This window comes from Ranitomeya imitator, chromosome 2 (assembly GCF_032444005.1).
Source record: "Ranitomeya imitator isolate aRanImi1 chromosome 2, aRanImi1.pri, whole genome shotgun sequence".
Taxonomy (NCBI): Eukaryota; Metazoa; Chordata; class Amphibia; order Anura; family Dendrobatidae; genus Ranitomeya; species Ranitomeya imitator.
In genome coordinates this window covers 216,427,026-216,571,204 of record NC_091283.1, presented here as the reverse complement: position 1 = coordinate 216,571,204, position 144,179 = coordinate 216,427,026, and the positions used below count along the sequence as shown (strand labels likewise).

At 45.2% G+C, this 144,179-nt stretch overlaps 3 protein-coding genes across 4 annotated transcripts; all 3 read left to right on the top strand.

Annotated features, from left to right (window-relative positions):
* The first annotated feature begins 1,769 nt into the window (after positions 1 to 1,769).
* LOC138667313 (uncharacterized) lies at positions 1,770 to 4,624 on the top strand. Of its 2 annotated transcripts, XR_011318704.1 has the most exons (3): positions 1,770 to 3,256; positions 3,447 to 3,512; positions 4,487 to 4,624. XR_011318704.1 is itself a non-coding variant. In XM_069755552.1 (2 exons), the coding sequence occupies exons 1-2, from the start codon at positions 2,546 to 2,548 to the stop codon at positions 4,489 to 4,491; spliced, it is 972 nt and encodes a 323-aa protein (XP_069611653.1). In that variant the 5' UTR covers positions 1,770 to 2,545; the 3' UTR covers positions 4,492 to 4,624. The 2 variants fall into 2 exon arrangements, 1 of the variants encoding a protein (XP_069611653.1); XM_069755552.1 differs by having other exon boundaries at positions 1,770 to 3,512.
* Positions 4,625 to 58,758: 54,134 nt separating this feature from the next.
* On the top strand, positions 58,759 to 128,966 carry ARL13A (ARF like GTPase 13A). The gene is made up of 10 exons (XM_069755551.1): positions 58,759 to 58,800; positions 69,468 to 69,536; positions 76,829 to 76,899; positions 84,083 to 84,332; positions 90,621 to 90,726; positions 93,323 to 93,507; positions 97,945 to 98,062; positions 124,262 to 124,484; positions 125,199 to 125,297; positions 128,726 to 128,966. Exons 1-10 carry the CDS (start codon positions 58,763 to 58,765, stop codon positions 128,821 to 128,823), a joined length of 1,257 nt encoding a protein of 418 aa, XP_069611652.1. The 5' UTR covers positions 58,759 to 58,762; the 3' UTR covers positions 128,824 to 128,966.
* Positions 128,967 to 140,091: 11,125 nt separating this feature from the next.
* LOC138667310 (uncharacterized) lies at positions 140,092 to 143,439 on the top strand. The gene is made up of 3 exons (XM_069755550.1): positions 140,092 to 140,536; positions 141,860 to 142,279; positions 142,752 to 143,439. The coding sequence occupies exons 2-3, from the start codon at positions 141,860 to 141,862 to the stop codon at positions 143,277 to 143,279; spliced, it is 948 nt and encodes a 315-aa protein (XP_069611651.1). The 5' UTR covers positions 140,092 to 140,536; the 3' UTR covers positions 143,280 to 143,439.
* Positions 143,440 to 144,179: the final 740 nt, after the last annotated feature.

Genomic DNA, 144,179 nt, shown 5'->3' with positions numbered 1-144,179 from the left:
GAGTCGGATTTTCTCCGGGGTCTCGGCTGCCGGGGGTAGCAGAGACCCCAGAGAACATGATTCGGGGTTTTCTTTACCGACCCCGCATTTGCGAGCGCCGGTAATTAACCGTTTACCGGCGATCGCAAAAAAGAAACAAAAAATAATGCGATCTCTTTTTAATTTCTCTGTCCTCCGATGTGATCGCACATCAGAGGACAGAGAAAGGGGGTCCCAGATAGTCCCCCGATACTCTTTAATCCGACAAGGAAAGAATCCCCAAATAGAAACAATTATGCTTCAAGCAGATGCACAAATCTATAAACCAATCAAAAAACTACTTGAATATAAATAATCAAAAAAAATATATAAAAGTTCAAAAATATTTTATTGACACCAATAGAACAATACACAAATAATAATTAAAAACAAGAGGAGTAGCTTTGGACATCCAGAATAATAATATATATCTACTGTTTTATTGATGGATATATCCTATTCTAATAATAAAGTACTGTTAGTAGCAAGACAATAATAACTGCTTCTCAGAACTGCTATACAAGTATATATCTTAGGGCTGCTGTATTAGTATATTTCCACCATGGGACATAAGTGTAGGAGAAGGTACAACAGTATCAATATCCAAGTGGAGATCCTAAAGATGACCTTTCATATCCCACACCTACCCTTTACATAAAGCAGTTTTGAAGCCAAAAAAAGTGCATAGTGCATAGTGCAAAAGGTATACATACTAACCAGTAGTCATGATAGATGGACCGAAGCTACCTCCTCACACTCCAACGCGCGTTTCACACGTCTTGCTTCTTCAGGGAGTGATGTGAGGGAGGTCGAGCTGCCGCTTTATATATGATCAAAATTGAGCCCCTATCCAATCCTATTACCGGCGCCTTATTACGTGCCTCACATGCTACTCCGGCGCCCACACGCCGCCCCACGCCCAACAGCGACATCACAAGGAGGCGCGGCGCGCTGCTCGAGACGTCACAAGCCAGGCCGGAGACGGAGCATGCGCATACCAGAGAAGCCGGTGACGCACACTATACCATAGAGGCCATAGTGGATATGGTGCATAGGTAACGGCGCGTCGCCCGCTGCCACGGCGACAAAACCTCCACCCCGCATCCCGCGGCAGCTCCGCAGAGACGCGCTATTGCGCGATCCGCGGCGCTACAGGCGAGGCACGGGACGGAAGGTGCGCCCACCACGGAAGCAAGAGACGCGCTCAGCACCATTTGAATCGCATAGGGATATTAAAAAATCATGCACTTGTAGTGGCGCGTCTCCCGTCGCCACGGCGACAGCACCCCCACCCCGCATCCCGCGGCAGCGCCACAGAATCGCGCTCTTGCGCGATCCATGACACCACAAGCAGGACGCGGGATGGCAGGCGTGCACACCACGGGAACAGGAGACGCGCACAGCACAATAAAGATAATATCCTATAAAGGCAACAAGCCTATTCCAAAGGGCAGATTAAATTTATGTCTTACAATAAACACGTGGGGGCCAGTATACTGCCATAAAAAATATATATAAAAAAAAGAGAACACAAACTGAACCTATACTAATCTATGACTAAAAAAAGTGAAACATATATGGAAAATATATATATATATATAAATGTGCTACTCATTAAAGTGCATCTATATCATCAAAACATGAAAATATAGCAAAATGCATAATACACTAATATAGATTAAATATAAAAAGTGCTGATATAGAAAATGTGCAAAGGGAATATAGAAATATATATGGCTTGTGATGTCTCGAGCAGCGCGCCGCGCCTCCTTGTGATGTCGCTGTTGGGCGTGGGGCGGCGTGTGGGCGCCGGAGTAGCATGTGAGGCACGTAATAAGGCGCCGGTAATAGGATTGGATAGGGGCTCAATTTTGATCATATATAAAGCGGCAGCTCGACCTCCCTCACATCACTCCCTGAAGAAGCAAGACGTGTGAAACGCGCGTTGGAGTGTGAGGAGGTAGCTTCGGTCCATCTATCATGACTACTGGTTAGTATGTATACCTTTTGCACTATGCACTATGCACTTTTTTTGGCTTCAAAACTGCTTTATGTAAAGGGTAGGTGTGGGATATGAAAGGTCATCTTTAGGATCTCCACTTGGATATTGATACTGTTGTACCTTCTCCTACACTTATGTCCCATGGTGGAAATATACTAATACAGCAGCCCTAAGATATATACTTGTATAGCAGTTCTGAGAAGCAGTTATTATTGTCTTGCTACTAACAGTACTTTATTATTAGAATAGGATATATCCATCAATAAAACAGTAGATATATATTATTATTCTGGATGTCCAAAGCTACTCCTCTTGTTTTTAATTATTATTTGTGTATTGTTCTATTGGTGTCAATAAAATATTTTTGAACTTTTATATATATTTTTTTGATTATTTATATTCAAGTAGTTTTTTGATTGGTTTATAGATTTGTGCATCTGCTTGAAGCATAATTGTTTCTATTTGGGGATTCTTTCCTTGTCGGATTAAAGTGTATTCTATTTTTTAGGAATTTCCCTGCCTACTATGGATTATAAAAGCCGGGACACCAGCTGGCTTTCACAAATTTCTACTATTTTTGGGGACAACTCAGATAAGACTAATGATATTGTAAATAGTCCTGATAATTGTGAGGCAGACAGGCAACAGTTGAAGGATCTCTTATTTAAACGTATGAAAACATGGTGGAATAGCAAAACCCTTGAACAATACTTGCAACGCAGATTTATACCAAGAGGTTTGCGTGTGCAAGTCTTTCCCTCCTTTGTGGTGGAAGATTTGACTATTGTAAAAAAATGGGAAGAAGCCTGTCAAAGTTGCTCTAAAACTTTTTTAGAGCTACTGATCTCCCTTGATCAGAAAAAGTTAGAGGTAATAGAGAGTCAGATACGTATTATACAGGATAAACTAAAAGAAAAGATGTCCATTGTGGAATTGACGGCATTTGAAGTAGACCTAGATAAGAGCCATGCTAAATGGGAACAGGATCTTAAAAAAATGAAGGCTCAAAAATTTCAAAGAGATCAGGCTGATTATCAGCAGAATAAGGTTTATAGGTGGAGGAGGAGCCAGAATCAGTCTCGAACCAACTCTATAGCTTCAATTTCGAGTACTTCCTCGCACATCTCAACGGAGACGGATACCTCAATGGATTTAAGACGTTACAACACTCGTCAAGCAACTGGAGGACGTGATTATAATAAATATCAAGAGTCCAAACAAAATAGCAATTTTAAGGTAATAAACCTATCTGATATTGACCTCTCAGCTGACCAATTGTCAGTCTTATCTTTGGGTCTAACTTTTTGCCCCACATCTAATTTCGATACATTTGTGGCCATAAAGGATGTATTTTTGTTTGCTCGCAAACTTCTCCTGAAGAAATTTCATGAAAATAAAAATCCTGCCAATTCATTTTTTTCAACAGAGGCGGAATTGGAAACGCTCCGGATATTAGAGGAATTACTTCTGGAGCAGCAGGAATCTGTGCAGAGTAAGTTCCCGGAATTTATTAGAAAGAAATCTAAAACTTTTCCGCCAATTACGTTGAATTCTTCGATAGAAGTCTTTGTGAAAATGGTGTGTGATGAATTATACCAACTTCAAACCCGCAGACCAAGCGATAATTTGACATTTACACAACGAAAGGCATTGAAGGAATTGAAAAATATGAAGCAGGTGGTGTTCAAACCTGCCGATAAAGGCGGTAATGTGGTGGTCTGGCCGGTACAATTATACGAAAAAGAGGCTTTCAAGCAATTGAACAATACAAATTGTTATCAGAAATTAAGCTCAGACCCCACTGCCGCCTTTCAAAGGCAATTACTTGCTATCTTGAATGAGGCTTTGGATAAAGGCCTCATAACCAAATCAATATGGGAAGGTTTATGTGTCAACCACCCTGTGACGCCAACAATATATTTTTTGCCGAAAATACATAAAGACTTGGTCAGCCCACCCGGAAGACCAATTGTCTCCGGATGTGGCGGATTAAATGAACCCACCTGCAGATTTCTTGATTTTTATTTAAAACCCTGTGTGGAGGAATTACCTTCTTATGTGAAGGATTCGGGGGAAGTTTTGCAAAGATTACAGGGAGTGAATTTTGAGTCTGATATGATCCTCATCACTGGAGACGTAGAGACCTTATATACCTGTATTAGTCATGAACGAGGTATATCGGCAGCAGAATTCTTTCTTTCAAATAAAGGCATGGATAGGGATTTGTTACAACTGCTTTTGGAATTATTGGAGTATGCACTGACCCATAATTATTTTACCTTTAAGGATAGATTTTATAAACAACAGCGTGGAGTGGCAATGGGGGCGTCTTTTGCGCCCTCATATGCCAATCTTTTTATGGGTCATTGGGAACGTGAACATATGCTGCCATACTTACATGATAGCCAAGGTCCTTCTGTGGTGAGTTGGATGCGTTTCATTGATGATCTTCTTTTCATCTGGCAGGGTGATGGATTGGAGCTGGACAGATTCCTCCGACATCTGAACAATAATGACTGGAATGTAAAACTTACCTTCAAAACCACCAAAGAAGAGATTGACTTTTTAGATCTAAAATTGAGAGTAGATGTCTCGGGGACCATCCACAGTACCATTTTTCGTAAGGAGACCAGTACGAACTCGGTTTTGCATGCTAAATCGGCACACCCAAGACATACTGTTAAGGCAATTCCCAAAGGACAATTTATTAGAGCAAGAAGAATTTGCGACACAAATGAAGAATTTGAAGTCCAGGCACGTGACATTACCACGAGATTTTTATGTCGTGGGTATAATCCCATGGATATTAGTCAAGGTTATCAACAAGCAAAGGCTATGGACCGTAATACACTTCTCCAAAATAGGATCACTACCAAAGATGATTCACGCTTACGGATTATTACAAACTACCATGGGAGATGGAGAGATATGAATAACATCTTTAACAAGTTTTGGCCAATATTGAAACGAGATCCGGGATTAACCAAGTTTATTGAGGATAGAGCACAGGTTGTGGCAAGAAGAAGTAAGACCATTGGGGACACCATTATACACAGCCATTATGTTGCGCCAAAATCTAGTTTCATCTTTAACTCAAAAGGCCCCAAATGGGGCTCACGCTCGTGTGGAGACTGTAGTGCGTGCAAGTATATGATTAAGACAGAGACTTTTTGTAACTCTTCAAAAACACGCGACTTCAAGATCGTTCATTCGATCAATTGTAAAACAACATCAGTGATATACTACCTGACATGTCCATGTGGACTTATATATATTGGCTTAACGTCAAGACAATTGCGGGTACGTGTATTGGAACACGTGAAGGATATTCGAGCAGCGAGACTACTTAGGTTGGAAAACTCTCAACAAGAAGAGATCGCAAAATTGAAGACAATTCCGGCTCACTACAGAGAATTCCATCCATCAGGAGCAATAGATCTTCAGATAAGAGGTATTGATGTGGTACATCTTGGCATTCGGGGGGGTAATATTATGACAAAACTAGCCCAGAGAGAATGCCGATGGATAACGAGTCTGAGAACAATGAAACCATATGGCCTTAATGACCAATGGGGCTTTGCTAGTTTCTTATAGTGGAGTCCTTTAACTGTTGCCTGTGCTGTTACTACTAGTGTTGTTATTATGTTTTTATTTTTATTTTTATTTCATTATTCTTTTGTTTTTTGTCTTTTTATTTTTATTTTTATATGATGGTTTTAATCTTGTTTAATTTGTCCCTTTAATGAGGAGGTCCATTTAACATGTGGGGTCAAATCTGCTACCTGATACTTACGTTTTTCTTTTTTGTGTATATTCATTCATTTAGGGCTTATACTCACATACAATTGTTTTGGAGATGCGGCATTGAAGCAGGAAAGCTATGGCTGTGAACTTCAATCAGCAACAAATCACTTTATTGTTGTTATTATTCTTCATGTAACTGCACTTTAACCATGAATATATTTCTATATTCCCTTTGCACATTTTCTATATCAGCACTTTTTATATTTAATCTATATTAGTGTATTATGCATTTTGCTATATTTTCATGTTTTGATGATATAGATGCACTTTAATGAGTAGCACATTTATATATATATATATTTTCCATATATGTTTCACTTTTTTTAGTCATAGATTAGTATAGGTTCAGTTTGTGTTCTCTTTTTTTTATATATATTTTTTATGGCAGTATACTGGCCCCCACGTGTTTATTGTAAGACATAAATTTAATCTGCCCTTTGGAATAGGCTTGTTGCCTTTATAGGATATTATCTTTATTGTGCTGTGCGCGTCTCCTGTTCCCGTGGTGTGCACGCCTGCCATCCCGCGTCCTGCTTGTGGTGTCATGGATCGCGCAAGAGCGCGATTCTGTGGCGCTGCCGCGGGATGCGGGGTGGGGGTGCTGTCGCCGTGGCGACGGGAGACGCGCCACTACAAGTGCATGATTTTTTAATATCCCTATGCGATTCAAATGGTGCTGAGCGCGTCTCTTGCTTCCGTGGTGGGCGCACCTTCCGTCCCGTGCCTCGCCTGTAGCGCCGCGGATCGCGCAATAGCGCGTCTCTGCGGAGCTGCCGCGGGATGCGGGGTGGAGGTTTTGTCGCCGTGGCAGCGGGCGACGCGCCGTTACCTATGCACCATATCCACTATGGCCTCTATGGTATAGTGTGCGTCACCGGCTTCTCTGGTATGCGCATGCTCCGTCTCCGGCCTGGCTTGTGACGTCTCGAGCAGCGCGCCGCGCCTCCTTGTGATGTCGCTGTTGGGCGTGGGGCGGCGTGTGGGCGCCGGAGTAGCATGTGAGGCACGTAATAAGGCGCCGGTAATAGGATTGGATAGGGGCTCAATTTTGATCATATATAAAGCGGCAGCTCGACCTCCCTCACATCACTCCCTGAAGAAGCAAGACGTGTGAAACGCGCGTTGGAGTGTGAGGAGGTAGCTTCGGTCCATCTATCATGACTACTGGTTAGTATGTATACCTTTTGCACTATGCACTATGCACTTTTTTTGGCTTCAAAACTGCTTTATGTAAAGGGTAGGTGTGGGATATGAAAGGTCATCTTTAGGATCTCCACTTGGATATTGATACTGTTGTACCTTCTCCTACACTTATGTCCCATGGTGGAAATATACTAATACAGCAGCCCTAAGATATATACTTGTATAGCAGTTCTGAGAAGCAGTTATTATTGTCTTGCTACTAACAGTACTTTATTATTAGAATAGGATATATCCATCAATAAAACAGTAGATATATATTATTATTCTGGATGTCCAAAGCTACTCCTCTTGTTTTTAATTATTATTTGTGTATTGTTCTATTGGTGTCAATAAAATATTTTTGAACTTTTATATATATTTTTTTGATTATTTATATTCAAGTAGTTTTTTGATTGGTTTATAGTCCCCCGATACTCGCCTATCTCCCCCCGTGCTCCTCGTGGCTCCCGGTGGGCACCGCCATCTTCAAAATGGCGGGCGCATGCGCAGTGCGCCCGCCGGCCGGCCCCGGAACAATCTTTGGGGTCTCGGCTGCCGGGGGTAGCCGAGACCCCAAAGAGCATGATCGGGGTCAATTTTACCGACCCCTGTTTTGCGATCGCCGGTAATTACCTGTTTACCGGCGACCGCAAAAAAAAAAAAAAGTCAAAGTGTAATTCTCTGTCCTCTGATGTGATCGCACATCAGAGGACAGAGAAATAGGGGGATTCGGGGACCCTGCCATACTCACCTGTGTCCCTGGGTCCTCCTGCTGCTCCTCCTGGCCCCTGGCAAAAGAAAATGGCGGGGGCATGCGCAGTGCGCCCGCCATCTGTCTCCATCTGCCGGCCGGCAGGAGAACAGCAGTTGGGGCTAAAATTAGGGTTAGGGCTAGGGTTAGGGCTAGGGTTAGGGCTAGGATTAGGGTTAGGGCTAGGGCTAGGGTTAGGGCTAGGGTTAGGGTTAGGGCTAGGGTTAAGGCTAGGGTTAGGGCTAAGGCTAGGGTTAGGGTTGGGGCTAAATTCAGGGTTAGGGTTCTTTCACACTTACGTCGGTACGGGGCCGTCGCAATGCGTCGGCCCGACATACCGACGCACGTTGTGAAAATTGTGCACAACGTGGGCAGCAGATGCAGTTTTTCAACGCACCCGCTGCCCAATCTATGTCCTGGGGAGGAGGGGGCGGAGTTACGGCCACGCATGTGCGGTCAGAAATGGCGGACGTGACATACAAAAAAACATTGAACGTTTTTTGTGCCGATGGTCCGCCAAAACACAACTGATCCAGTGCAGGACGGACGCGACGTGTGGCCATCCGTCACGATCCGTCGGCAATACAAGTCTATGGGCAAAAAACGCATCCTGCGGGCACATTTGGAGGATCCGTTTTTTGTCCAAAACGACGGATTGCGACGGATGCCAAGCGACGCAAGTGTGAAAGTAGCTTTAGGGTTAGGGTTGGGGCTAAAGTTAGGGCTAGGGTTGGGGCTAAAGTTAGGGTTAGACTTGGGATTAGGGTTAGGGTTTGGATTAGAGTTGGTATTAGGGTTAGGGTTGGCATTAGGGTTACGCTTGGGATTAGGGTTAGGTTTGGGATTAGGGTTAAGGTTAGGGTTGTGATTAGGGGTGTATTGGGATTAGGGTTAGGTTTGAGGTTAGGGTTGAGATTAGGATTAGGGTTGTGTTGGATTTAGGGTTTTGATTAGGGTTATGGTTAGGGTTGACATTAGGGTTGTTTTGGGGTAAGGGTTGTGATTATCGTTAGGGTTAGTGATTAGGATTATGGATTGGGTTGGGATTAGGGTTAGGGGTGTGTTGGGGTTAGGGTTGGAGCTAAAATTAGGGGTTTTCCACTGTTTAGTTACATCAGGGGTTCTCCAAACACGACAGCCAATTTTGCGCTCAAAAAGTCAAATGTGCTCCCTTCCTTCTGAGCTCTGCCGTGCGCCCAAACAGTGGGTTACCCCCACATATGGGGCATCAGCGTACTCGGGATAAATTGGACAACAACTTTTGGGGTCCAATTTCTCCTGTTACCCTTGTGAAAATAAAAACTTGGGGGCTAAAAAATCTTTTTTGTGGAAAAAAAAATATTTTTTTATTTTCACGACTCTGCATTCTAAACTTCTGTGAAGCACTTGGGCATTCAAAGTTCTCACCACACATCTAGATCAGTTCCTTGGGGGGTCTAGTTTCCAAAATGGGGTCATTTGTGGGGGGTTACTACTGTTTAGGTACATCAGGGGCTCTGCAAACGCAACATAACGCCCACAGACCATTCTATCTAAGTCTGCATTCCAAAACGGCGCTCCTTCCCCTCTGAGCTCTACCGTGCGCCCAAACAGTGGTTTACCCCCACATATGGGGCATCAGCGTACTCGGGATAAATTGGACAACAACTTTTGGGGTCCAATTTCTCCTGTTATCCTTGTGAAAATAAAAACTTGGGGGCTAAAAAATCTTTTTTGTGGAAAAAAAAATATTTTTTTATTTTCACGACTCTGCATTCTAAACTTCTGTGAAGCACTTGGGCATTCAAAGTTCTCACCACACATCTAGATAAGTTCCATGGGGGGTCTAGTTTCCAAAATGCGGTCACTTGTGGAGGGTTTCTACTGTTTAGGTACATCAGGGGCTCTGCAAACGCAACATAACGCCCGCAGACCATTCTATCAAAGTCTGCATTCCAAAACGGCGCTCCTTCCTTCCAAGCTCTGCCGTGCGCCCAAACAGTGGTTTACCCCCACATATGGGGTACCAGCCTACTCAGGACAAATTGGACAACAACTTTTGGGGTCCGATTTCTCTTCTTACCCTTGCGAAAATAAAAACTTGGGGGCTAAAAAATCTTTTTTGTGGAAAAAAAAATATTTTTTATTTTCTCGACTCTGCATTCTAAACTTTTGTGAAGCACTTGGGCATTCAAAGTTCTCACCACACATCTACATAAGTTCCATGGGGGTCTAGTTTCCAAAGTGCAGTCACTTGTGGGGGTTTCCACTGTTTAGGCACATCAGGGGCTCTCCAAACGCGACATGGCGTCCAATCTCAATTCCAGACAATTCTACATTGAAAAAGTAAAACGGCACTCCTTCTCTTCCAAGCTCTGCAGTGCGCCCAAACAGTGGTTTACCCCCACACATTGGGTATCGACGTACTCAGGAGAAATTGCATAACAACTTTTGTGGTCTAATTTCTCCTGTTACCCTTGTGAAAATAAAAATTTGTGGGCAAAAAGATCATTTTTGTAGAAAAAATGCGATTTTTTTATTTTCACAGCTCAACATTATAAACTTCTGTGAAACACATGGGGGTTCAAAGTGCTCACCACACATCTAGATAAGGGGTCTAGTTTCCAAAATGGTGTCACTTGTGGGGGGTTTCCACTGTTTAGGCACATCAGGGGCTCTCCAAACGCGACATGGCGTCCGATCTCCATTCCAGACAATTCTACATTGAAAAAGTAAAACGGCGCTCCTTCACTTCCAAGCTCTGCGGTGCGCCTGAACAGTGGTTTACCCCCACATATGGGGTATCAACGTATTCAGGAGAAATCGCACAACAACTTTTGTGGTCTAATTTCTCCTGTTACCCTTGTGAAAATAAGAATTTGTGGGCGAAAAGATCATTTTTGTGTAAACAAATGCGATTTTTTTATTTTCACGGCTCTACGTTATAAACTTCTGTGAAGCTCTTGGGGGTTCAAAGTGCTCACCACACATCTAGATAAGTTCCTTAAGGGGTCTAGTTTACAAAATGGTGTCGCTTGTGGGGGGTTTCTACTGTTTAGGCACATCAGGGGCTCTCTAAACGTGACATGGCGTCCGATCTCAATTCCAGCCAATTCTGCATTGAAAAAGTCAAACGGCGCTCCTTCACTTCCAAGTTCTGTGGTGCGCCCAAACAGTGGTTTACCCCCACATATGGGGTATTGGCGTATTCAGGAGAAATTGCATAACAAAATTTATGGTTACATTTCTGTTTTTACACTTGTGAAAATAAAAAAAATGGTTCTGAATTAAAATGTTTGCAAAAAAAAGTTAAATGTTCATTTTTTTCCTTCCACATTGTTTCAGTTCCTGTGAAGCACGTAAAGGGTTAATAAACTTCTTGAATGTGCTTTTGAGAACCTTGAGGGGTTTAGTTTTTAGAATGGTGTCACACTTGGTTATTTTCTATCATATAGACCCCTCAAAATGACTTCAAATGTGATGTGGTCCCTAAAAAAAAAAGGTGTTGTAAAAATGAGAAATTGCTGGTCAACTTTTAACCCTTATAACTCCCTAACAAAAAAAAATTTTGTTTCCAAAATTGTGATGATGTAAAGTAGACATGTGGGAAATGTTATTTATTAACTATTTTTCGTGACATATCTCTCTGATTTAAGGGCATAAAAATACAAAGTTTGAAAATTGCAAAATTTTAAAAATTTTCGCCATATTTCGGTTTTTTTCATAAATAATCGCAAGTAATATCGAAGAAATGTTACCACTATCATGAAGTACAATATGTCACGAAAAAACATTCTCAGAATCAGCGGGATCCGTTGAAGCGTTCCAGAGTTATAACCTCATAAAGTGACAGTGGTCAGAATTGCAAAAATTGGCTCGGTCATTAAGTACCAAATTGGCTCTGTCACTAAGGGGTTAAACATATATACACATCTTTTCCAAGCAGACGACCTTTCATAAAACACTGATGATGTTTTTTTCCTGAAGTGTTTTTTTTTTTTACTTGTTTCCGGACACATTTCTGGTGGCTTTACCGCCATGTTTTATTTTTACTCTGCATGTATAAAATAGTGATGCCACTTTGGAAGCCAATTGAACCATTCCTATTTTCCGCGTTCTTTTTTGTTTCCTTTTATGCTTTTGTACTTTATTCCGGCCACCATTGTTGGGTGAGGTCCCTCTTGGCTAGCTCCATTTCATATCTCCTTACCTCTTGTGGCTGACTTATCTGATATCATGTAGTCTGATTTATCTGAGTCCTTCTTTTCAGACCTTTTGAAACTGATTCAAATGCTAAACCGGACGGAGCTGTGGCTAAAATAATGGAATGTTCTGCTGTAATATCTCTCGGGAGAGGACTGTTCTGATCCGTGCCCTGTAATTGTTTTTGGTGACATTCTGGAAGTTTGCAGAGCTTATTGCTGCTTTCAGCTTGGCTTCTTTGTTTCTTCCACCTTGACATACCGTCAGTGCAGCTTCTGGACCCTGCATAGCCGACTGCTTTCTGAATATTCACTGACAAACTCCTGATAGACCTTGAGGTCCGAACCAGCAGCTATGTCTTTTGCTGTCGTTTATTAAAGTACAATGTAAGGTACCAGGATAGGCGATCTAAGTACATGCGCAATTTCTCCAGTTCTTGTTCTCTATTTTGATGTTGCAATGAATTGTAAAGGCATGGGACCTTTTCTTTTTGCAAATTTCTAGTGAGGATTAAACGATGTTGCTAATGGTAGCTGCAGCACTCAGCTATTTCCAGGCTCGGACTGGCCCACTGCGGAACTGGTGAATCCCCCGGTGGACCCCCGTACAGGAGTAAGTAACTTACCCTCAACATCAGCTGGCTCAATACATTTGTTTCACTATGTACAGACAAAATCAGCATCTGATCATTGATTCACTCAATAAATTACTCAGTTTCTTATTATTATATAAAAACATAGATCCATTTTTGACCGAGGATAATGTAATATTTGCATGTAGCTGAACGGTGGGGCCCAGAGTCAATGTTCCCGGTGGGCCCCCATCTGACATTATCTATTCCTACTGCTCTGGCTGTGATATTGTGGCAAATACCCCTAGGGGTGCCACATTCCCCCTTAGTTAAGAACAGTACTCCGGGACTGTGGGACGATAACATTTTGAAATAACAATTAATATGTACAGAGTCTTAAAAATGAAAAGTTACAAAAACCACTCAAGGAAAAAAAAATAGAGTTCTGTAAAAAGTCACTTCAAATAGCGTCCATTAATACAGTTCTATCCTTGAAGGTACTAGGAAAGGCACTGTACTTAGTGTCCAGGAATTTAGTTCCATTTTTCCAACGGAGTTATCAATATAAAGTCTAAAGAAAGTTCAAAAAGAGCAAAAAGCAAAATTCAAAAAGCAGTCTTTCCGGAGCTTTGATTTAGTGCCTCCGGGCTGATAAAAAGTTCAAGAATATGCAAGAAGTTCATACAGACAAGTCTCTGTAGGCACTGGCTTAAACGTTGCAGACTGATAACAATGACTATACTACATTTTCTGTTTAACTATATACGGCATAACATATATACAATTCACATTATGAGCTTTATAGTTGGTAATCTGCATACCTGGCCGGTAATTGACCCTGGGTACTACGCTGTGATCTACGTAATAGCGGTATCTCTTCATGTGGAGTACTACTGTCTACTGCGGATGTAGTATCTGCCCGCTCTGCTAAAGATAATTCCATAACTATGGAGTTGGCAAGTCCACCGTGAATGGGATTACTCTGATCAGGAATCTGTTCTTCCTGGCCTGGAACCTCCTGTAGTACGGGGTCAGCCTCTTCCTGTCTTGGGACTTCTGGTATTGGGTTCGGTGTTGGGTAAAAGGCCACCATGGGAACCACTACTGCACCATGGTATGTTAGTAGGGTTTTGGGAAAGTCTCCTATACAGGTGTGATACATTTCCTCTTCTTTTTCCTTTACTGGTTGAACCTGTATGGGTTGAATAACTTCTGATTCTGGCTGGACAACTTCTGGCTCTTTCAATGCTTCCGGACACAATTTAAGATTGTCTCTTGACACTAATACAGATGTTAAGCCTCCATTTTTGCTAATGAGACACATTTTAGGATTATCCATTCCTGTTGGTAAAACTGTGTAGGGTACGGCTTCCCACTGATTGTCTAGTTTATTGGTTCGACGGTTTCTCTTGAGCACTTGATCACCCGGTCTTAATGGGGTCGCTAGAGCATTCTGGTTGAAAGTTCGCTCTTGTCTTTCTCTAGTTTGCTGAAGGCTTCTTTCCACACTCTCTTGCACTTGGCGATACTGCTTTTGCCGTATGATATCCCAATTGGAGTCTTGAACTTCTGCGTCTGGTTTCAGAATTCCCATTTCTAGATCGATTGGTAATTGGCCGGGTCTTGCACGCATAAGATAAGCTGGGGTGCAGTTGGTGGAGCTCACCGGGACATGATTATACAGATCCACCAAGTCAGGCAATTTCTCTGGCCATTGATTCCTTTCTGTCTCAGGTAAAGTCTTTAGTAGGTCTATTACAATATGGTTCATCTTCTCGCATAAGCCGTTTGTTTGTGGATGATAGGCCGTCGTCCTGATCTTTTTGCAACCATACATATTACAGAATTCTCTGAAGATCTCTGATTCAAAGGCTGTACCTTGGTCGGTGAGAACCTGTTCCGGATATCCATGGGGTCTACAAAAGTACGTTTGGAATGCTTTGGCTGCTGTTTTTGCTGTCAGATCTTTTACGGGTACTACTACCAAGAAGCGTGAATAATGGTCCACGATGGTCAAGGCATAGACATAGCCGGACCGGCTTGGTATTAACTTCACGTGGTCTATGGCTACAAGTTCAAGTGGTTGTTTGGTGATTATGGGCTGCAGTGGTGCTCTTTGGTTCTTTTGATCGTTTCTTCTGAGGTTGCACGGGCCACAATTTCTGCACCACTGTTCGATTGATTTTCTCATCCCGACCCAATAAAATCTTTCTCTTAGAAGTACTTCTAACTTTTTCCAACCGAAGTGACCAGCACCATTATGGTAAGCTTCGAGGACCATCTTCACATCTTGTTTAGGCACGATAATCTGCCAAACCAATTCATGTGTTTTCGGATTGGTGTACCTTCTACAGAGCTTCCCTTGATACAGGAACATTTTGCCTCTCTCTTTCCAGAGTTGATGCGTCTCTTCTGGGACATCCTCATCGGGATATGCACTTTGCTCAGTTAACAGTTCCTTCACCAACTTCACAGCCAGATTGCTGTCTTGGGTGTCAGCCCATCTATGGTGTGCTAACAGATTAAAATTCACCTCTTGTTGTTTCTGATAGGTACTTGACTGATGATGTTTCGCCTTGGGATGATGGAAGGCTGGTAGTTCAATTTCTTCAAGCTCCCCCGTTTCTTCTTCTACATCTCTCAAGTGTGGCATCCGGGATAGGGCATCGGCATTTCCATTCTTGCGACCTGCTCGATACTTGATTATGAAGTTGTAATTAGATAACCGGGCTATCCATCGCTGTTCTAACGCACCTAATTTGGCTGTGTCCAGGTGGGTCAACGGATTGTTGTCAGTATAGACAATAAATTCTGCAGCGGCCAGATAGTGTTTGAAACGTTCAGTCACAGCCCAAACTACTGCCAGTAGTTCCAATTTGAAGGAGCTGTAATTTTCTGAATTTCTTTCAGTAGGCCGGAGCTTTCTACTTGCAAAGGCGATGACTTTCTCCCGACCTTCTTGCTTTTGTGACAGCACCGCTCCTAGTCCCACATTACTGGCATCGGTGTAGAGGATGAAAGGTTGATGGTAATCTGGGTATGCCAGAACCTCTTCTCCGGTTAGTGCCTTCTTTAGTTGTTCAAAGGAGTCTTCCCTTTCATCGTTCCACTGAAAAGGAGGGTTTCGGTTTGAAGGTTTCTTCGTCTGCCCTACCAAGGTGTCTTGCAAGGGTGCTGCCAACTTGGTAAATCCTTTTATAAATCTGCGATAGTAACCCACCAATCCCAGGAATTGTCTCACTTCTTTTGCGCTGGTAGGTCTTGGCCAATCCCTTATGGCGCTTATTTTCTCGGGATCTGGTGCTACTCCCTCCGAACTCACAATGTGTCCCAGGTACTGTACCTTTGGCTTGAGAAGGTGACATTTGGATGGCTTGACTTTCATGCCATACCTGGATAAGGCTTCGAACACTTCTGCCAGGTCTATTAAGTGTTGTTCGTAAGTCTTTGAGTAGACGATCACATCATCTAGGTACAGGAGGACGGTCTCGAAGTTCTTGTGTCCGAGGCAGCATTCCATCAGCCGCTGGAAGGTACCGGATGCGTTGCAGAGTCCGAACGGCATGCGATTATCACAGCCAGAGCAGTAGGAATAGATAATGTCAGATGGGGGCCCACCGGGAACATTGACTCTGGGCCCCACCGTTCAGCTACATGCAAATATTACATTATCCTCGGTCACAAATGGATCTATGTTTTTATATAATAATAAGAAACTGAGTAATTTATTGAGTGAATCAATGATCAGATGCTGATTTTGTCTGTACATAGTGAAACAAATGTATTGAGCCAGCTGATGTTGAGGGTAAGTTACTTACTCCTGTACGGGGGTCCACCGGGGGATTCACCAGTTCCGCAGTGGGCCAGTCCGAGCCTGGAAATAGCTGAGTGCTGCAGCTACCATTAGGGGTATTTGCCACAAAAATAGTTACTGACACTAAATGCGAATACTAAAATAGCAAGACTGCACTACCACCTCCGGCCAGAAGGGGGAGCTCCAGAGACTCCCCTTGATCCATTCTGGTCTGAGAGAAGAAATGGCAGTTGGGCTAAGGAGCTGATAGTGAGAGGTCATACAGCTGAATTTCTAACAGCCCTATGACGGTTTCCAGGCCCAAATCACCGGCCTGAGGAGAAAAGGGACAGAGAAAAAGGACATTGTGAGAACCGGGTAGCATTAATCACTACCCAGAACAGGCGCAAAGACGGATACCGGATCCGTGGCTGTATTCATTATATATAATACAGCAACCGGAAAAACGTGAGGTGATATCAGCTTCACTAGGGCCAGACGCAGCAACAGACACAGAGTTCAGCGGTACTCCTGGAGGGGGTAAGCCGATAAAAGGACTCGGGTTGCCCGTCGAACCAGGGCCCAGAGGGGACAGATTGGGCCGGCAGCCAGTTCACATACAGCAGCAGGGCCACACAGAAATTGCGCACAATAAGAGGCGAAGACCCCGGCAGGGTCAAAGTAACTCAGAGTTCCCATACAGACTCCGGTGACAGGACTGGTTGTAAATCCTTTTATGTTAAAGTAAACTGGTTAAACGTTTCAGTGCCTCAGTCTTTCATTTGGACAATAGCCATCTATCCAGGATCGGGATCGTCACCGCTGGGAGAACCTGCTGCTGATCAAGTAAGTGCCTGTCCCCTCACGATACCCCTTACACTGTGCATTGCCTGAGGCCACAGCACCGGGTCAAGCCACCCGTGACATCCCCCTCAAGAGACAGACCCCATTGGTCCGGTGCTGGGTATCCCGGTCTCTTGGGCGTCACAATATCATCACACAAATGTCTATCCTGCTCACTGTGTCACAAGCATTGACCCGTCCTATACACCATCATCATTATCTTCTAATTTACATCTTGTAGCCATTAGAACAAAGTATTGGGATCAGGGTTGCCAACTTGACTTTTTATTTTTTCTGGACGCCTTATGAAAAAATCACAGACACACAATATGCTTTACTTACACATTGGAAAAACCATAATAAATCATTAAGAATATAATTGATCCATGTCTACATCCCATAATTCTGATATGACGACATCAGCTGCATTCACTGTAAAATAATGACAATTACTGTCAAAATAATCTGTAGAGGTTTCAAAAGCTTAACAAAAATTCACAGATGCCTTGCATATTTTTTTTTATGAACAGGGTTAAAAAGTGCCCTACTTTCATGGACTGTCCTGGAATTTCTGGTTGTTTCTACCCTGGTAGCGGTTTGCACGTATTCATCCATCTACAGCTGCTGATCTTGGTGTTTCCCATTAATACAACAGTATTTTCATATCTGAGAATATATTCTATTTAGGGCTATTATACAGTTAGGGCCAGAAATATTTGGACAGTGACACAATTTTCGCGAGTTGGGCTCTGCATGCCACCACATTGGATTTGAAATGAAACCTCTACAACAGAATTCAAGTGCAGATTGTAACGTTTAATTTGAAGGGTTGAACAAAAATATCTGATAGAAAATGTAGGAATTGTACACATTTCTTTACAAACACTCCACATTTTAGGAGGTCAAAAGTAATTGGACAAATAAACATAACCCAAACAAAATATTTTTATTTTCAATATTTTGTTGCAAATCCTTTGGAGGCAATCACTGCCTTAAGTCTGGAACCCATGGACATCACCAAACGCTGGGTTTCCTCCTTCTTAATGCTTTGCCAGGCCTTTACAGCCGCAGCCTTCAGGTCTTGCTTGTTTGTGGGTCTTTCCGTCTTAAGACTGGATTTGAGCAAGTGAAATGCATGCTCAATTGGGTTTAGATCTGGAGATTGACTTGGCCATTGCAGAATGTTCCACTTTTTGGCACTCATTAACTCCTGGGTAGCTTTGGCTGTATGCTTGGGGTCATTGTCCATCTGTACTATGAAGCGCCATCCAATCAACTTTGCAGCATTTGGCTGAATCTGGGCTGAAAGTATATCCCGGTACACTTCAGAATTCATCCGGCTACTCTTGTCTGCTCTTATGTCATCAATAAACACAAGTGACCCAGTGCCATTGAAAGCCATGCATGCCCATGCCATCACGTTGCCTCCACCATGTTTTACAGAGGATGTGGTGTGCCTTGGATCATGTGCCGTTCCCTTTCTTCTCCAAACTTTTTTCTTCCCATCATTCTGGTACAGGTTGATCTTTGTCTCATCTGTCCATAGAATACTTTTCCAGAACTGAGCTGGCTTCTTGAGGTGTTTTTCTGCAAATTTAACTCTGGCCTGTCTATTTTTGGTATTGATGAATGGTTTGCATCTAGATGTGAACCCTTTGTATTTACTGTCATGGAGTCTTCTCTTTACTGTTGACTTAGAGACAGATACACCTACTTCACTGAGAGTGTTCTGGACTTCAGTTGATGTTGTGAACGGGTTCTTCTTCACCAAATTAAGTATGCGGCGATCATCCACCACTGTTGTCATCCGTGGACGCCCAGGCCTTTTTGAGTTCCCAAGCTCACCAGTCAATTCCTTTTTTCTCAGAATGTACCCAACTCTTGATTTTGCTACTCCAAGCATGTCTGCTATCTCTCTGATGGATTTTTTCTTTTTTTTCAGCCTCAGGATGTTCTGCTTCACCTCAATTGAGAGTTCCTTTGACCGCATGTTGTCTGCTCACAGCAACAGCTTCCAAATGCAAAACCACACACCTGGAATCCACCCCTGACCTTTTAACTACTTCATTGATTACAGGTTAACGAGGGAGACGCCTTCAGAGTTAATTGCAGCCCTTAGAGTCCATTGTCCAATTACTTTTGGTCCCTTGAAAAAGAGGACGCTATGCATTACAGAGCTATGATTCCTAAACCCTTTCTCCGATTTGGATGTGGAAACTATCATATTGCAGCTGGGAGTGTGCACTTTCAGCCCATATTATATATATAATTGTATTTCTGAACATGTTTTTGTAAACAGCTAAAATAACAAAACTTGTGTCACTGTCTAAATATTTCTGGCCTTAACTGTATCTACTCTCATGTTTTATAGTTGTCACGGGGGGGGGGGGGGTACTGAGACAGACAGTGCTCACCTCTAGTTTAGAGGACAGAAGATCCCGGCATCTGGTGCACTGGATGGATCTGCTTTGCCTTTCAGTTATCTGTGGAGATTTCCTTTGCTCTGGTGTTACAATGGTTAAACTGTTGCTTGTCTCCAAGAGCTTTCCATCCTGAGTTGTCTCAGCTGTTTGTAGTTCTCTGCAATCCCCACTGGTATGAACACTCACCTCTTTGCTTTACTATCTGCCAGTGATAGCTTGCTATACCTTGGAGTTGGTTTGGGAGCCGTGAGCTGTGGATTGAGTAGCCGTTTTGCAGTCGTCTCTGGAGATTGCTGTTGGGAAGTTTGCTTGATGTTATCCTCCTCCTTATCTTCCAGTTTGGTTTATCTCACTGTTCCTTTCCCGTTATATACCATTCATTATTCTGGGTGCACTGAGTGATTTCTGTTTTATTCATTGTCTGACTTCCTTTGTGACTTTATTATAGAGCAGGACTAGTGTTCCTGCTGCCCCACCCACTAGCCGGAGCCATGCTTAGGGCAAGACAAGGACTAAGAACGTGATCACCGCACGGGGTGAAAGAACCCGTATAGGGATGTCAGGGACCTCAGTGTTGACCAGAGCAATAATCAGGGGTGCCCCTTTAATCTTTCCCTAGTTGCAGTGCTTCCCTTCCCATCTGTCCCGCCGTGCACCGTCTAGCTCCATAGCGGAGCGTGACAATAGTGTTTTTATTATTTAAAAAAAAGGTTGCAATCTGTTATTAGTAAAGCTCTACATCTGGTGATGTGACGACATACCACTGATGATAATCAGTCAATGTTTTCTCCTTTTGTTGCACAGTCCTTGCTTTATTTTCTAGTCTTCCTTGATGTAAAGCTGAGGATGCCGCTACCATTGCAGTTGAGACCTTGATGAGCGAAGACATGATCACTATATGTTGTTTAGTAAAGTATTTACTATATTTCAGGCAATAGTATGATGAGTTTGTGTTTAATAAAGCAGCCAGAAATCGTGTTTTGAAGTTCTGCCGCAGCATGACTACAAGAAGAGGACGTCATCATAAGAAAATGTGAGGCGCCGGACCGGCCAGTGACGCCCATCGGACCCGGACCGCAGCGGGAACCCCCCCCGGTTAGTATAATCTAACCTCTTTTTCTCATCTTTCAGGATACATTGGGGGCTTATCTACAGCATTCCAGAATGCTGTAGATAAGCCCCTGATGCTGGTGGGCTTAGCTCACCTTCGATTTTGGGGGTGACAGGTTCCATTTAATGAAGTTCAACTGATGGCCTACAAAAAGGTGTCTCATTACCAAGGTGCCACGCAAGAAACACTTCATGATGGGTAAACCAGTGAGCTATCTCAAGACCTTTGCAACCTTATTTGCTGCAAAACATATTGATGGCATTGATTACAGAAGAATTTGTAAACTACTGAAGGATCCAGTGAGCACTGTTGAGGCTGTAGTCGTGAAGTTGAAAGAATTTTCTGAAAAGAGAGTTTTCGTTACTACCATTTTTTTATGTACATGTCTAGCAATGGAGGTATTTCTACAATTCCTAATGTCTTCCACATGTTCATCAATACAAACCTGGTGCTAGAGGCATGATTTAAGGGACATGTAATTACACTACATCCAAGGTTCTACAATTGGCAAATTCTCTGTTGGGGTATCTTGTAATGGTAGAGGTGCTTTAAAAACATTTGTAGGGTTTAGCAAATTTACATATCTTACAGGAAGTTTTGAAAAGTAAATAAAGCCCCCCATTCGCCCCAACCATTTTTCTTGAGCCTAAAATCGTTTTTCTGCCTTTTATGTCTTAAAATACCTTTTTCACTTTCTTTTGGCCAAATGGGACTGGATAAATTTATACATACGGTTACCTTTTAAACTAATGTTAATAAAGGTTTGACATTCTTAGCGGGTTCTTTCTCTTGGTTTGGTTGTGGTTATACTGTGTCCCTCTATATCTATTATTATAAAACTTTCTGAATGTCTGTGCCTAGCCTTATTGATGATGAAGCTGCATTAATAACATATTAATTGTAAACTGCTCATTCATTTGACTAACAGCCTAACAGGTATAATTATTGTTATTTTTATGTTTGGGCAGCTCAGTTTCTTGGATACAGGTTTTGAAAACACTATTTGTTCATTTATTCAGAAGAGATTGTGTCCTGCCCCTTCTGTACAGTTTACGACACATTGTAAAAACCTCGACTTCTGTTTATGGAGGACGTAAATTCACCTATTGTTTAATCAGGCCTTTGAGTACATAAAGTTGTTTGCACTGGGATTTTTTCTCCCACTCCTGAAAAGGGCCATAGGCATAAATTAGTCTGAACTATGATAGGATCGGATCTGCAGCCAGGTTGACGTACTTATTCGCTCTAGCATTTATTTTGTGTATATAGGATATTATTAAAGAATAATAGCCAAGATTCCTCAAAGCGAGTAGGCGTAAATCGCTGTGAAAAATCGCAAAAATTTTGCACAAAGTGAAGTGTGAATTTTCCTATTCTCAAGTCAGATTTGGACATATCCGTCAAAATGGTTGGAGCAAGAATGGCACAGAGGCGCGTCCCCACAGCTTGCCTGATTCGTGATGATCTGTGTTGTGAATTCTGTGGCAGAGCTCCCTCCTGTGGTCACAAGTGGTACTTCGGCTGATTCTCTCTGTGAGCTTCCGTTGGTGGAGGAGAGTGGTACTGTGGCTTCTGAGTTTCCTTCCTCAGGTGATGTGGTTCCAGAGTTCTTGTCTGATTACCGGGATGTATTTGATGAGCCCAAGTCCGATACCCTACCTCCGCATAGGGATTGTGATTGTGCTATCGATTTGATTCCTGGTAGTAAATTCCCAAAAGGTCGACTGTTTAATTTATCTGTGCCTGAGCACGCCGCTATGCGGAGTTATGTGAAGGAGTCCTTGGAGAAGGGGCATATTCGCCCGTCATCGTCGCCATTAGGAGCAGGGTTCTTTTTTGTGGCCAAGAAGGATGGTTCACTGAGACCTTGTATAGATTACTGCCTTCTAAATAAGATCACGGTTAAATTTCAGTACCCCTTGCCGTTGTTATCTGATTTGTTTGCTCGGATTAAGGGGGCTAGTTGGTTCACCAAGATAGATCTTCGTGGTGCGTATAATCTTGTGCGTATTAAGCGAGGCGATGAATGGAAAACTGCATTTAATACGCCCGAGGGCCATTTTGAGTATCTAGTAATGCCATTCGGACTTGCCAATGCTCCATCAGTGTTTCAGTCCTTTATGCATGACATCTTTCGAGAGTACCTGGATAAATTCCTGATTGTGTACTTGGATGACATTTTGATCTTGTCGGATGATTGGGAGTCTCATGTGAAGCAGGTCAGAACGGTGTTTCAGGTCCTGCGTGCTAATTCTTTGTTTGTGAAGGGATCAAAGTGTCTCTTTGGTGTTCAGAAGGTTTCATTTTTGGGGTTCATCTTTTCCCCTTCTACTATCGAGATGGACCCTGTTAAGGTCCAAGCCATCCATGATTGGACTCAGCCGACATCTCTGAAAAGTCTGCAAAAGTTCCTGGGCTTTGCTAATTTTTATCGTTGCTTCATCTGCAATTTTTCTAGTATTGTTAAACCATTGACCGATTTGACCAAGAAGGGTGCTGATGTGGTCAATTGGTCTTCTGCTGCTGTGGAAGCTTTTCAAGAGTTGAAGCGTCGTTTTTCTTCTGCCCCTGTGTTGTGTCAGCCAGATGTTTCGCTTCCATTCCAGAAGTTCTGATTGCTCGGTAATGAAACCATGCGCCTTCTTTTCCAGGAAGTTTTCGCCTGCTGAGCAAAATTATGATGTTGGCAATCGAGAGTTACTGGCCATGAAGTGGGCATTCGAGGAGTGGCATCATTGGCTTGAAGGAGCTAAGCAACGCGTGGTGGTCCTGACTGATCATAAGAACTTGACTTATCTCGAGTCTGCCAAGCGGTTGAATTCGTACCTTCCGGGCTCTAAAAATGTGAAGGCGGATGCTCTGTCTAGGAGTTTTGTGCCCGACTCTCCGGGTTTATCTGAGCTGGCGGGTATTCTCAAAGAGGGAGTAATTGTGTCTGCCATCTCCCCTGATTTGCGGCGGGTGCTGCAAAAAATCAGGCTAATAAACCTGATCGTTGCCCAGCGGAGAGACTGTTTGTCCCTGATAGGTGGACGAATAAAGTTATCTCTGAGGTTCATTGTTCGGTGTTGGCTGGTCATCCTGGAATCTTTGGTACCAGAGAGTTAGTGGCTAGATCCTTTTGGTGGCCATCTCTGTCGCGGGATGTGCGTGTTTTTGTGCAGTCCTGTGGGATTTGTGCTCGGGCTAAGCCCTGCTGTTCTCGTGCCAGTGGGTTGCTTTTGCCCCTGCCGGTCCCGAAGAGGCCTTGGACACATATCTCTATGGATTTTATTTCTGATCTTCCCGTCTCTCAAAAGATGTCAGTCATTTGGGTGGTCTGTGATCGCTTCTCTAAAATGGTCCATTTGGTACCCTTGTCTAAATTGCCTTCCTCCTCTGATTTGGTGCCATTGTTCTTCCAGCATGTGGTTCGTTTACATGGCATTCCAGAGAATATCGTTTCTGACAGAGGTTCCCAGTTTGTTTCGAGGTTTTGGCGAGCCTTTTGTGCTAGGATGGGCATTGACTTGTCTTTTTCCTCGGCTTTCCATCCTCAAACTAATGGCCAGACCGAACGAACCAATCAGACCTTGGAAACATATCTGAGATGCTTTGTTTCTGCTGATCAGGATGACTGGGTGTCCTTTTTGCCTTTGGCTGAGTTCGCCCTTAATAATCGGGCCAGCTCGGCTACCTTGGTTTCGCCGTTTTTCTGCAACTCTGGGTTCCATCCTCGTTTCTCTTCAGGGCAGGTTGAGTCTTCGGACTGTCCTGATGTGGATACTGTGGTGGACAGGTTGCAGCAGATTTGGACTCATGTAGTGGACAATTTGACCTTGTCCCAGGAGAAGGCTCAACGTTTCGCTAATCGCAGACGCTGTGTGGGTCCTCGACTTCGTGTTGGGGATTTGGTTTGGTTATCTTCTCGTCATATTCCTATGAAGGTTTCCTCTCCTAAATTTAAACCTCGTTTCATTGGTCCGTATAGGATTTCTGAGGTTCTTAATCCTGTGTCTTTTCGTCTGACCCTTCCAGATTCTTTTTCCATACATAACGTATTCCATAGGTCATTGTTGCGGAGATACGTGGCACCCATGGTTCCATCTGTTGATCCTCCTGCCCCGGTTTTGGTGGAGGGGGAGTTGGAGTATATTGTGGAGAATATTTTGGATTCTCGTGTTTCAAGACGGAAACTTCAGTATCTGGTTAAGTGGAAGGGTTATGCTCAGGAAGATAATTCCTGGGTCTTTGCCTCTGATGTCCATGCTCCCGATCTTGTTCGTGCCTTTCATATGGCTCATCCTGGTCGTCCTGGGGGCTCTGGTGAGGGTTCGGTAACCCCTCCTCAAGGGGGGGGTACTGTTGTGAATTCTGTGGCAGAGCTCCCTCCTGTGGTCACAAGTGGTACTTCGGCTGATTCTCTCTGTGAGCTTCCGTTGGTGGAGGAGAGTGGTACTGCGGCTTCTGAGTTTCCTTCCTCAGGTGATGTGGTGATGTCGTTAGGTGCTGCTCTATTTAACTCCACCTAGTGCTTTGATCCTGGCCTCCAGTCAATGTTCTAGTATTGGACCTGTTTCCTCCTGGATCGTTCCTGTGGCCTGCTGCTCTGCATAGCTAAGTTCCGCTTTTGCTATTTTGTTTGCTATTTTTTCTGTCCAGCTTGCTTAATATTGTTTTCTTGCTTGCTGGAAGCTCTGGAACGCAGAGGGTGTACCTCCGTGCCGTTAGTTCGGTACGGAGGGTCTTTTTGCCCCCTTTGCGTGGTTTTTGTAGGGTTTTGTGTTGACCGCAAAGTTACCTTTCCTATCCTCGCTCTGTTCAGAAAGTCGGGCCTCACTTTGCTAAATCTATTTCATCTCTACGTTTGTCTTTTCATCTTAACTCACAGTCATTATATGTGGGGGCTGCCTTTTCCTTTGGGGTATTTCTCTGAGGCAAGGTAGGCTTATTTTCTATCTTCAGGCTAGCTAGTTTCTCAGGCTGTGCCGAGTTGCATAGGGAGCGTTAGGCGCTATCCACGGCTGCCTCTAGTGTGGTTGGAGAGGATTAGGGATTGCGGTCAGCAGAGTTCCCATGTCTCAGAGCTCGTTCTATGTTTTTGGGTTATTGTCAGGTCACTGTATGTGCTCTGACTTCTATGTCCATTGTGCTACTGAATTACCTTATCATAACAGATCTGTGGCGTACCTTATTCCAGAAATCTTCCTCCATTCCCTGACAGCAGTAAGATCTGAGGCGAGGTGCATGGAGAACCACAACACTTTTTTGCTTCAAGGAATCAGGTGCCCCTTATTTCATTCCTCCATTGCACCCCCTCATCAAGATCGGTGTGAACAATGCCAGGCTTAATGAATCGGAGCCAATGTATATCTTGTGTACACGTTTTACTTAATGGACCATGTCTGAGTTATCTTCCATGTTGATAACTTCTTGGCCTTTGATATGGTTCCCTTAATGCAGCCTACATTTCCCATGATGCCAGAGCCTCATCATAATGCTCATAATACAGCATGGCCTAAAGGTGCCGTCACATTTAGCGACGCTGCAGCGATCTAGACAACGATGCCGATCGTTGCAGCGTCGCTGTGTGGTCGCTGGAGAGCTGTCACACAGACAGCTCTCCAGCGACCAACGAATCCGGAAGTCCCCGGGTAACCAGGGTAAACATCGGGTTACTAAGCGCAGGGCCACGCTTAGTAACCCGATGTTTACCTTGGTTACCAGTGTAAATGTATAAAAAACCAAACACTACATACTTACATTCCGGTGTCTGTTGCGTCCCCCGGCGTTCTGCTTCCCTGCACTGTAAGCGCCAGCCGTAAAGCAGAGCGGTGACGTCACCGCTGTGCTCTGCTTTATCGCCAGCCGGCGCTGACACAGTGCAGGGAGCCAGAACGCCGAGGGATGCGACAGACACCGGAATGTAAGTATGTAGTGTTTTTTTTTTTTTACATTTAGACTGGTAACCAGGGTAAATATCGGGTTACTAAGCGCGGCCCTGCGCTTAGTAACCAGATGTTTACCCTGGTTACCGGTGAAGACATCGCTGAATCGGCGTCACACACGCCGATTCAGCGATGTCTGCGGGAGATCCAGCGACGAAATAAAGTTCTGGCCTTTCTGCTCCGACCAACGATGTCACAGCAGGATCCAGATCGCTGCTGCGTGTCAAACACAACGATATCGCTATCCAGGATGCTGCAACGTCACGGATCGCTAGCGATATCGTTCAGTGTGAAGGTACCTTAAATGTGCTACCATGGCCGGCAGCATCTCTGGACTTGTCTCCCTTCAAGCACATTTGGAACATCACTGATAGGCAATTGCAAAGGAAGCTGCCAGCAGCGGATCTTGATGATTTGCCCAAGTGCAAAAAAGTAACCAGTCACAACGCAGTGTTCGTTTTACCAGAGCAGAGTGCAAAATGAAAGCCACTTTATGGTTGTCTTTGCAACTCACAGGAACCAATCACAGCGCAGTTATATTTTTTAAGAGCAGAATACAAAATGAAAGTTACTGTATGATTGGTTACTATGGGCAGTAATAACAATTTTTCTCTTAGGTCGTTTCATACAGTTTTTGTCGAAAGTGTTGGCACCCTTGAAATTGTTCCAGAAAATGAAGTATTTCTCCCAGAAAATTATAGCAGGTAGGCTACGTTTACATTAGCGTCGCGTCGCTGTTGCGTCGGCGACGCAGCGGCGACGCACGGAAAAACGCGCGCAAACACGCGCAAAAACGCGCGCGTTTTGCGACACGTGCGTCGTTTTTTGACAAAATCGGACGCAAGAAAAATGCAACTTGTAGCGTTTTCTTGCGTCCGACGCTAGCGTCTAAAACGACGCACGTGTCGGAAAACGCGTGCAAAAAGACGCACGCGTCCCCTATGTTAAACATAGGGGCGCGTCGCCGCTGCGTCGCCGACGCAACAGCGACGCGACGCTAATGTGAACGTAGCCTTACACATGTTTTGTTATACACATGTTTAATTCCTTTTGTGTGTATTAGAACAACACACAAAAAAACAAAAAGAACAAATTGGATATCCTTTCATACAAAAAATGTACCCAGAATTGTTGGCACTTTTCCAAAATTGTGGGTAAATAACTTTGTTTCAAGCATGTGATGCTTGTTCAAACTCACCTGTGGCAAGTAACAGGCGTGGGCAATATGAAAATCACACCTGAAACCAGATCAAAAGTGGAGAAGTTGACTCAATCTCTCCATTGTGTGTATGTGTGTGCCACACGGAGAACGGAAGAGGAGAAGAGAACTGTCTTAGGACTTGAGAACCAAAATTGTTGAAAAATATCAACAATCTCAAGGTTACAAGTTCATTTCCAGAGATGTTGATGTTCCGAAATCCACAGTGCGCAATATAATCAAGAAGTTTACAACCGATGGCACAGTAACTAATCTCCCTGAACATGGAATGCAGAGAATAATTGATGAAAGTTTGCAACGCATGAAAGTTGTAACGCTAAAGAATAGGTTATCCAAGAGTGGACTCTCTGGGTCGTGGTACCGAGCCTCCCCCAGGTGAGCTGGTCCTAGTGGCCCGACCCCAATACAGGGACTGTCAGGGGCAAGCCCAGAGGATTCAAATACCACAACTGCTGATACCGAGAGGGTGACTCGAAGGACTGACACAGAGAGAATGGCAGTACAAGGGGGCAGACCAGCAGGACAAGGAAAGTTAGCACAAGGGAATCCAAAACACAAAGGTAATCACTTGAGGAAAAGGAAACCAGGCAAGCCTGGAGGAGAACCAAGGACAGAGGAAGAAAAGGGCTGGAGAGAGGGAGCGAGGTCCAGGGACCAACAGGAACCGGGAAGGCGGGAGGCACAGTAGGGAAAGAAAGGGAAGGCAGGGTTAAAGGGATCCAGGGACCACCAGGAGTAGGGACGGCAGGAGGCACAATAGGAAAGGCCAGGGCATTCAGGGTTAACAAGATCCATGGACCACCAGGAGCAGGGACGGCAGGAGGCACAATAGGAAAGACCAGGGCAGGCAGGGTTAATGAGATCCAGGGATGGCAGGAGGCACTGTGGGGAAAGCAAGGGACAGCTGGGTAACACACCATATGAGGGAGTACAACAGGGGCCTAAGATAAAGGAACAAGCTTGATAATCAGGCACAGTCCCAGGGAAATGCAAAGAAATACCCTGCACTTACCTGCTATTGGTGGTGAGGCACTTCCGGGTCACACTGGAACTCGGCAGCAGGCAGGACAGCAGGAATGCCGGAGAGGAGTGACCAGCAGTGCGCCGGAGCAGCCGCCGCGTGGTGAGTCATGGCAGACCAGCGGGACCCTGCCACTGTAACAATAGTCCAGATAGTTGATAAGCTGCCCCAATCAAATTCCAAAGAAATTCAAGCTGTGCTGCAGGCTCAGGGTGCATCAGTGTCAGTGCGAACTATCTGTTGACATTTGAATAAAATGGCACCCTATGGCAAGAGACTCAGAAGGACCCAACTGCTCAAACAGAGACCTAAAAAAGCTAGATTGCAGTTTGCCAATATGCACATGATTAAGCTGAAGTACTACTTGGAACAGATGAGACCAAGATAGAGCTTTTTGGTAAAGCACAACATTCTTCTCTTTACCGATAACACAATGAGATCTACAAAGAAAAGAAAACAGTACCTACAGTCAAATATTGGTGGAATTTTGCTGACTCTAGCACTGCGTGTAAGGCATCAAAAAACCTGAACATTACCAATGGTTTTTGGGTGGCACTGTAGTGGCCAGTATCAGAAGCTGGATCACGTGTTTCTGTGTTTCAGGGTACTGCCCCTCATCAGTGCAAAGTGGAAATCTGGCTTGGCTGAGTGAAAGGCGTCTGACCGATATCCAAGAAGTATCGTTTCTCCTTGCAGAGATTGACACAGTGTCTGCAAATTGAGATTCTAGTTTGGCTTTTATCCTAAGTCATGTGACAAGGCTCGTTAAAGGGTTGACAATGACTTTAAGGATTGCTACTTCCAGTAGGTGGCACTAGAGTTCTAGTCCTCTTCCTCACTCAAGAGACAATTTGCATATTTCCCAGAGGAGCATTGCGGCTCTAATTCTTCTCATCTCGGCATGCTTACTATGTCAGTCTCCGCAAGGAGATACGAGTCTTCTTGGATATCGGTCAGACGCCTCTCACTCAGCCAAGCCAGATCTCCACTTTGCACTGACGAGGTGCAGTACCCTGAAACACAGTGTCTGCAAATTGAGATTCTGGTTTGGCTTTTATCCTAAGTCATGTGACAAGGCTCGTTAAAAGGGTCAACATTGACTTTCAGGATTGCTACTTCCAATAGGTGGCATTAGAGTTCTAGTCCTCTTCCTCTCTGAAGAGACAATTTGCATATTTCCCAGAGGAGCATTGCAGCTTTAAGGCTCCTCAACTCGGCATGCTTAGCATGTCAATCTCCGCAAGGAGAAATGATACTTCTGGATATCCTTTGTATGCTGTTGCATGGAGTTGTTTCTAGATTCAATTGGGACATAGTTTTGTCCTTATATGATCCAGTTACTATGCATTTGTTGTACCTTGTGTTTTTTGGCTTAACTATTGAGATTTCTGTGGTGTTCATAGCTTGCCCCTTAGTTGATATGGATTTTAAGGCAAGCTATGAGTCGTGGCTCCCACAGTTGAATAATGCCTTTAAAGATGGTGATGGCATTGATTTGGGGGCGAGGGGTGTGTGTCTACAGGAAAAAATGGTTAGCTATAAGATCTTGTTAAAAAGAGTACCAGTATCTGATGGAACCGTGCATTCCTGGCGAAGTACATACTAAAGGGGTTGATAATTCAAGTTTTCCCATCTTTTATGGTGGAGTATGAGGTGTTTAAAGAAAAATGGGAGGCGCTATCAAACACCTTCTCCAATGGTTTCATCCAATTATTATCTGAACTCAGTTCTGCCTCCCTCACTGAGATGGAAACATAAATGGAGGACCTACAAATTATCATTAAGAACAAACTCTTGACAGATGCCCTTAGGAAATTTAATGAGGGGATAGATCTTGATTACCAGAAATGGGAGAAATAGTTTAGGGAATTCAAACTTAAAATGTTTCAGAGAGACCTTAAAGGGAACCTGTCACCAGGTTTGGCCGATGCGAGGTACGGCCATCGTCTTTCAGGGCTGATATACAGCATTCTATAATGCTGTATATCTGCCCCCAACCCGATCTGCAAGAGAAGAAAAATCACTTTTATTATACTCACCTCCGGTCCGATGGGTGTCGCTCTTTTTAGTCCGGCACCTCCCATTTTCTTATGATGCTATCCTCCTTCTTGGTTCGTGTGGATGACGTGACCCTGCATCATCATACCTGTGAAATAGTCTGGGGGGGGGGCAGGTCTTTCCCCATAATCCAGACGCCTTACATCCGTCAATCATGGTCTCTGCGCGCCACCTCCTCTTCCTTCAGTAGCATCCCCGGCGCCTGCGCTGTTAGTTCGAAGGGCAGCGCAACTGCGCATGCCCGAAAAAAAAAAAATAACAGCGCAGGCGCCGGGGACGCTACTGAAGGAAGAGGAGGCTAGCGCCCGGCGCGCAGAGACCATGATTGATGGATGTGAGGCGTCTGGATTAGGGGGAAAGACCTGACCCCCCGGACTATTTCACAGGTATGAGGGACAAATTTCAAAAGCGATTATCGCAGCAGTGCCAGGGACCCGAACTAAAAGAGCCACCCGGTCAGAATGCAGCATTACTGCTGCACAAGGTGGCTCTTTTAGTTACAAACCCCTGGGGAGGGGGGGTGACAGGTTCACTTTAATAAAAATAGTCTCTAGGTAATCAACCTCTACAAACATGTACTGACTAAGTGACAAATTGAGGTACTCTCGAAAGGCTTGACATTGCCCCCCAACCAATTATTTACATTTTTTTCTATCCCTCAAAGATCTCCATATCTTTTCACGAAAATTAATTTAAAAAAAGCTACATCATAAAAAGACGTGGGTTCATGATTTAGTGACTAAAGTTGAAAATGAGGCCCTTGAAGCTCTTGAAGACCTCCTGAGAGAACAACTACCTGAACAACAAGGTATGTTTCCTCAGTCTGTTATGCCCAGGTCCACCAAGTTTCCCCTTTGTCACTCTGCGCACCTTTGGAGATTTTCACAAAACTAGTCAAAGAGGAATTAAAAACAATATCAACAATGCGGCGATTTGATAACCTCACACAACATCAGTGCATGGCATTAAGCGAATTTCAATCGCTTGATGATGTGATTAAGACAGCGGACGGGGGGGGGGGACATCATGGTCTAGTCAATTAAATTAGATGAAACGGGTTTTTCGTCAGCTTAGGGACAGGAATATGTTTTCCAAATGATTATTTAACCCCCTTTCATCTTTCTCAAGCCAACTCCATGGTGTCTTGTCTAGAGTGTTTGAAGAGGGCATTATTACAAAAGAGTCCTTGAGGGTCTTACTGTCACCTACCCTAGAGTCCCAACCTTTTACCTGCTCTCAAAAGTCTACAAAGATCCCATTACCCACCCGGAATACCCGATTGTGTCTGGTATCAACAATCTCTGTGATCCAATGTGTAAATTTATATATTTTTTACTTGAAACCATTAGTGGAAACTCTACCTTCCTACCTTCAAAACGGATGTCCTGAACCGGGTTGACAGAATCTTTGTGGACCCAGATATGATTTTAGTTACAGCCATTGAGTTTCTGTATACTTGTATTAACCACAATGATTGTCTGGAGGCGGTCCGCTTCTTTCTGAGGAACAGCAACCTGTACAGCTAATTCTGTGAGTTAATTATTGAGCTCTTCCACTTTGTGCTAGTGCACAACTTTTTTTTGTCGTCAAGGACTGTTTTTACTGGCAGCGCTTCAATTGCGGCACTGCACCTTCGTATGACAACCTCTTTCTTAGTCACTGGCACAGGGCTATTTTGGTGGCAGAGGCATGCAGGCCGTGGACCATGTCCAGAGCTGGATAAGGTATATAGACGTTGTTCTAATTTTTTGGCAACATATGGTGGAGTAGCTCTAGACTCATGAATTCTCTGAATGAGAACTCATTGCACATCAAGTTGACTTATTGATGATTTTGTTGATATGAACTTGAAGGTGGATGCACATTCCTTCCTGCAGACCGACATCTACAGGAAGTCAACTTCAGTGAAATCACTCTTACACACTTACCATCAAAGCCGTTCTGGTTGGTCTGTTTCTCAGGATGAGGCGCATCTATTCCATAGAGGAGCGTTTTCGAAAACAAGCTGAGAGAGAGGTTTTTGCAAAGGGGGTATAGTCATAGGAGCATCAAAAAAGGATATAACAGGGCCAAAAACACACCACATGGCCAACTGTTACAAGATAAAATGAAGAAATGTCAGAAATGTTGATCAAAAGATTAGATTCATCACTACCCACAATCAATGGGGAGCTATGAATACTATCATCAAGAGACATTGGTCTATCCTGACTGAATCCTGTTTGGCCAATTGCCTTGGTGATGCCCCAATGATGACCTTGAGACGATCTAGGAACCTCAAGAACCTTTTGACTAACAGTTATTATGCCTCTTGTGTACCTAATCCACTCGGATGTCGATGCCCTAATCAAGGATGTTTTCCCTGCTGCCATTACCTGGCTTGAGCCAACGTCTCCTGCTCTGCCCCATTAAGCTCAGTTGATGGCACACGCCAGTTTCACATTAACCAATATATATATTGTGGAACCAGTCATGTGATTTGACTTCAAAGGAGCTGCGAATGAAAGTCAAGGAGCATGTGTGAGACATTGGCGTAGCCAGGTCATTGGCCAATGCCTCTACTCTAAAGATGCTACCATGACATTTTAGATGGTGGCATCTTACCATACACTTATTGAGTGTATAAGATAAGACTTATCCTCAGACAGCAATAAAGTGCATCTGAACAATTGATTATACTCACCTCCACTTTATGGGGCATCAGCCAAAATAAGATGTGCTCATCATCCAAAGAAAAGAGCCTAAAGCTCTTAGAAAGGACAAAAGGTGTGGCCTGTGATTACTACTCCTTATATAAAAGCTGAAAGGGCATCATCCACTTTGAAGGCCTTAGATCTCAATAAGGTGGAGTCCTGATCATCCCTCTGGTTGGTCTTCAAGTACTCTGATTGCCTTGTCTAAATCCAAGAGATTAACTTTCCAAGGCTTGTCCTTCACTGAAGTGCAGTGTGCATTATTCAATATTGAAATTATGTAAAATTTAACCCAAAAAAGTTTTGCTATCATTCTTTATTTCCTGAATAGAAGCATAGACAAAATTCTTCACCCAGATGATGATATTTCCTGTGGCGTTATGGAGGACCTTTCACCAGTTTGAGCATGTTAAGGGGGATATCCTGGACTTTGTGAAAAACACAAAATGTGCCTAAGCACCAAATGGCAGATAGTTGCTACCTACCTTCCTGTTTTGTACGGTGCCATTCTTTGCTGGCAGAGATGTCACAGACCACTCCTGCCGGCGATTCAGCTGCCTCTGCTAACATCATGTTGACAGAGTGGTGGCTTCTTTTCTGCTCTGCTCTGTCAAGATGGTGGAATTTCCGACATTATTCTGATTGACAGCAAGCTCCGTGCTGCCTAACTGGGGGATCAGGCTGCCAATCTGCACAACATTGGAAATCACGCCCAGTCGACATAGCAGGGCAGAAATTAAGCACTGTTAACATGACATCTGCAGAACCAGTTGAATCGCCAGCAGGAGTAGTCTGTGACCGCTCTCTGCTGGCCCCTGGAATAACAGGCAGGTAAGTAGCAACTACCTGCCTGTCAGTGCTTAGGCACATTTTTTATTTTTCGCAAAGTCCCGGATATCCCCTTTAAAATGGCTACATCATTGAACAGTGGCTGCAGAGCTGAATAAAGCATATTTTTCAATTTCTCACCTATGTTGCAGAGATATTAGCTTGTTAAGTTTATTTGCTAATTTCCCCTTCTCTCGGGGCATTTACTTTTTCTCCTGCAAGACATTGAATAATCATAAGCAGGAAGCATAATGCAGAGAAAAAAAAGAAACACTCTCAGAGCGTGTAGAAAGCTGTGATCGGGAAAGACATAATGACACACAGCTCTGTTCTCCTCACTGATTTTACTGCTCCCACCTATTGTGATTATAAATGTGGAATGGGAATAAAGCAGAGCTGTGTGTCACTTCAAACACCTCTGTATTTGCAGCTCTCATTTTACAGCACTGTCAGCTCTGCTCTACTCCCCTCACATTGAGAGTGTCCTGAGATGAGAGATTGTGGATGCAGAGGTGATTGTAATGATACACAGCTCTGCTCTCCTCTCTGATCTTACTGTTGGCACCTATTGTGAATACAAATGTGGGATGGGAGTAAAGCAGAGCTGTGAGTCTTAACAAAACACCTCTGTATTTGCAGCTCATCTCACAGCACTGTCAGCTCTGCTCTCCTCCCTCTGCACAGTAATCACCAGCAGTTAGAGCTATGTGACCTCCTTAGACATGTGTCTTACCATATCACACAAACAAAAGCTCTAAGCTTCTCTGGAGGAGTTTACTTTGTTCCCTGCATGACTCTGACCAATCATAAGCAGAAGGCGTCATACAAGGAAAAAAGTTCCCATCCCCCAAAGACAAATCTTTGTTAGCATCTCCTTAGTTGAAGGGAAAATTATCATATACACTTTACTAGCTAATGTCTGTGCAATGGAGATAAGTAATGAAAATATAAAAGCTACCTTTTCATCACTTCCGCAGCCACTATTCTATGATGTGGACAGTATAACATGGTGATACTGGTGAAAGTTTGCCTGAAAGGCTAAGCTCACACTGGGCTTTTTTTAATGCATTTTTTTTACTAATTTTCAACAGCGTTTTACAGTACCAGTAAAGCCTATGAGATTTCAGAAATATCATGCACACACATTGTTTTTTTGTTATCAGTATTTTGTGCACTGCATGGTTTTTTGAACATAGAGAATGTCACTTTTTTCAACGGTTTTCATCCTTTCACTTGAATGGGTGGTGAAAAAATGCACTAAAAATGCAGGTATCAGGTTTTGCGTTTTTTGTGTCAAAACCTGATTCTATAGAATAGGATTTTTTTTCAACACTAAACTTTGTCAGCATACACAAGAGACAAATCTAGCATGTCAAAACTGCTGCACACACTGCATCAGAAACGCAGCGAAAAATGCAAGAAAAAACAAGGAAAACCTGCTTTTTTCTGCAGCTTCTTTCCTGCCAAGAGATCAGGTTTTACTGCATAAAAAAGTGTGAACTTACTCTAAGGCTTGCAGGGGAGTATTTTGCAGACAATCTATACATGAAAAAATTAATTTCTGTTCGGTAAAGGCATATCTGATGACTACAAAAGCAAAGAGAGCAGCGGAAAACACCTATACAACTCACAGCAAGAAAACCTAACCTACACACAAACAAATAAGATGACAGAATGAGGCTGAAGTAGTATAGGGAAGATATATATCTTGGTACCGTGAAATAGTATTAATCCTTCCCACACCAGAAAAATGGTATAAAACAAAATAATGCAAGCAGCAGGAGAGATGTGCCACACCAAGGATGGCTGAAAAGAAAGGTACTGGCACGTGCCAAGACCTGCATAAAGAAAATGCACCAAGACTAATTTTTCCATCATACTGTTACAGGGACCATAGAAGGAAGTGCTGATAGGAGTAGTCCACCAATCCCATATTTTCCGCAGACTGAGATTACTACCTCTTTCAGCTATAACTTGTCTGTAAACCCTAAGCAGGTCAGGAGAAGTGCCAGGGTAAGAGACAGCTTTTCAATAAACGAAGGTGGAGGAACTATACTATTAAATAGTAGCCGTGACTTTTATTTTTGGATCAGTTGGGGTCCGGGTCCTGAGATTCCCACAAACACTCAGAAAGCTGCTCTCCAGTCCACTGAAGTGCTGAACTACAGCCCGATCACATGCATGGCGAGGTCTACTCGCTCCTAGGAAGGTTTGTTAGCCAGGACATGGAGGAGTTCCTGCCTGCTGAGTAGCACACTGCAGAGAGGATTTCTGAGTGACCAGTGGGGGTCTCAAGACTCAGATTCCAGAGATCCAACATAGATATTAGGTAGTGCTTATCAGTAATAAGAAAACGATAGGTACTCTTCAATACTGTAGCACCAATCGCCAAGGTTTATTAACAAGACCCTGGACATGTCCTCCTTCCCACTCCGTGTTCTGCGTCCGCACTCCACAAAAAAAAGAAAGGAATGTCCAGCTTCACCGAGTCCGTAAAAAAGAGTTTTCTTTATTCACAAACTTTAAACATGGAGGATACAGACTTCAGCACAACCATATGGGTAAGAATCTCAACGCGTTTCTGGAGACTAAGCTCCCTTAATCATGACAAACATGAAACGCGTTGAGATTCTTACCCATATGGTTGTGCTGAAGTCTGTATCCTCCATGTTTAAAGTTTGTGAATAAAGAAAACTCTTTTTTACGGAGTCGGTGAAGCTGGACATTCCTTTCTTTTTTTTTGGACTTTGTACGCCTGGACACAGCGGGTCCGTGCTCCCGAGGTTTGGTTCTTGCATCGCGGGTGAGCTGGTTTATATTCCTTCTTTCAAAGTTTTTTGTGTTTCCGCACTCCACCCAACATAGACTTTTGCTACTTCGGAAGAGCAGAAAACACCATTGGCTACTGGGCGAGAGGAGCGACACTGGAGCTGACTCTTGAGCTATCACAGGAAGACTCAGGATCTGGACACGTTAAATAGTACTTATCATTTTAAAAATAAATGCAATATTTGGTATTCCGTTTACTAATGCACATTGTGTATAAGTAGTATCACAGCTATATGTAGGACTGGTGCCATTAGTGCGTACAGTGGTGGCCAAAAGTTTTTCGAGACTGACCCACATTTTGGTTTTCACAGAGTTTGCTGCTTCGATGTTTTTAGATTTTTTTTGTCAGATGTTTCCTTTACCAGAATGAGCACTTGATCTGCATCATTTTTGGCCTTGGACGCCTACTGGAGGTGGACACCCAGACGCGGTCTCCTACATCCCGGGTGCAGTAGGCATTCACACCCGAAAATTCTGCATGACAGAGCACATGTTCGCTCTGCCAAGACCATTATAATCTATAGCCCCATCAGCGCATACATCCAAATGCCATTTTGTGGGGTGTCCGGACACAAGACCCAACGGGACCAACGGACAGGTGTCGGAACACAATGTGAATGCACCCTTAGACTGTTGGCCGATCCCGGTGCTGGATGTCTAGTATGTACGGGGGCTATTAAAGATGGAGCCTGCTGAGCGTTTCTTAGAAAAGCAATCAAATAATCTTAAAATGCACAGCATGCACAGCACAGAAACAGCTGATTCTTATATGGACTCAGTACTGCACAGGACGAAAGTGCAATAAAGATAAAAAGCCACCCTACTTCAACCACACACATGCGAATATCTGATAACACAGACTGCAAAGTTCATGTGAGGTTTTATGTAGTCTCATGCCGAGATGTTGTAATCTTTCATACTTCAAAGAAAAAAAAAGAAATGTTTTATTATACAAATGTCTCAACATCATTTAACACAAAATTCCAAGATTTGAGTATGAATTATGTTCCTACCTTTACTATGTGGCAGCTATTCATTTTTTGAGTTCCATGTCCCTCATGTTTCCATTCTTGCATTTTTCATGGAATTTTTAAACTGTGTTTTTTTTTTTCCCTTCATCAATAAAAACTACATTTTTAAAACTATTTTTGTTGTTCTGAGCTCCCCCTTTATTTTCTTGGGCCATACCCATACCTGGGAATTTTGTGTTAAATATTGCTCTAAAATCAGGGAGGTTGCACCTATGTTTATAGGAATAAATTAATGAAATAGGACTTTGAAATTGGTTAAAATAAACGTAGCAACATTACAAGTGATGGACCTGTTTACAGACAGCATTACATTAAAAATATGGATGACGTACAATTGTCTAACAGATTGATATTACGAGAATCACTGCCTTCGCATGAAGGATCCACTTATCATCACTGCAAGATCATTAAGAGAACTTTTCACCAAATTTTTAATGTTTAGCTGCACAAACAATGTAATAGTGGCTGCAGAGCAGAATAAAACAAGTGTGTTTTTTTTTAATTTCGCCTCTCCATTGAGGAGATAATAGCAATCAAAGTAACTTTTTTAAAGTCTATGTGGGTGTCATTAGTGACTTTTCACTGTGGGGGCGTGTTCTTCTTCTCCCTATATGAGCTGACCAATCATAAGCAGACAGCACCATTCTAAAGACAGAACACGCCCCCACAATAGCTTAGGTTTCTCAGTGTGTGATATGTGAGGACAGGGCTCTGGTCTCACCTCCTTCATGATTAGACAGTGCTGGGTATAGAGCACAGGTGACTCACACCTTTCAGATAAGATCCATTTATAGCTGTGTCACATTGCAAACCCTTCTCTCAGCTCTCCTCTCACAGCACTGTCAGCTCTGCTGTACTACCAATATGCCTCACTGCCTGTCCAGAGATGAAAGCTCAACGTGTGAGGTGAACAATGCCACAGATCCCAACCAGAAAAGCTGATGACACACTGCACAATGAAATTCAAGATGGTAACCATAGAAGATAAGAAATATTAATTTACTGTGAAATATAGCCACACTTTATGTCTGGCATTCTGTACATGAACCAGGAAGCTCAGGATGCTTGTTCACAATAAAGACAATGTTAAGCAAAGGTGGAGTTTCATTTTTTATATACAGCAATATACATTTACAACTTCAAGTAAAGCTTTAAACAAATAATTACTATCAGGACTTCCTCGAAGAAATAGAGAAAAGTCCAAACAGTTTATATCTTTATAGAAACATAAATTACGCTGACTTTGAAAACCGTGAAACAAAACTGCACAAGAGTTAACCATTAACTTATCACTGTTATTCGTAGTACACGAAGCCAAACGTTGTCCTATAAAAAGAACATTGCAATGTCATCATAAGGCTATGGACAGTACATAGGTGACGTTTTTCATTTTTTGTTGTATTTTCCTCTGCTGCAAAAATGCTGCATTTTACAATAATAGCAGAGTAAATGAGATTTAAAAAATGTCATTCACACGCTACATTTGTTTTCCTTATGTTGAAATTCTGCAGCCTGTCCATTCTTTTAGCTTCTTTTCAGCATCTTCATGTGTTCAAATTAATGGGAACAAAAGGATGTAAAGACGCAGCAAAAACACACAAATCATGTTTTTCCAGCATTTTTTTCTGCACCAAAAGCCAGTGTTGACAGTGGAAATGCTGCAAAAGCAGAACCAGTGAACATACCCTGAAGAAAAAAAAACATCCTTATAGAATTCTATACAGTAAAATGTAATAAAAGTTATAGCTTCCAAAATATGACGCCTGAATCCAAACTTGTTTTGCAATTTATTTTAGTGGTAACACAAAAGTGGCAACACGCAAAAAACCTATATAAATTTGGTAGCTGTATAACCATACTGTTATTAACCACAGAACAAAGTTACCAGGTCATTTCTGAAGAACTATTCCTCCTGCCCCCTCCTCCTCCTCCTATTCCTCCTTCTCCTCCTCATCCTATCAAAAGTATTATCCTCTTAATATTTTGCAGTCATCATATTATATATCACTCTGTACTTACAATTGCTCATTTTGCCTTTCTTCCCAGATAATTCTTCTCTTTTCCATTAGGTCAAGTGATTATAAACTGACGAGCTGAATCCTTCTAAGCTCCATGTAGAAACAGGAGGTCAATTTTCCCTGTATGAGTCATCACCGCAAATTTCCCTGGCAGGGTGGAGGAGGATCAGCTGGGTAAGGAGGTGTAGAGGTGAATGATTCATGCAGGGAAAATAGACTTAATATTTCTACATGAAGTAGAAAAAAAGAATTAATTGGGTAGAAAGGCAAAATGAGCAATTGTAAGTGCACAGTGCTATATAATATGATGACTACAATATATTAAGAGGATAAAAACTTTAATGGGAGGAAGAGGAGAGAGAGGAGGAGCAGGAGGGAGAGGAGGAAGAGAAGGAGAGCTTCCATAGGGCAGCATGAACTCTAATCATAGCCATGAGCAAAGTTAACAAATTATTTTTACTGTAAAGCAGATGCTAAAAAAATAATGGAAGAACTAATATTTTTTCCAATTCCACCAGACACAGAATGTTTTTAGTACATTATACGGCGAAGTAAATGGTGTAATTCGGAACTACAAATCATCTAGTAAAAATAAAGCTTCTCTTCTGTCTATGTTTGCTCTTGATCTGCGTCTATCCCACTTTAGGACGCAGCCACTCCATGTGCAAGATGTGTAATTATCCACTGTGGTCCCATACTTGTGGATTGTTAATTTGCAGTTGCAGCAAAAAAATAAGATTCTGTGTCACTGAGGAACCGACAAACCGGACAGTTTTCGGAGTAACATAATAATAATAAATTGATTGTTTGCTTTCACAATAGGGAGCCATGCGCAGAGGGAGTGGTTCTTAATGGGATTACCGCACCATCCGTCTTCAGGAGCGCACTGCTCCCCTGCCTCCGGGCTTCCTGCCTGCCACAGCACTGGGCACTCCAGATCATTGACAATTTCAATCTGTGACATGGCTGAAACGCCAGCCCGAACGGTGCGATTTCCAATGCTCCAAGCAAACGCAGGGTTACCTCTGCAGTGATAGAGGAGCGGCAGAGCCCGGGAGCTGGGAACATGCCGCCATCCAGCCAACCTCAGAGCAGCACTTGCAAGTAAAACTGGGGTGACCGATTTGTGGGACTCCACTTCCTGTCAGTAGTCTTTGCCCGTTGTATGGGGGTTCATCAATCTCTTATTTTCTAGGATCCCCTGATTAATTAGTCATCTGTGCGTCACTCCCATCAACAGATCAGATCAGATTGCACCAGCCCAGCTCATCAAAAGCCACATCAGGGATCCCAGAAAGTAAGACATATGCACAGCTCCTGTAAAGTGGCCAGAGATTACTGACATTGATGGATCAAAGCCCTGCGAATCAATGTTGCTTAGAAGCTCTATAAAGGTCTCATTCAGACATCCGAATTGCGAATATGTATCTGTATTTTTAATGGCTACAACACGTACCATTATAATCTATGGGGCTGTTCACATGTCCATGTTTTTTAATGGTTCATGCAAAACTCATGGAGATATGTCCAGTTTTTCTCTGGAATGTCGAATGGAAACGTGAAAACAAGACCAAGAGTTCGTGAAAAAACACCTTCAGCATCCATCCATGTGCGATCCGTGTGCCGTCTGTATCTAAGATTGCAAACAATAGGAGAAGCTTTGTCATTCATTTATCCATCTGGGAAAAATTGATGGCAACTGATGGTAAAAACGGACACCTGGACCATACATCGATGAGAACTGATGGTAAAAATGGACAAGGACCGTATACTGATGACGACTGATGGAAAAAATGGACGCACGGACCAGACACTGATGAGAACTGATGGTAAAAACGGACAAGGACCGTACACTGATGACGACTGATGGAAAAAATGGACACACGGACCAGACACTGATGAGAACTGATGGTAAAAACGGACAAGGACCGTACACTGATGAGAACTGATGGTAAAAATGGACAAGGACCGTATACTGATGACGACTGATGGAAAAAATGGACACACGGACCAGACACTGATGAGAACTGATGGTAAAAACGGACAAGGACCGTACACTGATGACGACTGATGGAAAAAATGGACACACGGACCAGACACTGATGAGAACTGATGGTAAAAACGGACAAGGACCGTACACTGATGAGAACTGATGGTAAAAATGGACAAGGACCGTATACTGATGACGACTGATGGAAAAAATGGACACACGGACCAGACACTGATGAGAACTGATGGTAAAAATGGACAAGGATCATACACTGATGACGACTGATGGAAAAAATGGACACACGGACCAGACACTGATGAGAACTGATGGTAAAAACGGACAAGGACCGTTCACTGATGACGACTGATGGAAAAACGGACACACGGGCTGTACACTGATGAGAACTGATGGTAAAAATGGACAAGGACCATATACTGATGACGACTGATGGAAAAAATGGACACACGGACCAGACACTGATGAGAACTGATGGTAAAAATGGACAAGGACCGTACACTGATGACGACTGATGGAAAAAATGGACACACGGACCAGACACTGATGAGAACTGATGGTAAAAACGGACAAGGACCGTACACTGATGAGAACTGATGGTAAAAATGGACAAGGACCGTATACTGATGACGACTGATGGAAAAAATGGACACACGGACCAGACACTGATGAGAACTGATGGTAAAAATGGACAAGGACCGTACACTGATGACGACTGATGGAATAAATGGACACACGGACCAGACACTGATGAGAACTGATGGTAAAAATGGACAAGGACCGTATACTGATGACGACTGATGGAAAAAATGGACACACGGACCAGACACTGATGAGAACTGATGGTAAAAACGGACAAGGACCTTACACTGATGGCGACTGATGGTAAAAAAATAGGAAATGGGACACAGATGGTATGCAACCCCCTCCTCCTCTCCCCCCAAAAAACAAAAACAATAAATATTTACTTTACCCCTTAACGACCGCCGATACGCCTTTTAACAGCGACAGTTAAGGGTCCTTATTCCTCAGCGCTGCTTTTTGACGGCGCTGAGAAATAAGTGTATAGCGCCCTCAGCGTTGAATAAGTGCAAAAAAAGTCTGATTTCCCATTCATTTCTCCCTCTGATATAATCTAGCATCTCAGACGAGGGAGAAATGGGGTCCCCCGAGCCCTCCCCAATACCTCCACCATCCCCGGATCCTCCTGATCTGTCCCCCGGCCCTCCGCATCATCTTCCTGGAAGAAAATGGCTGGCGCATGTGCAGTGTTCCCACCAAGATGTGCTGGCCGGTATCTGGCAACAATAGGAGATTTTTCCTATTGGTTCATTTTGATCACTGAGATAGACAATATCACAGTGATCAAATAAAAAAAGAAAAAGTAAATCAATCCCCCCTTTATCATCCCCTTAGTTAGGTAAAAATAATAAAATAAAAAAATGTTGGGGTTAAAGTTCTGTTAGGGTTGTGTTGGCGTTACGGTTGTGGTGTTAGGGTTAAGGTGGTGTTGGGCTTAGTGTTGTGTTGGGGTTAGAGTTATGGTCAGGGCCGTATTTAGAGTTTCTGCTGCCCTAGGCACTTTTAGTGCTGCCTCCCCCATTGGTGAGTATGACACTATCGGCATAGACTTTGGCAAGAATCGCTGATGTGAAAGTCGCCTTTTGCAGCAGATCGGGCAGTTTTTCTGCATCTGCTGCGTAACGGATCACTTACGGCAACACTGCATTTGGCCTCATTCATTCTCCATGGGATTTGTGGCACTTGCCGCGATCTGGCAAATGTGGTACCATACCTCCCAACTTATGAAGAAGGGAAAGAGTTCTAAAGTTTGCGGTGCACTATGTGCGCCGCGGTAAATTTTAGGCCATGCCTCTGACCACACCCATTTCACAACTAGTCACATCCTTATCCACGTCCCAACCACACCCATTTAGCACTGCTGATCACACTGTTTCATATACAATAATTATAAACATAAATATGGCCACACAGTGCTCCATACTGTATAATGGCCACACATGATGCTCCATACTGTATAATGGCCACACATGATGCTCCATACTGTATAATGGCCACACATGATGCTCCATACTGTATAATGGCCACACATGATGCTCCATACTGTATAATGGCCACACATGATGCTCCATACTGTATAATGGCCACACATGATGCTTTATACTGTATAATGGCCACACATGATGCTCCATACTGTATAATGGCCCCACATGATGCTCCATACTGTATAATGGCCACACATGATGCTCCATACTGTATAATGGCCACACATGATGCTCCATACTGTATAATGGCCACAAATGATGCTTAATACTGTATAATGGCCACACATGATGCTCCATACTGTATAATGGCCACACATGATGCTCCATACTGTATAATGGCCACAAGTGATGCTTAATACTGTATAATGGCCACACATGATGCTCCATACTGTATAATGGCCACACATGATGCTCAATACTGTATAATGGCCATTGGCCACACATGATGCTCCATACTGTATAATGGCCACACATGATGCTCCATACTGTATAATGGCCACACATGATGCTCTATACTGTATAATGGCCACACATGATGCTCCATACTGTATAATGGCCCCACATGATGCTCCATACTGTATAATGGCCACACATGATGCTCCATACTGTATAATGGCCACACATGATGCTCCATACTGTATAATGGCCACAAATGATGCTTAATACTGTATAATGGCCACACATGATGCTCCATACTGTATAATGGCCACACATGATGCTCCATACTGTATAATGGCCACAAGTGATGCTTAATACTGTATAATGGCCACACATGATGCTCCATACTGTATAATGGCCACACATGATTCTCAATACTGTATAATGGCCATTGGCCACACATGATGCTCCATACTGTATAATGGCCACACATGATGCTCCATACTGTATAATGGCCACACATGATGCTCCATACTGTATAATGGCCACACATGATGCTCCATACTGTATAATGGCCACACATGATGCTCCATACTGTATAATGGCCACAAATGATGCTTAATACTGTATAATGGCCATTGGCCACACATGATGCTCCATACTGTATAATGGCCACACATGATGCTCCATACTGTATAATGGCCACACATGGTGCTCCATACTGTATAATGGCCACAAATGATGCTTAATACTGTATAATGGCCATTGGCCACACATGATGCTCCATACTGTATAATGGCCACACATGATGCTCCATACTGTATAATGGCCACAAACGATGCTTAATACTGTATAATGGCCATTGGCCACACATGATGCTCCATACTGTATAATGGCCACAAATGATGTTCAATACTGTATAATGGCCATTGGCCACACATGATGCTCCATACTGTATAATGGCCACACATGATGCTCTATACTGTATAATGGCCACACATGATGCTCCATACTGTATAATGGCCACACATGATGCTCCATACTGTATAATGGCCATTGGCCACACATGATGCTCCATACTGTATAATGGCCACATATGATGCTCCATACTGTATAATGGCCACACATGATGCTCCATACTGTATAATGACCCCACATGATGCTCCATACTGTATAATGACCCCACATGATGCTCAATACTGTATAATGCTCCCTCCCATCTTGTATGCGTGGCTCATCTCCCTTCCATCCCATATGCATGGTTCATATTCCCCCCCCTCCTCTTGTATGCATGGCTCATATTCCCCCCCACCTGTATGCATGGCTCATATTCCCCCCTCCTGTATGCAAGGGTCATAATTCCCCCCCTCCTGTATGCATGGCTCATAATCCCCCCTCCTGTATGCATGGCTCATAATTCCCCCCCCTTCCTGTATGCATGGCTCATATTCCCCCCCATATGCATGGCTCATATTCCCCCCCTCCTGTATGATGGCTCATATCCCCCCCTCCTGTATGCATGGCTCATAATCCCCTCGCTCCTGTATGCATGGCTCATAATCCCCCCCCTCCTGTATGCATGGCTCATAATTCCCCCCCACCTCCTGTATGCATGGCTCATATTCCCCCCCCCTCGTATGCATGGCTCATATTTCCCCCCCCCGTATGCATGGCTCATATCCCCCCCTCCTGTATGATGGCTCATATCCCCCCTCCTGTATGCATGGCTCATAATTCCCCCCCCCCCTCCTGTATGCATGGCTCATAATTTCCCCCTCCTGTATGCATGGCTCTTAATTCCCCTCCCCACCTCCTGTATGCATGGCTCTAAATTCCCCCCCCCCCCACCTCCTGTATGCATGGCTCATATTCCACCACCACCCCCTCCTGTATGCATGGCTCATATTCCACCACCCCCACCCCTGTATGCATGGCTCATATTTCCCTCCCTGTATGCATGGCTCATATCCCCCCCTCCTGTATGCATGGCTCATAATTCCCTCCCCGTATGCATGGCTCATATCCCCCCTCCTGTATGCATAGCTCATAATTCCCCCCCTGTATGCATGGCTCATATTCCCCCCCTCCTGTATGCATGGCTCATAATCCCCCCGTATGCATGGCTCATCTCTCCACCCCCCCGCTCCTCCCATGGCTCTGCTCCCTGTCCTCTTTCTTCCCCCTGTCAATCGTGCCCATACAATACCACGGCCTTATCCGCCATGGTGCTTGGCTGTATCTGATCGCTCACTATTGCAGCTGCCTCTGTTTCTATTTGCTGGGAAATCCCAGACAGTGTCGTCATGCAGCAGCGAGTGACGGTGACAGTCGGGCGGCCGCTCTGTTACCTGCAATGATGGCAGAAATAGACTGAGGAGCCAGCGGCCGGCCGGGCAGGAGATGCCCCATTACTGTGCCCGCAGCGTGTCCTGCACACATTACTGTACTGCTCATACTCACCTGTCCCACACCATGCGGCCGCGCCAACATCCCTCTAGCTCTGTCCCGACTCCCGACGCAGCACCTTCTTCCTGAGTGAGCGGTCATGTGGTACCTGTTACGTACGCTGCGCACGCTGCGCATACTTACCCGGCTTCTCCCGTCCCTCTGCGCACTCGCGTTCCTGTCCAGTGCCGCTCTGCTTCCTCCTTTGCCGGCTCACGGCGTCCGGTCCCTCTGCGCATGCGCGGTCGCGTCTCCTCCATCGCAGAGCCTTCTGGGAGGTCGCGACCCGGTGGCTCCGCCCCAACATGGCGGCGCCCATCGGGTATTTCTTCCCGGCATCTCCCTAGGTAAGACGCCTTTGCTTTGTAGGTGCACTGTCTGCCGTCAGTGTCCCTATGCCCTAGGCTCCCCTGCACCAGTGTCTTCTCTCAGCCCAGTCTTTACTTTGTCTTAGTGTCCTGCCAGCCCGTGTTCCTGCTGTGTCTTGCCTGTCCGTGTTCCTGCTGTGTCCTGCCTGTCCGTGTTCCTGCTGTATCCTGCCAGTCCGTGTTCCTGCTGTGTCCTGCCTGTCCGTGTTCCTGCTGTATCCTGCCAGTCCGTGTTCCTGCTGTATCCTGCCAGTCCGTGTTCCTGTTGTATACTGCCAGTCCGTGTTCCTGCTGTATCCTGCCAGTCCGTGTTCCTGCTGTATCCTGCCAGTCCGTGTTCCTGCTGTATCCTGCTAGTCCGTGTTCCTGCTGTGTTCTGCCAGCCCGTGTTCCTGCTGAGTCCTTCCGGTCCGTGTTCCTGCTGAGTCCTGCCAGTCCGTGTTCCTGCTGTGTTCTGCCGTTCCGTGTTCCAGTCATTTTCAGTTAAGTCTTGTTTTCCTATTATTCCCTGCCATCCTTTTAGCCTTTGGTTTCCTTCTTTATCTTGGGTCGCCCCTTTGGCTCTAGCTGTTGTGTCTCCATTCCCCCGAGGTCCTGCTCCTAACACTCCCTGTATAGGGGGTGATTCCATCTGGTCCACTCGACCCCGGGGGCTCTAGAGTCACGACCCAGAGGGTCCACTCTCGGATTTCTGCCCGAGTACTTACAGTAAGCAAAGGCCATGGACCCCGCTGGGGCCTCTGCTGCGCAGAAAGAGCTACTCTTTTTGCGAGAGAATCAGTCCCGCATGATGTCTTTTATGAAAGCTATGGATTCTCGTTTGTCCACGCTCCAGTCCTCCGATCCTGGCAACGCCGCTCTACTCGTTGGCTTACAGCAAGAGTTAGCTCAGCAGCGTGACACCCAGGCCCATATACTTAGTTATATGTCTTCTATTGACGATCGGCTGCTTTCCATCCAGACAGCCGCTTCTACGTCTGCTCCTGCGTCCCACCCTCCACCCCGCTTGGCTAAACCGCCTCGGTACAATGGGGATCCTAAGTCCTGCCGAGGATTTCTAAACCAATGCCGTCTTCACTTTGAGCTTCTGCCCCAGCATTACCCGACGGATCGGTCCAAAGTTGCGTTTTTGATTTCCCATCTGGAGGGTGACGCCTTGGCTTGGGTTAATCCACTCTGGGAGCGAGACGATCCTCTAGTCTCCCGGTTGTCTGAATTTTTGGAGACTTTCCGTCTTGTCTTTGACGAACCTGGACGTCTGGCCTCTACAACTGAAGCCCTATTTTCTCTCCATCAGGGGTCGTTATCCGTAGGCCAGTACGCTATTCAGTTCCGCACACTCTCCTCTGACTTGGGCTGGAACAATGAGGCGTTGGTGGGTGCTTTTTGGCGGGGTCTCTCTGGGCGCATAAAAGATGAGTTAGCCGGTCGGGACACCCCTACTGTTTTGGAGGAATTAATTTCCTTAGCTACCCGTATTGACCTTCGGTTCCAAGAACGCGCCCGTGAGCGGAGGTCTCTTCGTCCTTCTTCTGCCACCCGTAAGCCACTCAGTCCTCAGCCTAGAACCTCCTCTCAGGCGTCCGCACCGGAACCTATGCAAGTGGACCGTCTTAAGATGTCCGAACAACGTCGTAAAGAGAGGCGCACTCAGGGGTTATGCTTTTACTGCGGGAGTGCTGCTCATTTATTACGCTCTTGCCCTGAACGTCCGGAAAACTCCTCCGCCTAGGTCAGGTAAGAGAGGCCTCCCTAGGTGTGTGTGATCCCTCTCAACCCCTTACTTTGTCCGTTCTTTTGCATATTGCGGGCAAAGGCATTTCTCTGGATGCGTATGTGGATTCGGGCGCAGCAGGGAATTTTATTAGGTTGGAGGAGGTTTTGAAATTCTCCGTTCCAGTCAAAACCTTAGAGGCTCCTGTGATTCTTGCATCTGTGGATGGTAAACCGTTACAGGAGACCATTACTCAAGTAACACTTGAGGTGGAACTTCAGGTTGGGGCTCTACACAAGGAGAGAATTGCATTTTATGTTTTAGCGGGTCTGTCTCATCCTATGCTCTTAGGTCTCCCTTGGTTACGGAACCACAAGCCCATTTTAGATTGGCGCAATGGTAATATCTTGCGCTGGGGTGAGCTTTGTCGGGAACGTTGTCTGCTGCCGGTGCGTCCTGTGGGATCTTCCTCTAATTCTTCTCCTTCCTCTTCTTTTCCCGCTTTACCCTGTGTCTACAGCGCTTATTCTGATGTCTTCAACAAGAAGGAGGCTGAGGGTCTTCCGCCTCACCGGCTCTATGATTGTCCCATAGATCTCGTGCCTGGAACTAACCCACCCAGGGGCAGGATCTATCCTCTCTCTCCTGCTGAGACTCAAGCTATGTCAGAGTACATGCAAGAAAATCTTGCTAAAGTATTCATTCGCAAGTCTTCCTCTCCGGCCGGAGCAGGGTTTTTTTTCGTGAAGAAGAAAGACGGTTCTCTCCGTCCCTGCATTGATTATCGAGGCCTAAACAACATCACGGTGAAGAACAAATATCCTCTGCCACTCATTCCGGAACTCTTCGACCGTCTTCGGGGTGCGCAAATTTTTACCAAATTAGATCTACGTGGCGCATATAATTTGGTTCATATTCGTGCAGGCGATGAGTGGAAGACTGCCTTCAATACTCGTGATGGTCACTACGAGTAACATAGTAACATAGTAACATAGTAACATAGTTAGTAAGGCCGAAAAAAGACATTTGTCCATCCAGTTCAGCCTATATTCCATCATAATAAATCCCCAGATCTACGTCCTTCTACAGAACCTAATAATTGTATGATACAATATTGTTCTGCTCCAGGAAGACATCCAGGCCTCTCTTGAACCCCTCGACTGAGTTCGCCATCACCACCTCCTCAGGCAAGCAATTCCAGATTCTCACTGCCCTAACAGTAAAGAATCCTCTTCTATGTTGGTGGAAAAACCTTCTCTCCTCCAGACGCAAAGAATGCCCCCTTGTGCCCGTCACCTTCCTTGGTATAAACAGATCCTCAGCGAGATATTTGTATTGTCCCCTTATATACTTATACATGGTTATTAGATCGCCCCTCAGTCGTCTTTTTTCTAGACTAAATAATCCTAATTTCGCTAATCTATCTAGGTATTGTAGTTCTCCCATCCCCTTTATTAATTTTGTTGCCCTCCTTTGTACTCTCTCTAGTTCCATTATATCCTTCCTGAGCACCGGTGCCCAAAACTGGACACAGTACTCCATGTGCGGTCTAACTAGGGATTTGTACAGAGGCAGTATAATGCTCTCATCATGTGTATCCAGACCTCTTTTAATGCACCCCATGATCCTGTTTGCCTTGGCAGCTGCTGCCTGGCACTGGCTGCTCCAGGTAAGTTTATCATTAACTAGGATCCCCAAGTCCTTCTCCCTGTCAGATTTACCCAGTGGTTTCCCATTCAGTGTGTAATGGTGATATTGATTCCTTCTTCCCATGTGTATAACCTTACATTTATCATTGTTAAACCTCATCTGCCACCTTTCAGCCCAAGTTTCCAACTTATCCAGATCCATCTGTAGCAGAATACTATCTTCTCTTGTATTAACTGCTTTACATAGTTTTGTATCATCTGCAAATATCGATATTTTACTGTGTAAACCTTCTACCAGATCATTAATGAATATGTTGAAGAGAACAGGTCCCAATACTGACCCCTGCGGTACCCCACTGGTCACAGCGACCCAGTTAGAGACTATACCATTTATAACCACCCTCTGCTTTCTCTTATCTCTTCTCCTATCACTTAGCCAGTTACTAACCCATTTACACACATTTTCCCCCAGACCAAGCATTCTCATTTTGTGTACCAACCTCTTGTGCGGCACGGTATCAAACGCTTTGGAAAAATCGAGATATACCACGTCCAATGACTCACCGTGGTCCAGCCTATAGCTTACCTCTTCATAAAAACTGATTAGATTGGTTTGACAGGAGCGATTTCTCATAAACCCATGCTGATATGGAGTTAAACAGTTATTCTCATTGAGATAATCCAGAATAACATCCCTCAGAAACCCTTCAAATATTTTACCAACAATAGAGGTTAGACTTACTGGCCTATAATTTCCAGGTTCACTTTTGGAGCCCTTTTTGAATATTGGCACCACATTTGCTATGCGCCAGTCCTGCGGAACAGACCCTGTCGCTATAGAGTCCCTAAAAATAAGAAATAATGGTTTATCTATTACATTACTTAGTTCTCTTTTTACTCGTGGGTGTATGCCATCCGGACCCGGAGATTTATCTATTTTAATCTTATTTAGCCGGTTTCGCACCTCTTCTTGGGTTAGATTGGTGACCCTTAATATAGGGTTTTCATTGTTTCTTGGGATTTCACCTAGCATTTCATTTTCCACCGTGAATACCGTGGAGAAGAAGGTGTTTAATATGTTAGCTTTTTCCTCGTCATCTACAACCATTCTTTCCTCACTATTTTTTAAGGGGCCTACATTTTCAGTTTTTATTCTTTTACTATTGATATAGTTGAAGAACAGTTTGGGATTAGTTTTACTCTCCTTAGCAATGTGCTTCTCTGTTTCCTTTTTGGCAGCTTTAATTAGTTTTTTAGATAAAGTATTTTTCTCCCTATAGTTTTTTAGAGCTTCAGCGGTGCCATCCTGCTTTAGTAGTGCAAATGCTTTCTTTTTACTGTTAATTGCCTGTCTTACTTCTTTGTTTAGCCACATTGGGTTTTTCCTATTTCTAGTCCTTTTATTCCCACAAGGTATAAACCGCTTACACTGCCTATTTAGGATGTTCTTAAACATTTCCCATTTATTATCTGTATTCTTATTTCTGAGGATATTGCCCCAGTCTACCAGATTAAGGGCATCTCTAAGCTGGTCAAACTTTGCCTTCCTAAAGTTCAGTGTTTTTGTGACTCCCTGACAAGTCCCCCTAGTGAAAGACAGGTGAAACTGTACAATATTGTGGTCGCTATTTCCTAGATGCCCAACCACCTGCAGATTTGTTATTCTGTCAGGTCTATTAGATAGTATTAGGTCTAAAAGTGCTCCTCCTCTGGTTGGATTCTGCACCAATTGTGAAAGATAATTTTTCTTGGTTATTAGCAGAAACCTGTTGCCTTTATGGGTTTCACAGGTTTCTGTTTCCCAGTTAATATCCGGGTAGTTAAAGTCCCCCATAACCAGGACCTCATTATGGGTTGCAGCTTCATCTATCTGCTTTAGAAGTAGACTTTCCATGGTTTCTGTTATATTTGGGGGTTTGTAACAGACCCCAATGAGAATTTTGTTACCATTTTTCCCTCCATGAATTTCGACCCATATGGACTCGACATCTTCATTTCCTTCGCTAATATCCTCCCTTAAAGTGGACTTTAGACAAGACTTTACATAGAGACAAACCCCTCCTCCTCTCTGATTTTTACGATCCTTTCTAAACAGACTGTAACCCTGTAACTTAACTGCCCAGTCATAGCTTTCATCTAACCATGTCTCGGTTATTCCCACTATGTCAAAGTTACCTGTAGATATTTCTGCTTCTAGTTCTTCCATCTTGTTTGTCAGGCTTCTGGCGTTTGCGAGCATGCAGTTTAGAGGATTTTGTTTTGTTCCAATCTCCTCGCTGTGGATTGTTTTAGAAATGTTCTTACCTCCCTTCTGAGTATGTTTTCCTGGGTCTGATTTGTTCGAGTCTAATGTTTTTCTTCCCGTCCCCTCTTCTTCTAGTTTAACGCCCTCCTGATGAGTGTAGCGAGTCTTCTGGCGAATGTGTGTTTCCCAGGTTTGTTGAGGTGTAGTCCGTCTCTGGCGAGGAGTCCATCGTACAAGTAATTCACACCGTGGTCCAGGAATCCGAATCCTTGTTGTCTGCACCATCGTCTTAGCCAGTTGTTTGCATCAAGGATCCTGTTCCATCTCCTGGTGCCATGCCCGTCTACTGGAAGGATAGAAGAAAAAACTACCTGTGCATCCAGTTCCTTTACTTTCTTCCCCAACTCTTCAAAGTCCTTGCAGATTGTCGGTAGGTCCTTCCTTGCCGTGTCATTGGTGCCAACATGTATCAGAAGAAATGGGTGGACGTCCTTGGAGCTGAAGAGCTTTGGTATCCTATCGGTCACATCCTTGATCATCGCACCTGGAAGGCAGCATACTTCTCTTGCGGTTATGTCCGGTCTGCAGATGGCTGCTTCTGTGCCTCTCAGTAGTGAGTCTCCCACCACCACCACTCTTCGTTGCTTCTTGGCTGTACTTTTTGCTGTCACTTGTTGCTGTGTGCCCTTTTCTTTTTTGCTTGCTGGTATTGCTTCATCCTTAGGTGTGCCATCTTCATCCTCTACAAAGATTTGATATCGGTTCTTCAGTTGTGTGGTTGGTGATTTCTCCATGGTCTTCTTGCTTCTTTTGGTCACATGCTTCCACTCATCTGCTTTTGGAGGTTCTCTGAAACTTTTTTCACCTTCTGTGACCAGTAGAGATGCTTCTGTTCTGTCTAGAAAGTCTTCATTCTCTTTGATGAGTTTCAAAGTTGCTATTCTTTCTTCCAGACCCCGCACCTTTTCTTCTAAAAGGGCCACTAGTCTACACTTCTGACAGGTGAAATTTGATTCTTCTTCTGGTCGATCTGTGAACATGTAGCACATGCTGCAGCTCACCATGTAGGTTGTCACATCTGCCATGTTGCTCCTAGATCCTGCTGACTTGCTGTGTGTTTTCCTTCTTGTGTAATCTACTCAGCCAAGCTCTCTTGCAATAATGTCCTACAGGCAAAAATTTGCGCGCCGTAAGGCACGCGGTTTGGTGATGCTTTCCAAGCAGCTGGTCCCGGCTGTACCCAACGATCTTCTAGCTTAGGGAGACTCCTAGCTTTTCCCAGAAGGCTCCTGGAATATGTACTTGGTTATGCCGTTTGGTCTCTGCAACGCCCCCGCGGTTTTCCAGGAATTTGTGAACGATGTATTTCGGGATCTTCTCTACTCCTCGGTCGTAGTTTACCTTGACGACATTCTCATCTTTTCTCCGGATCTCTCCACTCACAGGCGAGATGTCCGTCGTGTTCTGCAAAGGCTAAGAGAGAATCATCTGTTCGCTAAGATTGAGAAGTGCGTCTTTGAACAATCTTCTCTTCCCTTCCTGGGATATATTGTCTCAAGATCTGGCTTAGAGATGGATCCAGAGAAGGTTTCTGCTGTCCTGAATTGGCCTCGTCCTCTTGGAACAAAAGCAATCCAACGTTTTCTTGGCTTTGCCAACTACTATAGACAATTTATTCCTCATTTTTCTTCCATGACCAAGCCTATCTCTGCTCTAGTTCGCAAGGGAGTCAACTCCAGTCTTTGGACCCCTGAGGCTGAAGAGTCCTTTCTGTCTCTTAAACAAAGCTTCGCTACGGCCCCTGTGCTTCATCGTCCTGATGCTAATAGACCGTTTGTCCTTGAGGTCGACGCATCCTCTATTGGAGCTGGTGCTGTACTTTTGCAAAGATCCTCGTCCGGACGTTTGGTGACCTGTGTTTTTTTTTCCAAAACCTTTTCCGCTCCTGAGCGTAACTACTCTATTGGAGATAAAGAACTTTTGGCTATCAAGCTAGCCTTGGAGGAATGGCGTTATCTCCTTGAGGGGGCTCTTCATCCATTCACCATTTACACAGACCACAAGAATCTGGCCTATATTCAGTCTGCCCAAAGACTAAATCCACGACAGGCCAGATGGTCTTTATTCTTCGGACGATTCGAATTTGAACTTCATTTCCGACCCGGAAATAAGAATGTCAAAGCAGATGCTCTTTCAAGATCCTTTCAGCCTCTGGACCTAGAGGATTCTCCGGCTCACATCATTGATCCTGCGAAGATCGTCACTCTTGCTCCTCTAAGAGTGATTTCAACTCCTCCTGGCAAGACTCTTGTGGCTAACCAAGACAAGGAGAGAGTTTTACGTTGGGGTCACTCCTCCAAAATTGCAGGTCACGTAGGAGTCAAGAAGACACTTTCTCTTATCTCTCGGCATTACTGGTGGCCATCTCTCCGACAAGACATCACCAAATTCATCGCTTCTTGTCCTTCTTGTGCAAAAAATAAAGTCCCTAGGCAGCTTCCTTCCGGTCTCCTGCATCCTCTGCCTGTGCCTTCCGTTCCTTGGAGTCATATAGCTATGGACTTCATCACTGATCTACCTTGTTCCTCGAATTGCTCTGTCATCTTGGTTCTTGTAGATCGGTTCTCCAAGATGGCTCACTTCATCGCATTACCTGGCCTGCCTTCCGCTCCTGAGTTGGCAGAGATCTGTTTACACCAAGTCTTCCGTCTTCATGGTTTTCCTCATCATATCGTCTCGGACCGTGGAGTACAATTTACCTCACGTTTTTGGAGAGCTCTCTGCAGTCTATTAAAGGTTAACTTGGACTTTTCTTCCGCCTATCACCCTCAGTCCAACGGACAAGTGGAGCGAGTTAATCAAGTCCTGACTACATATCTGCGACATTTCTCTTCATCTTGACTGGGTCTCTCTTCTCTCCTGGGCCGAATTCTCATATAACAATCTTCCCAGCGAGTCTTCCTCCAAAACCCCCTTTTTTGTAGTCTATGGTCAACATCCGAACATTCCTCTTCCTGTTTCTCTTTCCTCGGGGGTACCGGCAGCGGATTTCTTGTCCCGGGAATTCTCTACGATTTGGAGTGAGACCAAAGTGGCTCTTGAGAAAGCTAGCCTTAATATGAAAAAGTTTGCTGACAAAAGGCGTTTGGATGCTCCGCCATATTCTCCGGGTGATAAAGTTTGGCTTTCCTCTCGCTATATCAAGCTTAAAATTCCCTCTTGCAAACTGGGTCCCCGCTATATTGGTCCTTTTCCTATCTTGAGTCGCATTAATGATGTTTCTTATAAGTTGAAGTTGCCTGCCTCTTTACGCATTCCCAATGCCTTCCATGTGTCTCTTCTCAAGCCTGCAGTCTTTAATCGTTTTCACTCCGCTACCTCTTCCTCTCCTCAGCTCTGTACTTCTGATGGAATCTTTAATGTTAAAGACATTCTTGCCAAAAAGGTAGTTAGGGGTAAAACTTATTTTTTGATTGATTGGGAGGGATTTGGCCCTGAGGAGAGGTCCTGGGAGCCCCGAGAGAACATCAATGCTCCTCTTATCATGAAAAGATTCCTTTCTAGCCTTAAAAAGAGGGGGACTAAGGAGGGGGGTACTGTTACGTACGCTGTGCACGCTGCGCATACTTACCCGGCTTCTCCCGTCCCTCTGCGCACTCGCGTTCCTGTCCAGTGCCGCTCTGCTTCCTCCTTTGCCGGCTCACGGCGTCCGGTCCCTCTGCGCATGCGCGGTCGCGTCTCCTCCATCGCAGAGCCTTCTGGGAGGTCGCGACCCGGTGGCTCCGCCCCAACATGGCGGCGCCCATCTGGTATTTCTTCCCGGCGTCTCCCTAGGTAAGACGCCTTTGCTTTGTAGGTGCACTGTCTGCCGTCAGTGTCCCTATGTCCTAGGCTCCCCTGCACCAGTGTCTTCTCTCAGCCCAGTCTTTACTTTGTCTTAGTGTCCTGCCAGCCCGTGTTCCTGCTGTGTCTTGCCTGTCCGTGTTCCTGCTGTGTCCTGCCTGTCCGTGTTCCTGCTGTATCCTGCCAGTCCGTGTTCCTGCTGTGTCCTGCCTGTCCGTGTTCCTGCTGTATCCTGCCAGTCCGTGTTCCTGCTGTATCCTGCCAGTCCGTGTTACTGTTGTATACTGCCAGTCCGTGTTCCTGCTGTATCCTGCCAGTCCGTGTTCCTGCTGCATCCTGCCAGTCCGTGTTCCTGCTGTATCCTGCTAGTCCGTGTTCCTGCTGTGTTCTGCCAGCCCGTGTTCCTGCTGAGTCCTTCCGGTCCGTGTTCCTGCTGAGTCCTGCCAGTCCGTGTTCCTGCTGTGTTCTGCCGTTCCGTGTTCCAGTCATTTTCAGTTAAGTCTTGTTTTCCTATTATTCCCTGCCATCCTTTTAGCCTTTGGTTTCCTTCTTTATCTTGGGTCGCCCCTTTGGCTCTAGCTGTTGTGTCTCCATTTCCCCGAGGTCCTGCTCCTAACACTCCCTGTATAGGGGGTGATTCCATCTGGTCCGCTCGACCCCGGGGGCTCTAGAGTCACGACCCAGAGGGTCCACTCTCGGATTTCTGCCCGAGTACTTACAGTACCGCTCATTAAGGTCATGAATATGTGCATATTCATGACCTTAATGAGCGGTACCACGTGACTGCTCACTCAGGACGTGCTACAGACACTGAGACCAGGCATCGCTGGAGCAGGGTGAGTATTGTCTTCAAGGAGGGTGGGTGGCAGGCGGGGGGCGGGCTGGCAAGGGGGCGAGGGGTGGTCTGTCAGGAAGTGACTCAGGACTTAAAAAAAAAAGTGCTGCCCCCCGCATTGTCCCCGCCCTAGGCACGTGCCCTCAAGTGCCTAGTGGAAAATGCGGCCCTGGTTATGGTTAGTATTGAGTTTAAGGTTAGGGGTATGTTGGGGTTAGGCCTGTGTTAGGGATGAAGTTAGAATTGGGGGTTTCCACTGTTTAGGTACATCAGGAGGTCTCCAAACATGACATGGTGCCTGCCATCGATTCCAGCCAATTTTGAATTAAAAAAAGTCAAACGGTGCGCCCTACCTTCTGAGCTCTGCCATGTGCCCAAACAGCGGCTTTCCCCCACATACAGGTATCGGCGTATTCAGGAGAAATTGCACAACACATTTTGTGGTCCATTTTCTTCTGTTACCCTTGTGAAAATAAAAAATTGGGGGGTCTAAAATAAATTTTTTGTGAAAAAAGTTAAATGTTAAATTTTTTCACTTCCTGAATGTGTTTTTAGAATGGTGTCACTTTTGGGCATTTTCTTTCATATTGACCCCACAAACCCACTTCAAATGTGAGGTGGTCCCTAAAAAAAATGGTTTTGTAAATGTTGTTTGGAAAAATTAGAAATCGCCGGTCAACTTTTAACCCTTATAACTTTCATTAAGGGACATATTGCAGCCCAGCATTAGTGAGGCAGTGATAGTTTGTGTTTAGTGGCAGCTAATTAGGTCAGTGCTTCAGAAGAACCGTACCCCTCCCTCCATTACTGCAGGACATCTCAGGATTGGATCTCCCAGGATCCTCTGCTTTCCTCCCTGAGATTAGCTGGACTCTAAGCAATTAATTAGGATTATAGATTAGTTGGTGCGATGGAGGGAACATTATGGACGTCTAGATCAAGTCTGCAGTAAGTTTAGTGTCTCCCACTACATATAATGGTTCTTCTGATATTAGATCCTTTGTATCGTCTTTATCTCGGCTGTTTCCTATTTGGAACCTTCTGATAATTAAACAATAACATTGGAGGAACTGATGTCTCTCCTCTGGGTATTATTTAGGTAAGGTGAGTGTTCCAGTGCGAGGCAAGGAGACATATTGGGGGACTGATCGTCACTTTTATGACTCGTGTAGCATTGTTCTCGGTTAGTCTGTGTTTCGCTGGTTGGTATCTGTCCACGGATGTGTCACGCTTGGATCAGTTTGGTATTTTTGCATAAATTAGTATTTTCGTTCTGATAATTTTATCCGTACGCTTGTGCTTATGTTCAGATTCACAAATATACGTTTCGCTGTCCAAGTACCGACTGCAACCAGCTGTGGGTCTCCTGACCCGAACTCCATACACTGTTAAGCATATATGATGCCGTGAAGGATTTAGAGATCTGCAGCAGAGAAAAGAGGAATTCTATAAAAAAAAGACGGCATGCAGACCAGCAAGTGACACATTGCTGGAATCAGGGTCTCAGCCCCTACGTCAGGCTGCACTCATGTTACATAATAAAAGCCTAGTGACAGATTCCATTTTTTCACCCCTGAGCCTGTTTTCACCTTCCTGACCAGGCAAAATTTTGCAATTCTAACTACTGTCACTTTATGATGTAATAATTCAGGAACGCTTCAACGGATCCCGCTGATTCTGAGACTGCTTTCTCGTGACATATTGTTCTTCATGTTAGTGGTAACACATCTTTGATATGACTTGTGTTTATTTGTGAAAAAGCGGAACATTTTGAAAATTTTGCAATTTTCAAACTTTAATTTTTAGCCCCTTAAATTAGAGAGATAAGTCACACAAAATAGTTAATAAATAACATTTCCCACATGTCTACTTTACACCAGCACAATTTTCGAACCAACATTTTTTTTGTTATGAAGGTATAAGTGTTAAAAGTTGACCAGCAAAATGTACTAAACCATTTTATTTAGGGTCCACCTCACATTTGAAATGATTTTGAGGAGTCTATAAGACAGAAAATACCCCAAAATGACATAATTCTTAAAACTGCACCCCTCAAGGTGTTCAAAACCACATTCAAGAAGCTTATTAACCCTTCACGGGCTTCACAGGAGCTGAAGCAATGTGGTAGGAGAAAATGAACATTTCACTTTTTTTTCACATAAATTTTAAATTAGACCCCGATTTTTGTCATTTTCACAAGGATAACACTAGAAAATAACCCCCCAAATTTGCTGTTCAATTTCTCCTGAGCATGTCTATACCCCATATGTGGGGGAAAACTACTGTTTGGAAGCAGGCAGGGCTCGATAGGGAAGGAGCGCCGTTTGACTTTTTGAACGCAAAATTGGCTTGACGCCATGTCTTGGCCATGTCATTGCACACCCCCCAAACCCCCCCCCCCCCCCCCCGGTGCAATGTTATATTGTAAAAAGAAAATATTCACATGTGTAAAGAAAAAAAATGTTTTAAATTATCTAAATAATAATAAAAAAATAAAAGTACACATATTTAGTATCGCCACATCCGTAACGACCCCACCTATAAAATTATATCACTAGTTAACCCCTTCAGTGAAAACCGTAAAAAAAAGAGGCAAAAAACGCTTTATTATCATACCGCCAAACAAAAAGTGGAATAACACACGATCAAAAAGACAGATATAAATAACCATGGTACCACTGAAAACGTCATCTTGTCCTGCAAGAAACGAGCTGCCATACAGCGTCATCAGCGAAAAAATATAAAAGTTATAGTCCTCAGAATAAAGCAATGCAAAAATAATTATTTTTTCTATAAAATAGTTTTTATCGTATAAAAGCGCCAAAACATAAAAAAATTATATAAATGAGGTATCGCTGTAATCGTACTGACCCGAAGAATAAAACTGCTTTATCAATTTTACCAAACGCGGAATGGTATAAACGCCTCCCCCAAAAGAAATTCATGAATAGCTGGTTTTTGGTCATTCTGCCTCACAAAAATCAGAATAAAAAGCGATCAAAAAATGTCACGTGCCCGAAAATGTTACCAATAAAAATGTCAACTCGTCCCGCAAAAAACAAGACCTCACATGACTCTGTGGACCAAAATATGGAAAAATTATAGCTCTCAAAATGTGGAAAACGCAAAAAATATTTTTTTCAATGAAAAGCGTCTTTCAGTGTATGACGGCTGCCAATCATAAAAATCCGCTAAAAAAACGCTATAAAAGTAAATCAAACCCCCCTTCATCACCCCCTTAGTTAGGGAAAAATAAAAAAATTCAAAAAATGTATTTATTTCCATTTTCCCATTAGGGTTAGGGCTAGGATTAGGGTTAGGGCTAGGGTTAGGGTTGCGGCTAGGGTTAGAGCTAGGGCTAGGGTTAGGGCTAAGGTTAGGGCTAGGGTTAGGGTTGGGGCTAGGGTTAAGGCTACAGTTAGGGTTTGGATTACATTTACTGTTGGGAATAGGGTTGGGATTAGGGTTAGGGGTGTGTCAGGGTTAGAGGTGTGGTTTGGGTTACCGTTGCGATTAGGGTTAGGGGTGTGTTTGGATTAGGGTTTCAGTTTTAATTGGGGGGTTTCCACTGTTTAGGCACATCAGGGGCTCTCCAAACGCGATATGGTGTCCGATCTCAATTCCAGCCAATTCTGCGTTGAAAAAGTAAACCAGTGCTCTTTCCCTTCCGAGCTCTGCTGTGCGCCCAAACAGGGGTTTACCTCAACATATGGGGTATCAGCGTACTCAGGACAAATTGGACAACAACTTTTGGGGTCCAATTTCTCCTGTCACCCTTAAGAAAATACAAAACTGGGGGATAAAAAATAATTTTTGTGGAAAAAAAAAGATTTTTTATTTGCACGGCTCTGCGTTCTAAACTGTAGTGAAACACTTGGGGGTTCAAAGTTCTCATAACACATCTAGATAAGTTCCTTGGGGGGTTTAGTTTCCAATAAGGGGGCACTTGGTGGGGGGTTTCTACTGTTTAGGTACATTAGGGGCTCTGCAAACGCAATGTGACGCATGCAGACCAATCCATCTAAGTCTGCATTCCAAATGGAGCTCCTTCCCTTCCGAGCTCTGCCATGCACCCAAACGGTGGTTACCCTCCACATTGCAAAGACATACTGATAGGGAATTTAGATTGTGAGCCCCAGCGGGGAGAGTGCTGATAATGTGTGCAAACTGTAAAGCGCTATGGAATATGTTAGCGCTATATAAAAATAAATATTTTTATAAAGATTATTAGTTGTGTAGAGTGCATCAGGTTGATATATGTGAGTAGTGTAGAGTGCATCAGGTTGGTATATGTGAGTAGTGTAGAGTGCATCAGGTTGGTATATGTGAGCTGTGTAGAGTGCATCAGGTTGGTATACATGAGTTGTGTAGAGTGCATCAGGTTGGTATATGTGAGTAGTGTAAAGTGCATCAGGTTGGTATATGTGAGTTGTGTAGAGTGCATCAGGTTGGTATGTGAGCTGTGTAGAGTGCATCAGGTTGGTATATGTGAGTAGTGTAGAGTGCATCAGGTTGGTATATGTGAGTTGTGTAGAGTGCATCAGGTTGGTATATGTGAGTAGTGTAGAGTGCATCAGGTTGGTATACGTGACTTGTGTAGAGTGCATCAGGTTGGTATACATGAGTCATGTAGAGTGCATCAGGTTGGTATATGTGAGTAGTGTAGAGTGCATCAGGTTGGTATACGTGAGTTGTGTAGAGTGCATCAGGTTGGTATATGTGAGTTGTGTAGAGTGCATCAGGTTGGTATATGTGAGTTGTGTAGAGTGCATCAGGTTGGTATACGTGAGTTGTGTAGAGTGCATCAGGTTGGTATATGTGAGTAGTGTAGAGTGCATCAGGTTGGTATACGTGAGTAGTGTAAAGTGCATCAGGTTGGTATATGTGAGTTGTGTAGAGTGCATCAGGTTGGTATATGTGAGTCGTGTAGAGTGCATCAGGTTGGTATATGTGAGTCGTGTAGAGTGCATCAGGTTGGTATATGTGAGTCGTGTAGAGTGCATCAGGTTGGTATATGTGAGTCGTGTAGAGTGCATCAGGTTGGTATATGTGAGTTGTGTAGAGTGCATCAGGTTGGTATATGTGAGTTGTGTAGAGTGCATCAGGTTGGTATATGTGAGTTGTGTAGAGTGCATCAGGTTGGTATATGTGAGTTGTGTAGAGTGCATCAGGTTGGTATACGTGAGTAGTGTAGAGTGCATCAGGTTGGTATATGTGAGTCGTGTAGAGTGCATCAGGTTGGTATATGTGAGTCGTGTAGAGTGCATCAGGTTGGTATACGTGAGTTGTGTAGAGTGCATCAGGTTGGTATATGTGAGTCGTGTAGAGTGCATCAGGTTGGTATATGTGAGTCGTGTAGAGTGCATCAGGTTGGTATACGTGAGTTGTGTAGAGTGCATCAGGTTGGTATATGTGAGTTGTGTAGAGTGCATCAGGTTGGTATATGTGAGTCGTGTAGAGTGCATCAGGTTGGTATATGTGAGTCGTGTAGAGTGCATCAGGTTGGTATACGTGAGTTGTGTAGAGTGCATCAGGTTGGTATATGTGAGTTGTGTAGAGTGCATCAGGTTGGTATATGTGAGTCGTGTAGAGTGCATCAGGTTGGTATACGTGAGTTGTGTAGAGTGCATCAGGTTGGTATATGTGAGTTGTGTAGAGTGCATCAGGTTGGTATATGTGAGTCGTGTAGAGTGCATCAGGTTGACATATGTGAGGTGTGTCAGTCAGAAATGAATTTACTAGCCCATGGATGTGTAATACAGTTTGAGCACCTTCAGTTCTAGAAGTTCTGGGGCCCACTCCTTTCTGATTTCCAAACATTAGGACCTTAATCACTACCTCCTGGAACTGAAAGTATGACGTACTTGTCTGTCCTGCACATCGTGTTAGCACAAAAGCGTTGAGCATTTCCATCTGTACAATATGCACGGCCAGCTTCTTGTACCACACCTTGGTTTTTCTCATGGCACTGTCCTTCTGGAGGACTTGATCAGCGAGATCAACTCCTCCCATGTTCTTGTTGTACCCAAGGACAGAGTCTGGTTTGATGACCTGTGTAGAGAGTGTAAGGATATGGCCACTTACTAAAGACTATAGTACAAATGGACCTAGGGCGAAGTCCACATCTCTAAGGGATAGAGACTTTTTCCAGCATGGAGCATCGGTTACTTAGACATTATTGCTCTGTTTTATTAGATGTTTTCTTGCTGGTCAGTTCATCCTCAGGAATCAATGTTTACATTCAGTGACAGTAAGCAGAGTAAAGGTACTGTCACACTCAGCGACGCTGCAGCGATATAGACAAAGAGCCGATCGCTGGAGCATCGCTGTTTAGGTCGCTGTAGAGACGTCAAACACAGCAACTCCAGAACGATGTAGGAGCGATCCAGTGACGTAACGGCGACTCATTTATCGTTCTTGCTGGTTGTTAGCTCCATGTAAAAACATTGTTGGCATCATTGCTTTCGCTGTCAAACATGACGAATCACGCCGACCTGACGACCAAATAAAGTTCTGGACTTCTAGCTCCGACCAGCGATATCACAGCGGAATCCAGATCGCTGCAGCATGTCAAACACAACGAGATCGCTATCCAGGATGCTGCAACGTCACGGATCGTTGTCGTCCTCGTTGCAAAGTTCCTGAGTGTGAAGGTACCTTAAGAAGAGCAGGCTAGATCTTATGTAAACCTAAGGCCAGGTCAATCCACTGTTCTTCCTGCCTAGACACAGGGGAGCCATCATCACAGGGGGTCTCACAGGCAGTCCCAGGTGATGGAATATGCTTCATTCTGTGAGTTAAATGAAAATGTGTAAGGGGGAGGGAGAACAAGACACATGGGGTGAATCAGACAGTTGTTGGAGGGACTTCAAAGGGAGAGGATCCAAGCTGGGATGGATGGTCTATGGAGTTTTAGAGACCGGTTGCGGGCTGGGCTGGATCTTCCTGCGATGTTTGAGGGATCTGTTATCTGGATTTAACACATTTTCTTAAGCATTGTTGATCCTGGATACATGTATGTTGGTTATGATAGTTGTTGTTTGGAGGAGCCTACAGACTACACTGGCAAATAAAAGTTGGGAGACAGTGGGTATTGCCTGGTACACGTCCAGTGGAACTACCGATCTCAGATTGGGAACTTGTGGACTGAGGCATTGTATGTTGGCCATCTACCTGGAGTTGTTGTACAACCATGGATGTATGGAATAAAAATAGTTGCATTGTTAACCTGCCTGGGTGATTTTTGTAACCAGAACCTCAGATCTTCACAAGGTACCTCGTACAGCGCTGGGGGTCCTGCCATTACAATGTTTGGTGGTAAAGAAAAAAAGATCCCTCTTGTTCATGACCACAAGCATGTTGTAACTACATTGGGCTCTGCCTTTATTATTATTATTATTTATTTATATAGCACCATTAATTCCATGGTGCTGTACATGAGAAGGGGTTACATCAAAATACAAATATCACTTACAGTAAACAAAACTAACAATGACAGACTGATACAGAAGGGCGAGGACCCTGCCCTTGCGGGCTTACATTCTACAGGATGGTGGGGAAAGAGACAGTAGGTCAGGGGTTGCAGCAGCTCCGATGATGTTGAGGTGGCCGTGTGGTCATTACAGGCTGTAAGATTCTTTGAAGAGATAGGTTTTCAGGTTTCTTTTGAAGGATCCAAATGTGGTGGATAACCGAACGTGTTGGGGCACATAATTCCAGAAGATGGGGGATATTCGGGAGAAGTCTTGGAGGTGATTGGGTGAGGAGCGAATAAGCATGGGGGAGAGAAGGAGATCTTGGGAGGACCAGAGATTAGGTGAGGGAAGATATTGAGAGATTTATTCGTAAACGTACGGAGGAGAAAGGTTATGGATGGCTTTGTAGGTCAGTGTTAGTAGTTTAAACTGGATATGCTGGGAAATTGGGAGCCAGTGAAGGGATTTGCAAAGAGGGGAAGCAGGAGTGTAGGGAGGAGAGAGATTAATTAGTTGAGCAGCAGAGTTAAGGACGGACTGGAGGGGTGCGAGAGTGTTAGAAGGTAGGCCACAGAGGAGGATGTTGCAGTAGTCGAGGCGGGAGATGATTAGGGCATGCACAAGCATTTTGGTAGAGTAAGGGTTGAGGAAAGGATGGATTCTGGAAATGTTTTTGAACTGGAGGCGACAGGAGGTGGCGAGTGCTTGGATCTGCGGTTTGAAGGACAGGGCAGAGTCCAGGGTTACTCCGCGGCAGCGGATTTTTGGGACAGGGGAATGTGTGATTTCATTTATTTTGATAGATAGATCAGGTAGGGAAGATATGCGAGATGGAGGAAAGATAATTAGTTCAGATTTGTCCACATTGAGCTTGATGAAGCGAGAGGAGAAGAAGGAGGATATGTCTGATAGACACTCTGGGATTCTGGAGAGCAGAGAGGTGACATCAGGGCCAGAGAGGTAGATCTGAGTGTCATCAGCATATAGATGGTACTGGAAGCCATAGGACCTTATGAGCTGTCCCAGGCCGAGTGTATAGATTGAGAAGAGTATGGGCCCAAGGACAGAGCCTTGAAGGACACCAACAGAGGGGGTGAGATGAAGAGGTAGTATGGGAGTAGGAAACGCTAAATGTGCGGTTGGTAAGACATGAGGAGATCCAAGATAGAGCGAGGTCTTTGACCCCAAAAGAAGAGAGTATCTGTAGTAGGAGGCAATGGTCAACTGTGTCGAAGGCAGAGGACAGGTCTAGGAGGAGTATAGAGAATTTTCTGTTAGCTTTGGCTGTAAGTCATTAGTAATTTTGGTCAGGGCAGTCTCAATGGAATGGTGGGGACGGAAGCCAGATTGTAGGTTGTCGAAGAGAGAGTTAGATGCAAAGTGAGAAGAAAGTTGAGCATGGACATGCTGCTCAAGGAGTTTGGATGTAAATGGGAGCAAAGATATGGGGCGATAGCTGGACATAGCGCTTGGGTCAAGGGATGGCTTTTTGAGGATAGGTGTGATTGTGGCATGTTTAAAAGCAGTGGGGAAGGTACCAGAAGTTAGTGATAGGTTGAAGAGATGGGTTAGGGATGGGATTAGTGTGGTGGTGAGGTTGGGGAGGAGGTGGGATGGGGTCAAGTGCACAAGTGGTGAGGTGTGATTTGGAGAGAAGATGAGCAAGCTCCCCTTCAGTGATTTTGGAGAGGGAAGTTATGGGGTTTGGGCATTGGTCTGGTATACAAAGGGGTTGTGGTGATTTGACGACAAAGATTTGCCTTGTTTGGTCGATCTTATTTTTGGAGTGCGTGGCAAAGTCCTCGGCAATGATTAGGAAACTTGGAGGGGGCAGTGGTGGGCGGAGGAGTGAGTTAAAAGTGTTGAACTACTGTTTGGGGTTGTGTGATAAGGAAGCTACGAGGGTTGTGAAGTAGGCCTGTTTAGCAGAGGTGAGAGCTGATTTGAATGCGAGTGTTGCTTGTTTGAGTGCAGGGAAATCATCTTGCAAATGTGTTTTCATCCAACGCCGTTCTGCAATTCTGGATACTTGCCGAAGCTTTTTAGTGATGTTATTCTGCCAGGGATGTCTATTGGTTCGTCGCAGTGCTTTCCTCCTTTCTGAGCAGCTGTTCAATTAGCACCTTTGGGAGGCCTCTCTGATTTTTGCAGACAGTACGGCATGCTGAGGTAGCTCACACAGAGAGGGACTTGAAGAGTGGGATCCTAGTATAAAAGTATCTACGTAGAGGTGATAACCTTGATCTAGTAGTGGGTGCACCAAATCCCACACAATTTTCCCACTCACTCCCAGGGGGCAGAGGGGCATTCAGGGAGTTCAATCCGCATGTCCTTCCCTTCAGTAACGCTAAACCTGTGGGTGCACCCTGAGGTACTCTCGCACAGTACTGTTTAATTCCATACCCGGCCCTTTACTGGCCAGGTACTGTCGCATTTTGAGCCTCCCATTGAAATGGATTAGGGACTCATCCATACAGATGTCCCTTTGGGGAATGTACACCTCAGCAAACTTGTTGCTGAAGTGATTAATGACCGTCTGAATTTTGAAAAGACGGTCAAAGTTGGAGTAATCTCAGGGAGGACATTGTGCATGATTACGGAAATGTAAACATTTGTGGATGGCCTTAAAATGTTTACGGGACATAGCCATGAGGAACATTGGAGTGTTGCAAAACATTAACACTCCAATATTGCCTAAGCTCTGGCTTCTTCACTAACTTCATGTGAAGGAGCAGGTCCCAAAACTTCATCATTTATATTGTGTCTATGTAATAAGGAGGAAGACCGGGCTGCTTGTACCTGTATGCTGCTGGGTCCGGAATTGTCAGAGCTACTCCAGTATTGCTGGGGGAAAAGGATGGGGAATCGGACAGGACTGATGACCTGGTGAGAGGGGGCGTGGTGAGCAGAGGGAGGAGAAAGCAAGAAGCGCGGGAAGGGCCGGAGGTTTCTTGCTGTCAGGGAGAAAAGACAAGGGCGTGCCGCGTTGTGCAGAGACTGAGGGAACACGGAGCTGAGACCCACTTGGAGTTGTGTGAGGGCCCCGCGGGAACAGGGCGCGCGCAGAGCGTCGGGCGCACCGCCAGCCAATGTGAGGTGCTCACACAAAGAAACGGTGCCAGGTGCCAGATCATGAACTGTATCCCTCTGTGTGGACAGGCGTGCAGCAGAGCACGCACCAGGTAGAGACTCCCACGGTGTTACCCCCTTCTGTTTCACGGATTAATGGACTAGGGGCTCAATGGATGGACAGGAACCACCTGAAGACTCCATACCGGCCGTTGCTGGTACTATAATCCTCATCTGACTGCGTGCAGCTGAAGAACATTGGAGTCACCATAAGTTTAATAACAAGACTGTTGTGTTATATTGCAATCCTATTTGTTTGATTACCTCATCTCCCTGCGAGGATATCTCCCTATTGTTATAATTAAATTGCGTTAATGTTAATTTCATCCGAAATTCGGATCACACTCAGCCATGGGCACTCAGGTGACATCTGAATGCAATCCGATTTCCACAGACATATAGAATGGAAAAGATGGAGAAATGTTTTTCTCCATCTTCTCCTCATCCGAGAAAATCGGATCACACCATGATAACATTCTCATCACACTCTGATTATACTGATCTCTGTGATTTGCATAATTGACCCAATTCTCTTGGATGACAGATTACACGGTCGTCTGCACATGCCCTTATAGGCAGTCAATCGAGGTCCAAACTCTGAATCCTGCCTTTACTGCACTAGGAACTCTTGAGCCTCATTTAGATCATTTTAGTATTTTGCCTTAAAGCTATGTGCACATGGCGTCCTTTCAGGTGAATTTTGCCTGAAATCCACCAGAAAAAAAGCAGCATAAAAACAAACCATAAAGTAAAAGGCATTGCCGTGCACGTCTTCAATCTATTGTTAACGCTTTTAATCTGGTCATCTAAGCCGGTCCCCTTATTTGGAAGCCTGGAGCAAAAGACAACAGGGGTGGAGCTGCTGTAGGAACAGCGCCAAAACGGCCAGCGCAGTCCCGTCAGGAAAACGACCACCATTGTTATCCTTTAGCTGAAAACTCAGCGGATGCACACAGCCTAAATGTGGTTTTCAAACACTGTATATCGCTCACATCTTTTCTCATTTTGCAGACACTGGACAATGTTTCACCTTTTTTCGCACTGCTGGCGATGGGTCCAGGTAAATCAGGAACCAGTTAGGTAAGAAAATGTTGTCCAGTAGAGCTGACCTGTTATGATTCTGCCATAGTCCTACACTATGTTAATAACCTTCAGCAGGACTGTTTTCAATAATCGGATGTTATGTGATAGATATACTGTATTCAATTATATGCCGATATGTCCACCATTGGCATCCATAAAGAGAGTGTAACTTAACAGAACTTTCTTTTTTGGACAGCTGGATCCAAATTTTATAGCAATGTAGTTTAGGCTTAAGATCTTACAGATGGTACATGCTCGGAGTTGGCTCTTTTCAATCATATAGTAGATCCAATTTTCTTCTTCCTCTTCTGTTCCATTGATGTAAACTTTCCTAGTCCTGTGATGCTCGTCGCTACCCACGGACAGACCGTGAGGCAGAAGAGTCAGACATTCCGGGGTCAATACCAAGAGAGTAAGTAGATAGCCAAGGGAAAAGACGAAGGTGTAAGTCAGGTCACAGTCCAGGGTCAATAACAAGAGATAGCGGATCAAAAGCCAAAGGACAAGACGAAGGGAAAGTCAGCACACGGTTCCAAAGGGTCAGGCCTCAGAAGATCATAACTCAGAGCAACAGAATCAAGAAGCACTAACCAAGAAGCCCAAACTACATCTGGCAGGGATCAGGGGCAGACAGCTCAGCTAAGTAGCTAGGCAATCTCCAGGACACTGATCACCTGGAGAAAGTCCTGCACCTCCCAGGCACAGATTGGACAGCTGAGCTGTCAATCAAGCAACCGACAACTCAGCAAGCCCATCACGGGATTGGAAAGCCAAGCTGTCAATCAAGACGCCGACAGCTCAGCAAGCCAATTTCGATAGAACAGCATAGCAATCACTCACTGAGCGGAGGAATCGTGACAATTCCCCTGGAGCTGTATTTCAGATAACTTACCGGTTACAACACAGGCGCAGATCTTGGTACTTTATTTTCATACCAAAATTCCTCCCCGATGACATTTTGGCACAACGCTCAGTGCCGAATGTCTCCTTATTTTATGACAGATCATCACCGCTACAAATGTCACCAAAAGATTAAAAATGTATCACCACATTGTCTCCTATGACAAAACTACACTGTGTGCAGATTTATTAGCAATTTGTATTTTTGATGATTAATTTGTAATTGAAGAACTACAGCGCTGTCGGTCAATCCAAACCTGAAAGAAAAAGTGAGGTAGAAAGAATATCTCTGTGTGCAGAATTATTGGGCAACTATTAGCGTGCAGGATTATTAGGTAACTAAATGAAAAATGTAATTTCCTATCTTAATTGTTTATTTCCATCTGTTAAAGTGAGAATAATAACAAACAGCTGAAAATGTACAAAATACTGTACATGTCTGATATTTCAGAAGAATCACAGTGCCCAATACACCCGCCCTTTGTTTTAATAACAGTCATGAACTCCATCCATGGAGTCTGTCATTTTCTTAATCTGTAAATTATAAGTATATTGCTCTGGCGCCTGACACTAGGTCACTTCCCCAGTTGCCTGCTTGAGTAGCAACTTCGACTTGTTACTTTGAGAAATAACCGTCTATAAAAAAAATATTAGATTTCAATTGGCCATATAGGGAAGAACACAAAGGACAAAAATATTTCCAAATAGTTATATATGTAAAAAAAAAAATCGAATGCGTGGTGGTTATAAAATGTTTGTTTTATTTTATTAAAATAAATTGTTGTTGCTCATGAGAAGCCGTGCCAAAGACATATACCTCCAGGTATGCAATTGGAGAATTATACTACGATCTTGTGAGTATAAACTACACTAAAATGCTGCTGTTAAATAAAGTGCATCAGTGCATATAACCAATACTGCTATTAAGTCTCAAGCTGGTCATTATAAATCCCAGTGGGGAGCCATCTCCTTGTCGAGATAAATATTAGATTATTATTTGTTTATATAGCACCATTAATTCCAAGGTGCTGTACATGAGAAGGGGTTACATACAAAGTTATAGATATCATTTACAGTAAACAAATTTACAATGACAGACTGGTACAGAGGGAAGAGGACCCTGTCCTTGCGGACTTACATTCTACGAGATAATGGGGAAGAGACAGAAGGTCAGGGGTGCAGCAGCTCTGGTGGTGGTGAGGCGGCAGCTCGGGTGGTGGTGAGGCTGCATCTCTGGTGGTGGTGAGGCGGCAGCTCTGGTGATGGTGAGGTGGCAGCTCGGGTGATGGTGAGGCGGCAAAATGGTTATTGCAGGCTGTAGGCTTTCCTGAAGAGATGGGTTTTCAGGTTCCATCTGAAGGATCCAAGGGTGGTGGATAATTAGAGGTGTTGAGGCGTGGAGTTCCAGAGGATGGAGGATATTCGGGAGAAATCTTGGAGGCGGTTGTGTGAGGAACAAATAAGTGTGGAGAAGAGTAGGAGGTCTTGGGAGGATCGAAGATTATGTGAGGGAAGATATTGGGAGATTAGTTCAGAGATATAGGGAGGGGACAGGTTGCAGGTGGCTTTGTAGATCAGTGTAAGGGTACCGTCACACTATACCATTTCGATCGCTACGACGGTACGATTCGTGACGTTCCAGCGATATCGTTACGATATCGCTGTGTCTGACACGCAGCAGCGATCAGGGATCCTGCTGAGAATCGTACGTCGTAGCAGATCGTTTAGAACTTTCTTTCATCGCTGGATCTCCCGCTGTCATCGCTAGATCGGTGTGTGTGACACCGATCTAGCGATCTAGCGATGCGATCCAGCGATGCGTTCGCTTGTAACCAGGGTAAACATCGGGTTACTAAGCGCAGGGCCGCGCTTAGTAACCCGATGTTTACCCTGGTTACAGGCGTAAAACTAAAAAAAAAAAAACAGCACATACTTACATTCTGGTGTCCGTCAGGTCCCTTGCCATCTGCTTCCCGCACTGTGACTGCCGGCCGTAAAGTGAAAGCAGAGCACAGCGGCTGTGCTTTCACTTTCACTTTACGGCCGGCAGTCAGTGAGTGCGGGAAGCAGACGGCAAGGGACCTGACGGACACCAGAATGTAAGTATGTGCTGTTTGTTTTTTTTTAGTTTTACGCTTGTAACCAGGGTAAACATCGGGTTACTAAGCGCGGTCCTGCGCTTAGTTACCCGATGTTTACCCTGGTTACCCAGGGACCTCGGCATCGTTGGTCGCTGGAGAGCTGTCTGTGTGACAGCTCCCCAGCGACCACACTACGATTTACCTACGATCACGGCCAGGTCATATCGCTGGTCGTGATCGTAGGTAAATCGTATAGTGTGACGGTACCCTTAGTAGTTTGAACTGGATTAGTTGGGGAATTGGGAGCTAGTGGAGGGATTTGCAGAGGAGAAAAACAGGGGAGTAGCGAGGAGAGAGGTGGATTAGTCAGGCAGCAGAGTTGAGGACAGACTAGAATGGTGCAAGAAAGTTAGCGGGGAGGCCACAGAGGATGGTGTTGCAGTAATCAAAGCGGGAGATGATGAGGGCATGCACAAGAGTTTTAGTAGATTGAGTGGTGAGGAAGTGATGGATTCTGGAAATATTTTTGAGTTGTAGGTGACAGGAGGTGTCAAGAGTTTGGACGTGCGGTTTGAAGGACAGGGCAGTGTCGAGACTTACTCCGAGGCAGCGGATTTCAGGTGTGGGAGAGAGCGTGATGTCATTTACCATAATAGATAGGTCGGGTAGGGGAGATACGAGAGATGGAGGATAGATGATGAATTCGGTTTTGTCCACATTGAGTTTTAGGAAGCGAGAGATGAAGAAGGAGGATATGGCTGATAGACACTGGGATTCTGGACAACAGAGAGGTGACATCTGGGCCAGAGAGGTAGATCTGAGTGTTGTCCGCATACAGGTGGTACTGGAAGCCATGAGACCTTATGAGTTGTCCTAGGCCAAGGGTATAGATGGAAAAGAGTAGGGGCCCCAAGACAGAGCCTTGAGGGACTCCAACAGAGAGATGGTGGGATGAGGAGGTAGTGTGGGAGTGGGAAACGCTAAATATGCGGTCAGAAAGGTAAGAGGCGATCCAGAACAGGGCGAGGCCTTTGATGACAAGTTAAGAAAGAATGTGTAGCAGTAGGCAGTGGTCGACTGTGTCGAAGGCAGAGGACAGGTTGAGAAGCAGGAGGATGGAGAACTGTCTGTTAGCTTTGGCAGTGAGTAAGTCATTAGTAATTTTTGTCAGGGCAATTTCGGAGGAGTGGTGGGGGCGGAAGTCAGATTGGAGGTTGTCAATGAGAGAGTTAGATGAGAGGTGGGAGGAAAGTTGAGCATGGACATGCTTCTCAAGGAGTTTGGAAGCAAACGGGAGCAGTGATATGGGGCGATAGCTGGACATAGCAGTTGGGTCAAGGTTAGGTTTTTTGAGGATGGGTGTGATGGTGGCATCGGCCTCCTCCTGATTTATTGCATTGAATGCTCCTGCCAGAAAAAAATACATTGGGCACCAGTAAAAGAACACAAAAAAATGAATAGGCGAACATATTCACAATCATATAAAGAAATTTGGTGGAAACCCCCCATCCAAACACTATATGTATGAACACAGGGACACTAAATCATGGGGAATCCAAGTAGTGAGAGAAGGATAGCGTGAAGGAGATTATATAAAAAAAAAGTCATGCATACAGAGCCATTGGATATTTGAGCTCAATACTTTAAAAGGTGGAGATGTTTGCATTCCAATAGCATGACTCCGACTGCTCACATAATGTACCGTACATCATCAGTGTGGCAGTATGTATAGACTGCTCCTTCTAGAGTGAACCATCCCTGGGCAAGAAAGCCACTGTCTTTTGAAACACATTGGAATTGGTTCAGCATGGATCTTTGTGATGAAGACATGTTCACCTTACTGCTGGATGTGTCAACTGGCAGTGATCTCTTCAAGCGTGCGCCATCGCACCAGCAACTGCCATATATTACCAGCACCTTCCTTATCATCAGGACACGCGGATCTGTTGGGACGGAGTTGGATTAACAAATCCACTGCTGTTCTAAGATATCTCACCGCTATTATGCACCATCAGTTCCTATTGTACCTGGAGGACAGAAGGACTACCTGGGTTGCTATTGTACACAATCTAAAGGTCAGACATCAGTCTATATCTGTTTTGCTGCTTAACAATCTCTCTGACATCTGCTGCAGGAGAGATGATCAGTCCATTATTTATCCTGACATGGAGATGATTCTATGAGGATCGGCATTTCAACTAATAGCCGTATCAGTAGTTGTCATCGAATGCTCTGATAAATTCTGTTGCTGCTGCATATTGTCAGGACTTATGTTACCTGATGGACAGTTAGGTCTGCTGGTCACGTTTGGATATAATTATCAGGTCAGATACACGCCGCAGGAGAGATGGAGATGGTTCCCAGTGGGATTTGTAACGACCAGCTTGAGACTTAAAACCAGCTTGAGACTTTAAAGCAGTATTGGTTATATGCACTGATGCACTTTATTTAACAGCACCATTTTAGTGTAGTTTATAGTCAAAAGATCAGAGTACAATTATTTCCATTACATATGTGGAGATATATGTCTTTGTCACAATTCCTCATGAGCAACAACAATTCAGTTTCTTAATCTGTTGACGACCAACTTTCTGGGCAGCACCAACCACAGCTCCAGATACTGATCAGTGAGGCGATTGCTTTCATCTCATTTCATATCTCCAATATAAGAAGGACCCACAAGTTCTCAACAGGGTTCAGGAGAGGAAAGGGCCATATCATTATTCTTCCATCGTTAAAGCCTTTACTGGCCCCGAGCCTTGTAGATCTCGATGCTGCGGTGGAACATTGTCCTGCATAAAAATCATGGTTTTCTTGGGAGATGCAGACTTTTTCCTGCTCCATTGCTTGAAGAAAGTGTCTTTGAAATACTGGCAGTAGGTTTGGGAGTTTATTTTGAGTCCATCGTCAACTTGAAAAGGTCCAACTAACTCATCTTTAATAATCCCAGCCCAGAGCAGTGCACAACGTTACCTTGATGGTATCTGTGTGGAAGTGGAGGTGAGTGCCCGTTGTTGATCCAGCCATGAGCCCATCCATCTGGCCCGTCAAGAGTCATTCTCATCTCATCAGTCTATAAAACCTTTGAAAAATCTGTCTTCAGATATTTCTTGGCCCAGTGTAAACAAGTGCATGGATGCAGCAGTGCAGAGAAGGATGACTCAGTGGTAACTTAACCAGCATATAAGTATTTATTTGACTAACACAGATATTTGTGATGCCCGCGGCACAATATATAAGGGCAATACAAACATCTCCACCTGAAGTGCATCACAGTACTATCGGGCCCGTCACCGTTGACTCTCTGTCATTCTCTAGGCAATAAGGACCGTCGTACACTCCCTACCGGGAGTCTTCTATTCTCCGACGTTAGGCTGTAAGTCCCATATCTATGAGTCACTTTGTGTACCCATCACACTGGCCACCTTTGTCCCCTGAAGCATGGCCGCAATCCACTTTGTACCATGCATCTGCACCAGAAGCTACACATGAACGTGTCTCTTCTACAGCTTGGTCGTCTCTCTCGGCTGTGGCCTTCCTCACTCGACTCAGATCTCCTAGCCCTAGTCTCCCATCTCTGGTTTTGGTCAGTCCGCTCTAGATCTCATTACTTGGTTCTTCACTTGTTTCTGGTTACTTGGTTCCTCACTCATAATGGTGGCTGTGTATCAATTCCGATGCATTGAGCATCTGACCTGCCACAGGTCCAGGTGCCGACTCCTACCCTTCACTGCCATCCTGGACTTTTTATACTTACTGCATCACAGCTATCAACTGACCTGGTGTCTCCTCCAATCTCTTCCCTCAGGGAGCACGCACTTCACTCTTCAGTCCCTACTAATGTAATTCTCTCTCTGCTTTTTCTTTTCCTATCCTCTTTGATCACCAGTGGCGGTGCTCAAGTGCAGGCATTAACAGTGTAAATCTTCTCACTTGTCCATCTCCTTACACCAGTCCTGATGTTTTTCTTCTGAGTCTTGCTCAGTGGTGGTCGGGCTCAGCCTCCTCACCTCGGCCATGTGTCTGGCCATGGCCAAGCCCCTTTAAACAATATTTTTTCCAGCCACTCCTTACATCAATCTCCCCAATCTTTGTGGCAAACCAATTTTTAAGCAAATCTGTTTCATTTTCTGGCAGATTTCTATTATGCAGCATGTGTCGGTGTAGCAGATCCATTCAGGTCGGGGTGTGCGGACTTTTGTTATCCTTATATCCCATCTTTATGACAGTATTTATCAATGTTACCCATTGTAGTTAATGACTGCTATGTGTTTGTCTCTGCTATTGATTGCCTGTCTTTGTATGCAGAAGTGTGACCATTGTCTTCATGGGATTGGAAGGCGCTGGGAAAAGTTCCATAATCAAGGCAATAAAAAGAGGTAAATGTTGGCACAAGGAATAACAATGTTGGCTTGGAAGCAAATACTTTTTGTTGAGAACATTCCTTATATCACATATTCTGGTCTGATCTAATGGACGACACAAAACAATAAAGATACATGTAGCTCAGGACTGGTGATCACCAGTAACGACGCGTCACCAGTGATTCTATGATTCCTATTTATTCCTATTTAATAAAACATTTTTTAATTAAAATGTGTTCAATGCATTAATAAACTGCAGCTATGTTTGGCTCTGCCCGCTATGGTAGGGGTCGCATAAAATACAAGTACAATATGGACTCCAAGTTTTACTATAGTCACTGTATACAGGAATACTTTTTGACCAAGGTTCCCAATCAGTGGTGTAATTAGAGCCGTTGAGCCCTGGTGCAAGGTTTGGAAAAGGCCCCCCATCCTGATATATATACCAGGAGTGATATATATCCTCTCTCCTGGTATATATGTCCTTCATCCTGGTACATAATGTCCCTTATCTTGGGCCACATCCTGGCATCTATATCCCCCATCCTGGTATGTATATATGTCCTTATATGTCCTCTATTGGTATATATTTTGCCTTTCCTGGTCCCATTTTAGTATATATGTCCCTTATCCTAGGCCCCATCCTATCATATATATCCCCCATCCTGGTATATATGTCCACTATCCTGGTATATACGTCCCTTATGCTAGGCCCAGTACTGTTATATATACAGTTAGGGCCAGAAATATTTGGACAGTGACACAATTTTCGCGAGTTGGGCTCTGCATGCCACCACATTGGATTTGAAATGAAACCTCTACAACAGAATTCAAGTGCAGATTGTAACGTTTAATTTGAAGGGTTGAACAAAAATATCTGATAGAAAATGTAGGAATTGTACACATTTCTTTAGGGGTTCCTCAAGGATCAGTCCTAGGCCCCCTCCTCTTCTCTTTGTATACTGCCCCTATTGGACAAACAATCAGTAGATTTGGTTTCCAGTCCCATCTCTATGCTGACGACACCCAATTATACACTTCTTCTCCTGATATCACACCGACCTTTTTAGAAAACACCAGTGATTGTCTTACCGCTGTCTCTAACATCATGTCCTCCCTCTATCTGAAACTGAACCTGTCAAAAACTGAACTCCTCGTGTTCTCTCCCTCTACTAACCTACCTTTGCCTGACATTGCCATCTCCATGTGCGGTTCCACCATTACTCCAAAGCAACATGCCCGCTGCCTTGGGGTCATCCTTGATTCTGACCTTTCATTCACCCCCTACATCCGATCACTGGCTCGCTCTTCTTACCTGCATCTCAAAAACATTTCTAGAATTCGCCCTTTTCTTACTTTCGACTCTGCAAAAACTCTTACTGTTTCACTTATTCATTCTCGTCTGGACTATTGTAACTCTCTACTAATCGGCCTCCCTCTTGCAAAACTCTCCCCTCTCCAATCTGTCCTGAATGCTGCTGCCAGGATCATATTCCTCACCAACCGTTACACCGATGCCTCTACCTTGTGCCAGTCATTACACTGGCTACCCATCCACTCCAGAATCCAGTACAAAACTACTACCCTCATCCACAAAGCACTCCATGGCTCAGCACCACCCTACATCTCCTCCCTGGTATCAGTCTACCACCCTACCCGTGCCCTCCGCTCCGCTAATGACCTCAGGTTAGCATCCTCAATAATCAGAACCTCCCACTCCCGTCTCCAAGACTTTACACGTGCTGCGCCGATTCTTTGGAATGCACTACCTAGGTTAATACGATTAATCCCCAATCCCCACAGCTTTAAGCGTGCCCTAAAAACTAATTTGTTCAGACTGGTCTACCGCCTCAATGCATTAACCTAATGATCCCTGTGTGGCATATTTAAAAAAAAAAAAAAAAAAAAATCAGGTTCCTCGCATTATGTTCTCATTCACTTTAGGCAGTTAATAGCCCTCTGTGTCTGTACTGTTACATACTTAGGCAGTTAACTGGTTCATGCAGCTTTACATGAACACCCGAGCCTTACACTATGGCTGATCAGAATAACTAAAGCAATTGTTACCATCCACCTCTCGTGTCTCCCCTTTTCCTCATAGTTTGTAAGCTTGCGAGCAGGGCCCTCACTCCTCCTGGTATCTGTTTTGAACTGTATTTCTGTTATGCTGTAATGTCTATTGTCTGTGCAAGTCCCCTCTATAATTTGTAAAGCGCTGCGGAATATGTTGGCGCTATATAAATAAAAATTATTATTATTATATTATTAAACACTCCACATTTTAGGAGGTCAAAAGTAATTGGACAAATAAACATAACCCAAACAAAATATTTTTATTTTCAATATTTTGTTGCAAATCCTTTGGAGGCAATCACTGCCTTAAGTCTGGAACCCATGGACATCACCAAACGCTGGGTTTCCTCCTTCTTAATGCTTTGCCAGGCCTTTACAGCCGCAGCCTTCAGGTCTTGCTTGTTTGTGGGTCTTTCCGTCTTAAGTCTGGATTTGAGCAAGTGAAATGCATGCTCAATTGGGTTTAGATCTGGAGATTGACTTGGCCATTGCAGAATGTGCCACTTTTTGGCACTCATGAACTCCTGGGTAGCTTTGGCTGTATGCTTGGGGTCATTGTCCATCTGTACTATGAAGCACCGTCCAATCAACTTTGCAGCATTTGGCTGAATCTGGGCTGAAAGTATATCCCGGTACACTTCAGAATTCATCCGGCTACTCTTGTCTGCTCTTATGTCATCAATAAACACAAGTGACCCAGTGCCATTGAAAGCCATGCATGCCCATGCCATCACGTTGCCTCCACCATGTTTTACAGAGGATGTGGTGTGCCTTGGATCATGTGCCGTTCCCTTTCTTCTCCAAACTTTTTTCTTCCCATCATTCTGGTACAGGTTGATCTTTGTCTCATCTGTCCATAGAATACTTTTCCAGAACTGAGCTGGCTTCTTGAGGTGTTTTTCTGCAAATTTAACTCTGGCCTGTCGATTTTTGGTATTGATGAATGGTTTGCATCTAGATGTGAACCCTTTGTATTTACTGTCATGGAGTCTTCTCTTTACTGTTGACTTAGAGACAGATACACCTACTTCACTGAGAGTGTTCTGGACTTCAGTTGATGTTGTGAACGGGTTCTTCTTCACCAAATTAAGTATGCGGCGATCATCCACCACTGTTGTCATCCGTGGACGCCCAGGCCTTTTTGAGTTCCCAAGCTCACCAGTCAATTCCTTTTTTCTCAGAATGTAACCAACTGTTGATTTTGCTACTCCAAGCATGTCTGCTATCTCTCTGATGGATTTTTTCTTTTTTTTCAGCCTCAGGATGTTCTGCTTCACCTCAATTGAGAGTTCCTTTGACCGCATGTTGTCTGCTCACAGCAACAGCTTCCAAATGCAAAACCACACACCTGGAATCCACCCCTGACCTTTTAACTACTTCATTGATTACAGGTTAACGAGGGAGACGCCTTCAGAGTTAATTGCAGCCCTTAGAGTCCATTGTCCAATTACTTTTGGTCCCTTGAAAAAGAGGACGCTATGCATTACAGAGCTATGATTCCTAAACCCTTTCTCCGATTTGGATGTGGAAACTATCATATTGCAGCTGGGAGTGTGCACTTTCAGCCCATATTATATATATAATTGTATTTCTGAACATGTTTTTGTAAACAGCTAAAATAACAAAACTTGTGTCACTGTCCAAATATTTCTGGCCCTAACTGTATATATCTCATCCAGGTATATATGTCCTCTATCTTGGGCCCATCCTGGCATATACAGTGGGTATGGAAAGTATTCATACCTTCTCTTTGTTTCATTGCAGCCATTTGGTAAATTCAAAAAAGTTCACTCTGCACCCCATCTTGACTTTAAAAAAAAATGAAATGTAGAAATGTTTGCAAATTTATTAAAAAAGAAAAACTGAATTATCACATGGTCATAAGTATTCAGACCCTTTGCTCAGTATTGGGTAGAAGCACCTTTCGAGCTAGTACAGCCATGAGTCTTCTTGGGAATGATGCCACAAGTTTTTAACACCTGGATTTGGGGATCCTCTGCCATTCTTCCTTGCAGAACCTCTCCAGTTCCGTCAGGTTGGATGGTGAACGTTGGTGGACGCCATTTTCAGGTCTCTCCAGAGATCCTCAATTAGGTTTAGGTCAGGGCTCTGGCTGGGCCGGTCAGGAATGGTCACAGAGTTGTTCTGAAGCCGCTCCTTTGTTATTTTAGCTGTGTGCTTAGGGTCATTGTCTTGTTGGAAGGTGAACCTTCGGCCAAGTCTGAGGTCCAGAGCACTCTGGAAGAGGTTTTCATCCAGGATATCTCTGTACTTGGCCGCATTCATGTTTCCTTCAGTGACAACCAGTCGCCCTGTCCGTGCAGCTGAAAAACTCCCCCATAGCATGATGCTGCCACCACCATGCTTCACTGTTGGGATTGTACTGGGCAGGTGATGAGCAGTGCCTGGTTTTCTCCACACATACTGCTTAGAATTATCACCAAAAAGCTCTATCTTCATCTCATCAGACCAGAGAATCTTATTTCTCATAGTCTGGGAGTCCTTCATGTGTTTTTTAGCAAACTCTATGTGGGCTTTCATATATCTTGCACTAAGGAGAGTCTTCCGTCTGCCACTCTGCCATAAAGGCCCAACTGGTGGAGGGCTGCAGTGATAGTTGACTTTGTGGAGCTTTCTCCCATCTCCCTACTGCATCTCTGGAGCTCAGCCACAGTGATCTTGGGGTTCTTATTTACCTCTCTCACCAAGGCTCTTCTCCCACGATTGCTCAGTTTGGCTGGACGGCCAGGTCTAGGAAGACTTCTGGTGGTCCCAAACTTCTTCCATTTAAGGATTATGGAGACCACTGTGATCTTAGGATCCTTGAGTACTGCAGAAATTCTGTTGTAACCTTGGCCAGATCTGTGCCTTGCCACAATTCTGTCTCTGAGCTCCTTGGCCAGTTCCTTTGACCTCATGATTCTCATTTGGTCTGACATGCGCTGTGAGCTGTGAAGTCTTATATAGACAGGTGTGTGCCTTTCCAAATCAAGTCCTATCAGTTTAATTACACACAGCTGGACTCCAATGAAGGAGTAGAACCATCTCAAGGAGGATCACAACGAAATGGACAGCATGTGACTTACATATGAGAGTCTGAGCAAAGGGTCTGAATAATTATGACCATGTGATATTTCCTTTTTTTACTTTTTTATTCAATTTGCAAATGGCTGCATTGAAACGAAAAGTGAAAAATTTAAAGGGGTATGAATACTTTCTGTACCCACTGTATATGTCCCTCATCCTGGTATATATGTCCCTTTTCCTGGGCTCCATCCTGGTATATATCTCCGCCATCCTGGTATATACGTCCCTTTTCCTGGGCTCCATCCTGGTATATATATCATCCATCCTGGTATATATGTTCCCTATTTTGCCGCTGATGTTTAAAGAATTGAAAAAAATAAACGGTTATACTCAGCTTCCCTCTGCTCCCCCGCCGTGCAGCGTCCTCTTCTGAAGCCAGCATTTGATTTCAGTGTGACGTCACTGCCATGGGCCCCCGGCCGTATGCACGTCAGCTGCTGGCCTCTGATTGGCTGGCAGTGTGTATTGCCACGCACAGACCAGTTGAAGTTTGTGCTGGCGTTGGCGGACCCCCACCCGCATGGGCCCAGTCACTGTCGCGGCCATTATCCCCTTGGTCCCGAACGTGGCCATGATCGTCAGCCTTTACAGTTTTTTCATTTATTATTTATTGATATAATTCATCTGTGTTGAGCTCCAGAAAATGATTGACTGTTGAGTGGGCCGACCAATTTTGGAAATGATGTTTCCGCAGCATTTTGGAGTGAAACATATCTGGCTGAAATCACCCAGCTGGGGTCTGATACGTGCCACCTGTGGTTTGGGCAGCATGTGTCCTCCGTCATGCTCGCTGGTGTGCCCACCCTTTTTTATTGCATAGGGGGTCCCCCACACAACATAAAAAACCCAATAAATGTATCTCCTGGACTGGTGCTCTCCCCCGGTGTCGGCACTGTAGTTCCAAATGACCACGGCAGCCATCACAGTTCTGTGTGACACAAGTATGAAGGCTGCAGCTGATCTGCAATCACTTAACATAACAATGTCATGTAATCACAGGAGGAGCGGCGCCAGTCTGGGAGGCAAGGGATTTTTTATCTTATGTCTGGAAGGGAATCTATCACCAGATTTTTGGTATGTTATATGAGAACAGCAAGATGTAGGGGCAGAGACCCTGATTCCAGTGATGCTTCACTTACTAGGTTGTGTTTTGCTGTTTCAGTAAAATCAGTGTTTTGTGGGCAGGAGATTATCACTACAGGACTAGGTGTCTCGTGTCTCCTGGTCCAACCCTGCCCCCACCACTGATTGGCTGTTTTCTGTCAATGTACATGAAGGCTGCCAATCAGTGGTGTGGGCGGGGTTATACAGGTAGTAACTGCCACAAATATTGCCTGTAAGGCCACATTCACACCTTCAGTATTGGGTCAGGATTTTACATCAATATTTATAAGCCAAAACCAGGAGAGGTGATAAATACAGAAGTGGTGGTCTAACACATTAGATAACATGAAGAACCTATTTTATCAGCAAAGGAATCTGTCACCACCTAATTTGAGAGCAGCATAATGTAGGGACAGAGACCCTGATTCCAGTTATGTGTCACTTTTCACTTTCTGGGCTGCTTTAGGTAGTTTTAATAAAAATCACTGTTTTATCTAGCAGTTCTCTGAATACTGAGCTCTGTATATCCCTGCCCCAACCGCTGATTGGCAGCTTTCAGTCTATGCACATTGGTAAAGTTCTTTGTACAATCAGTGGTGAGGGGCGGAGTAATATAGATCTCAGCATTCAAAGAGCTGCTAGATAAAACAGTGATTTTTTTTAAAATAAAAACTGCAGCAAGCAGCCCAGTAAGTGACATATCACCGGAATCAGGGTCTCTGCCCCTACATCATGCTGCTCTCAGATAGGGGAGCAAAAACCTGGCAACAGATTCTCTTTAAATGGTAGAATATGGTGCATGATGTGGTTGGATGCAGCAGAACAGGGATACATGGATTTGATATGCAGAAACCATTAGAATATTGTCAGAATAAATAAAAGGCCTTTGTGATATAAATGGTGACAGATGAAGTCTCCATGCCTCTCTGCACAGGTCCTCCATGCCAGATGTCCTCACTCAGCGACCCCTTCAGGACAGAGCTTCCTTTCGACCACTTTGAGCTCACTCTTCTGGAACTTTCCGGCGGGCAAAAGACAAGGGCAAGTTGGAGGTCGTACTTCTCCCAAGCGCACGCTCTTGTTTTCGTAGTGGACGCCAGTGACCATGGACGTGTGCAGGAAGTCGCAGGTGTCCTGTCTAGTGTCCTGAAACACCCCAGAGTGTCCGGGAAACCGCTCCTAATGTGAGTAGTTCTTCCTATTCCATGTACATTTTGTGCCGCAGGGTCATCAGTGTGCCGCAGGGTGATCAGTGTGCCCCAGGGTCATCAGTGTGCCGCAGGGTCATCAGTGTGCCACAGGGTCATCAGTGTGCCGCAGGGCCATCAGTGTGCCGCAGGGTCATCAGTGTGCCCCAGGGTCATCAGTGTGCCGCAGGGTCATCAGTGTGCCCCAGGGTCATCAGTGTGCCACAGGGCCATCAGTGTGCCGCAGGGTCATCAGTGTGCCCCAGGGCCATCAGTGTGCCGCAGGGTCATCAGTGTGCCCTAGGGTCATCAGTGTGCCGCAGGGCCATCAGTGTGCCGCAGGGTCATCAGTGTGCCCCAGGGTCATCAGTGTGCCGCAGGGTCATCAGTGTGCCCCAGGGTCATCAGTGTGCCACAGGGCCATCAGTGTGCCGCAGGGTCATCAGTGTGCCCCAGGGCCATCAGTGTGCCGCAGGGTCATCAGTGTGCCCTAGGGTCATCAGTGTGCCGCAGGGTTATCAATGTGCCGCAGGGTCATCAGTGTGCCCCAGGGTCATCAGTGTGCCGCAGGGTCATCAGTGTGCCCCAGGGTCATCCGTGTGCCCCAGGGTCATCAGTGTGCCGCAGGGTCATCAGTGTGCCCCAGGGTCATCAGTGTGCCGCAGGGTCATCAGTGTGCCGCAGGGTCATCAGTGTGCCGCAGGTTCATCAGTGTGCCCCAGGGTCATCAGTGTGCCCCAGGGCCATCAGTGTGCCCCAGGGTCATCAGTGTGCCCCAGGGTCATCAGTGTGCCGCAGGGTCATCAGTGTGCCGCAGGTTCATCAGTGTGCCCCAGGGTCATCAGTGTGCCCCAGGGCCATCAGTGTGCCCCAGGGTCATCAGTGTGCCCCAGGGTGATCAGTGTGCCGCAGGGTCATCAGTGTGCCCCAGGGCCAGGGCCGGCTCCAGGTTTTCGAGGGCCCCGGGCGAAAGAGTCTCAGTGGGCCCCCCCCCTTTAACACATACCCCGATTTATGATGCCCAGATACGGCAGAGAAATGTATAGTACAATGCCAGATTTCACTTCTTACATGAGTGACAGCTATTGTAAATTCTGCAGTGTATATATACAGGACAGGAGGAGCAGTGTATATATACTGTGCAGTGTATATATGCAGGAGGAGGGTACTGTGCAGTGTATATATGCAGGAGGAGGGTACTGTGCAGTGTATATATACAGGAGGAAAGGTGCTGTGCAGTGTATATATACAGGAGGAAAGGTGCTGTGCAGTGTATATATACAGGAGGAAAGGTGCTGTGCAGTGTATATATACAGGAGAAGCGGTACTGTGCAGTGTATATATACAGGGGGAGAGGTGCTGTGCAGTGTATATATACAGGAGAGGTGCTGTGCAGTGTCGTGAGCAGGGCATTGTTGTATCAGAAAATCTTTTCTGTTTTCAGTTTTTCTATGAAACAAAGACTTTTCTACATAAACAACATTGTTTGGTTTTGGGGCCCCGACAGATCTGTGCTACAAAGTAACAGGCATTAATGAGGGACCTGATGCTGAATCCTTTCCACAAACCCTAATGACCCAATTAGTGCCCCGTCATTAGAACCTCATTAAACGCCTCCCTGTCCCGAGCAGTCATGTACAGTATGGGGGGATCCTGCAGCCCACCCCCTGACTGCTCCATACCATACACTGCCCTCTGTCACGCTCACTATTATCCTGTGCATTTCTCCTTCATCGTTACCCCATGTTACACTTGTCACCCCCCACTACAGAGTAGCAGGGCAGCCAATGTCACCCCCTCCCGGACCCTAATGGCAGCAGGAAATGTCTGCTCCTCTATTGGGTTGGAACCTGATTTAATCATGGAATAATGTGGATTTGTTGCCGGTGGCTGCAGGGGAAGGGTTAAGTGATGCCATGTCCTTGGTGGGAGCAGTGGCAGCTGCTGGGACCTGGACAGACACAACCAATGTTGCTGTGACTGCACAGTGTGACGTGGAGGAGAGAAGCTGAGACTCCGCAGCAGAAATCACCCACATGCCAGCACTGGGCAGAGTCCCTCCAGTCACCAGCCTGGGGCCACGGGGCCCCAACCTACAGCCCACAGCTCAGTTTTATCCATGGCAGCAGCTCCCCTTCCTCCTGGCATCTGGTTAACCCCATTTATGCGGGTCGGATTGTTATCTTTAAGGTTTAGCAATAACCTTCATACAGATGGGAAGGGGTTAAGCTTCTTCCTACCCCACTGGTGCAGGTTTGGTGCAGCATGCATGTATTCTGGGAGAGCTGGGTGGCTGCAGGTTGCAGGCTGCAGGCTGCACCCCACAAGCTGTCCTCCAGACATCACCCATATTTTTAGGCAGCGGAGACAGACAGCAGCAGACTGAGCCACAAGTCCATCTGCAACCACTGCTGGATACCATAGCACTCGCTCAGTCACTGGTAGGACAGAGCTCCTCCAGAATCTGCCTGATAAGTTCAGCTCAGCACTGCAGCCAGGGAATGTGCTCTCTCCGCCCACAAACAATGTCACACTGGCTGCCTTCTCTTAACCCCGAGTTCTCGGTACCGGGCCTCTCTCTGGTTCGGTTCTGAAGCTGTCACGGTGGCTAGACCCGGTCCGCGACCCTGCTAAGGGGCGTCCAATAAAGGTGGTACAGTCTGTCAGGGGTTCGTGACGCCACCTGTGGTGTTCGGTCAGGGTGACCGACGCTGCTGTGGGGTCCGCTTGGGTGATGGAATGGCAGCTGGATGGTATACCTTCCCACAGGTGAAGTATGTCCCCAGGGCTTCCCAGTAAGGTAGATGGTGATGGTGTAAGGTGCAGTCAATAACAAGGACACAAGGTTGCAGTCTTTTTACCTCTTTACTGAAGACTTCAGGATCCTCAGTCCAGAGCACGCTTAACAGGGCTATTTGAGACCGGCCGGTCCGATGGGCACATCCAGAGTTTCCTTTGCAGGTGGAAATCGTTGCCTACCACTAGTGCCTGTGTGTTGTAGTCCTACCCTGCTGAGCATTCGGAATAGTCCTCACAACTTCTGTTCTCATTCGTTCGTTCTCTACAGCTCTCTCTCTTTGGTTCCAGATGTTACTAGTTTCTCGTCCCCCAAGTATGTTATGGCTAGGACGCACCCGTATGACGGGAAGGCTCGGAGCTCTTCCGGGACCCTAGAGACGCCCCTCTCCACGCGTTGCCCCCTATGTCTTCGTAGGAGTAGTAAGGTAGACAACCAACCTATGATTAACTGTCCTGCAGAGTTTGAAGTAAGGCCTAGAGTCAGTTACTTCCGCGGTGTTCCGGCCACCGGCTACGCGCCTCAGTAGGATGTTGCCTCGGTCTCACGGCACGACTCCTACTGGTACTCCTTTGTGCTTGATCTCGTTTACACTGTCCCACAATATCCTTCCCTTCGTGTCTCTCTCTTGGATACTGCCGCGGGGTGTGCAGGCGCGGTTCCTTTACGTTCTGCTCTGTTCGCTAGGCACTTGCCAGGTTCCCATGCCTGACAGGGACCCCCCTGTGTCTTCTCCCTGCAACACCCCCTGCCACGGGATGTTGCCTGAATCCAACCCAGTCAGCTTCTGACTAACTTCCTCCCCAACCCCTAGTTTTTCCAGTGTGAGAAGTGGCCCAATAAATAAAGCCTTTTTCTCCCCCTAGTGGCCGGAGTGTGAAGTGTAATGTGTTCTGGTGATACCTGGTCAGGAGAACTCCTTTAGTGCCATCAGAGGTACCATCACTCTCCTTAGTGGCAGAGCGTCATACTGCAACGACCAGGTCTCTGGGGCGCTGCAAGTGTGCCGCAGGGTCATCAGTGTGCCGCAAGGGTCATCAGTGTGCCCCAGTGCCATCAGTGTGCCGCAAGGTCATCAGTGTGCCGCAGGGTCATCAGTGTGCCACAAGGGTCATCAGTGTGCCCCAGGGCCATCAGTGTGCCGTAAGGTCATCAGTGTGCCGCAGGGTCATCAGTGTGCTGCAGGGTCATCAGTTTGCCGCAGGATCATCAGTGTGCCGCAGGGTGATCAGTGTGCCGCAGGGTCATCAGTGTGCCCCAGGGCCATCAGTGTGCCGCAGGGTCATCAGTGTGCCGCAGGGTCATCAGTGTGCCGCAAGGTCATCAGTGTGCCACAGGGTCATCAGTGTGCCACAGGGTCATCAGTGTGCCGCAGGGTCATCAGTGTGCCCCAGGGCCATCAGTGTGCCGCAGGGTGATCAGTGTGCCGCAGGGCCATCAGTGTGCCCCAGGGCCATCAGTGTGCCGCAGGGTCATCAGTGTGCCGCAGGGTCCACCTTAGGTGACTCACGTAATCCTGGGTTCTAAACACTGTGCAACAGTAAAGAGTCAAAAAGGGTCATCTGTGTGCCGCAGGGTCATCAGTGTGCCGCAGGGTCATCAGTGTGCCCCAGGGCCATCAGTGTGCCCCAGGGTCATCAGTGTGCCGCAGGGTCATCAGTGTGCCGCAGGGTCATCAGTGTGCCGCAGGGTCATCAGTGTGCTGCAGGGTGATCAGTGTGCCCAAAGGTCATCAGTGTGCCGCAGGGTCATCAGTGTGCCCCAGGGTCATCCGTGTGCCGCAGGGTCATCAGTGTGCCACAAGGGTCATCAGTGTGCCGCAGGGTCAACAGTGTGCCCCAGTGCCATCAGTGTGCCGCAGGGTCATCAGTGTGCCGCAAGGGTCATCAGTGTGCCCCAGGGCCATCAGTGTGCCGCAGGGTCATCAGTGTGCCGCAGGGTCATCAGTGTGCCGCAGGGTCCACCTTAGGTGACTCACGTAATCCTGGGTTCTAAACACTGTGCAATAGTAAAGAGTCAAAAAGGGTCAAAAGCGTCCAGATTACGCTCCTATTCTATTCCCACTGCTCCACTGAGTTTTCCATTTTTTGCCTTTTATTAAACCCTCCATACGGGCACAGATATATGGGCCATTTTATTTACTGCTAGTTTTTATGGTCTTTGCCAAAGGGGCGGTGCTCACAGGGTAATGATGCAGAGCTGTGTGAAGACACGCCCCCAGAGAATCCTGCAAACGACGCCCCCTTCGTAAAGACCATAGAGATGAATACTAAATAAAAATAAAAAAGTCCATATTTTTGGAACCAAACTGCAGATGCAAATAAAAATAAATGGAGAACAGCGAGAATAAAGAAAACCGGACACTTCAGTCCTGGTGACAGGTGTTGGGAGGTTCCCTATCCGAGAGGGACTGAGGGAGAAAAATGAATTGATTGTATAAACAAGTGTGATATAATGTTATATTATATATCAAAATAAATTTTATTAAAATGTTTTTTTTTTTAAAGTAACAAAAACATATTTCATATATACGTACCGTATATATAATATATGACCGTAATCTATCCTGCATTGTTCCTGCGCTCGTCTCCAGAGTGGACGGAGCAGCCGCCATCTCCATACACCGTACATTCCACCTTTATTTACCCCCTATCTGACAAGATATATAATTTTGCCATCGTTTTTCTTTCCCTTCTTCCAATAATCATAACATTTGTTACTTTTGCGGCTGAGGTGTGTTTTGATGTACGAGTCGTAGATGTGGAAGACAACATTCACTTTCAGATGTGACGTACTAAAAAAAGAGGAGCAGATATTTGAAGTATAAGGTGGAATAATAAGAAAACATGGGGGCAATAATTAGAGTTTTTTTTAAAGTACCGTAACCGTTATTTTAATTTTATAAATCAATAATACACATGAAAATAATCAACTGTGTAATGGATCTTATCAGAGAGATCCGCTCCTTTCTCCTCCTGGACTGATCCTTCGGTCTCAAATTTCTTTGTTTGTGATTCTTCATGGTATTTGGCTTTGACAAAACTGATTGATACAGTCCTGTGTGGATCACGTGTTTTTTACCTGTGGATTTTCGACATCTATTGCAATTCCATATGGAAAATCGGCACATAAAACTTAGCGTACCCGCAAAAGAAATTGACATGTTGTAGATGTGAAACACTGACCGCAGCTTAAAAAAAACTCAGTGGGCAGGAGACTTATTAATATTAATCCTATCCGTTTTTTTTTTTGGGGGGGTGGGGGAAACTTGATGAAGCTTTATTATTTGTACAGCGAAAATACAAAAACTCATGGCGGGAACTTATAGTAAAAAGCAAAGTTTGCAATCGCACCATGAGATGGCAGAATGCAGATCGGTGACCTGCCGTGCACGCCGACATGACCCCCCGCATGTCCCCGTGTGATATTCCTTCTCTAATGAAAATGTGATATATTAAGACTTATTCTAGACGTTCCTTCGTTTTCAGCTTGGCAAATAAGCAGGACCGAGCCTCCGCGCTTCTACCTGGAGAGATCATTGAGTTGCTCTCGTTAGAAAAGCTGGTGAACGAAAACAAGACGCTGTGCAGAATTGTAAGTTCTGTTATCTTTATTTTTATAGATATTGAATGTAATCTATCAGCACTGGTGATGAGCGCGCTTGCTGGAATAAGGTACTGTAAGTACTCCTTGCACTAGCGGACTGGCAATATTGTGTCAAGGAGTACCGCTGTTCTACAGGGACTAAATCACTGCTTATGTTTAAACTTACAAGTGATTTTCTCTTCCCTGACCTTAAATGTTCTAAATTCATTATTCTAAATGCTTGGTGCCTACAGTAAAACATGGTGGTGGCCATGTCCTTATGTGGGGCGCATGAGCCGCTGGTGTCGGGGGGCTACATTTCATTCAAGGGATCATGAGTTCACAGATGTGCTGCCCAGATGACGGAGAAGATGCCGCCATCACTCCGTGTCCTTGGTAAACGAACAATTTTCCAACTTGACAACGATACAAAACTCTGATCTGTTGCATTTCTGAAGAAGACCAGGGTGAAAGTGATTCAGTGGCCAAATGTCTCCTGATCTTACCCCAACCGAACACATATGGGGAATTCTGAGGAGACAACTTGTCATCACTCTCCATCCACCATCCAGGCTCTACAGCTCGTTTTGAAGAATGAAAAAAAATAGATCTTGCATTATGTCGCCAACTTGGTCATTCCAGACCTAGAAGGCTTGGTGCTGTCCTTTTAAATCATGGAGGTCATACAGAATACTAGATGTAGAAGTGTTTGATGTGGGGTGTACTCATTTTTACATCAACTGATTTGAGTAAAACTGAGGATTGTGTAATCTAAGTTATATTATTAACCTTACATTCATGTTATGGGTTAAAAAATGTTCTATGAAGCTCAGAATTTTGGAAATTGTTCTTGTGCTCAGTGAGATAAAGATTAAAATCTTACTTTTCAAAGGGGATGTACTCATTTATCCTAGAAATACAGCTCTGGCAAAAATTAAGAGACCACGGCACAGTTTTATAAAAATCAGCTTCTGTACATGTCTGGCAGCCATTCTATTCCAGTGTCAGTTGAATTCCAACCAGAGGACACCTCATTCTACTTAATGTGCTTCTGATTAGGAGATCACCTGAACCAAATCTTATTTAACGAAGGAAAGTAGAAAAACCCTGCTGTGGTGTTCGCAATCCTCTTGCAATAGTACAAGCTGGATGGCAAAACAAGTGCTAGGAATATCCCAAAAGCAATAGGAATGAAAATATAACTTTTAACCATGCCAAAGGAGTTAAAAAGAAAAGTCTTGAGTGAGGAAAAGAAAGGCTCAATTCTGGCTTTACTAGCAGAGGGACACAGTGAGCGTCATGTTGCCTCCATCCTTAAAATTTCTAAGACAGCAGTCCATTACAACAAGGTCAAGCAGCAGACATTGGGGACAACAAAGCTACAGACCGGCAACAGCCGCTGTAGAGGGGACAGGTGTGATATAATTAGCCAGACGTATTATTTCAGTAGGCCCAGGAATATGAGCTATGTTCATGTGAGAATTAATGTTGACTATTATTGTCAATTGAAGTAATGTGCAATGGCTGCCATTTGTTGACTGGCTGCTAATTAGCTATTGCATCTGTCCCACTGCAGTCCTATTATTGTTCTACTATCCTTGGGAAACAAGGGCACATGATAATTGAACAATGTTTGTTTGTTAATAATGTTGATGACGCATTAGTGCTCTGCAAATATGAAGGACAATCTATGCATGTTGTTTGAACACTCCTGCAGTGAGGGATGCCCTCATTTCACCTTCCCCCAAGCCTGTGGAGGAATGCCTGAATGAGAAGTTGTGAACTATTAAAAGGAGGATCTGCCTGTGTTTAGAGAGAGACCACATTCCAGTAGCCATGAAATCATGGCTCCAACAGAAGAAATACAGAGATGCTTCATTGACCATCACTGAACCCTCAAAGACGTTTAGAGAATCTAGGTTGGGACAATCAAGTGACCTGGCCTCGTACATCAATGGACTGTCAGCTTCCCAAGCTTGCCGCTACCTTCTCTCTTTACAACGGTCAGGTGAAGGTAGATGGCCCTGGAAGCTCTGAAGACACAGCTGCTCTTATCCCGGCAAGTATACGGAAGGGTGAGACTCTGCAATTTTGCACCATCTTGGGTATTTGCTTGGACTGTTCTATGTGTTATCTGCCTGTTTTGTGGCTCAGTAAAGTATTGCCACACTGTTTTACCCTCACCCTGTGTTGTCTGAGTAGTATTGCGCCCACAGTAAGAGGAGAGCGGGCGTTCGGTGGGTTGATCCCTGGTCCATGTGGTTTCAGCTAGCGGACTAGGGCACATGCTGCCGCGTACGTGTCTTCACAAGTTGTGATGGTCATAAATGATGAGATGGTGGGCACAACAGCACCACAATGAAAGCAAGCGACGTTTTACAGAGCAAGGGCTAATCATTTTGTTGCTGCTCTGAAATTGCGGATAGGGCACTAGCTCTGAGCTTTCTGACCCCCATTGACCACTTTGATTGACATAACACAGTCATAGCTTTCGGTACTTTTAGAATGGTGCGTGCCATTTTTAATTTAAGCAATTTAAACTGAGAACTAAATGACATAAATAAGTAAATGTTTGCTAAGCTTTTTGTCTGTTTTCTTCATGTAGGAACCGTGTTCAGGAAGTGCAGACTTTTATTCCAGTCATGACTGGTCCATCCTAAAAGGTCTACGTTGGGTCTTACGATTTGTGACCATCAACTATTCTACACTCAGTGCTCGTATATCACAAGACAGTGCGGAGCAGAAAGAAAGTAGTCATCACAAGGCATCTGTGAGGCCACAAAACCACAGGTAAGCCATTGCTTCATAGACCTTACGGAGGCTCTACATCTAGGATGTACAATCCGTGACAAGAGAAAACTTTTTATATGTTCGCATTTTAAGGCAAAATGAAATGCCAATGGCACATCTACAGGGCAATCATTGCAATGATGTTGTCACAGAGCCTATACCTGTGTGATCACTGGGGGCCTTGCTGTGACTGACAGCTGGGTCCAACTGTGATGGCCTGGACTGGAGAAAACTCGGTAGTGACCATGGTTAGACAGTTCTATTTGGGCACCCCTTTCTGCCCCCCAAAAATGTTCAGCGGAATAGGTGGGGGTCATAGCTCCCAACTTTTATAAATAGGAAGAGGGACATGTATTGTGGCATGTATACAGTTATTGTACCCCTATTGAAGCCCCTTTGTGTTCTCACCCCTTTAACGGCCATTATAGAATATGACAACTCCACAGTGGCCCCAACGTAGTGTAATACCTCCACAGCGTGAAGCCTCTAAAGTGTGCCCCCATAGTTGCCCCATGCACAGTATGAAGGCATGTCAGGATGATGGTTTCCATTCAGCATGATGCCCCCATAGTCTCGCACTCAGTATGATTTCCTACAGTATGATGGCCACCAAAACCCCCACACAGTATGATGGCCCCAAAGCCCCTCACTTAGTATGACAGCCTCCACTCAATATGATTCCCCCACAGTGCCCTACAGAGTATTATAGTCTGCACAGCTCCTCACTCAGTATAATTGACAATCAAAAACAAACAATACTCACCTACCCTCACCCCCCTGGTGCACCTCTGTGGTCTGTGCAGTGTGATGACAGAGGCCCCATACAGCAGGTGTGATTGCAGCGTCATCATTGCGCCTGCAGTGTGCCGAGTCTCAGACTCACAGGTAGAGGCCATTGGATCCCTGATGCACCGTTCTATTCAATGGCATCCTATCCTGGCATATTGAGTCTGATAAAATTGTGGCGACAAGCGGGGGAACCGCTCTCCACCTGCCACACCACCTCTGGGGGCCGGGTTTCCTTTGTCGACTGTTTCCTCAACCCTCTTTGATGTGCTTGTGGGATGCCAATGAGTTGCCCTGGCAGCACTGGGGGCTTAACAACAACCCCTAAGTCTGCCATATTTGTACACCTATTACGCTATGTCACTCTTTAGTGATGTAGCAATGTATCACATGCACAGCGAGACTCATCCATAATCAAGTCCCATAATCAGATTGCAGGATGCTATTCCATCTTATATATAACTATATGGTGGCCCGATTCTAACGCATCGGGTATTCTAGGATATGCATGTCCACGTAGTATATTGCCCAGCCACGTAGTATGTTGCCCAGCCACGTAGTATATTGCCCAGTCACATAGTATATTGCCCAGTCACGTAGTATATTGCCCAGTCACGTAGTATATTGCCCAGCCACGTAGTATATTGCCCAGCCCACGTAGTATATTGACCAGCCATGTAGTATATTGCCCAGCCACGTAGTATATTGCCCAGTCACATAGTATATTGCCCAGTTACGTAGTATATTGCCCAGCCACGTAGTATATTGCCCAGTGACGTAGTATATTGCCCAGGGATGTAGTATATTGCCCAGCAACGTAGTATACTGCCCAACCCCGTAGTATATTACCCAGTCACATAGTATATTGCCCAGTCACGTAGTATATTGACCAGTGACGTAGTATATTGCCCAGACACGTAGTATATTGCCCAGTGACGTAGTATATTGCCCAGGGATGTAGTATATTGCCCAGGGATGTAGTATATTGCCCAGCAACGTAGTATACTGCCCAACCCCGTAGTATATTACCCAGTCACATAGTATATTGCCCAGTCACGTAGTATATTACCCAGTCACATAGTATATTACCCAGTCACGTAGTATATTGCCCAGTCACGTAGTATATTACCCAGTCACATAGTATATTACCCAGCCACGTAGTATATTGCCCAGCCACGTAGTATATTGCCCAGTGACATAGTATATTGCCCAGGGATGTAGTATATTGCCCAGCAACGTAGTATACTGCCCAACCCCGTAGTATATTGCCCAGTCACGTAGTATATTGCCCAGTTACGTAGTATATACGTGGCTGGGCAATATACTATGTGACTGGGCAATATACTACGTGACTGGGCAATATACTACGTGGCTGGGCAATATACTACGTGGCTGGGCAATATACTATGTGACTGGGCAATATACTACGTGACTGGGCAATATACTACGTGGCTGTGCAATATACTACGTAGCTGGGCAATATACTACGTGGCTAGGCAATATACTACGTGGCTTGGCAATATACTACGTGGCTGGGCAATATACTACGTGGTTGGGCAATATACTACGTAGCTGGGCAATATACTACATGACTGGGCAATATACTACGTGACTGGCCAATATACTACGTGGCTGGGCAATATACTACGTAGCTTGGCAATATACTACATGGCTGGGCAATATACTACGTGGTTGTGCAATATACTATGTGACTGTGCAATATACTACGTGTGCTGTGCAATATACTACATGGCTGGGCAATATACTACGTGGACATGCATATTCTAGAATACCTGATGCGTTAGAATCGGGCCACCATCTAGTCCTTATATTATAACACAAATAACAGGATACACCCAAGGGAGCAGAAATCTGCGGCCAAACAGGGCACCAGCCTATCTCCCTGCCAGCTCCATCTTTTCTCTCTCCACCTTCACATTTTACTTTGGCGTTCTGGATCAGTTGTCTGGTAACTATGTGGAAAGTTGTGGTTGCATCTTGTTATTTGGTTGCATCCTATTGTGGTTCCATCTTATTATTTGAGATTCCCCATGTTTTGCATTTTACTGCTATAATAGAACGATTATATAATGGTGTCTTATTGTAGCTCTGTCACATTTTTCACTGCATTTATCACACTGTTCACCAGCATATTAACCTGATGGGTTATGCGTCTTTAGAGCGGAGGATTTTAATGTTTTGCCTTATCTGGGTGACACTCGGCCTCTTTCTTTCATTCCATGTTTTGGAATTTTTTAGTGTTTTTATTTGGCGTAGTGCCCTGAGTGTATTACCTATATGGAGGTATTACACCTTACTTTGCATGTATTTATATTTTTGCACCGTTGTTTGTTGCTGTTTCCTATACACACTGAGGCTCCGATTCATCAGCGCCGGCCATTTGCTCTCTAGTTTTGGTGAAGGATGCGCTGGAGCAAGTTTCTGCTGGAATCCTGGTGACAAATGGTTGATGATTCAGGACCCGAGACTTTGTACAATGTTAGGGCTCGCTCACACTGGCCAGGGCATAACTCGGATAATTGCTGTGAGATATTTCATAGGACAGTGTTTGCTCCAATGTTCTACTATGGGGCATTGCCGACTAGCATCTATTTTCTCATGCCGCGTCAGTATGTGCATATTGGATGGTGCAAGTCTATGGATGCAGACTCACAGAATGGAGAAGATGTAGAATTTACGTTCTCCATCTTCCCCGCACCTAAGTATTTTGTTACAAGGTATATGCCATTGGTATCAGCATTTTATTCCTTGATATGTTTGATTGTAACTTGTTCAGGCCAAGCAACCTGTGTTATTGATGTGTCAAGTGCCCATCATTTCTTTTTCCTCTTTTTTTGTGTGTTTTTATGTGGTTTTGTGTAAGCTTCATGCAGAGTTGGCACTCAGGAGGGGGCAAACTAAGAAATGCCCAGGGCCATCATTTCCAAAGGGGACCCCCCTGCAAGACACCACCCAACTGAAGCATCGGTGGGCTATCAGTCTATGGGGCACCTGGCTTTACAGACCAGAAACTACACTGATAATGCCAGCCCTGCATTATCAGTGTAGAAGGACCACTGGTGACATCAAGGTCACATGAGAAAAGGTCCTTCACCCTGGAGGAGAGGCTGGAATGCCTATACGCTCTCCCTATGTATACAGCATAGAGTGGATATAGCACAGACTAGCTATAGAAAAGATTGCGTATCACACAGACAGTATACAGCCTTAAAAAGGGAAAATAAAAAACGCAAATGTGTTTCATCCTAGCGTTTCTGCACTAGAAAAATGCGTTAAAAATGCTGCATCAAATCTGCATTAAAACAGCATGAAAAAGGGGAAAACACACAAAAAATAAGTAAAGAGGCAGAAAAAATGCAACAATCAGAGTAGATTGCTATTGTGCATCTTAGTGCAGACACTTGAAGGAAAATACAAGAAAAAAATGCAGCGTTTTGTGCATGTGGACACGGCCTGAGTGTTTACTGCTTTGCATTTCTTAAAACTGATTTTAATGTAACCTTACATAAAGTCTCCTTTCTTCTAAAGTCTTCATAAAGTCTCCTTATTTCTAAATGAAAGAAAAACTTAGAAATGAGTTGCTACTGTATATGGAATAAGTTTTCTTATATTTTTTTTCTTGTTTTCCAGCGATGTGTCAGGATCCGCCATGACTCACGACAGCAGCACCGAGCTTGTGAATTACAAACATGCCTTTCCAGGAGGCAAGAGACGACCTCTAAAACCTATCCAAAACCTGCTGACACAGGTACTAATGTTATGATGATGTTGCTTGGTTCTTCAATGGAGCTGTGGGTGTTCCTGGGTGGTGAGACTTTAAATATCTGTTTTCATCCAACAGCAAAGAGGGTAATTACAGTCATGGCCGAAAGTGTTGGCACCCTTGAAATTGTTCCAGAAAATGAAGTATTTCTCTGAGGAAATTATTACAATTACACGTTTTGTTATAAACAGGTTTATTTCCTTTGTGTGTGTGTTGAAAAAACACAAAAAAAGAGAGAAAAATAGGCAAATTGGAATTGGGCTGGAAAAAAATAGTTGGCACCCTCAACGTAATATTTGGTTGCTCGCCCTTTGGAATAAATAACTGCCATCCATCGCTTCCTATAACCATCCACATGCTTCTTACACCTCTCCGCTGGAATTTTGGAGCTCTCTTCTTCTTTTGCAAACTGTTCCAGGTCTCTCACATGTGAAGGCGTCTTCTCCCAACAGCAATTTTAGGATCTCTCCACAGGTGATCAATGGGATTTAGTTCCGGACACATTCCTGCCACTTCAGAACTCTCCAGCTGTGACCACTAGTCACGACTCACTGACAAGCCACGAGGCTGGGTAATCAAAATGTCCATGGTCGGAAGCCAGCGGGGTACATCATAGAAAGAGGGGTGACACAAAAGAATAGTCAGGTCATGGTTCAGGGGTCAAAATACCAGGAAGACAGCGGATCAAGAAAGGGGTCAAAGCAAACGGATGGTCAGAGTACGACCCTATGTCAGGCAGCAGATCAGAGAGCAGAGCAATAAGGCACACATACATTAGTTAGTATGAAGCTACTATTGGCACTAGCCTGAGGCAGAAAGCTGGATAAATAACCAGATAATTATGCAAACGGGAGACAGATGGATGAAGCTCAAGCAACACCCTAAAGGTACCTTCACACTCAGCGATGCTGCAGCGATACCGACAGCGATGTCGATCGCTGCAGCGTCGCTGTTTGGTCGCTGGAGAGTTGTCACACAGACAGCTCTCCAGCGACCAACGATCCTGAAGTCCCTGGGTAACCAGGGTAAACATCGGGTTACTAAGCGCATGGCCACGCTTAGTAACCCGATGTTTACCCTGGTTACCGTTGTAAATGTAAAAAAACAAACACTACATACTTACATTCCCAGTGTCTGGTCATGTCCCTCGCCTTCAGCTTCCAGCACTGACTGAGCGCCGGCCGTAAAGTACAGCGGTGACGTCACCGCTGTGCTCTGCTTTACGGCTGGCCGGCGCTCACCAGTCAGTGGGAAAAGCTGAAGGCGAGGGACATGACCAGACATCGGGAATGTAAGTATGTAGTGTTTGTTTTTTTACATTTACAACGGTAACCAGGGTAAACACGTGGTTACTAAGCGCGGCCCTGCACTTAGTAACCCGATATTTACCCTGGTTACCAGTGACGACATCGCTGAATCGGCGTCACATACGCCGATTCAGCGATGTCAGCGGGAGATCCAGCGACAAAATAAAGTGCTGGACTTTCCCCAGCGACCAACGATCTCCCAGCAGGGGCCTGATCGTTGGTCGCTGTCAAACATAACGATTTAGTTAACGATATCGTTGCTACGTCACAAAAAGCAACGATATCGTTAACGATATCGTTATGTGTGACAGTACCTTAACTCCGATTTAACTGTCATTTATGACTGCTCAGCATGCCGCAGCATCCGATTAGACAGCTAAGCTGTCCATCAAATACTGACAGCCCAGCCTTCCCCTGGTTCTAGATTGGACAGCACACAGTAATTTACTGCATCCAGACACACAAAGGTGACACCAGCGCTTTGTTTCCATTTATTTCTGGGGATTCCTGAAGGATGTTTAGGGTCATTGTTGTGAATTCTGCTTTTGGGTTCCCTCCAGTGGTTGTAGGTGGTAATGCAGTTGACCCTGAGTTGCAGTCATGGTCAGGTGTATCTGCTGATTGCAGTTCTGACTGGGGTATTTAGGTGTGCAGGATTCATTAGTCCTTGCCAGTCGTCCATGGTTCAGGGAGGTTTAGGATCTTTGTCTGGTTCCTCCGGCCTTGCTGCCAATTCAGCAAAGATAAGTGTTTGTTTGTTTTTTTCTGTGGCACACATGCTGTGTGCTTAATAATTTTGTGCTATTCATTTGTTTCTCTTGTCCAGCTTCGATTGTGTCAGTGTTTTCTCAGTCTTGTTGGATTCTCAGGAGTTGCAGATATACGCTCCACATCTTTAGTTAGATGGTGGAATTTTTTTGTATCATATGCTGTGGATATTTTTTGGAAGGGTTTTAATACTGACCGCTTAGTATTCTGTCCTATCCTTTCCTATTTAGTTAGAAGTGGCCTCTTTTGCTAAATCCTGTTTCCTGCCTGCGTGTGTCTTTCCTCTACTACTCACAGTCAATATTTGTGGGGGGCTGCCTATCCTTTGTGGTTCTGCTCTGAGGCAAGGTAGAATTCCTACTTCCATCTATAGGGGTATTTAGTCCTCCGGCTGTGTCGAGGTGTCTAGGATTTGTTAGGCACACCCCACGGCTACTTCTAGTGCGGTGTTAAGTTCAGGATTTGCGGTCAGTACAGTTTCCACCAACTCCAGAGAAAGTTCCATGCGGCTCCAAGGCCACCAGATCATAACAGGTCATTGTCCTGATGGAAGATCCATGACCTAGGACACAAACCCAGCTTTCTGACACAGTTCACTACATTGTGACCCCAAATCCTTTGCAAATCTTCACATTTCATGATGCCTTGCACACATTCAAGACACCCAGAGCCAGAGGCAGCAAAACAACCCTAAAATATATTTGAACCCCCATCATATTTGACTGTAGGTACTGTGTTCTTTTTCTTTGTAGGTCTCATTCCATTTTTTGGTAAACAGTAGAATGATGTGCTTTACCAAAAAGCTCTATGTTGGCCTCATCTGTCCACAAGACACGTTCCCAGAAGGATTTTTGCTTACTCATGTACATTTTGGCAAACTGCAGTCTAGCTTTTAAATATCTCTGTGTCAGCAGTTGAGTCCTCTTGCCATTGTGTGCCACTTCATTCTCATGTGAACAAATAGTTTGCGCTGACACTGGACCCTGAGCTTGCAGCACAGCTTGACTTTCTTTGGAACTTGATTGGAGCTGCTCATCCACCATCCAGACTATCCTTGCAATTTGTCATCAACTTTTCTCTGCCATCCACATCCAGGCAGATTAGCTACAGTGCCATGAGTTGTAAACCTCTGGATTATGTTGCTCACTGTGGATAAAAGAACATCAAGATCTCTGTAGATGGACTTGTAACCTTGAGATTGTTGATATTAGTAAACAATTTTGGTTCTCAAGTCCTCAGACAGTTCTCTTCTTCTCTTTCTGTTCTCCATTCTTAGTGTGGCATACTGTTGTGAATTCTGTTATCGAACTCCCTCCTGTGGTCATGAATGGTACTTTGGCGAGTTCTGTCCATGGACTCCCTCTGGTGGCTGTGAGTGGAGCTGCTGCTTCTGAGGTTCCTTCCACAGGTGACGTAGGTTATTCTTTGGCTGGCTGCTCTATTTAACTCCACTCAGATCGTTTCTCCATGCCAGCTGTCAATGTTCTTGTACTAGTTCAGTTCGCTCTTGGATCTTTCTGGTGACCTGTCTACTCCAGCAGAAGCTAAGTCCCTGCTAGTTAATTATTTGTTCATTGTTTCCTTGTCCAGCTGGCTTTCATGATTTTTCCTTGCTAGCTGGAAGCTCTGGGATGCAGAGTGGCACCTCCGCACCGTGAGTCGGTGCGGAGGTCTTTTTGCACACTCTGCGTGGTCTTTTTGTAGTTTTTTGTGCTGACCGCAAAGATACCTTTCCTATCCTCAGTCTGTTTAGTAAGTCTGGCCTCCCTTTGCTGAAACCTGTTTCATTTCTGTGTTTGTGACTTTCATCTTAACTCGCAGTCAATATATGTGGGGGGCTGCCTTTTCCTTTGGGGAATTTCTCTGAGGCAAGGTAGGCTTTATTTTCTATCTTTAGGGCTAGTTAGCTCTTAGGCTGTGAAGAGGCGTCTAGGTCGTGTTAGGTACGCTCGACGGCTATTTCTAGTTGTGTGATAGGATTAGGGGTTGCGGTCAGCAGAGCTCCCACTTCCCAGAGCTTGTCCTGTGTGAGTTTAACCATCAGGTCGTTCCGGGTGCTCTTAACCACCAGGTCCATAACAGCACACACAGACACACAATGCAAAGATTGAGTCAACTTCTCCCCTTTTTATCTGGTTTTAGGTGTGATTTCCATATTGCCCACATCTGTTACTTGCAACGGCAGAGTTTGAACAAGCATCACATCCTTGAGACAAAGTTGTTTACCCACAATTTTGAAGAAGTGCCAACAATTTTGTCTGGCCCATATTTGGGGGTTTGATGAATATGTACAACTAGCTGTACTACCCGGCTTCGCTCGGGTTAATAACTGCTGTTAGCAAAATAGAATGTGTTAACAAAAATGTATTCATGTCTGGAAGCCTTGCTTCCCTCTCCTCAGAAAGTTCATTGGCCCTTGAGGAAGGAGATCTTGTTTTCATGTCTGCAAGCCTCGCTTCCCTCTCCTCAGAAAGTTAATTGGCTCTTGAGGAAGCAGCTCTTGTTTTCATGTCTGCAAGCCTAGCTTCCCTCTCCTCAGAAAGTTCATTGGCCCTTGAGGAAGCAGCTCTTGTTTTCATGTCTGTAAGCCTCGCTTCCCTCTCCTCAGAAAGTTTATTGGCCCTTGAGGAAACAGCTCTTGTTTTCATGTCTGCAAGCCTCACTTCCCTCTTCTCAGAAAGTTCATTGGCTCTTGAGGAAGCAGCTCTTCTTCTCTTATCTGCAAGCCTCGCTTCCCTCTCCTCAGAAAGTTAATTGGCCCTTGAGGAAGCAGCTCTTGCTTTCATGTTTGCAAGCCTCCCTTCCCTCTCCTCAGAAAGTTCATTGGCCCTTGAGGAAGCAGCTCTTATTCTCTTGTCTGCAAGCCTCGCTGTTGTGAATTCCGCTCTTGGGCTCCCACCGGTGGTTGTAAGTGGCACTTTTGTGAGTTCTGCTCTTGGGCTCCCTCTTGTGGTTTCAAGTGGTATGGCTGCTCCTTGGATTTAGCTGTCAGCAGCTGCTTCTACTAATTGTCTTTTCTGCTCGGCTATTTATGCCTGGCTCTTTCCTTCAGCCAGTGCCACTTGTAAATGGTTCCTGGTTGGATTCACATCTCTTTGGATTTCCCTGTTATCCTGACCAGTTCTGCAAAGCTAAGTTCTTGCTTGCTCTTTTCTGTCCACAGATTGTGGACTTATCTGTTCTGTGCTTTCTATGTTTGTCCAGCTTATCAGTATGAATTATCTCTGTGTTGCTGGAAGCTCTGGGAAGCAGATTTACCCTCCACACCTTTAGTCAGGTGTGGAGATTTTTGTAATCTCTGCGTGGATTTTTGTAGTGTTTTATACTGACTGCACAGTATTCCATCCTGTCCTATTTATCAAGCTAGACTGGCCTCCTGTGCTCATCCTGGTTTTTTTCTGTGTATGTCTTTTCCCTCTCCACTCACAGTCAATATTTGTGGGGGGCTAATCTATCCTTTGGGGATTTTCTCTGAGGCAAGATAGTTTTCCTGCTTCTATCTTTAGGGGTAGTTAGCTCTTAGGCTGTGACGAGATGCCTAGGGAGAGTTAGGAGCATTCCACGGCTACTTCTAGTGTTGTGTTGAGCTTAGGGACTGCGGTCAGTACAGATATCACTTCCTTCAGAGCTCGTTCCATGTTGCTCCTAAACCACCAGATCATAACAGTACAAGTGGACAAAAATGAATTAAATGCATCTCAAAAAGAAGGAAAAAATTCTGAGCCATTTTTTTTTCTGTGCTCTCTTTTTGTCTTTTTTTTTCCTCTTGACCTTTGGGTGGTGCAGGATTTGTGCTCTGGCATGGATGTTCAGGGTTTGCTTTCTCGTGTGGATCAACTTGCTGCAAGAGTACAGAGTATCCAAGATTATGTTGTCCAGACTCCGGCTTTGGAGCCTAAAATTCCTACTCCTGATTTGTTTTTTGGAGACAGATCCAAGTTTTTGAACTTTAAAAATAACTGCAAATAGTTTTTTGCTTTGAAACCCCGTTCTTCTGGCAATCCCATTCAGCAAGTAAAAATCATCATATCCTTGCTGCGTGGTGACCCTCAAGACTGGGCATTCTCCCTTGAATCAGGGGATCCGGCATTGCTGAATGTAGACGCATTTTTTGAAGCGCTCGGATTATTGTATGATGAACCTAACTCTGTGGATCATGCAGAAAAAACCCTGTTGGCCTTGTGTCAAGGTCAGGAAGCGGCAGAATTATACTGCCAGAAATTTAGGAAATGGTCTGTGCTTACTAAATGGAATGAGGATGCTCTGGCTGCTATTTTCAGAAAGGGTCTTTCTGAAGCCCTTAAAGATGTTATGGTGGGGTTCCTGTTATGACCTGGTGGTTAGGAGCACCCGGAATGACCTGAAAGTTAAAACTTACACAGGACAAGCTCTGGGATGTGGGAGCTCTGCTGACCGCAATCCCTAATCCTATCACACACACTAGAAATAGCCGTGGAGCGCTCCTGACGCTCCCTAGGCGCCTCGTCACAACCTAAGAGCTAGCTAGCCCTAGAGATAGAAAATAAAGCCTACCTTGCCTCAGAGAAATTCCCCAAAGGAAAAGGCAGCCCCCCACATATATTGACTGTGAGTAAAGATGAAAGTCACAAACGCAGAAATGAAACAGGTTTCAGCAAAGAGAGGCCAGACTTACTAAATAGACAGAGGATAGGAAAGGTAGCTTTGCGATCAGCACAAAAAACTACAAAAGACCACGCAGAGTGTGCAAAAAAAGACCTCCGCACCGACTAACGGTGCGGAGATGCCACTCTGCATCCCAGAGCTTCCAGCTAGCAAGACAAAATCATGATATCCAGCTGGACAAGAAAACAATGAACTAATTAGATACTATCAGGAACTTAGCTTCTGCTGGAGTAGACAGGTCACCAGAAAGATCCAAGAGCGAACTGAACCAATGCAGAAACATTGACAGCTGGCATGGAATAACGATCTAGGTGGAATTAAATAGAGCAGCCAACCAAAGGATAAACCACGTCACCTGTGTAAGGAACCTCAGAAGCAGCAGCTCCACTCACAGCCACCAGAGGGAGCCCACGGACAGAACTCACCGAAGTACCATTCACGACCACAAGAGGGAGCTCGACAACAGAATTCACAACAGCTTCCCTACACCTACTGGTTTGAGCGAGTCTATGTCTCTAGCCATTCAGATTGATCGGCGTTTGCGCGAGCGCAAAGCTGTGCACCATATGGCAGTGTCCTCTGAGCAGAGTCCTGAATCTATGCAATGTGATAGGATTTTGACTAAAACAGGACGGCAGGAATTCAGACGTCAGAATAGGCTGTGTTTGTACTGTGGTGATTCTGCTCATGTTATTTCTGATTGCCCTAAACGTACTAGGAGGGTCACTAGGTCTGTTACCATTAGTACTGTACAGCCTAAATTTCTTTTATCTGTGACCCTGATTTGCTCATTGTCGTCCTTTTCTGTCATGGCATTTGAGGATTCAGGCGCTGCTAAGAAGGATGGCTCCTTGAGACCCTGTATAGATTATCGTCTTCTTAATAAGATCACGGTCAAATTCCAATACCCCTTGCCTTTGCTTACTGATTTGTTTGCTTAGATTAAGGGGGCTAGTTGGTTTACTAAGATTGACCTCCGAGGGGCATATAATCTTGTTCGTATTAAACAGGGTGACAAATGGAAAACTGCATTTAATACGCCCGAAGGCCATTTTGAATACCTTGTGATGCCATTTGGGCTCTCTAATGCTCCATCTGTGTTCCAGTCCTTCATGCATGATATTTTCCGCAATTATCTTGATAACCTACTGTCTCCTTCCCCATAATCCTGTAGAATGTAAGCCCGCAAGGGCAGGGTCCTTGCCCCTCTGTATCAGTCCGTCATTGTCAGTTTGTTTACTGTACGTGATATTTGTAACTTGTATGTAACCCCTTCTCATGTACAGCACCATGGAATCAATGGTGCTATATAAATAAATAATAATAATAATAAATTCATGGTTGTATATTTGGATGATATTTTGATTTTTTCTGATGATTGGGAGTCTCATGTGAAGCAGGTCAGGATGGTGTTCCAGATCCTTCGTGATAATGCTTTGTTTGTGAAGGGGTCTAAGTGCCTATTCGGAGTTCAGAAGGTCTCTTTTTTGGGTTTTTTTTTTCTCCCTCGTCTATAGAAATGGATCCTGTTAAGGTCCAAGCTATTCATGACTGGATCCAACCCACATCTGTGAAGGGTCTTCAAAAATTTTTGGGCTTTGCTAATTTCTATCGCCGTTTCATTGCCAACTTTTCCAGTGTGGTTAAGCCCCTTACTGATTTGACGAAGAAAGGCGCTGATGTGACGAATTGGTCCTCTGCGGCTGTTGAGGCCTTTCAGGAGCTTAAACGCCAATTTACTTCTGCCCCTGTGTTGCGTCAGCCGTATGTTTCTCTTCATTTTCAGGTGGAGGTCGACGCTTCTGAGATTGGGGCAGGGGCCGTTTTGTCTCAGAGGGAATCTGATGGTTCTTTGATGAAACCGTGTGCTTTTTTTTCCAGAAAGTTTTCGCCTGCGGAATGCAATTATGATGTCGGCAATCGGGAGTTGTTGGCTATGAAGTGGGCATTTGAGGAGTGGCGACATTGGCTTGAGGGAGCTAAGCACCGCGTTGTGGTCCTGACTGATCATAAGAATCTGATTTACCTCGAGTCGGCCAAGCGGCTGAATCCTAGACAGGCTCGATGGTCTCTGTTTTTCTCCCGTTTTGATTTTGTGGTCTCGTATCTTCTGGGATCTAAGAATGTTAAGGCTGATGCCCTCTATAGGAGTTTTTCACCTGATTCTCCTGACGTCCTTGAGCCGGTTGGCATTCTTAAGGAAGGGGTGATTCTTTCTGCCATCTCCCCTGATTTGCGCCGGGTGCTTCAGGAATTTCAGGCTGATAGGCCTGACCGCTGTCCTGTGGGGAAGCTGTTTGTTCCTGATGGATGGACAAGTAAGGTGATTTCTGAGGTTCATTGTTCAGTGTTGGCTGGTCATCCTGGGATTTTTGGTACCAGAGATTTGGTTGCTAGGTCCTTTTGGTGGCCTTCCTTGTCGCGCGATGTCCGTGCTTTTGTGCAGTCCTGTGGGACTTGCGCCCGAGCCAAGCCTTGCTGTTCCCGCGCTAGTGGGTTGCTTTTGCCTTTGCCGGTCCCTGAGAGGCCCTGGATGCATATTTCCATGGATTTTATTTCGGATCTTCCTGTTTCCCAGAAGATGTCTGTTATCTGGGTGGTTTGTGACCGGTTCTCTAAAATGGTCCATCTGGTACCTTTGCCTAAGTTGCCTTCCTCCTCAGATCTGGTTCCATTATTTTTTCAGCATGTGGTTCGTTTGCATGGCATTCCGGAGAATATTGTCTCTGACAGAGGTTCTCAGTTTGTCTCTAGATTTTGGCGGGCCTTTTGTGCTAGGATTGTGCATTGATTTGTCTTTTTCTTCGGCGTTTCATCCTTAGACTAATGGCCAAACTGAGCGAACTAATCAGACCTTGGAGACCTATTTGAGATGCTTTGTGTCTGCTGATCAGGATGATTGGGTGTCTTTCTTGCCGTTGGCCGAGTTTGCCCTTAATAATCGGGCTAGTTCGGCTACTTTGGTTTCACCTTTTTTTTGTAATTTTGGTTTTCATCCTCGTTTTTCTTCTGGGCAGGTTGAGCCTTCTGATTGTCCTGGTGTTGATTCTGTGGTGGACAGGCTGCAGCAGATTTGGACTCATGTGGTGGACAATTTGACATTGTCTCAGGAAAGGGCTCAACGTTTTGCTAACCGCCGTCGGTGTGTTGGCCGCCGGCTTTGTGTGGGGGATTTGGTTTGGTTGTCTTCTCGTCATGTTCCTATGAAGGTTTCTTCCCCTAAGTTTAAGCCTCGGTTTATTGGTCCTTATAAAATTTCTGAAATTATTAATCCGGTGTCTTTTCGTTTGGCTCTTCCAGCCTCTTTTGCCATTCATAATGTTTTCCATAGATCTTTGTTGCGGAGATATGTGGTGCCCGTTGTTCCCTCGGTTGACCCTCCTGCCCCGGTGTTGGTTGAGGGAGAGTTGGAATATGAGGTTGAGAAGATTTTGGATTCTCGTTTTTCGAGGCGGAGGCTTCAGTATCTTGTCAAGTGGAAGGGTTATGGCCAGGAGGATAATTCTTGGGTTGTTGCCTCCGATGTCCATGCCACCGATTTGGTTCGTGCTTTTCACTTGGCTCGTCCTGATCGGCCTGGGGGCTCTGGTGAGGGTTCGGTGACCCCTCCTCAAGGGCGAGGTCCTCAAGGTGCATAAGTATGGGCACCCTTATCATTTTCTTGTTTTAAATACTCCTACCTACTTTTTACTGACTTACTAAAGCACTTTTTTTGGTTTTCTAACCTCATTGAGCTTTGAACTTCATAGCTAGGTGTATGCAATCATGAGAAAAGCTACTTAAAGTGGCCACTTGCAAGTTGTTCTCCTGTTTGAATCTCCTCTGAAGAGTGGCATCATGGGCTCCTCAAAACAACTGTCTAATGATCTGAAAACAAAGATTATTCAACATAGTTGTTCAGGGGAAGGATACAAAAAGCTGTGTCAGAGATTTAACCTGTCAATTTTCACTGTGAGGAATGTAGTAAGGAAATGGAAGAACACAGGTCATTGGTACAGTTCTTGTTAAGGCCAGAAGTGGCAGGCCAGGAAAAACATCAGAAAGGCAGATAAGAAGAATGGTGAGATCAGTCAAGGACAATCCTCAGACCACCTCCAGAGAGCTGCAGCATCAACTTGCTGCAGATGGTGTCACTGTGTCACGTCACAAGCAGAGTCGGCTGAGGTATGCAAAAGCACATTTGGAGAAGCCAATTTCTATTTGGAAGAAAGTCCTGTGGACTGATGAAACGAAGATTGAGTTGTTTGGTCATACAAAAAGGCATTATGCATGGCGGCCAAAAAACACAGCATTCCAAGAAAAACACTTGCTACCCACAGTAAAATTTGGTGGAGGTTCCATCATGCTTTGGGGCTGTGTGGCCAATGCCGGCATCGGGAATCTTGTTAAAGTTGAGGGACGCATGGATTCCTCTCAGTATCAGCAGATTCTTGACAATAATGTTCATGAATCAGTGACAAAGTTGAAGTTACGCAGGGGATGGATCTTTCAGCAAGACAATGATCCAAATCACCGCTCCAAATCTACTCAGGCATTCATGCAGAGGAACAATTACACTGTTCTGGAATGGCCATCCCAGTCCCCAGACCTGAATATCATTGAACATCTGTGGGATCATTTGAAGAGGGCTGTCCATGCTCGGCGACCATCAAACTTAACTGAACTGGAATTGTTTTGTAAAGAGAATGGTCAAAAATACCTTCATCCAGGATCCAGGAACTCATTAAAAGCTACAGGAAGTGACTAGAGGCTGTTATTTTTTCAAAAGGAGGATCTACTAAATATTAATGTCACTTTTCTGGTGGGGTGCCCATACTTATGCACCTGTCAAATTTTGTTTGAATGCAGATTGCACATTTTCTGTTAGTACAATAAACCTAATTTCAAGGCAGAAACATTACTGTGTCCAACAGTTATTAGATATATGAAACTGAAATAGCCGTTGCAAAAAAACAATTTTTATAAAACATTAAGCTTAAGATTAATAGGGGTGCCTAAACTTTTTCATACAACTGTAGATAGGGGCAAAATTGTTTGGTGAATTGGAAAGTGCGGGGTTAAAATTTCAACCTCATAACATAGCCTATGATGCTCTCGGGGTCCAGACTTGTGACCGTGCAAAATTTTGTGGCTGTAGCTGCGACGGTGCAGATGCCAATCCCAGACACACACACACACATACATACACACACGCACACATTCAGCTTTATATATTGGATACATACACACACACACACACACACACACACACACACACACACATTCAGCTTTATATATTAGATACACACACACACACACACATATTCAGCTTTATATATTAGATACATACTGTACACACACACACACACACACACACACACACACACACACACACACACACACACACATTCAGCTTTATATATTAGATATGCCTTTTTTGTGTTGTTCCAAAACACACACAAAGGAGATAAACATGTCTATAACAAAATAGGTGTAATTGCAATTTTCGGAGAGAAATACTTCATTTTCTGGATCAATTTCAAGGGTCCACAACTATATATACAAAGTATTTGCATACATCCCACAATTTGCATCCCTTTTTCCAGAACAGTCTTATGCCTATCCCGAATGAACCTGAGGGTAATTCACACAGAGGTTCTTGAGGATTTTTTTTTGGAGCAGGTCTATTTCAAGAAACTCTTGGAAAGTGGTTTAAAAAATCTTTGAAAGACAATTTATGTCTATGGTAAAACCACTTTTCTGGTTCAGTCTTTTGAAGATTTTTTTTTCTGCTCAAGGTTTGAAAAACGTCTGGTGGGGAAAAAAAAAAGAGAATGTATGTCACTTCTTCTGTGGCTCCTGATGGCCTCTGCTCAAACTAGGCTCTGTCAAGTCAAAAAATTGTAAAATATAAGATTGTAAAAATACGCTTCAGGAAAAAAAAAAAAGGTCCAATTTCAGAATTTTTTTTTCTGTCCAACCCAATTTATTTTGTCTTGTTGGACAATCGCATGTAAAAACGGATGTTTTGGTGTAAGAATTTGGACTTTCCAAAGTACAGAAATTGGTAAATATTTGCTAAAAGTGACAAAGCCAGTGAACCTACATTGTATTCACTCAAATGTGGGAAAGGTAGCCATGGATGAAAACAAGAGTTTATACTAAACGTAGAATTCAATACTTTATGAATAAAGGTAAAATTTAGATGGGGTTCTCGGGTCTAAAGGGTAACGTTTATCCTTGTGGAGAGGGACAAGCCAAGTCTGACATTTATTTTTATTTTTTTTCAGCTGTTAGACCTGATTTCTGTCACTTGTGGTGTTTTCATTGTTTTACTAACAATTGTGACAATATTGTGACACTATATGATATAATTGTGCCAACACTGACACCTAGTGTCCAATATCCTGTATTGTCATTAGACTAAGTGCACAAAAAACATTTAATCACAACTGTAACTACCCGTGTACTCAGGGGCGGACACAGACTGCAGAGGGCCCCTGTGCAAGAAATCTTCCCGGGCCCCCCTCCATAGCGCAACAAAGTTATGTAAACATAAAGGTTGTAATATTTATCAGTTTAGAACACAATTATCAACTCTAAATAATAAATTTAAGTTCCATACTTAACAACTGAATATAGCACAGAGCAGTATAAAGACTACACATGATGCTACATACTGTATGATGGCCACACATGATGCTCCATACTGTATAATGGCCACACATTTTGCTCCATACTGTATAATGGCCACACATGATGCTCCATACTGTATAATGGCCACACATGATGCTCCATACTGTATAATGGCCACACATGATGCTCCATACTGTATAGTGGCCACACATGATGCTCCATACTGTATAATGGCCACACATTATGCTCCATACTGTATAATGGCCACACATTATGCTCCACACTTTATAATGGCCCCACATGATGCTCCATACTGTATAATGACCGCACATGATGCTCCATACTGTATAATGGCCACACATAGTGCTCCATACTGTATAATGGCCACACATGATGCTACATACTGTATGATGGCCACATAGTGCTCCATACTGTATAATGCCACACATGATGCTCCATACTGTATAATGGCCAGACATGATGCTCCATACTGTATAATGGCCACATAGTGCTCCATACTGTATAATGCCACAGATGATGCTCCATACTGTATAGTAGCCACACATGATGCTCCATACTGTATAATGGCCAGACATGATGCTCCATACTGTATGATGGCCACATAGTGCTCCATACTGTATAATGCCACAGATGATGCTCCATACTGTATAATGGCCACACATGATGCTCCATACTGTATAATGGCCACACATGATGCTCCATACTGTATAATGGCCCCACATTATGCTCCATACTGTATGATGGCCCCACATGATACTGCGTACAGGTATAATGGCCACAAATAGTTACTCCTACACACGCGGCTCCGCTCTGTACACCTTGCATACACGCCTCCGCTCCGTACACCTCATACACACACAGTTCCGCTCCGTACACCTCATACACACGGCTCCGCTTCGTACACCTCATACACACACGGCTCAGCTCCGTTCGCCTCACACACACTGCTACGCTCCATATGCCTCACACACACACACACGGCTCCGCTCTATATGCCTCACACACACACACACAACTCCGCTCCGTATGCCTCATACACACACATGGCTCCGCTCCGTACACCTCATACACACACACACGGCTCCACTCCGTACGCTCGTACACACACACGGCTCCGCTCCGTACGCCTCATACACACATGGCTCCGCTCCGTACGCCTCATACACACACACGGCTTCGCTCCGTACGCCTCATACACACACACGGCTCTGCTCCGTACACCTCATACACACACGGCTCCGCTCCGTACACCTCATACACACACACGGCTCTGCTCTGTACACCTCATACACACACACACAGCTCCGCTCCGTACACCTCGTACACACACACACGGCTCTGCTACATCCACACTGTAAACAACTCCTGACCCCACACATAAGCTTACCGTCTAGCACCATGACAGCAAAGCAGAGTCCTGCAATACACGGAGGCCCTTGATCATGTGACTCCTGACTCCTCCCCTCCTGTGACCTTGACCTCATCGCAGGTCCTGAGCAAGCTTCAGTGACTCACTGTGACTGAGAGGCCCTCCCTGTCCAGCGTCTGCTACCCGTCACCTCACCGCAGACCGCAGCAGTGACAGCCGGCTGGACAGCAGCATCATATATGCTAGCAGGTGAGGAGGGGGGCCCGTTTAACTGTCATACCACATGTGTGCAGCAGAGCGGGCCCCCCTGCTCCTCCTGTTAGCAGAAATACTACCGCTGGCAGTCATTTACATTCATTGCTTTGTATGCCCGTCGGGGGCCCACTCACGCTCTGGGCCCCTGTGCGGTTGCACAGGTTGAACAGGCGGTATGTCCGCCCATGCGTGTACTATTTCCAGATTTTTAATTAGTGTTGTTCCTTAGGTATTTCTAAAGTGGATAACAAATTTTGCTTTAAAAATAAAGGGGAATTTATTGTCAGCTTTAAAGCCTGATCTAACCTGAGCGAGACATGGGACTGACTGAAGCTTGGTATTGATCAAATGCCTCAAAAGCATCTCCACAGTTCCTCTCAGACATCAGGATTCACAAGTTGGTGTTGGTTGAGAACTTTAGTTTTGAGAGCAAAAAAAAGTAAACTTTTTAATGACATCCCTTTTTTACATCCAATACCGTGGCCATTTACTGCTATAATTATTGTTCCCTACGTTGTAAACAGACCCCCCAAAAATGACCCTATTACGAGTCCTGCCAACTCCCAGGACCAGGGCTGCCACTAGGAATTTCGGGGTTTCATACTGGCAAAATTTTCGGGGCCACCTTGTGATTCCAGCCAGGCTCCACCCCAGCCCCGCCTCCACCCCGGAACTGTCCACAGTCAAAAGATTTTTTAAGCCGCCACAACGACAAGGTAGACTCTTTTGGCCGAGCTCTACTTTACTCTATCCTATTAATCATTTGTTAAAATATCCAATACAATTAAGGTATATTTGTATTTATTTTTCAATTTTTAAAATGACCAATAATATCACATACACGGGACAAATACCACCGCACCATGACCAGACACCATATTACCACCACATAGTGACCTATAATACCACATACAAGGAACAAATACCACCACACCATGTCCAGACCACATATTACCACCCCAGTGACCAAATAACAGCACATACAAGGAACAAATACCACCACACCATGTCCAGACCACATATTACCACCACAGTGACCAAATAATATCACATACAAGGGACAAATACCACCGTTCTAGCTCCAGACCACATATTACCACCACATGATGACCAATAATGCCACATGCAAGGAACAAATATCACCATACCATGACCAGACCACATAGTACCACCACATAGTGACCAAATAACAGCACATACAAGGAACAAATACCGCCACACCATGACCTGACCACATATTACCACCACATAGTGACTGAATACTATAATACTGATCAGTAATAAAAAAACACAATACTATCACCATCAGTGCCATTATACACAGGGGTGAACCTAGCCTCTCTGCTGCCTGAGGCGAACAGTCCCTGCCTCACTGCCTGTGCACACACATTCCTCCACCGGACCCGGTAATCGCCGCTCGCAGTAGCATACCAGCAGAGGTGTATCTAGGGTTTCTGGCACCAGGGACAAGAATTCATTTTGGTGCCCCCCCTCCGCCAAGGACATATGTGATTTGCACACTTAGTCATGTACCCACGAGCTCCTCTCCCTAATGCTCTCAATGTTCAGTGAAAAACTGAGAGAATCAGAAGAGAAGCTCGTTGTCACAGGACCATAAGTATGAAAATTGCATATGAGTGAAGTGTCCATGTGACGACTACTGGAACCTGCAGAGCTGAATCCTGACATCGCAGCTTCTGAATTCTCACAACGCATGCACTGCACACTACTAGGATTCTCCCTTGCCGGTGGACGGTCATGTCAGCACAAGCATGTGATTTGTATACTTCTGACCACATTCCGCCTAGACGTGCCCGGCCTCGCTTAGTTCATTTTCAATGACGGAGGCTACACATGTCTAGTCAGCACGTGACCGCATGCATGTAAATCACCAGCACGAGAGAATCCTGACAGCGTGCAGTTCGCACTGTGAGAAGTCAGAAGTCTGCAGTCACAAAGAATGACTGCAAACTCATTACAAACCTGGACAACCCCTTTAATGCTCCTAACATAAATAAAAACATGAGAATTAGTTAGTATCACAAATAACATTTGCATCCAGGTATCTTATAGATGGCGTCGCCCCTGGAGCCGTTCTTCTTTTCTTCATCTTGTCCAGACCCCATGATGAGTTTTCTCAGCCACAGCGTCTCTGCAGACTTCCATCTTTTCCGCTCTTTTGCAGAAAGTCTCCACAAGACGCCCTTAAAGATACAAGTGTCATTATAATGCTCCGGAATAAAAAATTGCCTCTCACTATATTGTCTGCACAAAATATGACCCCCATACTGTCCCTCTTATGGTACATGCTCTTCACACTGACTTCTCCTTTCTATACCGGCCCCCTCTTCACACTGTCCTCTCACACTGTGTTCCCCTATAGGGCTTAGTATTTATACTCCATATTTATACTCCATCAGGGGCGGACACAGACTGCAGAGGGCCCCTGTGCAAGAAATCTTCCCGGGCCCCCCTCCATAGCGCAACAAAGTTATGTAAACATAAAGGTTGTAATATTTATCAGTTTAGAACACAATTATCAACTCTAAATAATAAATTTAAGTTCCATACTTAACAACTGAATATAACACAGAGCAGTATAATGACTACACATGATGCTACATACTGTATGATGGCCACACATGATGCTCCATACTGTATAATGGCCACACATTTTGCTCCATACTGTATAATGGCCACACATGATGCTCCATACTGTATAATGGCCACACATGATGCTCCATACTGTATAGTGGCCACACATGATGCTCCATACTGTATAATGGCCACACATTATGCTCCATACTGTATAATGGCCACACATTATGCTCCACACTTTATAATGGCCCCACATGATGCTCCATACTGTATAATGACCGCACATGATGCTCCATACTGTATAATGGCCACACATAGTGCTCCATACTGTATAATGGCCACACATGATGCTACATACTGTATGATGGCCACATAGTGCTCCATACTGTATAATGCCACACATGATGCTCCATACTGTATAATGGCCAGACATGATGCTCCATACTGTATAATGGCCACATAGTGCTCCATACTGTATAATGCCACAGATGATGCTCCATACTGTATAGTAGCCACACATGATGCTCCATACTGTATAATGGCCAGACATGATGCTCCATACTGTATGATGGCCACATAGTGCTCCATACTGTATAATGCCACAGATGATGCTCCATACTGTATAATGGCCACACATGATGCTCCATACTGTATAATGGCCACACATGATGCTCCATACTGTATAATGGCCCCACATTATGCTCCATACTGTATGATGGCCCCACATGATACTGCGTACAGTATAATGGCCACAAATAGTTACTCCTACACACGCGGCTCCGCTCTGTACACCTTGCATACACGGCTCCGCTCCGTACACCTCATACACACACAGTTCCGCTCCGTACACCTCATACACACAGCTCCGCTTCGTACACCTCATACACACACGGCTCAGCTCCGTTCGCCTCACACACACTGCTACGCTCCATATGCCTCACACACACACGGCTCCGCTCTATATGCCTCACACACACACACACAACTCCGCTCCGTATGCCTCATACACACACATGGCTCCGCTCCGTACACCTCATACACACACACACGGCTCCACTCCGTACGCTCGTACACACACACACGGCTCCGCTCCGTACGCCTCATACACACATGGCTCCGCTCCGTACGCCTCATACACACACACGGCTTCGCTCCGTACGCCTCATACACACACACGGCTCTGCTCCGTACACCTCATACACACACGGCTCCGCTCCGTACACCTCATACACACACACGGCTCTGCTCTGTACACTTCATACACACACACACGGCTCCGCTCCGTACACCTCGTACACACACACACGGCTCTGCTACATCCACACTGTAAACAACTCCTGACCCCACACATAAGCTTACCGCCTAGCACCATGACAGCAAAGCAGAGTCCTGCAATACACGGAGGCCCTTGATCATGTGACTCCTGACTCCTCCCCTCCTGTGACCTTGACCTCATCGCAGGTCCTGAGCAAGCTTCAGTGACTCACTGTGACTGAGAGGCCCTCCCCCTCCCTGTCCAGCGTCTGCTACCCGTCACCTCACCGCAGACCGCAGCAGTGACAGCCGGCTGGACAGCAGCATGATATATGCTAGCAGGTGAGGAGGGGGGCCCGTTTAACTGTCATACCACATGTGTGCAGCAGAGCGGGCCCCCCTGCTCCTCCTGTTAGCAGAAATACTACCGCTGGCAGTCATTCACATTCATTGCTTTGTATGCCCGTCGGGGGCCTACTCACGCTCTGGGCCCCTGTGCGGTTGCACAGGTTGAACAGGCGGTATGTCCGCCCATGTACTCCATCCTCCCACCCTGTGTGCATGGCTCCTCCATCCTTCTCCCCTGCGTTCACGGCTCCCCCATCCTTCTCCCCTGCGTTCACGGCTCCCCCATCCTTCTCCCCTGCGTTCACGGCTCCCCCATCCTTCTCCCCTGCGTTCACGGCTCCCCCATCCTTCTCCCTTGCGTTCACGGCTCCCCCATCCTTCTCCCCTGCGTTCACGGCTCCCCCATCCTTCTCCCCTGCGTTCACGGCTCCCCCATCCTTCTCCCCTGCGTTCACGGCTCCCCCATCCTTCTCCCCTGCGTTCACGGCTCCCCCATCCTTCTCCCCTGAGTTCACGGCTCCCCATCCTTCTCCCCTGCGTTCACGGCTCCCCCATCCTTCTCCCCTGCGTTCACGGCTCCCCCATCCTTCTCCCCTGAGTTCACGGCTCCCCCATCCTTCTCCCCTGAGTTCACGGCTCCCCCATCCTTCTCCCCTGCGTTCACGGCTCCCCATCCTTCTCCCCTGCGTTCACGGCTCCCCCATCCTTCTCCCCTGAGTTCATGGCTCCCCATCCTTCTCCCCTGCGTTCACGACTCACCCATCCTTCTCCCCTGCGTGCTTGGCTCCCCTATCCTTCTCCCCTGCATGCATGCCTCCCCTATCCTCCCCTGTGTGCATGGCTCCCCTATCCTCCCACCCTGTGTGCATGGCTCCCCATCCTTTTTCCCTGCGTGCTTGGCTCCCCCATCCTTCTCCCCTGCGTGCATGCCTCCCCTATCCTTCCACCCTGTGTGCATGGCTCCCCATCCTTTTTCCCTGTCATACTCACCTCTCACCGCGCGGCACAGAACAGAACTTCCTGGCATCTCTTCTGCAGCGTCTTCCTTCCTGTCTTCAGCGGTCACATGATAGCGCTAATTAAGGTCATGAATATGCGCATATTCATGACCTTAAATGAGCGGTACCATGTGACCGCTGAAGACAGGACGCACTGCCGGCGCTGAGATGCAGTTGCAGCCACCGCTGGAGGAAGGTGAGTATTACGTCTTCAGGGACGGGGGGCGGGAAGGAGGGGGGGAAGAGAGGGGGCGGGAAGGAGGGAGGGAGGGAGGAGAGGCGGGCACTTGACCCCGGAGTTTAAAAAAAAACAAAAAAAAAAAACAGCAGCGCAAATCCAGTTCGGAATCTGCCGCCCCCTCTCTCTGCCGCCTGAGCCAAAGGGCTCAAATCGCCTAATGGAATCAGCGTCCCTGATTATACACAGGAGATCTGTACTTAGTATGCAGTGTCTGTGTAGAGGTAATACAGTGATCACTGGTGATATTATACACAGGAGCTCTGTATATAGTGTATAGGTAATACAGTGATCACTGGTGACATTGTACACAGGACGGTGGTATATAGTATACAGTGTATAGTGTCAGTGTGCAGGTAACACACTGACTCACCATGATGTCTCTGGGTGAAGTCCTTCATCTTTGCTTTTCATCTTCATCCAGAACAGACCGCTGTTACTTCTTCCAGCCAGGGCTCGTCTCTGCAGGAAATAACACAGTTAGCTAGAGCACTGCTTGCAGAACACATTACTTATTTTTTTTCCCAAATTCTAAACCACACCAGATGAAGAAAAAAAGGTGACAGTGTTGCTCTACACAGTAACAAGACCGCCACCCCTATTTAAAACAGTATCCTCAAAAAATAAAATAAATACCTCACTGCAGTAATAATATCCTCCATCCTGGCCCCCGTGTGTCTCATTCCTGGCTCCAGCCATATGTTCTCCCATCCTGCCTCCATGTGTTGTCCCATCCTGCCCTATCCATCCCATGATCCTGCCCCATGATTCTGCACCATCGGTCTCCATCCTGCCCCATGATCTTACACCATGTGTCTCGATCCTGCCCCAATATTCTGCCCCAAGATCCTGCCCCATCTGTCTCCATCCTGCCCCATCTGTCTTCATTCTGCCCCCGTGTCTCCATTCTGCCCCATGTCTCCATTGTGCCCCGTGTCTCCATCCTACACCCAGGTCTCCCATCCTGCCCCGTGTCTCCCATCCTGCCTCCATGTCTCCATTCTGCCCCCTATACAAAAAAAGGTTGCACTCTATCGTGCCAAAACACGTCAAATATGAAATATATGAAATATGAATAGCAAAATTGCTTTTTGAACATTAGGAAAAAATTTTTGAGACGCTTAGCACAGAATTTGGCCAAATAGTGTGAGCCCATCAACCATCGTCAAGGTGGTCTCATTAAAAAACTGATGGGCATCAGACATATGCCCAAACATATGCCCAAACATCAAACATAAAAAAGGGGGTGGACAAAAGTATTGGCACTGTTCGAAAAATCATGTGATGCTTCTCTAATTTGTGTAATTAACAGCACCTGTAACTTACCTGTGGCACCTAACAGGTGTTGGAAATAACTTAATCACACTTGCAGTCAGTTGACATGGATTAAAGTTGACTCAACCTCTGTCCTGTGTCCTTGTGTGTACCACATTGAGCATGGAGGAAAGAAAGAAGACCAAAGAACTGTCTGAGGACTTGAGAAACCCAATTGTGAGGAAGCATGAGCAATCTCAAGGCTACAAGTCCATCTCCAAAGACCTGAATGTTCCTGTGTCTACCGTGCGCAGTGTCATCAAGAAGTTTAAAGCCCATGGCACTGTGGCTAACCTCCCTAGATGTGGACGGAAAAGAAAAATTGACAAGAGATTTCAACGCAAGATTGTGCGGATGTTGGATAAAGAACCTCGACTAATATCCAAACAAGTTCAAGCTGCCCTGCAGTCCGAGGGTACAACAGTGTCAACCCGTACTATCCGTTGGCATCTGAATGAAAAGGGACTGTATGGTAGGAGACTGAGGAAGATCCCACTTCTTACCCCGAGACATAAAAAAGCCAGGCTGGAGTTTGCCCAAACTTACCTAAAAAAGCCTAAAATGTTTTGGAAGAATGTTCTCTGGTCAGATGAGACAAAAGTAGAGCTTTTTGGCCAAAGGCATCAACATAGAGTTTACAGGAGAAAAAAAGAGGCATTCAAAGAAAAGAACACGGTCCCTACAGTCAAACATGGCAGAGGTTCCCTGATGTTTTGGGGTTGCTTTGCTGCCTCTGGCACTGGACTGCTTGACCATCTGCATGGCATTATGAAGTCTGAAGACTACCAACAAATTTTGCAGCATAATGTAGGGCCCAGTGTGAGAAAGCTGGGTCTCCATCAGAGGTCATGGGTCTTCCAGCAGGACAATGACCCAAAACACACTTCAAAAAGCACTAGAAAATGGTTTGAAAGAAAGCACTGGAGACTTCTAAGGTGGCCAGCAATGAGTCCAGACCTGAATCCCATAGAACACCTGTGGAGAGATCTAAAAATGGCAGTTTGGAGAGGGCGCCCTTCAAATATCAGGGACCTGGAGCAGTTTGCCAAAGAAGAATGGTCTAAAATTCCAGCAGAGCATTGTAAGAAACTCATTGATGGTTACCGGAAGCGATTTATTTTGGCTAAAGGTTGTGCAACCAAGTATTAGGCAGAGGGTGCCAATACTTTTGTCTGGCCCATTTTTGGAGTTTTGTGTGAAATGATCAATGTTTTGCTTTTTGCTTCATTCTCTTTTGTATTTTTTCATTTAAGACAAATTAAATGAAGATAATAATACCAAAGAATTTGTGTTTGCAATCATTTTCAGGAAGAAAATGAGTAGTATCTGACAGAATTGCAGAGGTGTCTATACTTTTGACCATGACTGTACCTAATGACCCTATTTAATAAAACATCTGACAGCCCGGTTTTTTCACAATTCAGGGGTGCTATTCTAAGATACCTATTATACCAGCTGCATTTGCACTTAATTACTCATTATAATTCATGAAAATCAGCTGCACTTAAAACCCTGTCTAATAAGACATCCAGCAGACCCTCCCATGGCATCCTTATTACCCTGAGAGCTGTGTTGTAGCACACCTCATCTATTCTATGCTTAACTCTGCTACGCATGGAAGGAAGTGCATGATCATACTTTGACGATCCCCATGAACCACCAATGAAATGTGGGGTTTGTAAATACTAATGAATATTGGTCTAAGGCCTCATACCCATTTGCAAGAAAAACGGACAAGTGCAATCCGATAAAAAATCAGATTGCACTCGGACCAATGTTATTCAATAGGTGACATCTCATTTTGGCAATTTTTTTTCTCAGCCTAAATGAGCATTATATGGGGCATATTTTATATGGAGCATCTTTTGAGGCCCATCATGAACTGTATGGAGCATTATATGGGGCTCCTGATTCAATATGGATATTCAAAAACAGAACCTACTGATGTCTCAATCAATTTTACTTTTATTGGTATCTATTTTTATTTTTGAAATTTACCGGTAGCTGCAGCATTTCCCACCCTAGGCTTATACTCGAGTCATCAAGTTTTCCCAGTTTTTTGTGGCAAAATTAGGGGTCCTGCTTATACTCTGGTCGGCTTACACTCGAGTATATACGGTGTGTATATATATATATATATATATATATATATACATATGTGTGTGTATATATATATATATATATCATACAGAGCTAGATAGCATAGAAGCCGGTAATTCAATTGCCGGCTTTTGCTATCTCCTTACCAAACCCAACAGGATATGAGACATGGTTACATACAGTAAACCATTTCATATCCGTTATATTTTTACATATCCCTCACTAATAATGTTAGAAGCATTTGTGTGTACAATTTGGGAGCTCTAGGTGTTAAATTAAAAGGTTAATTCACTGGCGTGGGCTCCTGCACAATTTTCTCCGCCAGAGTAGTAAAGCCAGTGACTGAGGGCAGATATTAATAGCCTGGAGAGGGTCCACGGTTATTGCCCCCCCCCTGGCTAAAAACACCTGCCCCCAGCCACCCCAGAAAAGGCACATCTGGAAAATGTGCCTATTCTGGCACTTGGCCACTCTCTTCCCACTCCCGTGTAGTGGTGGGATATGGGGTAATAAGGGGTTAATGTCACCTTGCTATTGTAAGGTGAGATTAAGCCTGGTTAATAATGGAGAGTTGTCAATGAGACACCTATCCATTATTAAGCCACTAGTCTGAAAGGGTTAAAAAAAACCCACACACATTAAGAATAAAGTATTTTAAAGAAATAAACACACAGGTTTTATTGTACCACAGATGACTTTACACTTCATCCCCTTTAATTGGACGCCAAGGGCCACAGACCGGTCAACACTGCCGTGACCTTCCCCTTTAAGTACCGTTGGACCCGGCCCAAGTACCCCACGGTCCTAGCGGGCACTCCAATTGCTTTACATTTACCTTTAGCACTCTCCTATCTGGCCTTATATATACATAACATCGAATCACCAAGTCTTCCTCTGCTTATTGTCACTGAATGGAAACATTGATTCCTGAGGATGAATAGACGAGCAAGCAAATCTATAATAAAACACAGCAATAATATCTACGTAACCGGTGGTCCATGCTGGAAAAAGTCTGTATCCCTTAGAGCCATGGACTCCGCTCTACATGCATTGGTCTAATCCGTGGCCAGCTCCTCACAATAGTAATAATGGGCGATCTCTTTTCATGAGCGTTAATCCCAATAACGATAACTAATATAGAGAGTGAATGCAAGTACTTAGAGAAGGTATTGGAGATCCTGCACCGCCACTTTTCTCCCTGTCCTCCTTTTTACTATTGTCTTTTATCACCCTCTCCAGGTCAAATTGCTAAATAGTGAAAAACAACCATAGATTATACCTTCCATACTTTTCCCCTCATCTCCTTTTTTCAAAGGGCCCCCTTTTGTTGAACCATGTAACTTCGGGGCATCATCTTCCTTATCCTTGTTCTTATCGAATATGTCTGTCTGTATGGACACTGACAGTTTCACTCGCTACCCCTGCTACAGTAAGACCTCCTAGTCCCTGGGTATGAAACCCGCTCCCTCTTGATACACTACTGACCATCCCCTTGAACTTGCGCTTTCTTCTGATTGCTACACCCATATTGCTACAGGTGACGTCCCCCTGTTTTGGGGGGTGCCTGAATAGGGGTATACCATGACCCTTGCACCAGCCCAAACTCCTTTTGGTAATACACCTCCATTATCATGACTGAGCTCTTTGTAAGTGACATCTGGGCTTTATAGATGAGTTCTTCAAGGCTACACCCTATATTGGATACTCGCCTTGTGACGACGACCCCACTCTTTATTTTACTCCCCCACCCTCACATCGCTCAGTCCTTTTTCCTGCCTTCATTCTTCTCACATTCCCGCTCACACCTTGTCATGTTGGCCTCCCTTTTGTCCTAAGGCCCTTGTTCGGCCTCTCTTCATTCCTACAAGCTCTATATGGGACTGTCTGGCCCTCTTCATTATGACCCCGTGCCAGAATGTGTGAACGAGTTATAACCATCTTTTACATTTATGGCATATCCGCACAATATTCCGGAGGAACAAACCAGTTTTGTGGTTTCCATTTTCCGAATTACATAAGGCAATTTGGGATGTTTCTTGATTTCAAAAGTTGGGCGTTATAGCATTGTGATTCATATTATCAGTACGTTATGCTGGTGGAATGTAATATCCTAAACTAATCTGGTTGATGTGTTGACTTTAAAGGTATTAAATAATGATTCTGTGCCACCAAGAGGAAATTGCTTGACAGCTGACAAATTTTTGAAGTTCCGTTAGACATTGTATCCTTGAAGCATTTAGTAAAATTGATTGTTCCACACTATAACTTTCATATTTTCCGTTGCTCTGTCTGCTTTCCATACTTTCTCACCAGGTTTTTTCTTCTTCTTCTTCTTCTTTTGTTCTGTTTAACTAGACTGGTCACAGTCTACGCAGCATGAATAAAAAAAGGAAGAGGAAGGTGAAAGTTACAGAAACTTCACCGTCTCAAGTTCTGAAGGTAAATCGTAATGGGGAAGATGAGCAAAGAGCTGAAGATAAAACATTGCCATCCAGCGGAGCTCAAGTCTACCATACTCTGGGACAAAGAGCTGTAATCATGCCAGATACGCAGGATAATCCACATGTAACAGCTGAAGGTACAATAATGCGTTGAAAAATATATTCCTGTTGTGGTAAATCGACTCACTCAGCTGTACACGAAGGTAGACACGGGAACGCTGTCTCTTTAAGTCCTTCACTGATTTATTATGTACAGCCGGCATAAATCTTGGTTTAGTAAAAATAAATACGGCCTTTTGGGCAAAACAGGAAAACAAAACAAAATGGTATCTCACAGGTCATACGTCTGTGGGGATCCACCCGCTCAGAGTTAGCAAAAACACAAGGTCCAGTTTAGCACCAACACGAGCTCCTCTCTGGAGTTAACTTCTCCAGACACACTGAACACTGAATTCATCAGAAGGTGGACTATTTAAACCACAGTCCACACCCTGGGGTAAAGATAAGGTAGACAACCTCCCACCCACTCAATGGTTGTCCACAAAAACCCATCCCTTAAAATGGCCGATTAACCCCTCTCAACTTATAGTGTGCTGGAGCAATTTTCTGGGTTTCAAATCACTGAATCCAGTAACCTCAGTGAAACGTATGACCCCTCCAACACTTTGCCACTGACTTTGTCATACTGTTGACAGGTAATATGCAGTGTTAAAGATGGCACATTTACAGCATGTTAAGGAGAAGTAAACGTATCAATTGGTAGGGTGTACTGATTTCTCCACCCAAGCAGTTCCCATCCCTATAATAATAACTGAACTGTAATTTAAATAATATTATGTTCGTATTCATAGGTACCAAGAAAAGAAGGAAAAAGAAGATACTTGTTCCAAATAGACAAATAAAATCTCTGGAAGTTGGAGCCTATAGTGAGGACATGGAAAACACGTTTGGTGAGCTTTCTTAATAAATTATTGGACACTTTATGGAGTTCTTACATATAGGGTGCATCACGCATGCCAGTCCTAATGAAGGGCTCACTGGAGTATGATGCGCCAAATTTATTACCGGTCACACACCATTGAATTAATTAGGTGCTTCTCCTAACTGGCGCTCGTTGCGACCAAAAACTCTACTGAAAGACTGGAGTCTATTTTTGGATTAAGCTACATGGTATAACATTGCATACAATTGATGGGTGAGCATACCGACACCCCGTCCCGCATGTCCCACCGGCGCTTCACCCATAGTGACGTAGCTGGCCAAGGCTTTCGTGTAAATTCCAATATTTTTGGCAACCTTCTGAGTTACACACAAATATTGCAACCAGAATTCCAGTCCAAGCACCTTATTGAATGGGCCCCATTGCGTCAAAATTTTAGGGTGACCGGTTTCAAGAGAGCTGACAGACCCTGTTATACCACATTATATCAATATGTTGTACCTGCGTGTTTTTTCTAATTTGTACTTATTCATAATAATAGGGAAAATATAACAGGTACCTCAGTTTTAACCTGTAAAATCTCATTGTAATGAAAAATATGTTTTTAAGAAGGTTTAAGAAGTAGGGAGGCCGAGGATAACACCATGAAGGCCTTAAATCTGATTTGCAGAGTTAAAACTAAACATCAGCCTCTTGTGCTTCTTTTTACTGATGACTTCAAAAAGCTGAATTTGACTTTTCCACAGCAGACAATGTGCATTATTGATCTGAAATAGAGATCAGCGGATCTGCCAACATTTAATTTTGTCAAATTTACCATCCCCACATATGGTGGCAACCAGTGACATATTTAGTCTGATGGGCCCTGGTGCAAAATTTGGACCTAGGCCCCCACCTAGATGTTGGTCAGATGTATTCGCCCTTGTAGTATTCTAAATCCTATAAAGAGCTATTTGTCCCCCCCAAAAATGTAATAATGTCCCCCATCCGCTACTAAAGTCACGCATTCAGTGCCTGTTCCAGGAATAATGTCCACCATGCTCGACCCCTTACAGTGATAATGTCCAACATCCTCTGCCCCTTCCACTAAGAATGTTTCCCATCCTGATCCCCTTCAAATAATATTGTCCAACATCCTGGCAATCTTCCTGGTATAATATCCCCCATCCTTGCCCTCCCCTTCTTGCTATAATGTCCAACGTCATGAGCCCATCCTGGTATAATGTTCCACATCCTCGACCCTTTCCAGTAATAATGTCCCCCATCTTGGTTTAATGTCCCCATCCTGGCTCCTTCCAGTAATATATGTCCCCCATACTGGGTCCCTTCCAGGAATATATGTCTCCCATCCTGAGCCCCTTCCAGTAATAATGTTCCTCATCCTGATGTAATATCTCCATCCTGGACCCTTTCCAGTAATAATGTCCCCCATCCTGGTATAATGTTCCACATCCTGGACCCTTTCCAGTAATAATGTCCCCCATCTTGGTATACTGTTCCACATCCTGAACCCTTTCCAGTAATAATGTCCCCCATCTTGGTTTAATGTCCCCGTCCTGGCCCCTTACAGTAATATATGTCCCCCATACTGGGTCCCTTCCAGGAATATATATGTCTCCCATCCTGGGCCCCTTCCAGTAATAATGTTCCTCATCCTGATGTAATATCTCCATCCTGGGCCCCTTCCAGTAATAATATCCTCAATCCTGGTGTAATGTCCGCATCATGGCTCCTTCCACTAATATATATCCCTCATCATGGCCCCTTCCAGTAATATTGTCCCCCATCCTTGTATAATGTCCCCCCCCATCCTGGGCCCCTTCCAGTAATAATATCCTCAATCCTGGTGTAATATACCCATCCTTTGCCTCTTCCAGTAACAATATCCCCAATCCTCGGGTAATGTCCTCATCATAGCTCCTTCCAGTAATATATATCCCTCATCATGGCCCCTTCCAGTATCATTGTCCCCCATCCTGGTATAATGTCCCCCCCATCCTGGGCCCCTTCCAGTAATAATATCCTCAATCCTGGTGTAATTTCCTCATCATGGCTCCTTCCAGTAATATATATCCCTCATCATGGCCCCTTCCAGTAATAATGTTCCCCATCCTGGTGTAATATACCCATCTTTTGCCTCTTCCAGTAATAATATCCCCAATCCTCGGGTAATGTCCTCATCATAGCTCCTTCCAGTAATATATATCCCCCATCATGGCCCCTTCCAGTAATAATATCCCCAATCCTGGTGTAATGTCCCCATAATGGCTACTTCCAGTAATATTGTCCCCCCCATCCTGGGTCCCTTACTGGCCCAACCAGCTCCTGGACCCATCCTGTAACAATGCTCCCCGTTCTGCCTCTGTTCTCTCACACACGAAAAAAACACACAAAAAAAACACATTTTCCCACTTCCCTGCTTCCACAATGTGCAATGTTCTCTTCTATAGCCAGCACAGAGGCCTCCCACTAACTTCGGAGTGCCTGCTATCGGATGGTTGACGCATGATATCACTGCTTTGAGTGGCACGCCGATCTCAGCTGCCTGATTGGCCGGTGGCGTGTATTCCAGTACAGGGACCCAGTTGGTCTCTGCACTGCAATACATTTAGCATATTGTGCACCCTCATGCACATCCAGCTGAATTAGCTGAAATCGGCGGACCCCCCTCCAAACCCATGCCTGCTTGAGCGGACGCACATCCAGTTGAAATAGGAGCTAGTGTCGGCGATCCCCCCTCCTGCATGGTCCTGGTCACTTTCACAACCTCTGCATCCGCGATTGTTACACCCCCTGGTCGCCACATGACGATGTACGCTGCAACCTTACGTACTCTCCCGTTCGAGGTCAGAAAGGGGTTAAAGATGAGTATTTCACCCAAATACTCCTATCAAAAATCAGTATTTCAGCCAGAGATGAACCTAGCAAGATGGCTGACAAACACTAACTGGGGAAGAAGGGAGGGGTTACTGACATCAGAGCTGGGCTACAGGGAGAGAGACGGGACAAACTTGTAAAAGGGCAAATTGATTCCATAGTAGTGTACCACCAACAATACAGTGATAATACAATAGTGTATGATTTCCAAGTCGGTGGAGATGACAACTCATATGAAGATCCTGGTGTTGTTGGATGGAATCCTAGTCCTCTTCTGATTATCAGACCTACCAAAGTGAGAATTCAGGGATGTCATCTGCCTAGGTCTAACCTCTAAACTCCTTCAAGGTTTCAACTCATCCCGTCTATCCTTGTTTTTAGTAGGTTCCAACTTAGTCATGTCTTTGTGGATCTTGGTGATTTCGGGTTTTGTTATATTTATGTTTGGGATTTGGACCTTACTCTTATTTCTGTGCTTTGATTTTCCATTGGTCATGTATAAATTGAGAATTTACCGTATTTAAAAAAGTATTCTTTCATTATTATCTGTTTGTCTGACAGAACTTTATCGAAAAGCTATCCATGCCCTTAAGCTGAAACAAGAACAACTAAGAGAAAGACCATTGCGAAGCAACCAAGAAGTCAGCCCACTGAAATAAGAGAAACCATCATGGTGCAACCATAGCAGCTCATCAAGTTATTTTTGTATAATTGATCACTAGATTTTTCAAAAAACTTTTGATAACCTTAATACAAAAAAAAGAAAAATAATCTGCACACATTCCGATTGGATGATTAGTGCCAGAGTTTCTTGATTGTTTACCTGGCACAGTCCCTTTCAATTTGTAGTGTCAGTGCCTGGTGGGACAGATCCCTACAGTTCAGTCATATTGAAGTGAATGGGACTAAGCATCAATACCAGTCACAGCCACTACAAAGTGTACAGAGCTATACCTGGAAAACAATCAGCTGATTGGCAGGGGTGCGGGAAGATGGACCCACCAAAAAGCAGATAAGGATGGACTATCCTGTGGATGGGTTTGCCCTGTCAGCCATTGACTGCTGCAGTTAAACATTAGTAATCTGAGCTAGCTCTGATCGCTGCATTTACAAGCAGGTGCCAACTGTTAATGTCCAAAATGGACCATCCCATATAATCTTGATATTAACATTAGCATTTTATAATTATTTTATACCTAAATATGAAGAAAAAACATATTAATACAAGTGTATTCAGTCTCCGTCCATCAGCCCTGATTGATAGTTGCAGCTTGCAAGGAGCAATGTTAGATTACAGCAAAGCAGGGAGGAGGGACACTGAGGCTAGGTAGTCGTAGGTTGAGATTAAACTTGCAATAATCATTATACAGCTATTCTGATGTTGATTTTCAAAGAAAGTACATCAGCTTTATCAAGTCTAAGAGATCCATGTAAAGGGAACCTGTCACCCCCAAAATCGAAAGTGAGCTAAGCCCACCAGCATCAGGGGCTTATCTACAGCATTCTGTAACGCTGTAGATAATCCCCCGATGTATCCTAAAAGATGAGAAAAAGAGGTTAGATTATACTCACCCAGGGGCGGTCCAGTCTGATGGCCGTCGCGGTCCGGTCCGGGGCCTCCCATCTTCTTACGATGACGTCCTCTTCTGGTCTTCACGCTGCGGCTCTGGTGCAGGTGTACTTTGTCCTCTCTGTTGAGGGCAGAGCAAAGTACTGCAGTGCGCAGGCCTCGGGAAAGGTCAGAGAGGCCCAGCGCCTGTGCACTACAGTACTTTGCTCTGCCCTCAACAGGGAGGATAAAGTACGCCTGCGCTGGAGCCGCAGCGCGAACACCAGAAGAGGACGTCATCGTAAGAAGATGGGAGGCGCCAGACCGCGACTCCCATCGTAGTGGGACCGCCCCTGGGTGAGTATAATCTAACCTCTTTTTCTCATCTTTCAGGATACATCGGGGGTTTATCTACAGCATTACAGAATGCTGTAGATAAGCCCCTGATGCTGGTGGGCTTAGCTCATCTTCCATTTAGGGGGTGACAGGTTCCCTAATCTATGCAGCCTGCATTGTGCCATGCAGAAAGAGTCAAAATAAAACTATGTAAAACAAGCAAAACAGGTTACAAAATAAAAGGGAGAAATTTCAGAAAACTTAATAAAATTCATAAAATCTATTCTGGTCCTTGAGTTTTTGGGAACCAAATTTTGAAACCCACAACTTATTTTATATTGTTTGGCTAAATTCAGACATCCATGTTACACAGTCCGAGGCATACATGCATTTGTAGAGTTTTGTTCAGAGTCTCGCAGCTGGTCCGTAAGTCTCCATCCATGCTCGCTTGTGAAATATGGATTACTGAATTCAGCCTTAGGGCTCATACCCAGCACACGGGCAGAACCAGCGCCTGTGGTTTGTTCTGCCGGTCGTACTGGGATCAAACCTGGACCCATTCGGTCCTTGTGGGAGGCTGATCCCTATATCTCGGGTTTCAGACCTCCCACCGCCACGGGAGTCGCACTGTTAGATGCACAATTTCTTTAGGGCAAGGAGAATATTTTTTATGAGCCTGTACCTCGGACTAATTCACAATTCCATGTTGGCGACGGTTCGACTGGGCTGCCATAATAGATGTGTATCCAGTGGCCACTTGGCATGCGTGTTTTAATTAAGCCCCCAAGCATTTCCAAGCCCCCTGCTGGCGTGGTTTCCTCATTGAGCTTTGAAATACCGTCTACCGTTTACACTGAGCTCAGCCCGTTAGCATACTAATAGGAACTTTATTCATTAGAAGAGGTGGGGGCCAGGAGCGCTCCTCTCTGCAGTCCTGACCAGGAGACAAAATGGAGTCACGCCAATCTGTGTTAGTATGCCCGTCCAAAGATGGCGGCTGTTCCCTCATCACACCTCCCTGCTTTAGAGGGCGCTAGGGGGCATCACATTCCTGTGTTCCCCCATGCGCCCTTCCACGCCTTCTCTTTGCTGGGACAACCCATCAGCATTACCATGAGGATTTCCCCTTCCTCCCACGTCACCAATCCGTGACGTCACTACCCAGGCCCAGCTCTCCTGCGCCCCCTTTGTCTCTCAGGTCAGTAAGGGAACTGCACCTAGAGCAAATGGCCGCAGGGGAGACTGCCCTGTTACCCACACTGGGTATTCTAGGATTCACAATCAGAGTAAAAGGATCAGCCCAAAATTAATTTATGATTTAATTGCCTTAAGGGCGCACTAGATAATTACAAGGAATATACAATCACAATATATCAAGAGTTACAGTCAGAGTACAATATAACAACAATAATACAAGGCTTAAAGGTATAAAGCTGGAGGTCAATTTACCAGGTTGAAGGTCGCTTGTTGAAGCCGGGGGCGCGCAGCATTCTGCAGGTCCAAATAACTTAGTTGCCGGGCAGCCCCCAGAAAGCATGTGCTTGCTCCCCTCTGGCTGGCATACCCTGTTCCTTAAGATATCAGCATGATCTTCTTCTGTGGAGTGAGTCTCTCCCAGTGACCTCAGCTTCTTCTTAAACCTGGCTGAGCCCCCCTGCCTGCTTTCTGGGTGGGCTTAGCAATCTCCACCCCCTCTGCCTCCCTGCAAGATTTATTCCAATATCTAATAAATGGGATAACTTCCCTCAGGATGATCGGATCAGCACACGGGCAGTACCAGCGCCTGTGGTTTGTTCTGCCGGTCGTACTGGGATCAAACCTGGACCCATTCGGTCCCTGTGGGAGGCTGATCCCTATATCTCGGGTTTCAGACCTCCCACCGCCACGGGAGTCGCACTGTTAGATGCACAATTTCTTTAGGGCAAGGAGAATATTTTTTATGAGCCTGTACCTCGGACGATGCGTCCATAATTCACAATTCCATGTTGGCGACGGTTCGACTGGGCTGCCATAATAGATGTGTATCCAGTGGCCACTTGGCATGCGTGTTTTAATTAAGCCTCCAAGCATTTCCACGCCCCCTGCTGGCGTGGTTTCCTCATTGAGCTTTGAAATACCGTCTACCGTTTACACTGAGCTCAGCCCGTTAGCATACTAATAGGAACTTTATTCATTAGAAGAGGTGGGGGCCAGGAGCGCTCCTCTCTGCAGTCCTGACCAGGAGACAAAATGGAGTCACGCCAATCTGTGTTAGTATGCCCGTCCAAAGATGGCGGCTGTTCCCTCATCACACACCCATAAAAGAAAGATACCGTCCTGTACCCCCAGCTCATTATCAGTATGCCAAGGACATGTTGCGAGAGATGAAGGAGGCTGGGGTAGTGAGAAATAGCTGTAGCCCCTGGGCAGCTCCATTAATCCTCGTTAGGAAGATGGCACCATGAGGATGTGTGTGGATTATAGGCAATTAAACCGCATTACACATAAGGATGCATACCCCCTGCCTAGAATAGAGGAGTCCTTGGCTGCTTTAAAGTCTGCTAACTACTTCTCTACCTTGGATCTCACCAGTGGGTACTGGCAGGTTCCCGTGGCAGAGGTGGACAAGGAAAAGACGGCCTTAATGACGCCGATAGGTCTCTGCAAGTTCAACTACATGCCCTTTGGATTGTGTAACGCCCCGGGGATGTTCCAGAGGATGATGGAGTGCTGTTTGGGACACAAGAACTTTGAGACTGTGCTGCTATATCTGGACGATGTCATTGTCTTCTCTAAGACCTATGAAGACCATTTGAAGCACCTGGCTGAGGTATTTGAAGCGCTGTCCAACTTTGGCTTAAAGGTGAAACCGTCCAAATGCCATCTGCTAAAACCCAAAGTACAGTACCTGGGCCATGTGGTGAGTGCGGAAGGAGTGGCCCCAGACCCCGACAAGGTCAAAGTGATCAAGGACTGGCCGCAGCCCAGTAACCTCCATGAAGTCCGGCAGTTCCTCGGGTTGGTGGGCTACTACCGGAGGTTTATCAAGGACTTCACCAAGAAGGTCGCGCCGTTGCAAGACCTGTTGGTGGGCCAACCCAAGGGTAAGAATACCCCGTTTGATTGGAACGACGGACTGGAAGGATCGTTCACCTGCTTAAAATCGGCACTGACGGGAGAATAAGTACTACCCTACCATGAATATGACCAACCGTTTGTATTGTAAACGGATGCCAGCAACGTGGGGCTGGGAGCTGTGCTGTCCCAGGTCCAGAAGGGCAAGGAAAGAGTAATCGCTTACGCCAGCAGGAAACCTCGCCCCACTGAAAGGAACCCAGACAACTACAGTTCCTTTAAGCTGGAGTTCCTCGCCGTTGTTTGGGCCGTGACGAAGAGGTTCAATCACTACCTGGCCTCAGCAAAATTCACCATCTTCACAGATAATAATCCACTAACGCACTTGGACACAGCAGAACTCGGTGCCTTGGAGCAGCGGTTGATGGCCCGGTTGTCCAATTACGACTTCACCATCAAGTACCGGGCGGGGCACAAGAATGCGAATGCCGATGCATTGTCCCGAATGCCTCACCTGCCCGAAACAGGGGAAGATCCAGAAGCATTTGAAGTAGAGCTGCCCGCCTTTCATCGCCCCAAGGCAACTCAGTGTTCCCATCATGTGGAGAACAGGTGCAGAAACAAACAGGGCGCCCCGTTGAATCCCCTGCCCCATCACGGGTGGACAGAGAACCAGGATGGTGACCCTGCGGTCCATCGGGTGAAAGAGCTCCTGACGCAGGCAGGTTTGCATCCCGGCCCGAATGATCCACCAGAGGCATTACAGTTGTGGAAGGAGAGGGGCAAACTGTTTATTCACGATGGCAAGCTGTGCTGAAGGAGCATCGACCCCCGCACTCACGAATTGGTATGGCAGATCGTGGTCCCAAGACAAGATGTGCCAATGGTCCTGGGAGCGTACCATGATGGGGCAGGACACTTCGGATGGATGAAGCTGGAGAGGCTACTCCGTGGGATGTTCTACTGGATCGGCATGAAGAAAGCCATCGAGAAGTGGTGTCGAGAGTGTGGCCTCTGTAGCCTACGCCGGAAGGATCGTGACAGTCAACGGGCTCCCTTGCAGCCCATCATCACCAAACGGCCGCTCGAGTTGGTCGCACTGGATCACGTAAAGCTAACACCTAGCCGGTCAGGTTATATCTACGCTCTCACCATGGTGGACCACTACTCCAGGTTCCTGGTAGTCATGCCAGTCAAAGATCTAATGGCTAGGATGGCTGCCAAAACCTTGCAGCAGTACTTCTGCAGACCCCATGGGTACCCGGAGAAGGTGTTGACCAATCAGGGACCAGCATTTGAAGCGGAGGTGTTCCAGGAGTTCTGCAATTTGTACGGGTGTAAGAAGATCAGAACCATGCCGTACCATCCACAGACCAACGGGATGTGTGAGAAGATGAACCAAGTGGTGATCGACTTACTGAAGACCTTACCTGTAGAGGAGCGGAACTTGTGGCCCACAAAGTTACCAGACTTGGTAGATATGTACAACCACATCCCGGTGAATTCCACCAACTGCACCCCAGCATACCTGATGCGAGGAAGGTCTAGCAAGTTACCCGTAGATCTGGACATGGGGGTCCTGACCCCCAAACATATATCGCCAGATGCGGATTGGGATACCGAGAGGCAGCAAAGGTACCGCAAAGTACAGGAATGTGTAGAAAGAAGTCTCGCCCAAGCCAGACAAAAGCAAGAAAGGGACTACAACCAGTATGCTCCGCGGCTTCATTGTCACCTGGTGAGCAGGTACTCAAACGAAAGAGGAGACTACACAAGCTTGATGACCAATGGGAAGCGGAACCGTATACCATTCTGCCCTCTGATTTCGACAATACGAAGGTCTGTCTCATCAGCAAAGACGGAGGGGAAACCTCAACGGCCATATCCAGAGACCACCTTAAAATATGTCCTGATAAGCTGAGCGATGGGGAAAGGGATCCCGGGACTTCTTCGCCCGTGGAAGAGGAAAAGATGATACACATTGTTCTTGGCGATTTTCCCCAGTCTTGGACTCAAATAAATCAGGCCATTGTGGTACCTGTCTTAACATTTCGTTAACTGTGACCGCCAGAACTAAATGAGGTGCCAGGGCATCTGGACCCGCAAGCGCAGCCGACCCCACCAGAAGATGCGATGCCAACAGTCGAACCAGCAAGCCCTCCCTCTGCCATCGGTGAATCTGCCATGCCCACCATTAGTAGTGGCAGCTCTGAGAACTCCAGCATGCCAGTGCTGCCCAGACTCACTAGAAGTGTAGCTAGAAGACAGTGCACTACACCAGCGATAGCAAGCGTAGGGGGCCCTGTCAGGCCAATAGCAACCCCTGCGCTGCGGAGGTCTACGCGTAGTACCCAGAATCAGACTCCACTTCGCTATAAAACTTGGAGATATTAACGATAGTTGCTATTTAGTTGAAAATGTTTGTGTAAATATCTGTGTTACAGGTTTTAAAAATGGACAATGGTGTGATGGACAGTGAATCACTCCAAAACTTTCACAGGGGCCCCTTTGTTTACCCGGGGTCCCTGCTGTTCTATGGTTGCACCTACTGAACTGGGAGTCATGAACTGTGCATGACCAATCTTTTGCAACGTTCAAGCGTCCTTGACGGAAAGCACTGTTATATTTACTTGTTCATAGTATTTAAGAATTCTGTGTGTTTTCTATTAACATGTATTGTTATTCTTCTTTTCCCAGTCCGGGAGTACTGGATTTAATCGAGGGGGAGTGCAGCGCCCCAGAGTCCTGGTCGTTGCAGTATTGTCGCTCTGCCACTAGGGGAGTGATGTTATGTCTGATTGCACTAAAGGAGTTCACCTGACCAGGTATCACATTCACACATTACACTTCACACTCCGGCCACCAGGGGGAGCAAAAGGCTCTATGTATTAGGCCACTCCTCACACTCTGGTAAAACTGGGGGTTGGACAGGAAGTTAGCCAGAAAGAGCCCAGGAGAGGTCGGGAGAGGACCTGTCAGAAGTGGGAACCTGGCAGGTACCTAGCAGAAAGACAGATTGTTACGGAGCCGCACCTGCACTACCTTGCGGCGGCATCTCAAGGAAGGACACGAAGCGAAGTATATTGTGGAGAAGTGAGAAGCGGGATCATAGTACGAAGGAGATAGAACCAGAAGGAGTCGTGCCCCTAAGACTGTCGCAACATCCTTCTGAGGCGCGTAGCCGGTGGCCGGAGCACCGAGGAAGTAACAGACTCCACGCATTACTTCAGACAGCGGCAGGACAGTTAATTACAGGTTGGCTGTCTGACTTAAATCACCTAGACGGACATAGTAGGCAATCGTGGGAGAGGGGCGTCTCTAGGGTCCCAGAATAACTCCTGGCCTACCTGTCATACAGGTGCGTCCTAGCCATATTATCTGGGGGACGGAAAGAGGAAGAACAGATACGACAGTTGTGAGGACTATCCCGTGGTGCTCAGCAGGGAAGGACTACAACACACAGGCGCTAGTTGGTAGGCACTGATTTCCACCTGCAAAGGGAACTCTGGATGTGCCTTCGGACCGGCTGGACTCAGTCAGCCCTGTTAGCAGTGCTCTGGATTGTGGACCCCGATTCCTTCAGTAAAAAGGTAAAAAGACTGCAACCCTGTGTCCTCATTCCTCGCACCTTGCACCACGCATCAACAACTTTCATTGGACGCCCCTTAGCAGGGTCTCGGACCGGGTCTAGCCACCGTGACAACCCCGGACCGAGTACCCCGCGGCCCTGTGTCTGGGGGCGCTCCACACTCTATCGCTCTATCATTACCATTAAATAACTATTATCGTCAGTGATATTTTAGTCCTAATACCACAACCTAAAGGACATCACTGTCACTACTAGGCCCGGCACCGTCATCACTCTCTAGGCAACACAAAAGTCACACACGCCCTAACAGATGCTACCAGCTAGGCTACAAGTCCTAGGTTGGTGAGTTACTCAGCCCACTCATCACACTAGCCTCCTTCGTTCACTGAAGCATTCTACCCTATGTCTACACTGGAAGTAATGGCTCACACGCACTTCCCTCCATTACGGCCTAGTTGTCTCTCGAATCTGACTCTGCTCACTCGGTTAAGGTCTACTGGCTCTGATCTCTCTCTGGTCTTCACTTGAGTCTGGTCTCTCTCTGGTCTTCACTTGAGTCTGATCTCTCTCGGATCTTCACTCGGGTCTGGTCTCTCTCGGGTCCTCACTCGGGTCTGGCCTCTCTGGTCTTCAGTTGGGTCTGGTCTCTCTCGGATTTTCCATCGGTCTGCTCTCTTTCTGATTTTCCATCGGGTCTCTCTCTCTCTGGTCTTCGCTCAGGTCTGGTCTCTCTTGGATCTTCAGTCGTGTCTCCTCTCTGTCGGGTCTTCTCTCATGTCTGGTTGTCTCTCTCTCGGCTCTGACTCTGCTCACTCGGTTAAGGTCTCCTGGCTCTGATCTCTCTCAGATCTTCACATGGGTCTGGTCTCTCTCGGATCTTCAGTTGGGTTAGGTCTCTGTCGGGTCTTCGCTCGGGTCTGGTTTCTTGATTCCTTTTCTCAGATCTGGTCTCTTGTAAAGCCAGTTCGCTGTACCCCCCATCTATCTTGCTACAAGTCTGGGCGCCAACTCCTCCCCTTCACTGCCTCCTGGGCCTTTTATAAATATTAACTTCGCCACAGCTATTACCTGACCTGTTTTTTCCTCCAATCTCTTCCCCGAGAGAACATACAATTTACCCTTGAGTTCTTGGTAATGTAATTCTTGCTGTTTTCACTTTCTCTACCATCTTTAACCAGCAGATGGTTGTGTTCAATTGCAGACACTCTGTTAGGCATTGACTGTGTGCATCTTCTCACTTGTCTATTTCCTTACATACAGTATGTCTCCCCTATTTCCTTAGATTTTAAGATTGTGAGCAGAGCCCTCATTCCTCCTGTTTATTTGTAGAATATTGTATTACTCGGTAATGTCTGATACTGTTTGTACATGGACCTTCTGATTTGTAAAGCACTGCAGAATATGATAGCACTATGTAAATAAAATTAATATTACCGTAAGCAACTTTCCACACTGTCAGGAGCCCGATGTAAGTACCATATTTATGTAAGACACAGAATACTAATATAATGCTTTTAGAATATTCCGTATAAAAAGTGATCGGTTGCACTATATGCCTAACAAATTCAATTAGTATTTAATAAAGCATTTTTGTTAGTGGTTGCTTTTTTGTATAATTCTGTTTATTATGCTACTTTACTATTTTTTTTAAATAGTACATGGTTATATTCGTTTATGTAAAACTATATTGCTAAGACAGAATAGCAAAATGTACATAAAATCAAACATGCCATGGTGCTGTCCATTAACCCCTTTGCGGCACAGCAAGGTTTGGCCTTATTGTAAAAGCTCCATTTTTCAAATCTAAATCTTATCCTAGTGATTTTGGATTTGTTTATTCGCGACACTTTTGTACTTTTTATTGGTGATAAATTTAGGTTGATGTGTTTTGTGCTCAGTTATAAAACTGTCAACATTTCTAACAAATTTAAAGAAATTAGCAATGCTCAAATTTTTTATTTTTATGCCTTAAATCAGATCGTTGTACCACACAAAATAGTTAATAAGCATATCTATTTTACCTTTGGTTTACCTACTTAAGCAGAAAAGTGTAACATCTGCGCTGTTTCATGCTTCGGCCGCTAGATGGTACTACATCCCATGTTATTCCTGGGGCTTATGGCTCTGGCATGCCCAGAAGCTAGGAGGTTCATCCTATTCGCTTGGGTTTCTGTCAGATGTCAACACTGAGTGGGGCTTCTCGCTAAATAAACTGTTTGTCAGTTCCCACTGCTAGTCAATGTTTGTGCTACCTGGTTTTACCTGTGTTCTGTGCATCTGGTGTTTCATCCTGATATGTCCTGTTCCCTGACCTCGGCTAGTTCATTGACATTTCATCTGCCTGATAATTTTGTACCTCTTGTACCTCCTGGATCTGACCCGGCTACCTAACTATCCGTCTTGCCAGCTTGCGACACCGAACAGCTGCTAACTCTATGATCTCAGCCCAGGCACGTCTAAGTCCAGATCCCTGTATAGGGGCTAAAGAGTGAAGGCAAGGGCGACTCCTGGTCTCTGAGAAACGGAGAAGCTTTTGACAAGCCTGTTTGTGGTAATCAGTTTGGAAGTGCCTGGTGACTACGAACAGTGCTCATATGACAAATAGCCTTTTGACAATACTTTTCCTTGATATGAATATGATATGTTTATTAAATTTTATAAAGGTAAAAAATAGAATTGAGACTCTCCCATGAAGGCTGTATTTGTGCAGGTGAACAGTAGAACAATGTACCACAACTTCAGAGTCTGATAAATCTTTCTGAAGATCTTTTGTAGTTAAGCAGGGGTTCTGATTTGCCTCTCTAGCAATCCTATGAGCAGCTCTCACTGAAATTTTGCTTGGTCTTCCATACCTTATCTTGACCTCCACTGTTCCTTTAACTGACATTTCTTAATTACATTTCAGACTGAGGAAAGAACAACTTGAAAACGTTTTGCTATCTTCTTCATTTTCAGAGTGTTAGCCAGCTGTTTAGAAGAACACATGGCTGCTGTTTTTTGGCACAAGGTTTAAGGAGGCTGAGTTTAATAAAGCTGTGAAATTTGCATCACGTGACCTTTCCTAATGATGATAGTGAACAAACCATAATCCAAACAGGCTAATTCAAGTCTGAAACCTTGGTCAAAGTTATCTGAGCATACAAATTTCCAAGGCTTACAAAATTTTTACATTGACCAATTTTCCTTTTAGTAATTTTTAAAATGTAAAAAATGAATTTTTTTTAGCCTAAAATACAATAGAAATGTGTCATCTTTAACATTAGGCCTTTTAGGGATGATTTCATTTTCAACTTGCTTAACTGTTCACAATAACAGTAATTTTGACCAAGGTTGCCCAAATTTTTACATGCCACTGTATCATCGAGGTTGGTAGCCTTGGTGATGTAAGGGTACCGTCACACAGTGCAATTTTGATCGCTACGACGGCACGATTTGTGACGTTGCATCGTCACTTAATTATCGTTTCAAACATCGTAGACTGCGGTCACACTACACGATGCACGGCGCTGAAGCGATAAATTCATGACGTATTTGCGATGTAGAAGTCGTATGGGACAGTCGTACGGTCGTGTCACACACGACGATTCAGAGCAAATTTTGCATAATCTGTGCGTGACGTTGTTCACTGGGGGCGTGTTGTGCTACTAGCTAGTGTGCTGATAGGCCAAAGGTTCTGTGCACACAATTGGTTGGAAAATTTGTCACCTGAGCGCTATTGTTCCCAATGCCACCTCACTGCTTTCAAAATTTCCTTTCTTCACTTCGTACTTGGACACTTGGTGGACCTGGACATTGGAATTTTGTACTTCGCTGAATATACCACGCTTTGCACCGCTGCTTCGAGGTATGTAAACCGCTTGGGCGTGGTGGATGGAACGCTGTATGGACGGCATGAGTGCTTCGTTCCACCGCTGAAGCGAAGCGGATGGTACACTGTTGTGACTGGAGGGCTACAATGTGGCAGATGGTACGCTGTTGTGACTGGTCGTGACTGGTGGGCTACAGCGTGGTAGATGGAACGCAGTTTGGTCGGCATGACCGCTTCGTTCCGCCGCTGAAGCGATGCGGATGGTACGCTGTTGTGACTGGTTATGACCGGTTGTGTCTGGTGAGCTATAGCGTGGCAGATGGTACAATGTATGGTCACCATGAGCGCTTTGTGTGGCTGCTGTGGGGAAGCGGGCGGTAGTGGCCTATGGCGTGGCAGATGGAAGTAGCGATGCGGATGGTACGCTGTTGTGACTGGTTGTGACTGGTCGTGACTGGTGGGCTACAGCGTGGTAGATGGAACGCAGTTTGGTCGGCATGACCGCTTCGTTCCGCCGCTGAAGCGATGCGGATGGTACGCTGTTGTGACTGGTTATGACCGGTTGTGTCTGGTGAGCTACAGCGTGGCAGATGGTACAATGTATGGTCACCATGAGCGCTTTGTGTGGCTGCTGTGGGGAAGCGGGCGGTAGTGGCCTATGGCGTGGCAGATGGAAGTAGCGATGCGGATGGTACGCTGTTGTGACTGGTTGTGACTGGTCGTGACTGGTGGGCTACAGCATGGTAGATGGGACACAGTTTGGTCGGCATGACCGCTTCGTTCCGCCGCTGAAGCGATGCGGATGGTACGCTGTTGTGACTGGCTATGACCGGTTGTGTCTGGTGAGCTACAGCGTGGCAGATGGTACAATGTATGGTCACCATGAGCGCTTTGTGTGGCTGCTGTGGGGAAGCGGGCGGTAGTGGCCTATGGCGTGGCAGATGGAAGTAGCGATGCGGATGGTACGCTGTTGTGACTTGTTGTGACTGGTCGTGACTGGTGGGCTACAGCGTGGTAGATGGAACGCAGTTTGGTCGGCATGACCGCTTCGTTCCGCCGCTGAAGCGATGCGGATGGTACGCTGTTGTGACTGGTTATGACCGGTTGTGTCTGGTGAGCTACAGCGTGGCAGATGGTACAATGTATGGTCACCATGAGCGCTTTGTGTGGCTGCTGTAGGGAAGCGGGCGGTACACTGTTTTGGGTTATGGTGGCCTATGGCGTGGCAGATGGAAGAAGCGATGGTAGGCATGAGCGCTTTGTGTGGCTGCTGTTGTTAAGCGTTTGGCACACTGGCAAAAGTATTGTTTAAAGGACTCTTTGTCAACCATGTAATTTTTTTTTATACTTATTTTTCAGATGTCAAATCGTGTGGAGTTCATCAGGGATTTCATCGAAATTTATCAGTCTTTTCCCTGCCTCTGGAAAATCAAATCTCCTGAGTATTGTAACAGGGAAAAGAGGAGGGAGGGTTACTTAAAGCTCATTGAGCTTTACAATTGTCATGCACCCGAAGAGGCAGCAAACGAAGCAGTTATTAAAAAGAAAATCCAGGCGCTCCGCACGGTGTGGAGGAAGGAGCTGAACAAGGTTCTTCAGACTACAAGGTCCGGAGCTTCCACTGAAGATGTTTATGTGCCAAAACTTTGGTATTTTGAACATCTTAATTTTCTGAGGGACCAAGAGGTGCCACGGACTTCCACGTGTCTTCGCAACTTGGCACCTGTTGAACAAATTGTTTCGGAGAACCACGCCGAGCAGGAGTCACAAGGGCAACAAGTAAGTAGCTCTTTGGACGAAAGTTCACCAATGTGTCCTATAATTACATAATTTTTCTCTGCATTTTATGTTTTATACTTCTGATTATCACATCAGTTTGAAGTTGTTACAAAAACATATACACATAAGTAACCCTGTCGCAGTCAAGTATTATATGGGGAACTTAATATGTATGAAATGGCGATATATCTAAACCATACCATCTAAGCAATATAGAAAATAGTATCGCTTCAAGCTGCCGATGTACTCTTGTTGAGACTATTTAGACTATTAAATTTTCGTCAGGTTCCCCTAGCAGTCAGAACAGTGTAGTTCAAAGTATTAAATAAAAGGGAGGGTTAAAGAATATTACTAAGCTTAAAATATATTATAATCTTTTTTTTACCTACTACGAATATATAGTTTGGATGCGGTTATGGTGGTACAACTTTTTGTTGCCGGGTTCATAACTTGTTTTTTTTTTCCCCCCCAGGATGACAGTGCGCAGGAGAGTACACTGGACTGTTCACTGGACTGCACGACAACAGATTTAGTGGAGGCTGCACCTGCCAGGACTCAATCGAGGCAAGGTCAAAGAAAACGGAAAGCCACCTCAGACGCCTCACATGAACTATTGAGCCTTGCTAAGAAGGTGTTGACAAGAAATGTTAGCCCTGCGTTGCAGGGGTTTGGACACTATGTGGTTGACAAACTGGCCAAAATGGACGACAACCAAAGAATACTAGCAGAGCGTCTGATTATGGAAGCAGTAAACAGGGGTACAGATGGGGATTTGGACAAGAACACTTGTTTGGTCTCTTCCCGGCCAATACAGCGGACAGAGCCATCAAATTACAATGGTTGGTCACAGTGTCAGACATCGATGCGACACAATGCTCACGTTTCCCACTTCGGCCAGCCACCCCCTAATAACTCCTACACGCCAATACCGTCACATATGGCTTCGCCCATCAGGCACCAAAGTTTTCAGCCGGAACAATCGTCGTATCATAATTTGTGATTTCCTAACTTCTTTTACATTCCTTTTTATTTTATTGTCTTGTTAAAATAATGTTTCAAATAAAAGCTTTTATTAGAAATTCTATCACTACTTTTTGATTGGTGTGTCTCGATCACAGCACTGTATGAGGGCACAAATTAACGTAACAAATTCATGTACAGTAAACTAATACAAAAAAAATGGAATGATAGTTAAACTAAATATTTTTATTGTAACAACCAAAACTGTCTTATTGGCCCGCCTACAACTGCTGGCACATGTCCCGCAGCTTCTGCAGCTCCTCCATTGCCACATTGTGCTGCTCCTGAATACGCGCCATAGTGTGGATAAGCCTTTCTATGCCGGCTTCAAGATCCTCCTTGTTCACAGTGACGACAGCTGTGGGTCAAAAAACATAACATTAATAACACAGTAGTCTCCCGATGTGTCTTTGCTTCTGTGAAGGAAAAAAAATAATAACAGTCAGCATATAAGGGCAAAACTGACTTGGGGGGGGGTGTTTGGGTTGGGGGTGAAAGAGTGGGCCTGCAACAAAATCAAAATAACTTTATTGTGGGAACCTACTAGGATGTTGAGGCACGGAGGGCACTTCGGGATCTGAGTCTGTGTCGAATGCCTTCTGCTGTCGGCGGCGGCGCTGTCTTTTTGCCTCTGTGAAGGGAACAAAACAAAAAAAAGGTCTGTCAGCATATATGGCAACACTGGCTGCCGGGGGAGGGGGTGGGGGGGAAGAGGGGACCTGCAACTGAATCCAAATCACATAATTGTGGGAACCTACTAGGATCTGGAGGAGTAGAACCGGAGGGCACAGATGTAGCAGAGGCTTTGCGGGATGCCTCGTGGTGGCGGTGGTGCTGTGTCTTTGCCTCTGTGAAGGGAAAAAAAAAAAAAAAAGGTCTG

Bases quoted from the DNA above. Each gene is read 5' to 3' on its own strand.
- LOC138667310 (XM_069755550.1), top strand. From the start codon at position 141,860: ATGTCAAATCGTGTGGAGTTCATCAGGGATTTCATCGAAATTTATCAG. The intron at 142,280-142,751 runs GTAAGTAGCTCT...TTTCCCCCCCAG, and splicing joins AGGAGTCACAAGGGCAACAA to GATGACAGTGCGCAGGAGAG.
- LOC138667313 (XM_069755552.1), top strand. From the start codon at position 2,546: ATGGATTATAAAAGCCGGGACACCAGCTGGCTTTCACAAATTTCTACT.
- ARL13A (XM_069755551.1), top strand. From the start codon at position 58,763: ATGGAGGGAACATTATGGACGTCTAGATCAAGTCTGCA. The intron at 98,063-124,261 runs GTACTAATGTTA...CTGTTTAACTAG, and splicing joins TCCAAAACCTGCTGACACAG to ACTGGTCACAGTCTACGCAG. The intron at 124,485-125,198 runs GTACAATAATGC...TCGTATTCATAG, and splicing joins TCCACATGTAACAGCTGAAG to GTACCAAGAAAAGAAGGAAA.